General features: G+C 59.3%; 5 protein-coding genes and 1 pseudogene across 13 annotated transcripts; 3 read left to right on the top strand and 3 right to left on the bottom strand.

The window, feature by feature from the left end:
- Positions 1-5,432: 5,432 nt before the first annotated feature.
- SRARP (steroid receptor associated and regulated protein) lies at positions 5,433-8,176 on the top strand. Its single transcript, XM_068966870.1, has 2 exons — positions 5,433-5,571; positions 7,662-8,176. The coding sequence occupies exons 1-2, from the start codon at positions 5,484-5,486 to the stop codon at positions 8,174-8,176; spliced, it is 603 nt and encodes a 200-aa protein (XP_068822971.1). The 5' UTR covers positions 5,433-5,483.
- Positions 8,177-17,897: 9,721 nt separating this feature from the next.
- HSPB7 (heat shock protein family B (small) member 7) lies at positions 17,898-20,813 on the bottom strand. 6 transcript variants are annotated; one of them, XM_068968907.1, is made up of 3 exons: positions 20,615-20,813; positions 19,975-20,120; positions 17,898-18,892 (listed from the first exon to the last, which is right to left on the bottom strand). In XM_068968907.1, exons 1-3 carry the CDS (start codon positions 20,811-20,813, stop codon positions 18,713-18,715), a joined length of 525 nt encoding a protein of 174 aa, XP_068825008.1. In that variant the 3' UTR covers positions 17,898-18,712. The 6 variants fall into 6 exon arrangements, with proteins under 6 accessions (XP_068825008.1, XP_068825010.1, XP_068825009.1 ...); XM_068968909.1 differs by having other exon boundaries at positions 19,990-20,120; XM_068968908.1 differs by having other exon boundaries at positions 19,975-20,108.
- Positions 20,814-25,626: 4,813 nt separating this feature from the next.
- CLCNKA (chloride voltage-gated channel Ka) lies at positions 25,627-37,776 on the top strand. 2 transcript variants are annotated; one of them, XM_068967457.1, is made up of 19 exons: positions 25,627-25,726; positions 26,148-26,276; positions 27,035-27,163; positions 27,923-28,062; positions 28,352-28,429; positions 28,523-28,601; positions 29,066-29,191; positions 29,476-29,560; positions 29,638-29,739; positions 30,227-30,311; positions 30,758-30,931; positions 31,362-31,431; positions 31,598-31,708; positions 32,080-32,293; positions 33,135-33,268; positions 36,272-36,360; positions 36,503-36,586; positions 37,314-37,400; positions 37,729-37,776. In XM_068967457.1, the coding sequence occupies exons 1-19, from the start codon at positions 25,627-25,629 to the stop codon at positions 37,774-37,776; spliced, it is 2,064 nt and encodes a 687-aa protein (XP_068823558.1). The 2 variants fall into 2 exon arrangements, with proteins under 2 accessions (XP_068823558.1, XP_068823559.1); XM_068967458.1 differs by lacking the exon at positions 27,035-27,163.
- A 1,400-nt stretch (positions 37,777-39,176) lies between these two features.
- FAM131C (family with sequence similarity 131 member C) lies at positions 39,177-60,729 on the bottom strand. The gene is given in 12 exon segments (XM_068968530.1): positions 39,177-39,263; positions 39,266-39,426; positions 40,287-40,397; positions 40,829-41,014; positions 43,268-43,361; positions 43,607-43,642; positions 45,080-45,183; positions 51,089-51,107; positions 53,179-53,294; positions 56,453-56,612; positions 59,880-60,124; positions 60,705-60,729. Coding segments are annotated over 12 exon segments (1,344 nt in total).
- A 27,134-nt stretch (positions 60,730-87,863) lies between these two features.
- On the top strand, positions 87,864-88,360 carry LOC138075350 (small ribosomal subunit protein eS10-like; annotated as a pseudogene).
- A 19,717-nt stretch (positions 88,361-108,077) lies between these two features.
- On the bottom strand, positions 108,078-135,304 carry EPHA2 (EPH receptor A2). 3 transcript variants are annotated; one of them, XM_068969284.1, is made up of 17 exons: positions 135,220-135,304; positions 130,882-130,949; positions 128,279-128,948; positions 119,864-120,019; positions 119,448-119,780; positions 118,577-118,692; positions 117,980-118,133; positions 117,436-117,535; positions 116,936-116,991; positions 116,669-116,794; positions 116,390-116,575; positions 116,199-116,260; positions 115,829-116,038; positions 115,523-115,672; positions 114,672-114,865; positions 113,969-114,124; positions 108,078-108,890 (listed from the first exon to the last, which is right to left on the bottom strand). In XM_068969284.1, exons 1-17 carry the CDS (start codon positions 135,302-135,304, stop codon positions 108,785-108,787), a joined length of 2,928 nt encoding a protein of 975 aa, XP_068825385.1. In that variant the 3' UTR covers positions 108,078-108,784. The 3 variants fall into 3 exon arrangements, with proteins under 3 accessions (XP_068825385.1, XP_068825386.1, XP_068825387.1); XM_068969285.1 differs by having other exon boundaries at positions 116,199-116,575; positions 119,918-120,019; positions 135,220-135,251; XM_068969286.1 differs by lacking the exons at positions 108,078-108,890; positions 113,969-114,124; positions 114,672-114,865 and adding an exon at positions 114,870-115,252 and having other exon boundaries at positions 116,199-116,575; positions 135,220-135,251.
- Between the last annotated feature and the right edge of the window lie 2,190 nt (positions 135,305-137,494).

The raw sequence follows: 137,494 nt of genomic DNA, 5'->3' as shown, positions 1-137,494 counted from the left end.
GTGGATACAGAGAGGCCCGTACAGCGCACGCCCAGTTTCCCCATTGCTAACGTCCTACGTGACCAGGGAGCATTTGTTTAGACTGAGGAAGCGGCACTGGTACGTGACTGCTCACTGAATTCCAGGCTTTGTTTGGGTTTCCCCAGTGTTCCTCTCAGTGCCCCTCCTCTCTCCCAGGATCCGGCCCAGATCCCACACGGCGTGTAGTCACCACGTCTCCTTCAGCCTCCTCTGCCTGTGACGTTTTCTCAGTCCTGCCTTGTCTTTCACGATCTTGACACTGTGAGTTGTACTAAGTGGGTATTTTGAGAATGTCCTTCAGTTTGGATCTTTCCAGTGTTTCTCTCATGATTAGACCAGGGTTATGGGTTTTGCGGAACGATGCTTTACATCTGCTGGGCTTCCCGGTGTCTCAGAGGTAAAGAATCTGCCTGCCAACACGGAAGGCACGGGCTCAATGGATCCCTGGGTCAGGGAAACCCCTATTCTTTCCTAGAAAATTCCACAGACAGAAGAGCCTGGCAGGCTACAGTCCGTGGGGTCACAAGAGAATTGGACACGACTCAGTGACTCAACAGCAACAAAGCTGTGCACCTGAAACTAACACCATGTTGTAAATACACTATGAAGTGAAGTGAAGTCGCTCAGTCGTGTCCGACTCTGCGCGACCCCATGGACTGCAGCCCACCAGGCTTCTCCGTCCATGGGATTTTCCAGGCAAGAGTACTGGAGTGGGTTGCCATTCCCTTCTCCAGGGGATCTTCCCAACCCAGGGATCGAACCCGGGTCTCCTGCATTGCAAGCAGACACTTTACCATCTGAGCCACCAGGGAAGTCTATTTCCATTTAAAATAAAGCTAAAAAAAACCCTAAACAATACAAGCCCCGAATGGAATTGCTTACACTAAGCCTCACATCACCAAACAAAGATTTAACTTCACCAAGGTTGTGGCTCTTCCAGAAGTGGGATCTTAAACCAGTCAATCAGGAACCACCTGATTGGCACTAGTTACGTGCCTGATGGGCCCCTGCTGTCTCCAGAGGGAAAGTAACCTTGCGATAACCAACCCACTTTCTTGCCTAGCGTAACTTCCAGTTCTGCTCCTTTCTGCCTTGGTACCACTGCCCAGGGGTCCCTTCTATATTCCAGATTGGATGCTACCTGATTGAAGTCGACTTTCATTCAAATAAACTCTTAAAATGTTTGCCGCATCCCAGTTTGTCTTTTAACACCAGCAATGGCAGACTGAGTCTCTCATTTCATTTCATTCTGGCCTTGTCCCATTGCCACATCTCTCTAACCCAGCTTGGAAAACGGTCCCGTTTTAAGGACTGGTGTGATTACAGTGTATTCACTTAGATAATCCTCCCAATATCCCTACATCAAAGGCCACACCTCTGATAAATGCATGCGTGCCAAGTAGCTTCAGTCCTGTCTGATTCTTTTCAACCCTATAAACTGTGGCCCACCAGGCTGCTCTGTCCAGGGGATTCTCCAGGCAAGAATCCTGGAGTGACCTGCCATGTCCTCCTCCAGGGGGTCTTCCTGATGCATGGATTGAACCCAGATCTGTTAAGTAAATATATATTTGGTCTTCCTACTGGTTCCTGGCACCGAGCTCCTACCAGCCTTGGAAATTCCCCATTTGAGAAGAGGGAAAACGGTGGCTTTTGTTATCGCAATGAGGTGACTCTTAGAAAGGCCCTACATCCACCTGATGTGAAGAACTCACACACTGGAGAAGTCCCTGACGCTGGGAAAGATTGAAGGCAGAAGGAGAAGGGGGGCAGCAGAGGATGAGATGGTTAGATAGCCTCACCAACTCCAGGGACGTGAATCTGAGCAAATTCTGGGAGACTGGGAGATAGCAGAGGACAGAGGAGCCTGGTGTGCTGCGGTCCATGGGGTCGCAGAAAGTCAGACACTGAATGACAATAACATCACCTGAGGATGGAAGCAGAACCAAGCACTTGGTTAGAGGGCCGGAAGTCCCGCCCACCGCCCAACCTGCAGAAAGTGAGAGGGACTGGAGATTCGTGGCCAGCAACGGCCAATGGCTTACTCAGTCATGACTGCGCGCTGAAGCCTCCATTAAAACCCTAAGGAACAGGGTTTTGAGAGCTTCTGGGTTGGTGAACTAGTGGAGATTGGGGAAGAGTGGCGTTCTCAGAGGCTGTGGACGCTCCTTGCCCTCCCACACAGCTTGCCTGTGCATCTCTTCCACCTGGCTCTCCCTGAGTCACATTCTCCTAAATATACATGCATTTATCTATTTGTTCAGGCTGCCCAGGCCTCAGCTGCAGTACATGGGCTCTTTGGTCTCCACTGAGACATGCAGGATTTTCAGCTGGGCATGTGGGATCTCTCATCTCCCCTGCAGCACGCAGGAACTTAAGTTGTGGCATTCAGATGCTTAGTTGTGGCATGTGGGATCTATGTTCCCTGACCAGGGATCAAACCTAGGCCCCCTGCGTTGGGAGTGTGGAGTCTTAGCCACTGGACCACAGGGAAGTCCCCTGAGTTATATCCTTTTATAAGAAACCGGCAATCTAATAAGTCAAACATTCCTCTGAGTTCTGTGATCCACTCTAGCAAACGAATTGAATCCAAGGAGTGTTTTGGGACCCTCCCATCTGCAGGTCAGAAACCCATCTGACCACCAGGACATGTGATTGCTATCTGTGCCAGGGGCAGTCTTGTGGGACTGACCTCTTAATCTGTGAAATCTGAAGCAATCTCCAGGTAGGCAGTGTCAGAAAAGCGTTAACTGCTTGGTAACATGGAAAAAAGCACAATCAGAATCTGTGTCAGATTGGAATACCCTTAGTCACACCTGCAAAAGTCCCTTTTGCTGTGTAAAGGAGCATTTTTGCAGCTTCTGGGGATCAGGGCACAGTCTTGTTTGGGGCTGCACCCTCTACCATACAGGCTCATCTACAGCAGTGCTGCTGCAAAGAACGCCGCCTGCCTTGTCAGTAAACAGACAAAACTGCAACCAAGAGGCCAGCCGCCACTGCAGCCGCCCCAGCGGTGCACCCTGATGGGGCTCAGGAGGGAGAGAAACAGGATAGTTAAGGTGCCTATGAATAATTCCAACAAGCCCAAACTCGCGCACCTTCCCGCACATATAAAAGCACTAAATTCATTAATGTGAGATGTCTGATTTTCTTTAAGTAACAGCAATATTTTTCTTTTCTTTTTTTATTTTTTGGCCACAGTGCACAACATGTGGGATCTTCATTCCCTGACCCGAGATCGAACCTGAGCCCCCTGCACTGGAAGCTGGGAGTCTTAACCTCTAGACCACCAGGGAAGTCCCTGACAGTAATCTTTTCATGTCTCAACTACCTGATTTGTTTCGTTTCGTTTTGTTTTGTTTTAAACTCCTATATCTCCCGGCTCTACACTTAACTCACCTGATCAGGTTTTCTTTCGGACTTAAGTCCTCAGTAAATTCACTGAAAAAACATGACTCTAAACTTTAGGCTGTACATTGTTTTCAGTAGACAAGTATTTCTCTTTTTCAATAAAAGAAAAAACTGACTTAAAATTTGATTGACCTAAAAGATGCCGTAGATAGAATACATCTTCCCAAAATTTATATTCTGAACCCTAGTAGAGGCAGAGGAACCAGAGATCAAATCGCCAACATCCCCTGGGTCATCGAAGAAGCAAGAGAGCTCCAGAAAAGCCTACTTCTACTTTACTAACTATGCCAAAGCCTTTGACTGTGTGGCTCGCAAAAAAAACTGGAAAATTCTGAAAGAGACGGGAATACCAGACCACCTGACCTGCCTCCTGAGAAATCTGTATGCAGGACAAGAAGCAACAGTTAGAACTGGACATGGAACAACAGACTGGTTCCAAATCGGGAAAAGAGTATGTCAAGGCTGTATGTTGTCACCCTGCTTATTTATCTTCTGTGCAGAGAACATCATGAGAAACGCTGGGCTGGAAGAAGCACAAGCTGGAATCAAGATTGCTGGGAGAAATATCAATAACTTCAGATATGCAGATGACACCACCTGTATGGCAGAAAGTGAAGAGGAACTAAAGAGCCTCTTGATGAAAGTGAAAGAGGAGAGTGAAAAAGTTGGCTTAAAACTCAACATTCAGAAAACTAAGATCATGGCATCTGGTCCCATCACTTCATGGCAAATAGACTGGGAAACAAGGGAAACAGTGAGAGACTTTATTCTTTTGGGCTCCAAAATCACTGCAGATGGTGACTGCAGCCATGAAATTAAAAGATGCTTGCTCCTTGGAAGGAAAGTTATGACCAACCTAGACAGCATATTAAAAAGCAGAGACATTACTTTGCCCACAAAGGTTCATCTAGTCAAGGCTATGGTTTTTCCAGTAGTCATGTATGGATGTGAGAGTTGGACTATAAAGAAAGCTGAGCACCAAAGAACTGATGCTTTTGAACTGCGGGGTTGGAGAAGACTCTTGAGAGTCCCTTGGACTGCAAGAAGATCCAACCAGTCTATTTTAAAGGAAATCAGTCCTGAATATTCATTGGAAGGACTGATGCTGAAGCTGAAGTTCCAATAGTTTGGCCACCTGATGCAAAGAACTGACTCATTGGAAAAGACCATGATGCTGGGAAAGATTGAAGGTGGGAGGAGAAGGGGACAACAGAGGATGAGATGATTGGATGGGCTCACGGACTCAATGGACAAGAGTTTGAGCAAGCTCTGGGAGTTTGCGATGGACAGGGAAGCCTGGTGTGCTGCAGTCCTTGGGGTTTCAAAGAGTCGGACACGACTGAGCTACCAAACTGAACTGAACTGAAGAGGTGGGGTCTTCGGGGAGGGTTAATTAGGTCATGAGGGTAGAACCCTTATGATGGGGTTAATGCCCTTATATAAAGAGATCCCAGAGACCTTTCTTGCACTTTCTGTGAGGTGAAGACACAGCAAAAAGAGAGCTATTTATGAACTGTAGGCAGGTCCTCACAAAACACCAGAATCAATAAGTATCTTGATCTTGGACTTCCCACCTTCCAGAACTCCGTCCGCCATTGTCTCCTGGAGTTTGCTCAAATTTTTGTCCATTGAGTCAGTCATGCTATCTAACCATCTCATCCTCTGCCAGTCTCTTCTCTTAGGTGGGACCAAAAATAATAAAACAGCTAAAAACTGGGAATGCAGCCAGGCAATGACTGAGGTTCGGGAAACTGAGACCTGGAAGAGATGGTCCCCAGCCTCATCCCAAGGGAGGAAGCCGCTGAGCTTGGAAGAAACTGTGTGTGTTTGGTAGAAGGCCTGCCTCCCAGCCGCCTGACTGCAATCCTGTTGACATAAACCCGTTGATCAAAGCAATCCCCCAACTGCTCGAGGCCAGTTCCTGTGGCTCCCGGTGGAATTCACTCGGCAGATCCGGATCTGGTGAATATAAAAGGTCTGGTCCTGGGTGCGGACCCGCGTTCTGGACAAGGCTGCTGGAAACAGCTTCCTCCGCCAGTGCTGAGCCAGGCGCCATGGCAGCAGTCACAGCCCCCTCAGAAGACACCAGAGACCCGAGTGTCCGCCCCGGGGGCCTTGAGGCGAGCCTGGAGACCAGCTCAGGTAAGAGGTGACAGAGGGGGCCTCAGCCCTGCAGCTGAGAGGGGCTGGGGAGGCTGTGGAGTGGGGGTGGCAGGAAAGGACAGACAGCCTCCCTCCAGGGCTGCCAAGACTCTCAAGCCACAGGTGAGCTTCATTTACAGTTGACCCTTGAACAACTTGGGGGCTGGGGCGCTGATCCTCCGAGCAGTGGACAATCAGGTTATAACTACAATCATCCCTTTGGATCTGAGAGTCCACATCCACAGACTTAACCTACTACAGATTGTGTAGGAATGGGTACTTATCGAAAACAAATTCACATGTAAGTGGGTCCACAGTTCAAACTGGCATTGTTCAAGGATCAGCCACGTTTCCTGCGTTAACTAACTTAGCAGAAGAGAAGCTTCCTTCTGAGCCTGGGTCATGGTGACGAGCACGTAGTCAAGAGGATGGTTTTGTTTATCATTTGGGCAACTTGAAAGCTGTTTTTTTTTTTTTCAAAGAGCAAAGGCTTTGGATTCGGAGAGACCTGCTCTGGCACTTGATTCACGGATAAATCCCCGGGTTGCTTCACTGATAAGCCCCTGGGTTGGCTCATGGCTGCTCCCTGTTTGGTGGAGAAAGACAGAGCAAGGATCCCCAGGGCAGAGAGGACAGGTAGATAAGAGCATGGTGGGGGTGGGGGAGCAGCAGTGTTTCCTGAGGCCACTGACACCTGCACCAGCTGAGCCTCAGTTACCTCACCTGTAAAAGGAAGTCGGGCTTTCCTCCCACTACTCTCCACACTGTGGTCTGTGGGCCAGCAGCATCAGCATTCCCTGGGCGCCTCTCAGAAATGCAGACCGTCAGGCCCCAGCCCAAACCTGCTGTACCAGAAAGTGAAGTGAAAGCGTTAGTCGCTCAGACACGTCTGACTCTCTGAGAGCCATATACTGTAGCCTGCCAGGCCTCCCTGTCCATGGAATTCCCCAGGCAGGAATACTAGAGTGGGTAGCCATTCCCTTCTCCAGGGGATCTTCCCAACCCAAGGATCGAACCCAGGTCTCCCGCATTGCAGGCAGATTCTTTACCATGGAACCACCAGAGACTCTGCATGCTAACAAGATGCCCAGGCAGCTTGTAGGTGTGGTGGGGTTGAGAGGCTCTGATGCGGTGGGCTCTGTGCTCCTGGAAGGCAGGGGGCTGATGGGGGTGGGGAGGAGACAGGTTTATACTCAGGCCTCCCCAGTGCTGAAATTCATGCTCTTAAGCCCCACTGGCTTCCCATTTTTGTGTGTCAACTAACCTACAGTTAGAGCTTCCCAGGTAGCACTAGTGTTAAAGAACCCGCCTGCCAACGCAGAAGACGTAAGAGACGTGGGTTGGATCCCTGGGTGGGGAAGATCCCCTGGAGAAAGGAAAGACTACCCACTCCACCATTCTTGCCCGGAGAATCCCCATGGACAGAGGAGCCTGGTGGGCTATTGGGGTCTCAGAGTCAGACACGACTGAAGCGATTCAGCACACACGAAACACAGGTAAATCCCTGTTGAGGGAAGTCAACCTAGTATTCTGTGATAACAGGCCTTCCCCGGTCCACTGGCTAAGACCTCGTGCTCTCCATGCCGAGGCTTGGGCTTGATCTCTGGTTGGGGAACACATCCCGTACGTCTCAACTAAAAGGTCCCACATGACACAAAGGTAAAAAATTCGGCATTCTGCAGCTAAGACCCTGTGCAGCCAAATAAATAAGTAAATACATATTTTATACAAAATTCTGTAATAACAGATATGCAAAAAGAATCTAAAAGAGAATGGATATATCTTTGATATGTATATAACTGGATCACTGTGCTGTTCACCTAAAACTAACTCAGCATGGTAAATCAACTGTTGTTCTTTGGTTGCTAAGACTTTTACAACCCCATGGACTGTAGCCCCCCAGGCTCCTCTGTCCATGGGATTCTCCAGGCAAGAATACCGGAGTGGGTAGCCATTTCCTTCTCCAGGGAATCTTCCCAACCTAGGGATCCAACCCTGTCTCCTGCATGGTAAGCGAATTCTTTACCCCGAGCCACCAGGGAAGCCCAAATCAACTATACCCCAATATAAAATAAAAATTAAATTAACAGAAAAACTCCCCGCTGAGAGGACGAACACGCAAACCGCTGGAGCCAGCCCTGCGCTGCGCCAGCACGAACCTCCGGCCCTCTGCTCCCTTCCAGGTGGAAGGCCAGCGCGCCGGCAGAAGGCCGTCCCCGGAGCCCACCTGACCTTCGTCATCGACTGTGCGCGAGGGAAGCAGATCTCCCTGGCAGCGGCCCCAGGGCCACCCCGCACCCCTGGTCCCAGCCCGGGACCTGCCGTCCCTCCGATGAAGACCTACATCTTGTTATGCGGGGGAAAGCAGGCCCCCCACCTGCCTCCGGAGGCTCCGCTAGGTGGCGGGGGCCTTGCCCAGGCCAGGGGCCCTTGCGGAGGGACTGCGCCCCCAGCTCCCCCACCAGCCAGCCCCGGAGGCCTTGCGGAGGCTCCTGAGGCCAAGGGGAGCCCCGTGAAGGCCGTGTCCTCGAGGTCCTCCGCGTGGGGAACGGTCATCGGCTCCCTCAAGGCCCTCTCCTCCTGCGTCTGCGCACAAGCGGATTAACTGCAGGAGCCTGGCCATGGCGGAGAGGCTCGGGGGTCCGGGCACAATTCCCAGCGTCCGCTCCTGCTTCCCCAGCCGAGCAGAAGGCTTTTGTACCTGAGCCAGGGAAGGAGAGTTAGATCCTGAAGGACATCTGAAACAGCCTAGTACCCTACTTCTTCCTCCCTCTCCATCTTTGCTAGCCTTTCAGCGGCAGCAGGGTAAGGCACCGCCACGTAGAATGAGGCTGACTCACTCACGCAGCATATGCTAATGCAGCATCTCCCAAATGCCAGCTCTGCAAAGCACTGGAAAAGACACTGCAGCTTTCCTGGAGTTTGTATTCTTGAGGGTGGGGGAGAAAGGTTAAACAACCGAATAAAGACTATTCGGACAGTGTAATGAGTGCTGTGTAGAAACTGAGCAAGGGGGTGGGACAGAAAATGGCGGAACAAAGAGGTGGGTGTTTTGTTGTTTTTTTTTTAATGGCTGCTCCTCTTGACATGCAGGGTTTTCTCCAGTGGCTCAGCGGCAAAGACTCTGCCTGCAATGAGACACAGGTTCCATCCCCGGGTTGGGAAGACGCCCTGGAGGAGGGCATAGCAGCCCACTCCAGCATTCTTGACTGGAGAATCCCATGGCCAGAGGAGCCTGGCGGGCTGCAGTCCACAGGAGTGCAAGGAGGCGGACTCCACTGAAGCCAGTTAGCACGCACGGCATGGCGTGTGGGATCTTGCTGCCCCAACCAGGGATCGAACCTGTGCCCCTGAGACGGGGGCGCAGAGTCCTAACCACTGGGCTCGTAGGGAGTGCCTGGCAACATTCCTCACAGGGAATGTTGTGGTTGGGAACGGCCTCTCTGAGTGGGGACAAAGTATGATCTGAAAGATGAGAAGGTGCCAGCACTGGGAACTACCCTCCCCAGGGTCACCGGGTTGGTTTCTCACCCAGGGGCAGGAGTCAGAACCTCCCAGCACAACGGGCAGGGGCAGTAAGTGACTGCAGCCATCCTCGCTCAATGCGAGGGTGTAGGTCACCAGGGATCACCGGGAGGGCACGGGACTCAGGATGGGCGATTTAAGGACCAGGTGGGGTGGGAAATAAGGGGAACTGGCTTCTCAGGAGGGGGTGGAAGTACTCAGAAAGGGAAGGGAGTACCATGCTTGAACAGATGAAAATGACATATTATTTATTCAGCACCCACTGCATGCCAGGCTTACACTGCCCCTAGGGATAGAAAAGTAGGTGCGGGAGCTCTGTGCCTCCCCCGCGGGGCAGTCCTGGTCCTCAGCAGGAAGTGGGCGCTGCTGTGAGGGGAGAGGGAGGTCTGAGAGTAGCTGACAAAGAGGCTCTCAAGGCTCTTGGATTAAAATTGCTGAATGTTCATTTATTCACTAATGCTTTACCGGGTTCCTACAAACACTGGTGGGTTTCCCAGGAGGCACTGATGGTACAGAACCTGCCTGCCAATGCTGGAGACATATGAGACACAGTTTCAATTCCTGGGTCCGGAAGATTCCCTGGAGGAGGGCATGGCAACGCACTCCAGTATTCTTGCCTAGAGAATCTCATGGACAGTGGATCCTGGTGGGCTACAGTCCATAGATATGCAAAGAGTCGGACACGACGGAAGCGACTTAGCATGCACACACAAGCACTGGTGGCTAACATGTATTGACCGTTTGCTCTGTGCCAGGGAAATGACATCTTCCAAATGCCAGTACAGAGAAGCGCCTTTTTTTTAACCCATTTTGCAGATTAGAGAACCATGGCACAGAGAAGTTGAGGAATGCACTCAAGGCCCATAGACAGGTGCAGTTGGGCTTAGAACACAAACCAGCCCTACAGCAGATGGCCTCTCCTCCTGGCAGGGTCTCTTCTAAACAGAGGGGACCTGTTTAGAGAGAGAGCAGACCCTGTCCGCAAGGAGCTCATAGCCTGGTAGGGGAGGCGAGAAAGAAGACGACTATTGTCGTGACTCCTGGTACGTGCAGCAGTAAGGCACACAGAACGAGACTGGGGCTGGAGGAGGGCGCCCAGGCCACTCAGGAGAGGAGAGCAAGGCGGGCTTCATGCAGGAAGTGGCGTCTAAACTAGAAGCTGGCCAGTGAGTGCGTCACACCAAGGCAAGCACAAGGGTGGGGAGCGCTCCAGGGGGAAGGGGCGGTCATTCAGTCTGGCTGGAGTAGCCACTCATTCGTTCACCAAGTATTTGTTGGGTGCCCACTGCGTGCTAGGCTCTGGGCTAGACCCTGGGATGGGCAGTGACAGACAGACAAGGCTTTGCCACCAAGGAGCTTGTCCTCCAGCTGGGGGGGAGGATGTGCGTGCACACTGAGAACAGGCCAGGGAAGCGGCAGGGGCCATCTCACGGGAGGCCTCGCAGGCCGCGGGGAGCTCTCTCATTTTACTCTGAGGTGGGGACTGCTGGAAATCACAACCTGCCTTATAAAAAAAGATTCCTTAGCTCTTGTGCTGGGAGAGGAAGGCAGGGGAGGAAGCTGCATCTTAATCCAGGCAAAGGGAGTAATGATCCGTCCTAGAGACGTGGTGAGAGAGGAGCCTGGACCGTTGACATCCCCTCCTCTGTCCTCCCCTTGCTGAGAATCACTGGACTAGCAGAGCCCCCAGACAGGGCTGGAAGGGAGTCTGAGAGCCATCAGGAAGAGGGTGGGGCTGCAGGCCTAGCTTCCCGCCAGCAGGTGGCGCCCCAGCCTCAGACGGGGCAGCCCCGCCTTCCGGGCTGGGGGAGGGCCAAGCTTTCAGAAGCCCCTCTTTTACTCGAATCGGTGTCCCTTTCCTCCGGAATAGCCGCTTTTGATAGTTTTATACTCACCACATGCCACTTCAGTTCCTCTCACACTGGACCCGTGAAGACAGTGAGGCACAGAGAGATGAAATGATTTACCCAAGGTCACCAAGTCCAACCCCCAGGCAGTGTCACTGCGCAGTCATAGCGTCGGAAGCCTGAACTGAGCTGCAGGTGCTCCGCCTGTGGGCTGAAGGAGCGAATGGGCAGTCCCCAGGGGTCATTCCCCAGGGAGCAGTCCCGAAGAATCATTCCCCAAGGAGCAGTCCTCAGGGATCATTCCCCAAGGAGCAGTCCCAAAGAATCATTCCCCAGGGATCATTCCCCAAGGAGCAGTCCCCAGGGATCATTCCCCAAGGAGCAGTCCCCAGGGCAGGGGCGTCTGAGGGTTGAACACGTGACTGAGGCCCTCCCTGAGCTGGGCACACGGATGGAGGAGGAAACCTCACCTCTTCCCCACAGCCCTGTGGGGGCCGTCCCATTGAACGCATCAGGAGACTGAGGCCCGGCTTCATGCCCCTCAGGGAGGTTCCCCAGGGCCCCCACTCCCCGCCCCCAACAGCATGCCTCAGACCCCCAGGGAGAGCTGCCCCTGAGTCCAGGCGCTGGAGGGCTCCAGAGCTCAGGACGGGCCTGGGGCTGCTCGGGGTGAGCCCAGGCGCGCTGCGCTGACCCTAAACAGCACCATCCCGCCGCCCAGAGGCTCCTGCCTGGGGCCCCAGCCTGGCAGACCCCAGCCTCCCTGCTCCTCAGGACCCTCTTCCGGGTGAGGGCAGAGTCAGAGGGTGGAAGCTTGGGTTTCCTCGTTCAGAAAACAAGCATAGAGATTTTACAGGAGCTTAGCATTTCCCGAGCTTACACTAAACACCATCTGGCTCTGGCTGCCACAGCGGGCCTGGGAGGGTGCGACCTGATCTTTGTTTGTGGAAGAGGAAAGGCTTCCAGGTGCTTCTCTGGCCGACCTCCCCCACCCCTAGGCCCCAGACAGGTCTTCCAGGAGGGCCTTGGAGAACTGACCACTTTATTATTATTATTATTATTATTATTAATTATTTTTGGTGGCGCTGGGTCTGTGCTGCTACGCTCGGGGGTTCTAGGTCGGTGAGCAGGGGCAGTCCTTGCGGCACTGGGGCTTCTCGTTTCGGCAGCTCCTCTTGTCGCAGAGCACAGGTTCCAGGCTCAGCAGGTGCCGCTCGAGGCCTTTAGAGCTCAGACTCGGTGGTTGCGGGGCGAGGGCTGTAGTTGCTCTGTGGCATGCGGAATCCTCTGGGACCAGGGATTGGACCCGTGCCCTCGGCACTGGCAGGCGGATTCTCATCCACTGCACCACCAGGACGGAGAAGGCAATGGCACCCCACTCCAGTACTCCTGCCTGGAAAACCCCATGGACGGAGGAGCCTGGTGGGCTGCAGTCCATGGGGTCGCTGGGAGTCGGACATGACTGAGCGACTTCACTTTCACTTTTCACTTTCATGCATTGGAGAAGGAAATGGCAGCCCACTCCAGTGTTCTTGCCTAGAGAATCCCAGGGACGGGGGAGCCTGGTGGGCTGCCGTCTATGGGGTCGCACAGAGTCGGACATGACTGAAGTGACTTAGCAGCAGCAGCACCACCACCAGGAAGTCCCAGGAACCTGCCTCTTCTGTCTGCCTCACGTGCTTTTCCTGGAAAGAGGACCCCAGGCACAAGGCAGCTCCTCTGCCCTTCCAGCCCAAGTCTCCATCTTAATGGAGCCAGAGACAGAGTGTCAGGATCCAGACAGAAATGAGATTAGGGGGCTCCACATAAGCCCTTCAGGGAGGCTTCGGCACAGGGCCTGTGTGAACTGTAGTCAGCCACCAGGCACCAAGCCCTTTAAGTGCATCACAAGACAGCCACAGCAGGCGGAGCCTGCTAGCACCATTTCATCCTGCAACAGCTCAGCTCAGCTCAGCTCAGTCGAGCAGTCATGTCCGACTCTTTGTGACCCCATGGACTGCAGCACACCAGCCCTCCCAGTCCATCACCAACTCCCGGAGTTCACTCAAACTCATGACATTGAGTCGGTGATGCCATCCAACCATCTCATCCTCTGTCGTCCCCTTCTCCTCCCACCTTCAATCTTTCCCAGCATCAGGGTCTTTTCCAATGAGTTAGTTCTTTGCATCAGGTGCCCAAAGTATTGGACTTTCAGCTTCAACATCAGTCCTTCCAAAGAACACTCAGGACTGATCGCCTTTAGGATGGACTGGTTGGATCTCCTTGCAGTCCAAGGGACTCTCAAGAGGCTTCTCCAACACCACAGTTCAAAAGCATCAATTCTTCAGCGCTCAGCTTTCTTCATAGTCCAACTCTTACATCCATACATGATCACTGGAAAAACCATAGCCTTGACTAGACGGACCTTAGTCGGCAAAGTAATGTCTCTGCTTTTGAATATGCCATCTAGGTTGGTCATAACTTTCCTTCCAAGGAGCAAGCATCTTTTAATTTCATGGCTGCAATCACCATCTGCAGTGGTTTTGGAGCCCCAAAAATAAAGTCTGACACTGTTTCCACTGTTTCCCCATCTATTTCCCATGAAGTGATGGGACCAGATGCCATGATCTTAGTTTTCTGAATGTTGAGCTTTAAGCCAACTTTTTCACTCTCCTCTTTCACTTTCATCAAGAGGCTTTTCAGTTCCTCTTCACTTTCTGCCATAAGGGTGGTGTCATCTGCATATCTGAGGTTATTGATATTTCTCCTGGCAATCTTGATTCCAGCTTGTGTTTCATCCAGCCTAGCATTTCTCATGATGTACTCTGCATATAAGTCAAATAAGCAGGGTGACAATATACAGCCTTGACGTACTCCTTTTCCTATTTGGAACCAGTCTGTTCCATGTCCAGTTCTAACTGTTGCTTTTTGACCTGCATACAGGTTTCTCAAGAGGCAGGTCAGGTGGTCTGGTATTCCCATCTCTTGAAGAATTTTCCACAGTTTATTATATTCATCACAGTCAAGGGCTTTGGCATAGTCAACAAAGCAGAAATAGATGTTTTTCTGGAAGTCTCTTGCTTTTTCCATGATCCAGCGGATGTTGGCAATTTGATCTCTGGTTCCTCTGCCTTTTCTAAAACCAGCTTGAACATCTGGAAGTTCACCGTTCACGTATTGCTGAAGCCTGGCTTGGAGGATTTTGAGCATTACTTTACTAGCATGTGAGATGACTGCAATTGTGCGGTAGTTTGAGTATTCTTTGGCATTGCCTTTCTTTGGAATTGGAATGAAAACTGACCTTTTCCAGTCCTGTGGCCACTGCTGAGTTTTCCAAATCTGCTGGCATATTGAGTGCAGCACTTTCACAGCATCATCTTTCAGGATTTGAAATAGCTCCACTGGAATTCCATCACCTCCACTAGCTTTGTTCATAGTGATGCTTCCTAAGGCCCACTTGACCTCGCATTCCAGGATGTCTCGTTCTAGGGGAATGATCACACCATCATGGTTATCTGGGCCATGAAGATCTTTTTTGTCCAGCTCTTCTGTGTATTCTTGCCATGGTGCAACAGAGAGGTTAAGTTACTTACTCAAGATCACACAGATCACAAGCAGAGACAAGATTTGAACCCAGGTGGTGTGGCTCCAGGTTCTACAACTGATTCTCCAATCCTTTTTTTTTTTTAAATGAAATCTATACATCATACACTTTCGATCGTTAGTCACCTGCCCATGTCTAGGGCCCCGCTTGAACTACGCTTTTTAACTTATTTACCCGCATCGCATCTCAGCTACCACCCACAGGAGCCTCTCGGTGATTCTTCGCGGACTCTCTGGTTGTGGCGTTCCAGCTAGGCAGATGCGCCGCGTTCCGGCTTAGTGGCCCCACTCCCCGCCCCGGCATGTGGGATCTTAGTTCCCCGACCAGGGGTCAAACCCAAATCCCTGGACCACCAGGGAGGTCCTGAGTCCCCACTCCTTTTTTTAAAAAAAAGGAAGTTTTTAGATCCTGTTTGTGTGTTTTTGGCTGCGCTGGGTCTTCGCCGCTGCGCCCTGGCTTTTAGTCGCGGTGGCGCGGCTGCTCTTCGCTGCGGCGCATGGGCCTCCGCGCGGAGCACAGGCTCCCGGCGTGCCGGCGTCAGCCGCTGCAGCGCGCGCTCCCGAGCTGCGGCGCAGGGGCTTGGCTGCTTCGCGGCGTGTGGAGTCTCCCAGGACCAGGGATGAACCCACATCCCCCGCATTGGCAGGTGGATTCCTATCCACTGGGCCACCAGGGACCCTCCACTCATTACTAAGTCTTCCGAGCTTTTTAAAAAATTCCACAACCATTAACTTAGCTCCTTTCCCATGCTGGGCTTGGGAGCAAGAAGGCAAAATAAGGCATCTTCTGCCATCGCAGACCTGGGACCAAGGCAGACGGGAAGCAGACAGGGCTGAGGGCCAATGGAGGGGCACAACAGGGAGGTGGGTCAGGGAAGGGCGGGCTGGGGTTGGGGGGGCGTCCAGTAAAGCAGCTCTGGCCTGCAGTTCCAGAGGCCTGGTCTTCACCCCATCTCTGCCACTGACTTGCTGTGTGACTGAGAGCAAGGCCCTACCCCTCCCGGGGCCTGGGTCCCCCCATCAAGCCATGGGGAGTTGGGAGTGACTCCCAAAGGATATGGGGCTGGCCAACCAAGCCTCAGGTCTGCCCTCAGCCCCAGGCATGTGCTCATCTCATCTGAATCTGAGCTTTTAAACACAAGTTTTGGACCTAGGGTTCCTTGAGCTCTGTGACTCTGAGCTGGTAACTCTGGAGGACTTCCAGGAGGAGGAGGCTTTTGGTTTGGGCTAGGCCTTTGAAAGTGATGGCACCTCCCAGGCCCTTCACACCCATCAGGTACTGGACCTGGACTTGCTCACAGATCCCCAGCCCTGCAAGGCTGCATGTTTTCAACCTCCCCTGCCTCCTGCCCACACCCTCTGCTAAAGCTATAAGATGTAAGGGTTCCCCTGCTCTATACAGGAGGGCAGGGAGTGGCAGTGAGCTGACCCAGCAGAGCACATTCCAGACCCACAAGGATTCACATTCTAGCCATGCCACTTCCCAGCTGTGTGACCCTGGGCCAGTTACTTGACTTCTCTGAACCTCCTGGCTTCCTTGGTGCCCACCTCGCAGGATGGTGGGCATGAGCAGGTGTTTGGCACACACTAGGCGCTCAATGAATGGGGCTGCTATAATTATTTTTCACGTGGTAGGGGCGGAGCCCAGGACCCGCAGCCAGGTCTATTTTTAGCCTGGAAAGCGTGGGGGGCCAGTGGAGACAAAGCCCGCCGCCAGCCGTGTCGCCAGGGGGCGGAGCCAACGCGCTGAGCCCGCGCTCCCCAGCCCCGCCCTCCTCTTCCGCGGGTCACCTTGGCAGGAGGGCGCCTTCTGTCTCCAGAGCTCCCTCAGCCTCTCTGCGCGCAGTCTGGGGAGGGGCCGCTGGGGCCCGCGGGGTGGGGAACATTCTGCCCCGTTCGCCACCCCCTTTCCTGGCCCAGGGAGGGACGCCGCTGGGCTGGGGACGCCAAGGTGAGCCTGGCCCCAAGTGGGGGTCGGAGAAGGGGGAGAGCTGGTCCCTCCTCCCCCCAGCTCCTCAGCGATGAGTGTCGGGGCTGCAAATAGCCCGGTGGAATCAGTGAGTCACGGAGACTGGAAATACCGCGCCCCTTGCCTCCCTCCCCTCCCCTCCTCCAGACTGCACCGAGCTGCCCGGAACTCCGATGGTGTGTGTGGGGCGTCCTTCCAAAGGGCGCTCAGACTCCCTGAACCGGTCTGCTCCCCAGCCAGGTCCCAGCCGGCCTCTGCCCGGGGCTGTGTGCCCCTAGGTTGGTCCCTTAGCCTCACTGGTCGTCAGCACCCGGCTGGTACAAGACAGGCTTGTAAAGCCACCCAGTGCAGCTGGCCCACTGTAGGTGTCCCTGTGCCTGGGACAGCGCCTGGCAGGTAGGAGCAGGGGCTGGCAGTTGGAAGAGAAGGCAACGCCAGGGTTTCAGGGAAACCATTCCCAGAAGACTGCCCACGCGGGCCCGGGAGTCAAGGCAGGAGGTCAAAGGAACCCACGTTTCTGTGCGGTCTTGACCTTTACCTGAGCTACCACCCCATCCCCCAGTGTTAGGAAAGACGCTGCTTATCCAGCGTTCCATCCCTGCCCTACCCCAAGCTTGAAAACCTCAGGCGGGTGACCTCCAGAGCCAGAGATTCTGCTGTTTATTGTGTGTGCAGGATACAACGCCAGGACTCCCCCACCCCCGTCGTCCCCTGAGGCCGCCTCACAGAGCCAGGGCCCCCTGCTGCACCCCCCAGCCCTGCCTCTGAATGTGGGAGGCTGCGCCAGGTCGTGGGGGGGGCAGCTGGGGGTCCCCAGAATGGAGGCTGGCAGGAGGTCCTTGGCGGGGCCTGGGATGAGGAGGGACTGGGGTGGGGCATTCTCTAACAGGAAGCTGTAGGGCAAGTGCAGGGCTGAAAGGCAGAATGGGGAGCTTTCCCCTCTGTGCGGAGGGGCTCGGGTGGTTGGAGAGCGGCTTCTGACATCCTGGGTCCACACCCAGCCTTCAGTGGGCAAGCTGGCCGCTCAGCTGCTCAAGTGGAGATTGTACACCTGATTTTAGAGTGTTCTGAGACTTTCCTGGTGGCAGTGGTTAAGGCTCCACCTCCCACGCAGTGGGTGAGGGTTCAATCTCTGCTTAGGGGACTAAGGCCCAACAGGCTGCAGGGTGTGACCAAAAATTGAGAAAGAAAAATAGAATGTTCTGAATTTGACTGCAACCGATGGTAACGCTTTGTATTTGAAGGACAAGGGTAACCAGGCATGTTGTGTGGCATGTTTGTGTGTGCGTGCTATACACACACGCCAGGCCTATAATTTCACAGATTATAGATAGGGAGGATGGGGGAGGCGGACGGCCACAAGGGAAGGTTGGCGGGAAGCTGGGATCCTACCTTGAGGACTCAAGCCCCATCCATACTTCCTCTTGTTGGGTACTCGTCTGCAGTGGAGACAGTCCTGGGAGCCCAGGTCTCCGGGTGGGAGGAGGAAGGGTCAGCCCCGCCCCTCGGCCCAGCCTTCCCTGGAGGCATGAGCAGGTAACAGAGGGTTCACACCGTTTATCACGAACCTGCTGTATTGGAAAAACCCCATCTATATACAGACACAACATGGCCCTGCCTGGGGGCAGTGGGCTGGATGGGGCACCTTGTGGGCGGGCAGCCTGGCAGCGGGCTCGGGCTTGGAGAGCGGCCGCGGGGAAGTGGACCATCAGGGCTGTCTCCTGGCCTCTCTGTGCCTGGGCAGTTTGGTTTTCTGGGCACCTCTGCCAGCGATCTCCCTCCGCCCTCCTGCTCCCCTTGGCCAAGGGGGTCCCGGGTGTCCAGTTCCCCTGCCCTGCAGAAACTCCAAAGATGAAAGAATATGTCTGTCTGTCCTGCAGATTATTTGTCCAGATTGCCTGTCCCAAGCCCCTTCTCCAAACCGGGTTCTCTGGGATCACCTGTTCCCATCCCAAACCCTTTGTTCTGGATTAAGGCCGCAGCTGCAATCCGGGGGCCACGAGTGAGGCGGGGGTGCCCGGCCTGCCCTGGGTGGAGCAGAAGCCCTCATTTGGGGGTGGGGATGGCCCACCTGGGGTCTGGGGTGGGGTGGGGTGTCAGGGCCCGGAACCCGGGCTGAGATGTCCCCAGCGCTGTCACGAGGGGTCAGGAGAGCCACTCTGGCTGGCCAGTGGGGAGAACACGGCGCGGGGCAGCTGGGGGTGGGGCAGGCGCGGCCTCAGATCTTGATCTCCGTCCGGAAGGTCTGCTGCACGTGCTCCGTGGGGGGCTGGCGCCGGGCCCGGATGGTGAGGCTGCCGTCCTCCCGCAGGGCCGAGGTCACCGACGTGGGGTCCACGTCCTCAGGCAGCTGGCACTTGTGAGCAAAGGTGTTCATGACGGTGCCGTCGGCTGCCAGCTGCGGAAGGGGCAAAGTGTCAGGGCGGGCTGCACCCCCCCCCCCGCCCCCCGCCTGCTCCCTGCTCCCGCCCTAGCTGGGCCCCACACGCCCTGGGCCCTGCTCTCAGGCGCGAGGGCCTGGCGTCGGAGCTGCCCCGGGGCAGTGGTGCCCACGGGCTGAGCGCCTAGTGAAGACGCGCGCAGAGGAGCTCTAAGGACCCCAGCCGCCCAGAGGAGGGCCGGGCTTGGTGGAGGCGCTCAGAGGAGGGGGGGGTGTTTCCAGGTCCCTGCGCTCGAATTCCCGCGCGTGGGTGTCCGTCAGCCGCTGGCAGCGCCCCCCTGACGCCGCCAGCACACACTGTCCATTGAAGCCGGGCGGCTGAGTCACTGGCGGGGGCAGGGCGGGCACGTGCTGCCCGCTGGTCCTGGCATCCACAGGGCCTGGCTCCCTGATGGGGGCCCTCTAGGCTCAAAGGAGGAAGCCGGGCCTCGGGGATCAGAGGCGGCCCTGAGCAGCCCCTCTCCTCTAAGGGGCATTTCCTGTTCAGCCACAGCCACCTCCAGGGTGCAAGCCTCTTGACCCTCAGAACCTGTGGGTGGAGGCAGCGTGGGGTTTGGAGGGTGTGAGGGCTTGACCTGCAGGGCACTGCCCAGCCTTGAGACCAGTTCAGGGTCCCGAGATGAGACACTAGCCGGGCCTCTGGGTCTAGGAGAAACAAGGCCTTGAGGGGCATCAGGGGCAAGAGCTCCTCTCCCAGCTGCCCCCGGGCATGGGGTGCCCACCACCCACAGGCCTAGAGGGAGGGCCATCCTCCTCCTCTCAGCTCCCTTTCTCGCCTCACCTCCCGAGGGCCCCCTCCTGCACCCTCTGCCCCTCACCCCTCCCCGTGGCTCCCTTGGTTCCTGAAGAAAGCACCTGGGAGCCTGGGGCAGTGACAGGGGTCCTGTGGCCCACCAGCCGCAGGAGCAAGGCCTCCTGTTTGTCCTGGGGGTTAGGGAGCACAGTCGGGGTGCAGGGTCCCAGGATGGGACGTGGGAGGAAGCCCCTGTGCAGAGGGTATGGGTGTGAAGCCCAGGAGTGGAGCGGGGGGACGGGCTCACCTTCTCAGCCCGCACCTCGATGTGGTTGTTGGAGGTGGTGACAATGATGTCCTCAGGTGAGAAGTCGCTCACGTCCACAGCAAACTCGTAGGCGTCTCCCAGGGTCTTGATGTTGCCTGGCCCCCCAGCACGGGCTGTGGGGAGTGCTGGGTGGGCAGAGCACAGAGCAGGCTTGTCCCCAGGGCCAGGCTTCTGGCTCCCTCTCGGGTGCGGGGTGAAGGGGCAGACCCCAAGCCTGACTGCCCCCTCAACCATCTCTGCTGCACTGAGGGGGCGGGGCCTTGCCCAGCAGAGGCTGTGGGGGAGGGGTGTGCGTGTATGACACTCTGCAGGGACCCACCCCAGGCCTGCAGGGGGTCTGCATGCCTCCCCCGAGCCCCACAGCTCTCAGGACTCCAGAGAGGACCTGGCCCCAGGCCCCGCAGACCCCGGCACCAGAGCTGACCCCAGGCCAGCACTGTCTCCTGAAGGCCTGCCTGTGCCGGCCACATCTGTCTGTCCGGCCACATCTGTCTGTCAGGCCGCATGGGGCTGCAGTGGTAGCGCCTGTCGCTGGAGGCGCAGTGGCAGCGGGTGGTGCCCTGGAACTGGTGGTCCCGCCCTGCGCGGCCCCCTTCCCCACGGGGCCCTGAGCACTTGCCTGGAAAGGCCAGGGGCTCTGAGTGGGGCCGCATGAAGCTGCCAAAATCCTCGGAGAACATGCTCAAGGCCTTCTCCATGGGTGGGTCCTGGGCCGGGAGGCTGTGGGAGGCCGAGGAGGAGGAGGAGGAGGAGGAGGAGGAGGAGGAGGAATGGAAGCTCCGCTCCGCTCTGAAGGTGGAGGACGTCCTGTGGCTCATCCACGGGGCAGCGGCGGGCCCCGGCCGGCGGGCTGGGCAGACAGGCAGCACGGGGGCAGCAGGCTCGGGGAGCTGCCGGGCCTCGGCCACCGCCGCTTTATAAGGCCCGGCCGCCCCGGGCGCGGGGCCAGCCCCTTGTCTACCAGCTAAATTTAGTCCTCTCCGTGGCCCAGAGGGGCTGGGGAGCTTCTCTAGTGAGACGGCCCTGCTGACAGTCCAGCGCGGGCGCCCGTGAGGCTGAGCTCACCGCCCAGCATTCCAGGCTGATAACTCCAGCCCCGGAGCCGCCGTGGCAACGGCGCAGGGTCCTGTGCTGTCCCCCCGCCGCTCAGACCCCAGCCTGCCTCAGGGCCCTGTGCGTGCCTGTCTCTAAGTCTGTCTTCCCCCAGCAGTCGAAGAACTGTGCCTCCCGCATCAAACTGCAGACCTCTTGCAGAGGGTTTTCTCTCTCAGCCCTTGGTGCCAGGGATCAGGGCAGAGCCCCAAGGCCCTGGATCTGGGGAGGTCAGGAGATGCAAGGTCAGGGCTGCATGGGGGACCCCCACCCACGGGATCCCTGTGTGAGGCAAGGGCTTTCCCAGCCAGGACAGATAATGTTCGCGGCCATCTCTTGGGAGGCCTGAGACGGCCCTGGAGGCGGGCATAGAAAGTGCAGCTGTTCCCATCCCAGCCCCCAAGGAACCCAGATGTCAGGCTTGTCTCCCTGCCTCTCAGCACCCCAACTCTGGAACATTTCAAGACCCAGAGGAGAAAGCTGAGGCAGGGTGGGTTGGGTCTGGACTCAGGGGAGGAGAGCAGATGATTCAGGAATGGTCCTTAATGATAGAGAAGGTTCTGTTCCCAGGAGGTGTCTGCCTGACCTCCAGCTCAGAGGAGAGGCCGGGGAGGCAGCGGGGTAAAGGAGGCTTGGCTAGACGGTCGTTCTAGCTCTGAGTTCTGAGGCACCTGCTGGGCCAGGCTCCTGGCTGGGAGCTTTCCAGCGTGGCCTCATTCGATCACTGCAAGGAGAGGTTGTTCCCATTTTACAGATGGAGAAACAGGGCCTCACAGAGAGCTTGGGGCTTGCACCTGGAAAGTGGCGGGGCCGGGATCTGAAACTGGAGGTATCTGACCCAAACCCCCCAGGAAGCCAGGGCACCCTGAACTTCCGTGTAAGGAGACAGGCTGGCCCAGAACCCCCCAAGAGGCCCCTGCCCACACACAGGTCCGCGGAGCCTGGCCTGACATCATGCGGCATCAGGGAGTGAAGCCAGGGAAGGCTGACCTGGGAGCCTGGGGCCCCAGGCTGGCTCCCCCCATGCCCAGACCAGCTCTGGTTCCTCCTCCCTGTGGCGGCCTCTCTGCCTGCTGCAGCCCACACAGAAGGTCCTGCCCAGGTGCCCGCTGTACCAGCTGGCCCTGCCCACCCCGGCACAGGGTGTGACTTGGGCTTCCAGTGTCCCGTCCCCTCTCAGACTGGCAGCTCCCTGGGGCAGGCGGCCACCTGTTTGCCCCCTCAGCACGGGGCTCCTGAACATGGAGACCATTCCTCTCTTGCCTGGCTCCCGCACAGCCTCTTCCTTGGTGTGCGTGTGGTGGGGGCCCAGCTACAGGGTGATGGCGGGAGCTGGTGGTCCATGAGTGGGGTCAGGGGGGCGGCTGGAACAGGGGGGTCTGTCTCTCCAGTGGAGATTCCTGCCTGGCTGGGTCACCCCACCCCAAAGAGGGGCTTCCAGCAGGGCTGCCAGGAAGTCACCAGCACAGAGGTGAGACGGAGGGACGGTAGGGGTGGGGCTGGGGGCCCAGAGGTCTGCCGCCCGCCCGCCAGGAAACAAGAGCCTGTGGCTAAATGCAGACACACGGTCATGGTGCGGAGGCCTGAGTCACTGCTCCTGGACCTCAGCTCCCATTACCCACCCCCGCCCCCCATGCCTCCCCCTCCCCCGTCCCCAAGGTGTCACCCATACAGACTCTGGATCTACTGGCTTCAGAGGCCAGGAGGGACCCTGAAAGGTCATTAAGGCCATTCCCCTGTCTCTGCGCCTGTCTCTCCCTTCAGATCCTAGGGACAGGAGGGGCTTCAGAGATGATGCACTGTCTTCAATCCCAGACCTGCCAGGGCACCTCAGCCTCCTGGAGGAACTTTTAACAAACAGACTCTTCCCACATACCCAGAGATTCTGATGGGAATCTGCTCCCGTCAGCTCCCTGCTCAACCAGCCCACAGGCCAACGTTTGGAAACCACTCACGGCTCAGCAGGCAGCTGCTGAACAGCTGCTCTGTCCCAGGCATTGTCGGGGTTCTGGGGGACCCGTGACTGTGATGAACAAGGTAGAGACAGGGCCCTTCCCCATGGTGCTCGCACTCCCCTCGTTGGAAGAAGTGACGTGTCAGTCGCTCAGTCGTGTTCCACTCCTTGTGACCCCGTGGGTTGTGGCCCACCAGGCTCCTCTGCCCCTGGGATTCTCCAGGCGGGAATACAGGTGTGTGGGTCGCCATTTCCTCCAGGGGGCCTTCCCGACCCAGGGATACAGCCTGGGCTTCCTGTGTTGCAGGTGGATTCTTCGCAGTCTGAGCCCCACGGAAGCCCTCACTGGACAGAAGAGGAAACCGAGGCTCCGAGCGGTGAAGGACCAGTTAGCGGTGACAGAGCTGTCCTGGCATCAAGCCTGCCCTCCGCCCCCACGGCCTGAAGCAGAAGCAGGAGACGCTGGGGGCTGCAATGCGGGGCCTGGCTCTGGGGGGACTCGCCGCGGGCACAGTGTCCACCCGCCGTCCTCTCCCCAGGTTCCCGATGCTCCCAGGGCTGGGGATGAGGTGTGGCCGTGCGCTGCTGGCTGGCCAGTCGAGGCTGCCTGAGACCGGAGATGCGGGTTTGGGGTGTCAACAGGGCGGCCGGTGACGCTGTCACTACACACAGGTTGGAGCAGCCGATCAACGGTGGGCCCCGGTCCATGCAAAGCAGTGAGCCCCCACCCCACCCCTCACAGCACACACACACTCCTAGCTTGGATTGACTTGGCCTGATGTCTAGGGGCAGAGAGCGGCTCAGGGTCTCAGGAGTTTAAATCACTGAAAGACCATCGTGATTTTCAGAAAGGGGGCGCTGTCTGGAAGAGGGCAGGAGTGTCCCAGATCTCAGCCCAAGTCTTCACAAAGCAGCATCGGGCAGAGACCCTCTGCTCTCTGCCTAAACCCTCGTCCCGAATGCTTAAGCCACAGGAGCTGCAGGGCTCTGGGCAGAGGAGGAGCCGCCGCGTCGGAGCCTGGGCTCGGCATCGGTTTTGTGATCACAGATGAGTGAGGGCGCCTCTCCGCTCCGTTCATTATCACTGCATCTTTGCCGTGTGCAGACGCTGTGCTCGACCCTCCTCCAAGTTAGTGAGTGCTCAGGGAAACCCAGGCAGCTGAGAGGTGTCAGCCCATTTCAAAGAAGTGGAGCCTCGGAGAGGCAAGGGCGCTTGCCCAGGGTCACAGAGGCCAAGGGACAAAGCCCAGAGTTCCACCCTGGTTTGCCTGGCTCCCAAGCCTGGACACCTCTCCAAGATCCTGCCTTGATGACCTGCTTCACTCAGCGCTGGGGGCAGGGGGCCGACAGGCTGGAGCAGGAACAGGGAGTTGGGGCGGGGGGAGGAGCCTGGACTAGATCCTCACGTCCAGACCCCCCAGTCTGCGAAACTGCCTCTCCCACCGTAGCACCCAGGGGCAGTGGTTGTGCTTGAGGCTTCTGGGTAAAGGCCACAGACTTCATCCTGCCCCAGCAGAGCGTGGAGCGGGTGCATCAAGCTCCTCCTCCCAGCAGCCCTGTCGGTCAGGGACAGCATCACCGTTTGGGTGGGCCTTTCCACTCTCTCTTCTCTGATCCTCCAAATCCCTCCCTGCCCAACTCTGAGAGTCTGCAGCTCTGGCCTTCAGCCCCTGCAGATGACCCCTAGCTGTCCTGTTGCATCACGAGCATCCCCCTCCCAGGCCCTCTGACCAGCCTGCAGCTCAGGTGGATGCCCCCTGCCTCTGCGTGGCTCTGGCAGGTTGGGGAGCTCCCGCCCCGGCCCCTCCAGGCGGCTCTGGCCTGTACTGCTCAGCTGGCCGGGGCAGTTCCAGTCGGTTTGTCAAGGACATTCTTAATGGCCAGGGTGAACCCCGGCGGGGAGGGGCGGGGAGGAGGGGGGCCAGGGTGTTGACTGGTGGAATGCACACCTGTCCAGGTGCACCTGAGTTGCAAGCAAAGGCGTCTCTGTGAGAGGCGCGCTGGCTGGGGCCACAGCAGAGCGGACTGAGCGAGGTGAGCGGCCACGGGGTACAGCGCCAGGATGGACTCCGACGGAACCTGCCGGGGCCGGCACAGGGCGCGAGTGGGAGGCTGGGGATGGGAGCCAGCGCCGCCTTTGGACCCTCAGGGGCTCTCCCTCTGGACCTGGCGTTTTCTTGACCCAAGCCTCAGCTGCGGGAGCGGGGGCTCAGGGATGGGCCTGGGGACCCCACAGCGAGGGGTGGGGAGGCTGCCCCAAGCAGCGGTAACAGCCAAGCGTCCTGGGAAGGTGGAGTGATGGCTCCCAGAGAGCCGGGGGCCTGGCCTTGGCCAACCAGCTGCTAGACACGGAAGGGGCCGCTCTAAGCCCCCAGCCCCACCCCGAATGTTAACACGCACCCGCGCAGCCTCGGGGACCCCCTCAGGAATGAAGGCACATCAGAGCTGTGTCTGCTCCTGAAAACGCCTCCTTTCCTTCCTATCCGGGAAGCAGAGATGGGAAGGGCCCAGTGGCAGGGAGGGGAAGGGCCTTGGAGCCGCCCACCAGGGTCCATCCGTCTGCCTGTGCACTCCCTCAGGGGCCGATGGAGGAGCTGGTGGGGCTTCGTGAGGGCTCCTCGGGGAACCCTGTGACTCTCCAGGAGCTCTGGGGCCCATGTCCCCGCGTCCGCCGAGGCATCCGAGGTGAGAGCTGGGCTCCCCACCCCCGACCCCCTGTGGGAGTCCCCTCGCGACAGCACCCTGCCCAGCCCGCCTCCCCACTCGCCTTGGAGCCTGGGAGCGGCCCCTCCTTCCCCAGGTCCAGCGTTTCCTGGGTGACGGGGCAGAGGGAGGGGGTCTGTCCTCCTGTCTGTGGGTCAGACGTGCTCGCGGCTGGCTCTCTGCTTTTCGGGAACACAGCTCCCAGGTCCTGGGAGGACAGAGCAGTCTCTCTAGAGGCCGGCGTTCTCTCCCCCTCCACTTGCCACAAACCCTGCCGTCCTGCAAGTGAGGCAGAGCCCCCTCCCAGGCTCCCAGGACTGGCCCACCCGACCTCAGCCCCACACAGCACCTTCCCTCCCTGCCCTCCTCGGCGCCGGGCTCTGACCCGCTGCCCCTGCCCCAGGTGGCCTGGACTGGCTGAAGCAGAAGCTGTTCCACGTGGGTGAGGACTGGTACTTCCTGACGGTCCTCGGGGTGCTCATGGCCTTGATCAGTTTCACCATGAGCTTCACCGTTGGGCGTGTGGTCCGAGGTAACCCCCCCACCCCCACACACCCGCCCGCTCAGGAGCCAGGCCTCCAAGCACGCTCTCGGGATGCTGGGGGTGGGGGGGGCCGCCAGGTGCAGCGGGGGCAGGGAGGGCACTGGGTCTGGTCCTGGCATGCTGGGTGACCCTGGGCACCTCCCTGGGCCTCAGCCTCCGTGTCTGCACGGTGACGAGAGACCAAACCGTCCTTTCCCTGAGCTTTATGCCACCACTGCCCACTGCTCCTGCTCCCCCTGCCCTGGTCTCAGACCCTGGGTTACTGGGCCTCGTCTAGACCACCAGGCACAGAGCAGTCCCTCCCCATGCTTCCGCAGGCTCCCTCCACCCGAGGTCCCCCTGCAAGGGGAGTGAGGGACAGGAAGTTGCTCTGACAGCATTACAAGGATCTGCCGGCACCAGGCCGCATCTGGCTTTCTTACAATCACCCTGTAAGGGAGCTACCATCAGAGCCCATTTGACAGATGGGAAAACAGAGGCTCAGCGATGCTGACCAGCTTGCAGAATGTCACTCAGCTAAGGAGTGGCAACGCTGAGATAGGGAGCCAGGGTCCTGCTCCTCCCCCTCCTGGGGGCCTGCCGCTCACGGGGGATGGGGAGCCAGGGTCCTGCTCCTCCTCCTCTCGGGGGGCGGCCCTGGCCACCTCTCTGCGGGTGGCCTCTGGGCGTGCACTTTCTGGCCAGCAAGCGGGTGTCTGCAGGCTGTGCAGCCTGTGGACGGCTCCCTTACGCCCCGCTGTCCCCAGCACACAAGTGGCTGTGCCGGGAGGTCGGGGACGGGCACCTCCTCCGGTATCTCTCCTGGACCGTGTACCCCGTGGCCCTGGTCTCCTTCTCTTCAGGATTCTCTCAGAGCATCACGCCCTTCTCGGGAGGTAAGCCCAGTCGCCACGCCGTCCACCTGCATGCCTTGCCTGGCAGTGACTGCCGGCCAAAGACGTCCTGCTGGGGGACGGCAGGAAGCGGTAACCTCACTTCTCGGCAGAGAAGCCAGGCTCGGAAGGGTCGTGGCACTTGCCCGAAGTCACACAGTGAAGAGGACAGAGCCTTCTCGGGTCAGTGCTGGCTCTGCTCTGAGGGGCTCATGGAGGCGTGCGTTTCTGCCAGGCCTCGCAGCTCTGCCCCCGGCCCCGGCCAGCAGAGAGGGGTGCAGGGGCGCGTCACGGGGACGAGGCCTGAGAGTCCCTCCTGGCTGCCCCCGTCCTGCAGTGGCGTCCAGCAGGCCCAGCTGGAGGAAGGCGGATGCTCACATCCTCTCTCTGACCCTCAGATTTCTCATCCGCAGAAAGTGAAGTGTTAGTCACTCAGTCATGTTTGACTGTTTGTGACCCCGTGGACTGTAGCCCGCCAGGCTTCTCTGTCCATGGAATTTTCCAGGCAAGAATACTGGAGTGGGTAGCCTGTCCCTTCTCCAGGGGGTCTTCCCGACCCAGGGATTGAAGCCAGGTCTCCTGGTTGCAGGTGTCTGAGCCCCCAGGGAAGCCCTCATCCGCAGAATGAGTTTACAACCCCTCACTGACAGGGTTTAGGGGACCTGACAAGACCCGAATGTGACACCCCGTGCAGGGTAAAGGGATAAGGGCTAATCTGAAGGTGGTCCCTCCCCTTGCCCCCTGTCCATCCACCCCACCAAGGTTCTGGAATTCCGGAGCTGAAGACCATCCTGTCAGGCGTGGTCTTGGAGGACTACCTGGACATCAAGAACTTCGGGGCCAAGGTGGTGGGCCTCACCTGTACCCTGGCCAGCGGCAGCACCATCTTCCTGGGCAAAGTGGTATGGACAGGCGAGAGGGCACCACTCCCCACCGCTGCCCTACAGCCCTGCTGCCTTTTCTGCATCACCCACTGAGACCGGGTCAGCAGGAACTCAGGACAGTGCCCGCCTGAGGGTGGAGGCAGCCCAGGTCCCCAGAGTGTGACTCAGGAACCTGGGAGGTGGGGTGGAGGGAGGGTGGGGAGGCGCGCCGTCCCTGGACGAGCAGGGGCTCCGGGACCGAGGGAGGGGGAGGGGAAGAGCAGGGCTGGGGCTCCCATCAAGGCCTGTGCCCACGCCTCCCCGGCAGGGCCCCTTCGTGCACCTGTCTGTGATGATCGCTGCCTACCTGGGCCGGGTGCGCGCCAAGGCCACTGGGGAGTCCGAGGTAAGGGGCTCGTGGGGACCCCCTCCGTTGGAGGAATGAGAGGGAGGGGCGGGCGGGGGCTGGCTCTCAGCCAGGGACTCTGGATCCCTCCAGAACAAGAGCAAGCCTAACGAAATGCTGGTGGCCGCCGCGGCGGTGGGCGTGGCCACGGTGTTCGCAGCGCCCTTCAGCGGTGAGGTCCCGCCCGGCCCCGGGTCCCGCACCGCCCCCCGGGCTCCCCCACAGCCCCCGGGACCCCCGCAGCTCCCGGGCTCCCACGCCCGGCCCCCACGCCCCCCGGCCCAGCCCGGCCACTCCGCCCAGCGCAGGGACCTGGGGGGCAGACGGGGCGGCCGCGGTCCTTCCCGCCGTCTTCCCGGGAGCGCTGACCGTCCCCAGGGTGGCGGGGCGGCGCGGGTGGGCGCCAAGACGGGCGGCGGTCCCCTGGACAGACTTGGGCTTCGAACGCGGCCCCCCTGCGCGTCCCGGGCCGGCGGAGCCCGGCTCTCAGCCTCGCTCCTCGTCTGGGAAACGGGGGCGGGCACCCTCCCCACCGCAGGGGTCAGGATGGGGGCGCCGGTCCCGCCGCGCGTGCCCGCCCTCGGCTTCAGCTCAGAACCGGGAGCGGGTGGCCCCTCAGCCCCGTGTCGCCCCCAGGCGTCCTGTTCTGCATCGAGGTCGTGTCCTCTCACTTCTCGGTCTGGGATTACTGGAGGGGCTTCTTCGCGGCCACCTGCGGGGCCTTCATGTTCCGCCTGCTGGCGGTCTTCAACAGCGAGCAGGGTGAGCGCCGCGGCCCCTGCCCCTGCCCCCTGCCCCTCCCCCTCCCATCTCTTCCCCTCGCTCCCCGCTCCCTCCCGTCCGCTGCCCCACTCCTAGGCGCCCGGAAGGAGCTGACCTCTGTTGGGCGTGACGGATGGGAGCCCCCGGGGTAGAAGCCGGTGAAGCCAGTCAGGGAGGCCGGCCGGGAGAGGGCGTCTGGGGCACACCTGCCCGAGTCCTCTCCTGCCTGTGGATTCTGAGCCTCCGGCTGGGCTGGGCCCTGACCCCACTCTCTGTCTCCCCAGAGACCATCACCTCCCTCTACAAGACCAGTTTCCGGGTGGATGTCCCCTTCGACCTGCCAGAAATCTTCTTTTTCGTGGCGCTGGGGTGAGTGGGGGCGCCGCCCGCCTGCACCGCTGCCCTGGGGCCAGGAGGGGCTCTGGACTAACCACCCGCCCCTGCAGGGCCATCTGCGGCGTGGCGAGCTGCGCTTACCTCTTCTGCCAGCGAAAGTTTCTCGGCTTTGTCAAAACAAATCCAGTCCTCTCCAAACTGATGGCCACCAGGTGGGCCCTGGGTGGGGGCCGGGACCCGTCAGGGTGATGCCCCAGACCCTCCGTCCCCGGTCACCAGCACCCTCTGCAGGCCCCCGCAGGGTGTGCCTCCCCCTTACTCGGCCACCAGCGTCAACATTCCAGCCCTCCCTCACTAATTGCCACCCCACTGCCTTGGAAGCCCAGGACCTCACTGAGCCCTGTTCTCCCAACCTAGTCTGAGCCCTGGCATTGCCGTTTCAGACTCAGCCCTCCTCCGCCAGGCCGGTTCCACTCCGGTCCCTCCTGCCTGGCGGACAGCGGCCTCTGTCCTGAACTCTCCTATATTCCACCTCCGGTCACCCAGTGGTGTGGGGCGGCCCCCGGATCAGAGCCCTGCTCCTGCCCCCTCCTCCCATTCCTGCCTCAGCGTCACCCCCAGACTGGCGGGGCTGCCCGTGGGGTGGGGTGAGGGGAGTCGACGGGTGGCCTGGCGCTGACCCCCACCCACCCCCCACAGCAAGCCTCTGTACTCAGCGCTGGCGGCTTTGGTCCTCGCCTCCATCACCTACCCCCCTGGCGTGGGCCGCTTCATGGCGTCTCGGGTAAGGGGCCGGGGGGAGCCACCCATCACTGTCTGCTTTGTGTCCACCATCTCCCTGAATCCCCTCAACACCCAGAAGAGGAGGGCTGTGTGGCGCTTTTCATGTGAGGCCACGGCAATTCCCTGCGAGGTTCAGATGGCAAAGAATCCGCCTGCAGTGTGGGAGGCCTGGGTTTGATCCCTGGGTCAGGAAGATCCCCTGGAGGAGGGGGTGGCAACCCACTCCGGTATTCGAGCCTGGAGAACCCCATGGACAGAGGAGCCTGGCAGGCTGCAGTCCACGGGGTCGCACAGAGTCGGACACAACTGAGCGACTTAGCACAGAGCAGCTCCTGCAGCAACGGAGGAGTCCCCCCCAGGAAGTGGCCGAGGAGGGCTTGAGCCCAGGAGGGGTGGGGGCACTGCTGCCCGGCCCTTGGGCAGAGCTCTGACCCCCCTCCCCTCCAGCTGTCCATGAAGGAGTATCTGGACTCCCTGCTCGACGATAACTCCTGGGCGCTGCTGACCCGGAACGCGTCCCCGCCCTGGCCCGTGGAGCCCGACCCCCAGAACCTGTGGTTCGAATGGTGCCACCCACAGCTCACCATCTTCGGGACCCTCGCTTTCTTCCTCGTTATGAAGGTGGGCCCCCAGGGGTGTGCACAGAGCCTGGGTGGGCTGGGCGCCTCCCCAGGACATGCGCGCAGCACGGGGCCTGCAGCGTCCCCCAGACCCCCTGCCCTGACCTCTGCCCGCTGTGTTGTCCCTGGCCAGTTGCTCCCACTCTCTGAGCCTTGCTCTCCTCATATTTAAAATGGGGTCCTCACTGGGCCTACATCATAGAAGGTTGGGAGGGAGGAAAGGAGAGGCTGTGGCCCAGTGCCAGGCACACAGTAGGCACGCTGCCAGGGTGGGGGTCCTTCCCTGGCTCACACTTTCGCTCACACTGGACGCTGGTGATGGGTGTGCGCCTTGGCCTCCTCCTCCTCCAGGGAAACTCCCCGCCCCAGCTGGTCCCTCCACTGCCCCCTCTAACCTCCGCCCCCACTACCCCGCCCCATTCTCCCCGCAGTTCTGGATGCTGATTCTGGCCACCACTATCCCCATGCCCGCCGGGTACTTCATGCCCATATTTATCTTCGGTGAGTCTGGGTGTCGAGGGTCTGAGAGGCTCAGGGTAACGGGACAGGGCCGTGGCTGCTCATCCACTTGCCTCCCCAGTATGGTGCTGATACTGGTCCCCAGGTGGGGAGGGCTCTGGGAAACAGGTCAGCCTGGCCCCCACCCTCACACTAAGCCTGTGGCCAGGAGCTGCCATTGGACGCCTCTTAGGAGAGGCCCTTTCTGTGGCCTTCCCCGAGGGCATCGTGGCTGGAGGAGTCACCAACCCCATCATGCCTGGGGGGTATGCACTGGCAGGTGAGTGGGCCGGGTTCTTACTGGGTGGGTGTACATCGTGGGTCTGGGCTGGACCTGGAGAATCAGCTAGCAGTTCTGCAGGGCATGGGGAGGTCAGTAGCTTCCCATGAGCCCCGCCCCTCCCCGGACCCCTCCTCTAAGCCCCCACTGCTCTTTCTAGCTTCTCTCTGGGCCCTGATGCCCCCTCTCCCTTACTGCTCTCTACCTCACCAAGCCCAGGCTTGAGGCATTTCCAATAGTAGCCAGTTGTAGCCTCTGGACAATTCCCAGCCAAGCCCACGGCCATCCTCACAGCAGCCTTGCCCTCTGCACGAAGCTGTCTCCTAGCCTGAACCCTGCTCCCTGGCTGTGCCCCCCTCCCTGGCTTGCAGGGGCTGCTGCGTTCTCAGGGGCCGTGACCCACAGCATCTCCACCGCGCTGCTGGCCTTCGAGATGACTGGTCAGATCGTGCACGCGCTGCCCGTGCTGATGGCAGTGCTGGCTGCCAACGCCATCGCCCAGAGCTGCCAGCCCTCCTTCTATGACGGCACCATCATTGTCAAGAAGCTGCCATACCTTCCGTGGATCCGGGGCCGGAAAATCAGGTGAGCGGTGCCTGCTCAGATTGGCCCGAGGCGACGGTGTCCGGGTGGGCTGAACTCGCTGCTGGGTGAGTGTGGGAGGGGCTGGCACTCGCGGCTCTCCAGTCTGCGTGCTCTCCAGCCTGCGTGCTCTCCAGCTCCCCACGTGGCCTCGCATGAGTCCTCGGCCCCCCGAGCCTCAGTGTCTTCCTGGTCATCAGTCTGTCTTCACAACAGGAGGACAGGTGCTGGGACTCGAGAGGTGCCGTGTCTTGATCCAGGCCACACAGCGACCCCCCTGCTCCTGCCCTGCGGTCCTCACTGGGGCCTTGGGAGCTGGAGGTGGGGCTGGAATACTAGAATGGGAGCAGGCTTTGAGGTCCTCCCTCGACCACACAGGGTCGAGCAGCCTCTGTCCCCAGCGAAGCAGGACCGAGAGCCTCTGAGGCTCCTGGGTCCAAGGCCGAACTCAAAGATGAGCGAGCTGCCGCCTTCTCCAGACTGTTTCCCCATCTGTTAAATGGGGGTGGTTACTCCAGTCATTTTCAAACTTTGAAGTTTTTTTCCCCCTTTATGCTGTAAAGCTTTTTTTTCAAATGAAATTCTCTAGGGATGGCTTCTGATGAAGCTGGAGCTGGTCTTGGGGAGATAGAGGTCTGGGGGCTGGGAATCCAGAGCCAGGCCATAGAAGAGTCGTTCCCCAGGCTCCTCCCAACCTGGGATGTGAGGAACTGTTCCTCCTAGGAATCCCCTAGTCCTGGCCTGCACCGGAGAACCAGCGGAACTCACCGGGGCCCCCCGCCTTGCCCCGGGTCTGGAGGGCGCACTGCTCCAGGGCCTGACGGGAGCACTCCTCTGCCCGCAGCTCTCACCGGGTGACGGTGCAGCACTTCATGAGCCGAGCCATCACTACGCTGGCCGAGGACACACCGCAGGAGGAGGTGGTCAAGGTCGTGGCCTCCACAGATGCGGCTGAGTATCCCCTGGTGGCGAGCACAGGTGCCCGACAGGAAGCGGGGTGTGAACGGGGAAGGGGCTCCCATCTGCTCCCTTTTGCACCTGGGAGAGTCAGACTCAGGAAAGGGTGAGCAGGGCCTTGGACCTGTCAGGAGCCTGAATCCAGACCCAGGCTCTGCAACTGTGTGACCTGGGGCAAGTCACTTCACCTCTCTCAGACTGTTTCCTCATTGGTAAAATGAAGATAATAACCATCCCACCTTGGGGTGCTTGAAATGTTTATTTATTGATATTTTTTTGACCTTGCAGTCCTTTTCTTTTAAAGGTTCCTTTTTTTCTTTTTTTCATGTAAAGTCATTATTGAATTTGTTACAATATTGCTTCTGGGTTTTTAAAAATTATCTATTTATTTTTGGCAAGGGCCCTAGGGCTCGAGGGCCTCAGCAGCTGCAGCACTCGGGCTCAGGGGCTGTGGCTCCCGGTCCCGGGCACTCGGCCTCAGGGGCTGTGGCTCCCGGTTCCTGCATTCGGGCTCAGGGGCTGTGGCTCCCGGTCCCGGGCACTCGGCCTCAGGGGCTGTGGCTCCCGGTCCCTGCACTCGGGCTCAGGGGCTGTGGCTCCTGGTCCCGGGCACTCCCGGTCCCTGCACTCGGGCTCAGGGGCTGTGGCTCCCGGTCCCGGGCACTCAGCCTCAGGGGCTGTGGCTCCCGGTCCCTGCACCCGGGCTCAGGGGCTGTGGCTCCCGGTCCCTGCACTCGGGCTCAGGGGCTGTGGCTCCCGGTCCCTGCACTCGGGCTCAGGGGCTGTGGCTCCTGGTCCCGGGCACTCCCGGTCCCTGCACTCGGGCTCAGGGGCTGTGGCTCCCGGTCCCGGGCACTCAGCCTCAGGGGCTGTGGCTCCCGGTCCCTGCACCCGGGCTCAGGGGCTGTGGCTCCCGGTCCCTGCACTCGGGCTCAGGGGCTGTGGCTCCCAGTCCTGGGCACTCCCGGTCCCTGCACTCGGGCTCAGGGGCTGTGGCTCCCGGTCCCGGGCACTCAGCCTCAGGGGCTGTGGCTCCCGGTCCCTGCACCCGGGCTCAGGGGCTGTGGCTCCCGGTCCCTGCACTCGGGCTCAGGGGCTGTGGCTCCCAGTCCTGGGCACTCCCGGTCCCTGCACTCGGGCTCAGGGGCTGTGGCTCCCGGTCCTGGGCACTCAGCCTCAGGGGCTGTGGCTCCCGGTCCCTGCACCCGGGCTCAGGGGCTGTGGCTCCCGGTTCCTGCACTCGGGCTCAGGGGCTGTGGCTCCCAGTCCTGGGCACTCCCGGTCCCTGCACTCGGCCTCAGGGGCTGTGGCTCCCGGTCCCGGGCACTCGGGCTCAGGGGCCGTGGCACTCGGGGTTCGGTACACCGCGGCATGTGGCATCTTCCCGGACCAGAGACGTAACCTCTGTCTCCTGCATTGGCAGGTGGATTCTTATACACTGTGCCCCCAGGGAAGTCCCAACGTCGCTTCTGTTTTGGGGCGTTTTGTTCGTTTGTTTTGGCCATGAGGCTTGTGTAACCTTCACTCCCTGACCAGGGATTGAACACACACACCCCTGTACTGGAGGCAAAATCTTAACCACTGGACCACCAGGGACGTCCCAACATGTTTGAATGAGAGATGAGAGGGGGCTGGCAAGGCACACTGTGAGTCCTAGAAATCAGGGTCGGTGTGCTTGGGGAGGAGGGGCAGAGTGATGGGAGGACACCTTCCTCCCAGGAGGCTCCTCCCTCAGCCTCCCCACCCAGCGTTCTCGAACTGAAGTACCTTCCTCAGTCCTGGCACCATCAGAAAGACATCTTTTCACAGAAAAATGGATGGGGGCCCTTGTTAAAAGACTTGTAAGCTGAATCTTGAGGGCGGGCCTAGCTGGAACATCATTGCCCTCTCAGACAAGGACAGTGTGAGTGGGAAAGATGAGCAGGGGGTTAGGGAGGGGCCAGCCATGTCCACTCAGGGCCTCCGGCAGCCCATACGTCCCCTTTGTATAAATGAACAAAGGTGCGCCCTGGGCGAGCATAGCAAGGCTGGACTGTGGTCCCCACTTGTCCTGTGAGCAGGTTTCTTGGGCACTGAGCAGCCTGCACAGCCGTATGTGCTGTCCACATCCCGAACCCAAGAAATGTGAAGCTATTATGAGCAGAACAGACCCCTTAAGCTCTATGAGCTGTAGCTGCCTCAGCTGGAAAGTAGGGAGGACAGAGTTGTCAGAGGCTCTCATCCCAAACGCCAAGCCCTTCTTCCCACTCAAAGTGGGATACTTATAGCACTGTCCCATAGAACACGCCAGATACCCCATTAAAAAATGTCTGCACATGGATGGCCCCCCAAGAAGCTTCACTCCCTGGAAAAAAGACAGAAGTGGTGGCCAAGACCAACTCCAAATCTGCCCTTAGAGCCACAGGAAGCAAAGCACCGCTACTGGCCCAGGCCCAGGCTGTGTGCCCCAGCTGCTCACCCAAGAAGCAGCTTTGCTTTTAAAGGGGGAACATGTGTACGTCCAGTTGTGAAGTTTTTCTTTTACTGGAAAAGGGCCAGAACATCAGGCTATCCTTCGAAATGGAATGCTTGCAAACTCCAGTGACGCCCTGAAAGCTTGTGGCCCCTCCCCCACAGGAACAAGGTGGCCTTTGCACTCACGCCCTCCCTGGGAACTGAGAGGCAAAGCCCAGCCCCAGGGCACAGCTGTCTTCACGGAGGTGTCCCAGACTGCTCCTGCTTGAGGCCTCACCACATGGGGCATTTCAGGGTGGGCAAGTGACCTCCCGGCCCCCTGGCATCCTTGCCCAGCTGCCCTCAGAAGCTGAGTGACCTTGGGCGAGACAACTAACCTCTGTGTGCCCCTGAGCCTCAGTCTCCTCTTCTGTAAAATGGGCGATAGTACTTCCTGACTCACAGGTTGCTGCAGGTTCCCGAGAGTCACGAGGACACCCAGCACAGCTCTTGGCGCATCGCAGAAGCCCAGGAAACAGAAGTTCCTTTTTCACAACGTGGCTCTTTCCATCTCCCTCTCTGCCTGTCCAGAGTCCCAGATCCTGGTGGGCACCGTGCGAAGAGCACAGCTGGTGCAGGCCCTCCAAGCTGAGCCACCCTCCCTGGCTCCAGGACAGCAGGTGAGCACTCTTGCGAGGGGTCAGGAGGGGATGGGGAGTCAGGAGGGTTTTCGGGAGTGGCCAGCTGATCGCCTGTGGTTTGAGAGGGGCAGCCCGGGAGGGGGGCTAGCCCAGGCCCCCATAACCCTTCCCCCATCCACAGCGGTGCCTCCAGGACATCTTGGCTGAGGGGTGCCCTGTAGAGCCAGTGACCCTGAAGCTGTCTCCGGAGACCTCCTTGCACCAGGTAATGGGGGAGGTTCGGGCTGTGGGCAGACCTGGGTCCCGGGATAGAGGAGAGCAACCTGAGAGGGAAACTCAGCTTCGGGTTCCTCAACACACAGTGTGGCTCTCTGCTCCTCCTGCCTCTAACCTCCTCGTTGTGGAAGGCGCATGCAGTCCCCATCTCTCTACCCCTCGGTCCCAGGGCTGCTGGGACACAGAGACTCAGGGAGAGGGAGAGCTTAGGAAGCCGAAGACTCTGGATGGACGGAAATAGTGGTTAAAAGCTTGTCTTTCCTCAAGGCACACGTGGGTTTCAATGCCAGGCCTCCCACATTCTGCCTGTGTGATCTTGGGCAAATTAATCACTCTGACTGCTGGTTCCTCCCCGCTGCAAGCCCAGAGCCTGGCACACGGGCCATGGAGGGACGGAGCGGGCTGGGGGCCTAAAGGGGGCCCCACCCCCCTGTCCACGGCTGATGCTGGATGGTCCTGAGTGGCAAGGCCCAGTGGTCCCTTGTGTGGACTCTGGGGGCCCCTGGTGGTCATAGTGGACACTGCAGGCCCATCCCAACTGCCCAGCCCTCCAGGCTCAGAAGCGGCTCAAAAACAGCAGGGCGGGCAGGGGGAGCGGGGGCAGCACCCCAGGACAGAGGCTGGCCAGGGCCTTCATTTCTGCACAGGACTCACAGGCTGAGAAGAAACTGGGGTGGGAGCCTGTCCTCCAGCGTTTCCTAACCCCCCTCCTGCAGGCACACAACCTCTTTGAGCTATTGAATCTTCAGTCCCTCTTCGTGACGTCTCAGGGCAGAGCTGTGGGCTTCGTGTCTTGGGTGGAGGTACCGTGGCCCCGAGGGTGAAACAAAGGGGAGCAGCCAAGCTTGAGCAGCCGTGGGGGCGGGCACCAGTAACCGCTGTCACATGGGGAGGGCCCCGTGGGACTTGACGAGCCTCACTTCTGGCCCAGAGGAGCCGGCCACTCGGTCCAGCCACGCCTACCTTCTCTTGTGGCCACTGGCCAGCCTGCCGTTACCTCTGGGCCTCAGTGATCCCATCTCTGCAGCAGAGAGGCGCTGGCTCCAGAATCAGCCCTGAGGGGAGGCGGACCGCACTGCAGCCTCCCCCTGAAGTCTCTTCTGTACTCTCCCCCTCTGGCCTCTGTTCCAGTTGAAGAAAGCAATTTCCAACCTGACAAACCCTCCGGCCCCAAAGTGAGCCAGCCCGGCAGGATGAAACAGAGCCACTCGGCTACCCCCGCGAAGGAAGCAGGGCAGAGACCCTGCCTGTGTCCTCTGCGACAACACACCCCTCCCCTCCAGCCCAGCTCAACTCCTCGGCAAGGCAGGCAGCTGGCCTAGCACTGACGAGGACCCCACGGTCGCCATGTCCCATCCTCGTGGGACAAGTGCCACATGTTCTGAAGGACGAACCCCACCCTGGGCGCCCAGGATGTGAGACAGAAGACAGCTGCCGTGTGGTGGGTACTGCAAGGAAGCATCCGACTCACAGATGAGGAGCCTGGTGTCCTCTGTCAGCAAGGGCAGGCGCAGGTGCCCTCTGGGGGCTGTGTGACTCCCAACCAGAGGCTTTCAACGCAAATAAAGCCGGTTCCCAGAGCTGCGCTCCGCGCTCACGTCAGCATCCAAGTGTCTCGCCGCCTTGGCGCCTCGCCTTTACCAACCCCGAGTGAGCTCTCGGGCGCCCCCAGGTGGCCGTGTGGGCATTGCAGGCCTGGACCCTGGGCCCCCACTCCTTGCGCCCCCTTCCTGGAAGGGAGCTATGGGGGAGAGCGGGCTCCCACTGGGTCTTATGATGCCTGTCCTCATGGGTACGCATGACCCTGTTTCCCAGTTACCTCCACTCCAGCCTCAGCCTCCTCCTCGGCTGAGCCGGGGCTGACAAAGCGGGGTCCCCAGGTGGGGCTCCTCGGAGCCCACAGAGCCTTAAGCCTCTCCATGGGGACCATCCTGGCCGCCAGCACCAGGGTGACCGGCAGTCTTTGTGTTGAGGGGTCAGGGCCCTCTCCTGCGAGCCGGGAGCCCAAGGACGTGCTGTCCCCTGCAGAGACCAGGCCAAGGTCATCCAGGGAGAACCCACCGCTTTAATGTCTGCCGAGAACCTTCCTGGAGGTGGAGGGGGGCGCGAGGAGGGGAAGCAGGGCCCCAGGGAGTGGATCCGGAGAGTGAGGGGCCGGCAGACACCCCGAGGCACAGGGTCCCATGAAGAGCACTGAGGAGCAGGGGTCAGCGCCCCGAGGAGCCGCTGCCTCTGATGGGGCCGGAGCATGGGTGGAGGGCGGAGGGCTGAGCCTGGGGCTAAGCGGGGTCCCCACGCCCTTGTGTGGCTGTCGGCTCCTCTGGGCAGTCTGCCCGGGTGTCTGCTGAGGGTCCTCGAACCTGCCCGTGGCAGACACCCTGCAGGGGAGGCGCCCTCCTGAGCCAGGTAGAGAGAGGGAAGGGGATCACGGCTCCCATGGGGGAGGCACAGAGTGTCCACAGGAGCGCCGCCCCACCCCATGCCTGCCCCTAGGGGGTCACAAAACGCCGACCTAGCACCCGAGGTCCTGATGGCTCTGGGCTGCCCGCCAGGCTGCAGCAGGTGTGGCCCGGCCTGCCTCAGTTGTAGAACACCTCGTCCTCCTCCTCGGAGGGCAGGCCGCCGTCCCCGGAGCAGAGGGGGCCCTGCGGTCTGGCCCCCCCCCCCCCTCGGGCCCCAGGGCCCCTGGGAGCTGCGGCCGGAGCTGCCGTCCAGGGCTAGGGGGCTCGTCAGGGGAGGGCCAGCCGTGGGGGGAGGAGAAGGCCAGAAGACGGTCATCCTGCAAGCGGACACTCAGAAGGCTGTCCTGGAGACAGACGCTCCCCAGGTCTGCAAAAGCAGTGGGAGGTGGGGGTGAGGATGGAGCAGGGAAGCCCTGCCCCTCGCCCTCCTGGGGTAGGCGGCAGGGGCCGGCGGCGGAGGGCCTGCCTCGGAACCCAGCTTCATCAGCACCAAGCTGTGTGGCCTAGGTCATGTCACGGAACCTCTGAGGCCTTTTCTCCCTGGGTGATGGTGTGGTGTCGGCAGTGAGCAGAATGGCTAACAACAGACTCTGGAGCCAGCCTGCTGGCCTCAAATCCTTCTGTGCTCTGAGAACTGGGCTGGCCAGTGCTCTCCCCAGGCCTCTGGCCCTCCCCGCACTCATGTCAGGCGGAGGAGCACATAGGGGGTGTGCGAGCTCCACCCAGGACCCAGGCTCCCTGAAGCCCTCAGGGGTAACCAGGGGGTCTACAAGGGTGACTGATGTTGCCTGAGGTTGAGGTTCAGAGCCTGAGGCCTCAGTTTCCCTTACTTGTGAAATGGAGATAATAGCCGCCCTGCTTCTCAGAGCGTCACAGGATAAATGGAAGCAACGCGTGTAAAGCGTGCGGCACAGTGAGCGCTGGATTCACGGTGTCTGCCACCTATTTACCGACATCTCTGTCCCTCATCTAACCCATCGCCTACCTCTCTATCTATCATTCTCCCCTTTATGCTCATGGCGCTCCCGGGCAACGGGCAGGGCAAGGATCACCAGCCCCCCTTTTCAGGTGAAGAAAACCTAAGGCTGAGGGTCTGCGGGGCTGCTCTGAGGTCCCAGGGCACAGGTAGCAGAGCAAGCCTGCACGCTGGCCCCACGGCATCCCACCCCGGCCCCACGGCATCCCACCCCGGCCCCACAGCATCCCACCCTGGCCCCCGGGCTGTACCCTGGAGCTGCAGGACGTCCGCGGGGCTGCTCTCCGGGCCCAGCTCTCCATCGTCCAGCGAGGACCAGGCGCTCAGTGTGGCCTCCGTGATGGCAAACTGCTCGGCAACCCCTGTGGGGACGGACCAGGTTCAGCAGGGGCGCAGAGGCTGCAGATGGGCGGGCGCCACATGCTGGCTCTCGAGGCTGCCCATCTGTGGCCCCGGGGATCGGAGTTCCCATCAATGCCCCCGCACTCAGCACTGTGATTCCCTGCCCAGACCAGTGGTAAAGACCCCGCCTGCCAATGCAGGAGGCATAAGAGACGCAGGTTCAAACCCTGGGTCAGAAAGACACCCCCTGGAGAAGGAAATGGCAACCCACTCAGTATTCTTGCCTGGAAAATCCCATGGACAGAGGAGCCTGGCGGGCTACAGTCCACGGGGTCACAGAGAGCTGGACACGACTGAACCGACTGAGCGTGCAGACAACCCGCAGGGGGGACCCCGGGGTCTCTCAGGACCAGACCCAGCCAGTCCGTCCCCCACCCCCGCCCCTGCTGACCTGCGGCAAAGCGGGCCTCCCACAGCTCGTCTGGAAGGCGGTGGTAATGCTCGTCGTTGTCGGCAGGGGGCAGCTCCCACCCCGCCCGCTGGGCACTCCAGCCCTTCCACTCGATGAGGTGGGCCACGCGGCCGCGGGCCATGGCCGTGGGCTTTGGGATGTGGTCCCTGGTGCTCTGCGCCACTCCTGCGGAGACTGAGGGCGGCTGAGCCAGCCCCAGCCCCAAGAGCCGAGCCCTCCCAGCACCTCCAGCCGGTCCAGTGGCCTGCCCCCCATGTCCCTCCAGAGCCGTGTCCTCAGAGTCCCACCCGCAGTGCCTGTACCCACCTCACTCCTCACGCCCCGCCTGCCCACAGCCTCCCACACCCCGAGGTCCCCTTGCACAGACGCCCCCACTCCCCCGCAGGCCCCACGCCCTGCCAGCAGCCTGCTCCCGGCAGTGCTCCTGCCCACCTGGCCCTTCTCCTCCAGACCTCCCACACCCCTTGCTCCCTTCTGGCCAAGTTCACACCCTTTTGCTCAAGGAGATTCACTCATGGACCCTTCAAGACCCACCAGCTGTCCCTTCCTCCAGCAGTTAACAAGCCAGGGGACAGCATCTTCTGTGCCTAGACACTGCCTGCTCTTCCCAGGGTGAGACCTGCAGCAGGCAGGGAAGGCTTCCTGGAAGAGGTGGCTGGAGGCAGGCTTTGAAGGCAGTTTGGGTTGGATAAAAAGAGGCAAGGTTGGAGGCTATTTCAGAGATAAGAAGAGGATGAAGGCATAGAAGAGTCAGGCGTGGTTCCAGGACCACCAGGGGCAAGCCGCGGGGCAACACTGGGAACAGGGTGGCAGAAGAGTCTGGGAAGCTCAACAAGGCCCAGACTGGGGGTGGACCAGCCCTCTCCTGTCAACGGCACCGTGACAAGCAGGAGGGCAGCGCAGGGCGGACCTGCCATTGAGGAAGAATGTCCTCACTGGAGGACTTAGGGCCAAGGGTAGGCTTTAGGGGCCACTGAAGGGAGTCAGTGAGGACCCAGACAGCATGGGGAGATGCGGAGCAGGGGCTGGCGGGGGGGTGCTCTTGGGAGCAGGCCAGCTGGATGAGCAGGCTGATGGACAGAACGTTGTCAAGGATGATCCCCGGTGTCTCCTCCAGCCCAGGCTGAGAACATGGATCTGCGGGTCACTGGTCCCAGAAAGCAGGACATGAGGGAAAGCAACATTTAAGGAAGAGAGGCGACTCCTCTGGTGGTCCAGTGGCTAAGCCTCCACATTCCCAAGGCAGGGGGCCCAGGTTCAACCCCCAGTCAGGGAACTAGATCTCACGGGCAACAGCTGAGCTTCGTCATGATCCAGCTAAGAACTGGCGCAGCCAAGCAGACAGACAGACGCATAATGAAAAATAATTCAGAAAAGCTGATGTTGACTTGCTTTAGGAAAAGAGCAGACGGAAGAAAGGAAGGCATCCATGAAGGAAGCTGAGACAAAACTCTGGGAGAATGGGAAAGACGAAGGTCGGAAAGGTTGGGGAGCGCTGGCAGCCGGAGGAGGTTTCCGGAGCGGGTGGTTCAGTGTCCCCCGAGGGGCAGGTGAGGCGGAGGGAGACGATTTCGGGTGCAGGAAAAGCGGGGCAACTTCGGGGGTCTGCGAGGGGCTGAGGATGTAGCAGCCTGTGAGCAGAGCCGGCTGAGCAGAGCCCCGAAGGCCGCGCCGGGGCGACCACCCCCTGCTGCTGCGGGCGCCACGGAGCACACCTGTGCTCACACCTGCGCCCTCGGGAGCCTTGCCCTCGGTTGACGGGAACTGCCTCACCCAGAGAGGCCTGGGAGCTGGGAGTCCTCCCGAGTGGCAGCCGACACTGACGGATGGAGGAGCCGTGTGAAGTCAGCCCCGGCCTCAGAGCCTCGGGTTCTGTGGGTCAGGCTGGGAGAGAGGAAACCTGCAAGCCACCCTCCGCCGAGCCCCGCCCCTGCCCCGCCCCTGCCCCTGCCCAGAGCCCCGCCCCTGCCCCTGCCCAGAGCCCCGCCCAGAGCCCCGCCCTGCCCTGCCTTGAGCCCCGCCCCTGCCCTGCCCTGCCCTGCTCCCCTCGCTCCCTGAAGGGTGCTTTCCAGAACAACCCCTCGGTGAAGCCCCAGCACAGTGCCCCTCTCGGCTCTGCTTCTAAGGAACCCATCACAAATTGGCTGCTTTCATCTGCTGCAGAGAGGCAGGGAGACCACCGGGGAGACACCCACAACTTCAGGAGAACCCAGCAACTGAACGCCCCCGAGGGGCAGGGGGTTAACCCCCAAGTCCTGCGGAGTCCCGCACGGAGCCCGGAGCCCGGCGTTTAGAAAACTCTTGCGTCCAACAGGAATGCAGCCCCTCCGGCTGCAATTCCGCTCTGACCTTCCCGCCGCCAGTGGCTACGGGACACGGTGAGGATTCCCAGGGCAGGAGGGGGCAGCCGGAGCTCACCCACGAGGGACGAGGTGGCCAGGGCTGCCACGCTGTAGTTGCTGGAGCAGGACCTGGAGTCGGACAGGTAGCCGTGGGTGGTCTGGAAGCATGTCTGTAGGAAGGGGAGGGGTGAGCGAGGGGGTGAACCGGCCAGATGACCCCCCACCCCTCCCACCCCACTACCCACGCTCCCCAGGTCCTGGGCGGTCCTGCCAACCCCCACAGGACCCTCCCCAGCCCTGTGTCCATCAGACCCCCCAGGGCTGGCAGCGCTGTGTGCCCAAGCTGGGCCCACAGAGCGAGGGCGACAGTGTCAGCTGGGGCTGGCCAGACTGCGGGAGGGGCGAGTGCACTCACCTGCCAAGGATCCCAGCAGAAACCCATCTGTTTGTCCTGAAACAAGAGGAGAAAAAGGAGCAGGCAGGGCCTGGCAGGCTGTGCCGGCAGAGGGCACGGCTCCTGCAGCCCCAGGGGGCGGTACTCCCTGACTGAGCCGGCCTCTGCCTGCTCCTGGAGCATGCCCTCCTGTCCCCTTGGCGCGCAGAGAGAAGCAGGTGGGTGCGGGGCAGCCGTGACTCTGCAGGAGAGGCAGGGGCGTGGGGGACGGAGCAGGCCTGGGCTCAGGCTGTGACTGCCGTTTCTCCTGTGCATCCCTGGACTAGGCACCTAACATCCCAGAGTCTTAGTCTGCGCCTCTGTAAGATGGGACAGTGACGTTCATCTCACAGGGCGTGGGGAAGCATAAACGGCATAACGTAGGCAAAGGGCCGGGCACAATGCTGAGCACGTGGTGTGCGGGCTCTCTCCCTCTCTCTCTCCCTCTCCCTCTCTCTCTCTCTCTCTATATATATATATATATATATACATACACACACACACACACATACATGCCAATTCTTTACCACTGGGCTTCCCAGGTGGCTCAGTGGCAAAGAATCCGCCTGCCAACACAATAGAGATGCAGGTTCAATCACTGGGTCAGGAAGGTCCCCTGAAGGAGGGCATGGCAACCCACTCCAGTATTCTTGCCTGGGAAATCCCACAGATGGAGGAGCCTGGCAGGCTATGGTCCATGGTGTCAAAAAGAGTCACATATGACTTACAGATTAAACAACATAATTACGTGCTAAGTAGCTTCAGTCATGTCCGACTCTGTGACCCTATGGACTGTAGCCCACCAGGCTCCTCTGTCCATGGAATTCTCCAGGCAAGAGTACTGGAGTGGGTCGCCATGCCCTTCTCCAGAGGAATCTTTCAGACCCAGGGATCAAACCCACGTCTCTTACGTCTACTTGTATTGGTAAGCAGGTTCTTTACCACTAGCACCACTTGGGAATCGTGTGTGTGTGTGTGTGTGTGTGTGTGTGTACATTTGTTTATGATATACATATCATATATATATATATGTGATAGATATATCAACTTGTGAGTTCAGGCCACAGCTTCTGGGGCAAAGGTCAAAATTCTGCGCCAGGTTTGAGGCCCCTGGCAAGTTCGGCCTGATCTGTCTGAATGAACTGAGAACTCATTCCTTCACTCCCCAGTCCGCAGTGCAGGCAGCCAAGGAGTCGTGGGCTCATAACAGGACATCTTCTCTACAGGACTGAGTGAATCTGGGTGGGAGGCCCTTCATGATGGGACTCTTATCTATATAGACCAGGTTCTGCCTGGATGCCCCGCTCCATTCAGAGCTTCATCAGCTGAATACAACCCTGGGTGGCCTGACCCTGCAGGAAGAAGCCAGGCCCGGCAGGGAGAGAAGGAGGCTAAAACAGTTTCTGCTTCCAGAGCACAGCCCAGGAACCAGGAGGACGAAGCACGACCAATTACCTTTCCAGTGACATGGTCTGAAGCCACGACAGAGGGCAAGTCTGGGTTCACGGGGTCCGTGCCCTGGGGCATGGGGCAGTCCTTGTGGGCACTTGTGAGCAAATCTGGAAAAAAGGAAGACACGAGGAACTTAGACAAGCCCAGAGCTCTATTATTACGAAGCCCATTCAAGCCAGCTCTGAGAGATGACGCTACTTAATTATTACATCATTTCATCGAAAACAGACTCGGGGACTTCCCTGGTGGTCCATGGTTAAGAATCTGCCTTGCCATGCAGGGGATGTGAGTTCAATCCCTGATAACAGAACTAAAATCCCACACACCCTGGAGTAACTAAGCTGACGCAGTACAGCGAAAGATCCCGCGTGCTGCAAGTGAGACCCGACACAGCCAAATAAATAAAATGTTTAAAAAGAAAAAGAAAACAGACTCAGGCCCACAGCAGGTGAGGAGTCCAGCCAGATCCCACCAGCGGGATTTCGCTGCCCTCTCCTTGTTACTCCATTTTTACTAACTCCAGTCCTCCAGCGATTGCTTGACCTCACGGAGACCCCCAATCCATCTGTTCGCCTGTCTTTCATAAGACACTCATGTCCCCACTTCCCTCCTGGCCCAGCTAAGACTCCTTGGCATATCCTTAAAGGTCTCCTTTGCAGATGCCCTTGACTCGCCTCTCTTAACTCTGTTTTGGCCTAACCCTCCGTCCACTTTGTGGGGACCCTCAGAGCTGCTGGCTGCCAGGGAAAGTCACGGGCATCAAGTGAAATTGGTGTCCGCCAGTCTACCCAGAGAAGGCAATGGCACCCCACTCCAGTACTCTTGCCTGCAAAACCCCATGGAAGGAGCAGCCTGGTGGGCTGCAGTCCATGGGGTCGCTAAGAGTCGGACACGACTGAAGTGACTTAGCAGCAGCAGCAGTCTACCCAGGGATCCCTCTACGTGTCTGATTCCTGCGAGTTTGCATCCTGTGAGGCTGACTGCTTGGTCCTCTTTCATTCTCGAACTTTCACAGGGACACCCCTGCGGGTCCCTGCACCCTGCTGCCGGCTGCTCTCCAGCTCTCGGTGCGATCCAGGAGCCTTCGGCAGGTGTCACCCATCCTCTCCGCCTCGAATCTCTGCCCCGCCACACGCCACACCGTCTGCTTTCCCTCTTGTGACAAAGGAAGGACTGTCCCCTAGTCCAAGCCCAGCCCGTCCACCGGGGTCTCGTGCCTGCCCTCCCCCGGGGCTCCGTGCTCTCTTTCCCATGTTGTCCGAATTTCTCTCCCCAGAGTCGGCCCATCAGTGTGGCTGCGCTGCCTCTGGGCTCAGGGACTCTTGCCGGCATTGCCTCTCCTGTCTCCTGCCACGTGGGGTCCCCTCACCACTGGGCTGGCCCCCAGCCCCTCCCGTCCTGACAACCCAAGGCTCTCCACCCTTGGAAGACACTCTCCCAGCCCCTGTCCCTCCGCTCCTTGCTCACGCCTCTGCCCCCAACTTAGAGCTGTGTCCAGCCTCTACTCCCCGTCTTCTCCTGTTCTCCTGCACCGGTTCCAGCCAGCCTTCCTTGAGACAGCCCTTGGCAAGTGTCCAGAAAGCTCAGAGGGATCCTCCGGCCCATCCTCAGCGGCCCCCCAGCAGGCACGAGGGTGCCCCTCCTCCAGCCGCACCCTCTCCTGACCCCCCCACCTCCACAGCCGCTCCTCTTTCTCCTCCTCTGCTCAACCCCAGAGCCGACCCACCGCCCATCCCGGGCCCCTTCTCACCTCCCTTCTCCCCTCTCCCAGGAGGTCTCACCCCTGCGGCTGACACCCACATTTATGCCTCCAGCCCCGACTCTTTGCTGGAGCTCCTGACTGAATTTCCAGCTCCCTACATGGTTGCCCACTAGGCATCTCAAGCAAACGCAGGCAAAACGGAACTTGCAAACCACAATCCATCTTCCTTCCCCAGCTTTAGAAAACGATGTCATGGTCCACCCAGCTGTCCCAACGACAAACCCAGGCACTTTCTTGGAGTCCTGCTTCCCCAGCTCTTCCCACCAACCCCATCCATCAACCAGCAAGTCTCCCTAGCCCTCTCTCTGACCTCTGCCCCAGATTTAGCCCTCTCCATCAGCACCGCTGCTCCAGCCTTGCCCCATGAGAGCTGTCACCTCCTCCACCAGCAGCCTCCTCCCTCCCCTGCTGGGCCATCCACTCTCCACCAGCATCACGGGGACGTCACACCCCCGGTCAGGCTGTCTCTGTCTGCCCGGCTCCCTCCCTTCCATCACCTTAGGGACAGAGCCAGCCCCAGCCTCGCGGCCTGGGGGCCTCCAGCCGGCCCGCTCTGACCGCAGTCCCCAGCCCGCGCCCGCGCCCGCTGTCCTGGGCACTCCGCTCCGTGCTGCTCCTCAAATGGCCAGGCCTGCTCTTCGTCCTTGCTGTCCCCCCCGTGCCTGGAACACCCGTTCCCCAGATCCTCTGGAACCTCATCATCCAGCGCTCAGCTCAAGAGAAGCCGTCCCTGGCCACCTCCCTGTCCCCATGCCAGCCACCAGTCACCCCCCACAGTCATCACCCTGGTATCTGTGCTTATTTAAGGTCCAGCGTCTCCCCCTACAACAAATGTGAGCGCCGCGAGGGTGGAGACCCTGGCGGCTCTGCTTGAGGCTCTGCGTCCACAGCACCTGCACTTAGTGGGGGCTCTGTAAACACCTGGGGGATGCCTTCTACCGTCTGGTAAAAGTACTTCTGTGCGGGAGGGCAGGGATCGGCCCACCACTGCCGAATTATCAGGGCCTACCACATCCTAGGTTCACAGTCGTTGCTGAGGGATTGCCCACCTTGAACCAAGCAACTAGAATTGCTGGACTGAATCCTTGGTCTAACTAAGAGGAATCCTCCAGTCCCCCAGGATGACAGGGAACACTCTTACCATTCATTCGATTAATGTGGTTACTTACTCTTCTATTCACTGAACGGTATTAGCTGAGCAACTACTCTGTACCACCCACTGTTCTGAGTACTAGAGACAGTGGTGAAGCCTGGGCTTCCCTGGTGACTCAGATGGTGAAGAATCTGCCCACAATGTGGGAGACCTGAGTTCGATCCTGAGGTCAGGAAGATCCCCTGGAAAAGGGAGTGACTACTCACTCCAGTATTCTTGCCTGGAGAATTCCATGAACTGAGGAGCCTGGTGGGCTACAGTGCATGGGGTCACAAAGAGTTGGACACGACTGAGCAACTAACACTTTTACTTTCTCTCACTGGTGGTTAGAACTCTGCGCCGCCACTGCAAGGGGCGTGGGTTTGATCCCTGGCTGGGGAACTAAGATCACATACATTGTGCAGCATGATCCAAAAAAAAGAGAGATGATTTCTCTACCCTCGTGGAGCTGACATTCTAGTGAGACAGACTATTAACCCAGAACTCACAAGCTCTGAGAGCTGCTCAGAGCTGGGGTCTGGGTATCCAGAAAAGTCCAGTTATATGAAGAGCTGTAGCCTGGTCATTCATTCATTCACCCATGTAGCCATTTATTCCTTCAGCCACTGAGCACCCATCTCCTGGACGTCTGCACTGTGCAGGCACCTGGGGACCGAGGTGGGATCAGCTCTGTCCCTGCCCTCAGGGAGCTCACAGCTACATGCAGGAAGCCCCGCAAAGCCCTCACTCAAAGCCAAGGCTGAGCGGCAGGAAGTCCTCACCTGAGGACGGCTGTTCTCTTCACCCTCCTGTCCCGGCGTGATTGCAGAGTCCTCACCGTGGCCTGGAGAGGAGGCTCCGTGCTCAGCTTGGCAGGTGAGGAAACCCAGGGCAGGTGGGGGAGCCACAGCCCCAGGCACAAGGCCCGCCGAGGGCAGTCGGGACCTGAACCCTGCGGGTCTGATGCCGAGGCTCCTCCTCTCGCAAAGCACAGGAGCTGTGATGATTTTCGGCGGGGGCTGGGGGCTGCATGGTAGCGCTGATGGGGCAGCTGGCCAGGAGGGGCTGTCTGGAGGTGGACGGTTTGGGTGGGCGCAGGGATGGTGGGGAGAGGAGGAGTGAGGCGGGCGGGGAGGGGGGGGTGCGGCGGGCGGGGAGGGGGGGGCGAGGCGGGTGGGGAGGGGGGGGCGGTGAGGCGGGCGGGGAGGGGGGGTGGGGGGGGTGAGGGGGGGTGAGGCGGGCGGGGAGGCGGGGGGGTGCGGCGGGCGGGGACGGGGGGGCGAGGCGGGTGGGGGGGGGCGGTGAGGCGGGCGGAGAGGGGGGTGAGCGGGGGGGTGAGGTGGGCGGGGAGGGGGGGTGAGGCGGGCGGAGAGGGGGGGGTGAGCGGGGGGTGAGGGGGGTGAGGCGGGCGGGGAGGGGGGGTGAGCGGGGGGTGAGGGGGGTGAGGCGGGCGGGGAGTGGGGGTGAGGCCGGCTGGGCTTGCGCCCAGCCCGGAGTCGAAGGAGCGGTCTGGGGCGATGCCTACAGAGGCTCCCCTCCCTGCCTCCCCTCCCAGCCTCCACCGTCCTGCCCTGGGCAGCGGCTCCCGTCACCCTTTCTGGCTGGGGGCCGCCTGGACAGAAGCAGACGAACGGATGGCGTGGACACAGACGCGGCTTCCGGGAGGAGGCGGAGGCCAGAGAGGGTCTGAGGCTGGAGATGGGAGGCGCCAGGCCACCCCAAAGGCAGGGCTGGGCGGAGGAGAGTGGGCAGAACCGGAGACGCAGAGATCGGGGTTAACGAGGAGGGGAAGCAGGCAGGGGAGGCTGTGGGCGCCCCACGCAGCCCCCAGACCCCGTGGACCCCCGTCTGCTTCTGTTGCCCACAGTCCCCGCCCCGCGGGCTGGGCTTCCACCAGGCAGCTCCTGAGGCGCAACTGGGCTGCAACTAGCCAAGAAGCGATGTTGCTCCCAGCGAAGTGGCCCTCGCCCGTGACTGGAGGGGCGGGGCCCCAGGTACTTTATTTCGGGCGGGAGAACTCCGAGCGTCCCTCTCATCCCCGGTGCAATCAGCCTGAAACCACCCCTGCGGGACGACGGCGCCCTCTCCCGGCTGCGTCTCCTGCGCCCGCTCTCTCCGCTTCACAGCTTGCCTCTGGAAGGTTCCCTTCACATTCCAGTCGCTCGCAAATCCCAGTTTCAGGAGCTGCCCTGAAGACAGCTGGCTGAGGCTCTGCTGCCAGACTGTCCAGTTCAAATCCCTTTATTCCCGTGGGCCCTGTACAAGCGACTCCACCTCTCCTAGCCTCCACTTCCATATCTGTAAAACGGGCAACTGAGGGAGATGGTTCTAGTTCCTCGGGAATTGTCTACTAGGATCCAAAACTGAGGCCCAGGAGGCTTTGAGGGCCTGCTTTTGAAGAAAACCACTCAGAAGGTGGACGCGGGGTGGGGCGGGGCGGACACCCTCTAGAGTCAAAGCGGCTGAAACCAGCTCTGCCGCCCCAGCCGTCAACCCCCTCCTGACTCTTGTTGCTCACCCACTCAGACGTGTCCGACTCTTTCGGACCCCATGGACTGCAGCACACCAGGCTTCCCTGTCCTTCACTGTCTCCCGGAGCCTGCTCAACTCATGTCCATGGAGTCAGTGACGCCATCCAACCGTCTCATCCTCTGTCGTCCCCTTCTCCTCCTGCCCCCAATCTTTCCCAGCATCAGAGTCTTTTCCAAGGAGTCAGCTCTTCACATCGGGTGGCCAAAGTATTGGAGCTTCAGCATCAGTCCTTCCAATGAACACCCAGGACTGATCTCCTTTAGGATGGACTGGTTGGATCTCCTTGCAGTCCAAGGGACTCTCAGGAGTCTTTAGCACCACAGTTTGAAAGCATCAGTTCTTTGGCACTCCACATTCTTTATGGAGAATCATGTAAAGAATGAAAACCACACCCATACATGACTACTGGAAAAACCATAGCTTTGACTGTATGGACCTTTGTCGGCAAAGTGATTATCTCTGCTTTTGCATATGCTGTGTAGGTTTGTCATAGTTCTCCCCCTCCCACCCCACCCCAAGGAGCAAGTGTCTTCTGACCCTACCCGTTTCTCCCCACAGGCTGAAAGAGGGGATGTCAGGGACTCACTTGCAGAGATCTGGGAGGCCTGCAAAGGAGAGGCCACCACTTCACCTGCCCACTTCACCCCTCCCTGCTTGGATGTCCATAACTGGGGCAGGGGCAGCCTGCCCTCCCACCTCCAGTAAGGCAAGGCTTGTGTTATCACGGGCCCGGCAGACACAGAGAAAGGGGCCAGGTGTGAGGCCTGCTGGTGCCCCTAAGAGGGCCGCTTGCAGGCAATGGGACCCCAGCCCCAAGAGGCTGGAAGGTGGACCACTATAGGGGGAAAAGAGAGTTGAGCAGGGGATGAAGAGGTCAGAGCAGACCAGGTCTTCCATGATGGGCCCACCCCCTCCCACTGCCGTGGGCTCGGAGAATCTCCCGTGCTAACCTGGGAGACCCTGGCTGCCACCCACCCCTAGTCCTTCTCTGCCCCTCACTCCAGGCGTTCCTGCCTCGGATCCTGTGCGCCGGCTGTTCTTTCCTCCACCTGGGACTCTCTCCCTGAGTACACGGTTCACACCTCACTCCGCCCAGGTCTCTGCTCAGATGCTACAACCCCAGTGCGGCCTCCGCAGCCATCTCATCTAACAGGACGCCCGCGCCTCTCCAGCCCCTCACCCTGTTTTACACCCGTCACTCCACAAAGCGTGTGTCTGTTTCCTTCTTCATGGATTCCCCTAGAACACACGCTCTGGGAGGGCTGGGACTCTGCCTGTTTTATTTGCCACAGTGGCCCTAGCGCCTGCCCAGGGCCTGGCACATTGTAGGTGCTCGTTAAATATTCGATGTAAGAAGGAAGGAATGAACATTTGGGTGCCAACTGCACAGAGGAGTCACCCGTGAGCCAGGGCTAGCCGAGGGAGACTGTTAGAGCTCCAGGTAGATACAAACACAAAACGGTCTCTGCCCCATTTTTTCTCAAGGTTTTTGGGCCGACTCCAGCATGCTGCAGGAGAATGGGACCCAAAGGAGAGAGAGGCCAGCAGAGCAAAGAGCAGACTATGACCCTTGGTACGGCCAGCCAAGCGCCAAAGAATTGATGCTTTCAAACTGTGGTGCTGGAGAAGACTCTTGAGAGTCCCTTGGAATACAAGATCAAACCAGTCCATCCTAAAGGAAATCAGTCTTGAATATTCACAGAAGGACTGATGCTGAAGCTGAAACTCCAAATCTTTGGCCACGTGATGCGAAGAGCTGACTCATTGGAAAACACTCTGATGTTGGGAAAGATTGAAGGTGGGAGAAGAAGGGGACGACAGAGGATGAGATGGTTGTATGGCATACTGACTCGATGGACATGAGTTGAGCAAGCTCTGGGAGTTGGTGAAGGACAGGGAAGCCTGGTGTGTTGCAGTCCACGGGGCCACAAAGAGTCAGATATAACTTAGCAACAGAACAACAAGCCTCGGCCACAGGGGATGAGGGGAGGGTGAGATGGGACGGGAGAGCAAAGTGCCATCCGAGCTGGATGGACTGGACTCGTGTCCAGAAGAGGCGAGAGGGTTCTGTGATCTGCCCGGAAGGTGTTACGGGCTGGCAGGTCGGGGCGGCTCGGTGAGGCTGTCTGGGGCAGGGACGAGAGAACGGACAGTGGGGTCGGGTGAAGCTCCAGCCCTGGATCCAGAGCTCAGTGATCCGGGAACTAGGAGCAGGGGGCAGTGCAGGGCCGTGAGGACGGGGCTGTGTGCGCCTGGAGCACGCAACGCACTGTGCTCCTTACCCGCACCTCTGGCCGTGTGACCCTGGGCAGATCTTGCGCCTCACTGGGCTTCAGACTTTCCAGTGTACAGACGCCATGTTCCAGGCCCTTCAGAGTTGGTGTTCAAACCAGGTGGGGGACGGGGGGGAACCTTCAGTGGGTCAAGCAAGCAATTTCCTTGGTCATATTTTAAAAGAATGAAACAGAATGGCGTAGAACAGAAAATGTCAGAACCCACTGCACAATCAGGCTAAGCCTTATTTCGTGAAGCCTCTTTTGAATTGCAAAGACACCCGTGTGTGCACAGTAAGGATTTTCTATGTGTGTGTCCTGGGTTATGATACAAAGCACACTTATTCTTATGGGTCCAGTCAAAAAAGTTTGAAAGTTGCCCTCTGAGGGTTCCTGCACGCACCAGCCGGGGCCTCCAAGGTGCAGGCCGGGTGACACTGGCTACCGGCTGCCCCAGGAGCTCCTGAGGGGGCAGGGCTCCCTCCAGGCCCCGGCCCGTCGCCGGAAGCTGTTTGGAAACTGGGGCCACAGAGCGGGAACAAGGAGGGATGGCAGGTGGTGCTGAAGCCTGGAGGAGACGGGCTCGGACACGACTGCCCACGCGGCACAGACCTGGACCCCAGCTCCCAGCCCCTCCCCAGCTTCCCTGCCACCCAGCTCAGGAGGGCTGCAGGCACCTCTGCCAAAGCCGCCTTCTCCCCCTGAGGACTCTGGCCCCATGATGTCACAGGTTGGTTGCCATGGAGACATCAGGTAATGAACCAGCCCCAGGGGAAATCACAGGCTGCTCTTCACCCAGCTGGGACCAGCGGCCACGTCACCACAGACAACTGGAAAAGCACAGCGTTTCATGCAGGCGGGGGCTGGGGGACAGCCTGCAGAGACCCCCAGCCTGCGCTCCTGGGGGCGCCTTCCTCTCCCACGGGAGCCGTGGGGCACCCGCTCTTTCCCAGTGCACAGCCCACTCCCCTGAACCCGGGTCTGAGGTCCCTTCTCTGACTGCCCCTCCACCACAGGCCAGGCGCAGAACAGGCCCGGGTCACTGTGGCAGCAGGGCCTCCTGACCCTGCAGGGCAGCGCCGTCCTCTCCTTCCGTCCCCCCACGCCCTGCCTCCACCAGAGCTGCTCAGCGCGCCAAGGATGCCCCCTGCCTTCCCACACCGGCTCCTCAGTCCGCCAGGTCCAGCCACCCAGGCAGCTACTCCCAATGCTTCACCCTCTTGCGGTAAAGCTCCCACACGGGTCCTCTCCACTCGTGCCTGGGGTGAGGCTGCCATGTAACCCCCCAGACTCCTCTCTTGGCCTTCCAGCCCCTGAGCTGGGCCTTGGCACCCCTAGCCATCAGTCAGTGCCTGCCGTCTGCCCGGGTCCCACGCCCTGGGGGGCATGCGGGTCCCAGGCTTCACCCTGCTCCCACTCAGCGGCCCAGCGAGGGTGAAGCTCCTCTCGAAACACAGGATCTGAGATGCAGCCAAGGCCTGAAGTCCCTTGTGACGCCCTCCCTGGACTGTCTCAGGGCTCCCCCATGCGTCTCGGGTCCCCCGGGCTGAGTGCATGGGGCGGACCACGGCCACGTGACATGTCCAGCTCCAGACTTGCCCTGGACACAGCATGGCGGGCACGGCCTTCCCCCCATGGGCCTGCCCTGCGCGCGAATCCCGGCCCCTCACTCCCTGAGCTGGTGCGACTACGCGACAAGAGCCCAACTTCCCTGAACACCCTGATCTAGCCTCACCTCCTCCAGCAGCCTGCCTAGATCAGCCTCAGCTGCATTAGGCCGTTACCTTACCAGCAGCCCTACGCGGCATAGTCCGGGGTACAGTGATTTCCTTACACTGTTGACTGAACACCTCCTCCGCTAGGCCTTGCCATCCATTGTCTCCCATTTTATCTTAACAGCAACCCTGCAGGGAATTCCCTGATGGTCCAGAGGTTAGGACTCAGTGCTTCCACTGCCGGCGGCCCAGGCTCATCCCTGGTCAGAGAACTAAGATCCTGCAAGCCGGGTGGCTGAAAGAGAGAGTCAGAAAGGGAAACAGCCGCTCCGCAAACGCCATGGCGCCCATCTCCAGGCCGGTTCAGAAAAGGCAGAGGAACCGGGGAGAGAGAGCCAGAGAGGGGACAGCCGCTCTGCAGACTAGGCACCATGACGCCCATTTTCAAGCTGGTTTTAGAAAAGGCAGAGGAACCAGAGAAATTGCCAACATCCGCTGGATTATGGAAAAAGCAAGAGAGTTCCAGAAACACATCTACTTCTGCTTTATTCACTAGGCCAAAGCCTTTGACTGTGTGGATCACAATAAACTGTGGAAAATTCTTCAAGAGATGGGAATACCAGACCACCTGACCTGCCTCTTGAGAAACCTATATGCAGGTCAGGAAGCAACAGTTATAACGGGACATGGAACAACAGACTGGTTCCAAATAGGAAAAGGAGTCCATCAAGGCTGTATATTGTCACCCTGCTTATTTAACTTCTATGCAGAGTACATCATGAGAAACGCTGGGCTGGAGGAAGCACAAGCTAGAATCAAGATTGCCAGGAGAAATATCAATCACCTCAGATATGCAGATGACACCACCCTTATGGCAGAAAGTGAAGAGGAACTAAAAAGCCTCTTGATGAAAGTGAAAAAGGAGAGTGAAAAATTTGGCTTAAAGCTCAACATTCAGAAAATGAAGATCATGGCATCTGGTCCCATCACTTCATGGGAAATAGATGGGGAAACAGTGGAAACAGTGTCAGACTTTATTTGGGGGTGCTCCAAAATCACTACAGATGGTGATTGCAGCCATGAAATTAAAAGACGCTTACTCCTTGGAAGGAAAGTTATGACCAACCTAGATAGCATATTAAAAAGCAGAGACATTACTTTGCCGCCAAAGGTCCATCTAGTCAAGGCTATGGTTTTTCCAGTGCTCATGTATGGATGTGAGAGTTGGACTGTGAAGGAAGCTGAGCACCGAAGAACTGACGCTTTTGAACTGTGGTGTTGGAGAAGACTCTTGAGAGTCCCTTGGACTGCAAGGAGATCCAGCCAGTCCATTCTAAAGGAGATCAGTCCTGGGTGTTCATTGGAAGGAGTGATACTAAAGCTGAAGCTCCAGTACTTTGACCACCTCATGTGAAGAGCTGACTCATTGGAAAAGACTCTGATGCTGGCAGGGATTGGGGGCAGGAGGAGAAGGGGATGACTGAGGATGAGATGGCTGGATGGCATCACCAACTCGATGGACATGAGTTTGAGTAAACTCCAGGAGTTGGTGATGGACAGGGAGGCCTGGCGTGCTTCGGTTCATGGGGTCGCAAAGAGTCGGCCACGACTGAGCAACTGAACTGAACGCCCATTTACTTCGCTGGTGGCTCAGACAGTAAACCGTCTGCCTACAATGCAGGAGCTCCCTGAGTCAGGAATATCTCTTGGAGGAGGAAATGGCAACGCACTCCAGCAGTCTTGCCTGGAGAATCTCCTTGGACAGAGGAGCCTAGCAGGGTACAGTCCATGGGGTCTCAAAGAGTCGAACACAGCTGAGTGACTTCACTCACTCACTCACTCACTCACACCCATTTTACATATGGGGAAACTGAGGCTCAGAGAGGTTAAGGGCACCTACTAGTAAGTGGCAGAAATGGGGCTCAAACCTGGGCCAGTCAGACCCCAGAGCTTGTGCTTTGCCTGCTGACGAGCGCTGAGCTCCTGAGAGGTCCTCAGGCTGTTTGTCCAAGGTGGTGTCTCCCGCCTCAGACTGTGAGCTTCTAAAGGGCAAGGCCCCATCCACCCCTTCCCCAGTCTCCCCACGGTGCCCAGAGGGACTCTGCTCTTGGGCCTGGGGGTGCTGGGGATGGGGGGGTCACAGTCAGGGGTCAGAGCACTGTGGGTGGGGGGGTGGGGGGTCGCCGTCAGGGGTCAGAGCACTGGGCGTGCAAGGGGTGCTCCAGTCGGCCCCTTAGAGCTTGCAGCCCCTCCCAGGCATCGTCAGATGCTTGACCTTCCAGAAGGAACTCCCCGGTCTCACAACTCACCGCTCCCAGGGCACTGGACCCAGGGTGGGGCCAGGAGGGTGACGGGTGGTCTGGAGCAGTGGGCAGGGGCAGGCAGAGAGTTTCACCCCAGGGGCAGGAGATGGGCCCAGAGAGACCTGGACCTGGAGAGAGGCGGGCAGACACCGCGGGTGCCAGCAAAGCCAAAGCGAATGCCGACACGGGCGTGTCTCCAGAGTTGACTGCCTCAAGCGCGGGCTGCATGCTCAGTACCCCTCTCCTAGTGTGCCGGGGGCCAGCGTGAGGAACTCCGCCCATGGCAAAGGTCATGAGGAAGGAGGCTTGGCATACGCAAAGGCGTGATCAAGCCTCAGGAAACCCCCTGTTCCCGAGCATCTACCCCCAAACCAGAGTCTACCTACTTTACTGTGTCATGCTCTCGCCGACACCTCTGACTTTACGGGGGGCTCTCCCCCATAACCGGCTCTCTCGGAGAAGGAGTAAACATGCAGCTCCAAGGCAATAAAAATTCCTGGGCGTGACAAGAGTGTTTCAGCTCACGGACTGCTCTGAAGGTTATCTAGCCCGCCTGTATAGGTTCGTCCGGCCACATGTGATTGTTTACAGCCTCCCAATCTGAGAGGCACGAGATGTTTTAGACTTACTAAAGGCAAATTCTTTTGGAAAATTGTCAGTATAGTGGGTTGGTTAGGAATTATATTGGTGAAGGGTTTTTCATTTGTTGTCCCAATAATTGCTGCTAATTCCCTGCCCTGGGTGGGACAAGGGTGTCTCAGGTCAAACCTCTCTGCTGGCAAACTAGCTTGTGTGACAGGATTATCCATACTCCTGCCACTACGCACATGAGTGTTTACTACCTCTCAACCATAAACAGCACAGAGAGTTTTGGAGTATTTTGAGACTCTTAATTAGCATAGGGCTTTTCTCATTGTTGAGTCAATGATTGCCGCCTGGTCTCCATATCCTTAGGCACCTGGGAATATATTAATCAATGTATTTGGAATATAGAAAAGGAAATATAGTAGTTTTTTATGTTAGCAATACTAGACTTTTTGAGTTAACGGATTTTCTCTTTCATAATAGATCACTGTACTTTGTTATAAATCACTGTGTCCTTGCTATGTAAAAATGTCACTTTATCACTATCTTAAGACTAAATAGATCTTAAGGGGAACATTGGTGAAAGGATTTTCATGTGTTGGGCTGATGTTTGCTGCTAAATCTCCATGTTCCCTGCCCTTATAATGAATATAACTAGCATATAGGAGAAATAAGCATTAACCTTTAAGCATATAGGAGAAATAAGTATTAACCTTTAAGCATATAGGAGAAATAAGTATTAACCTTTAAGATTAATCATGTGAACCTTGGGTTAAATAAATTCCTTTCTTGATTGTAACTCGCTACACCCTCACCCTATAGGAATGCAACTTTATTTGGAGGGTGATGCCTGGTTTAAGAAAAAACACCCTTGGAAAAAATAAGTTTTTTGGTTATCAGAAAGAAAGGGTCATAAAACATCAGCAGGTCTCATGGCCAGAAGATGATGTAAAACCCCTAAGACTTTTTTTTATACATTTATGTGAAGCACCTGATTTTGATAAAGGTCAGGACTGCTGACCCCTGCGTGGCTCTGTATTCATCCCTATGTGTAACAAAAGGTATATAAGCAAATCCAAAAATAAAGAAATCGGATCAGTTTCCGGGAAGACTGATTCCCTCTTGTCGTTCTTTTCTGCTCCCCGTTTTTCTGGCTGAATTCCCATCTGGAGCATGGGTGCCCTCCAAGTCTACTTACTTGCCCCGGTTTTCAAGCCCACGCGAGAAGGAGCCCAAGGAGGGGCACCTTCCGATATTCAAGTGGCACCGGTGGCCCAACGTAGATGGTGCAAACTCCTTGTCTTGGAATTTTATTGGTATCCCACGTAAACCAAGTTATTCAGCCTCTTTTTCTCTCCTATTTTCTGGCCAAATTCCCATCTGGTACATGGGTACCCACCAAGCCTGCTAATTTTGCCTGGGCTTCTAAGATCGGACCAGGTGGGCCTCAGTGCCTCCTCTCCTTCAGGAGAACGGGAAGACGCCTGCGGCCTACGTAGGTGGTGATTGGTATTCCATGTAAACCAAGTTATTCGACCTCTTTTTCTCTGCTAATTTTCTAATCCCTCTCTATCTGTAATTAAATCAGTTTTTTCCAAGGACGCCGACTCCATCCCCATCTTCAAATCACCCTGGATCCACCGGGGCTGGACCCCGGCACCAGCGGGGTCCCGAGAAAGCAACAGGCAGGCGTTCTGTGCTCAGGCTCCACGATCAGGCAGTCCTGGATTCATATCCTACCTCTCTGGTCCTGCCTGTGTGACCTCAGCCAAGACCCTACCCATGTCTGAGCCCTACGCCCCCCTTCCGGGGTTGAATGGGGTCTAACAAGGTCAGGAGAGTGATGCCTCAGCCAGCTCAGGATAAGCACTCAAGACAACACAAAGCAGCTCTGAGGAAAGGCATTTGGTGCCTCCATCTGGGCCCAATCACTTTCCCCACGTCCTCAACCCCTCAGTGTGTCTTTTCCTGCAAGGCTGGATGTTGCTCAAAGCCCCTGTAGCTTCCCCTTTCCCAGCCAAGAGGGTCTGGATTAGCTTCTGCACAGAAGGATAATAACAAAAATTAAAAACTGAAGTGACAGCTAACACTTAAAGGGCTTGCTACATGCCAGGTAGTGGTCTGAGTGCTCTATATGAAGTCATTTAATCCCCTCCTAGTATCCCTGGTGGCTCAGCTGGTAAAGAAGCCTCCTGTAATGCAGGAGACCTGGGTTCAATCCCTGGGTTTGGAAGGTCACTGGAGAAGGGAATGGCAACCCACTCCAGTGTTCTTGCCTGGAGAATTCCATAGATTGGAGAGCCTGGCGGGCTACAGTCCATGAGGTCGCAAAGAGCTGGACACGACTGAGCAACTATCACTTTCACTTTCAGTACCCCTAAGACATCCATAGCAGTATCATTCCCATTTTAGAGATGAGAACACTGAGATACATACACAGGGTTAAGTAACTTGCAGAGGTGGCAGAGCAGGCTGGCCGGCTCCAGAGTTCACACTCCTACCCTCTCAGGGCTGGCTCGAGGGGCTAACTGCTGCCCAGGGCTGGGCGGGGTGGCTCTCCCAGCTGTGGCCCGAAGCCTGGGCTTTGGCTGGGCGGCTGCAGTCGCCTGCGGGCCCTGGGTGGCTGTGGGCAGCAGAAGGATGCGGCTTCGCCCGGCTTCGGGCTGCGAGTTTGGCACGTGGAGTGCGGGGGCTGCTGTGGAGACTCCCAGGGCGTCCCAGGTGGCGCCAGTGGTAAAGAGTCCGCCTGCCAACGCAGGAGACATTAAGAGACACGGATTCAATTCCTGGGTGGGGAACATCCCCTGGAGGAGGGCATGGCTGCCCACTCCAGTGTTCCTGCCTGGAGAATCCCGTGGACAGAGGAGCCTGGAGGGCTACAACCTGTACGGTTGCACAGAGTCAGACACGACTGAGTGACTCAGCACGTGGAGACTCAGAGGCTCTTGGAATCCAGGGGCCGGGGGCTGGAAGGAGCAGGCCAGGCCAGCCCTGGGTCCAACGGCCGGCTGTGTGGCACAGAGAACAAGGGCACGGGTGCCGAAGCCAGCATGACCGCGTTCAAGGCTCGCTTCTGCTCTTTCTTAACCACGCAGCCCCAGACTCTGTTTCCCTGCCTGTAAAATGCGGGCTGTGCTAGTACAGACCCCAGACTGGCGAGTTGAGCCTGGAACGTTCCCACCAGCCCCTGGTGAGCCGCGCGCACTCTGGGAGGAGCAGGGACAGCTAGGGGGGCAGGTGGCCTCCACTCAGGGGTTCAGACCCCCAGAGCCAGAGTAATGGGACGATGGGTGTCCTCTGCTCAAGGGGGCTCACGCTTTCTGTACCTGCATCCAACTTGCCTGCGGGCATGTTGGCACTGGGAGTGGGCAGACCCCGTCAGGAGGGCACAAGGTCAGGATATACAACGAGGAGCCCAAACCACTGCAGGAAGGGCGCCGACCTCAGGGTGCCCCCACAGAGGGCACGGCAGAGGGCCCACCAGCTACGGGGGCGTCAGAGGGCCCGAGCCCCCGCCCCAGTCCTGACGGCACCGCCCTGGTCTGCGGCTGACGGGCAAGTCTCCTGGGGCTGGGCCTCCGGTGCCTGGCACAGGACGGCCGAGTGTGCAGGAGGACCACAGGAAAGGGGACCCCGGGACCCCAACACCAGGGGCCTGCACAGCCTGCCGGGCTTCTGCAGACACACCAAGAGCCTGCTGGCTCCAAAGAAACTTAAGTACTCTCCACTCTAAATAGTACCTTCCCCTCTGGCCAGGCTGGAGGCCCAGAGCAGATGCTCTGCTGGGCTCACCGGCTCTAGGCACACAGTGTGTACACAGTGGCTGGCACACAGTAGGGGTCAGGCTGACGTCAGCTTCATGAATGAATGAAAGAACCTCACACAGCCCAGCCCCCACACACGATCCCACCCTCCTGAGACATCCTGAGCCACTTACCTGAACCCTGGGGGCCTGGTGAGCAGAGGCCCCAGGCAGCGCCCCTTACCCCGCCCCTCAATTCCCAGGGCAGGCCCCCTGGAGCCCACCCAGCCCCTGCCCAAGGCCTGGTTACCCCTCCACACCTGAGGAAGGGCTGGGGTGCGGGATGCGGCGGCGGCCCCCCAAGGCTGTGCCTGGGGTCAGTGGGTTTGGCTTCATACCGCAGAGTGGGAGCCAGGGTCTGGCCCCCCTCACCTCAGCCCTGCTGCTCCCGCTGCGGGGTGAAGGGACCCGGCGCAGCCTCCAACACCTGCCCACCCCTTCCCTGCCCACCCCACGGCCCCCCAGAGCGGCTCCCGGGGCTCCCTGCTCCACCCCGGGGACAGCCAGGGGTCAGACACCAGCAGGCAGCAGAGAGCCGGGCAGAGACACAGGCCGTGGCTTCCCGGGGGCCCGGCCGCCTGTCCCCACCTGTCCCGCACCAGGCTGGGGGGGTGAGGCGCCGGCAGGAGGGGCGGGGCCTTCTTTAGGCCCTGTTCTTCCCGCTAACGCCTGCCGCGGGTGTTCAGTCTGAAGACAGGGAGTGGGGTACGCGGACAGCGGTGGGCCCTGTGTCTCGGTGGGGGGGGCGTGGGAACGAGGGTCGGCTTGCGCCGCTAGTGCCCCGAGTCACTCCGGAGAGGCCGGGGGCGCCAGACGCTCCGTGTCCCCCGCCCCAGGCAGGGGTGTGCGGCCGCCGGGAAGGGAGAGAGCCGGCTCCCGCCGCCTGCTGGGGTGCAGATGCAGGCGGGGCCCCGCGTCTCCCAGGGCGCCGGTGGGGTGCGGCCGCCGGGAAGGGCAGGTGGTTCCCCCCGCCCCCGCCCAGGCTCCTCAGAGCGGCCGAGGGGCTGCGCGCGACCCGGCGCGGGGCCCCTTCCCCCCGGCACGGCCCGGGCCCCCTCACCTCGCGACACGCAGGAGCCCATCACGGGGCCACGGGGCCGGGCCGCCGGGCGCTCATGTCTCCGCGGGCGCGGGGCCCACGCGCGGCGCCGGCGCGGACGAGCGGGGAGGGGTCGGGCCCGCGGCTCCCGCCGCCGCCCGGGCGTCCGGATCGCGCCGCCCGCTAGCCTGGCACCGCCCCGCCGCGGTCAGCGCGGCCGAGCCCCGGCGGCCCGCGCACCTGTGGCCGCGCGGCGGGGGCGGCGCTGAGCGCGGAGGCGAAGCGGGCGGTGGGGCCCCCGGGGCGCGGGGTGAAAGGCAGGGACGGGCGGCGGGGGCGGGGAGGCTCCAGCATCCGGCCAGCCGGGCGCCGCGCAGAGCCGGCAGTGAACCGCTTTGCAGGGAAGAAACGGAGGCGGTCACGGGCCTTGCCCAGGGCTCCTGTGAGCCCGTCAGCCCCTCACTGGGGGTCGATGGGCCAGGCCGGGGATGTAGACGGTGGGGATGGTGAGCCGGGAGGTCAGGGTCGGGGCCTGCGGTCCCCTCGGGCGCCTGAGGGCGGGTGACCGGGGCCCCTCTAATCACTCACCCTCACCCTCTCACATGCCCACCCGTGAGTGCACGTGCGCACAGTTGCACGTGTGAACATATGCTTCACCCACACGCTCACCACCGCACACACCCACATTCACACACGCATTCACGCACACTCGCATTCACACTCACCCGCATTCACACACACCCGCATTCACACACACCCGAATTCAAACACACTAGCATTCACACTCACCCGCATTCACACACACTCGCATTCACACACACTCGCATTCACACGTACTCGCATTCACACGTACTCGCATTCACACTCACCCGCATTCAAACACACCCGCATTCACACACACTCGCATTCACACTCACCCGCATTCACACACTCGCATTCACACACCCGCATTCACACACACCCGCATTCACACTCACCCGCATTCACACGCAGTCGCATTCACTCACCCGCATTCACACACACCCGCATTCACACACACCCGCATTCACACACACCCGCATTCACACTCACCCGCATTCACACGCAGTCGCATACACTCACCCGCATTCACTCACCCGCATTCACACACACCCGAATTCACACACACTCGCATTCACACACACCCGCATTCACGCACACTCGCATTCACACACACTCACATTCACACATACCCGCATTCAAACACACCCGCATTCACACACACCCGAATTCACACACACCCGCATTCACACACACTCGCATTCACACTCACCCGCATTCACGCGTACTCGCATTCACACACACCCACATTCACACACACCCGAATTCAAACACACTCGCATTCACACTCACCCGCATTCACACACACCCGCATTCACACACACTCGCATTCACACTCACCCGCATTCACACACACTCGCATTCACACACACCCGCATTCACGCGTACTCGCATTCACACTCACCCGCATTCACACACACCCGCATTCACACACACCCGCATTCACACTCACCCGCATTCACACGCAGTCGCATTCACTCACCCGCATTCACACACACCCGCATTCACGCGTACTCGCATTCACACTCACCCGCATTCACACACACCCGCATTCACACACACCCGCATTCACACACACTCGCATTCACACTCACCCGCATTCCCACACACTCGCATTCACACACCCGCATTCACACACACCCGAATTCAACACACTCGCATTCACACACACCCACATTCACGCGTACTCGCATTCACACACACCCGCATTCACACACACCCGCATTCACACACACCCGCATTCACACTCACCCGCATTCACGCGTACTCGCATTCACACACACCCGCATTCACACTCACCCGCATTCACACTCACCCGCATTCACACACACCCGCATTCACACGCAGTCGTGCTCAGACACCCCAGCTCCCCAGCCAGTGGCCCAGCATAGCCCTCAGGCGCTCACTTTCGCCTCCTTCCATCTCGCTCCATCCTGACACCTCCGTGTGTGCCACGCAGGCTGGATGGCACGGTGCCCCTTTTACGAGTAAGCAGGCCAGGTTCCCTGGTGCCCGCCCAGCAGGGTGCTGAGGGATGAAGGCGGCTGGGGTGGCCGTGTGGTGGGGCTTGGGGCCTCCAGCCGGGCAGGATCCAGGCCTGGTGGCTGCCGGTGTGGGGTGGGCACTGGGGTGGGTGCTGCCGCCCCTTCTTTCCTCAGGCCTGGCGCCTTCTCCGGAGAAAAGTCCTGGTGGGGAGAGACCCCGGCCAGGGGTGTCCACCGCTGGTGAGAACGTGGGCTCAGCTCACACCCGCTGTGCAACCTGGAATAAGTTGCTTCCCTTCTCTGAGCCTCTCACGGGATTGCTGTAAGGATCCGTGAGATAATGTGTGCAAAATGACTGAGCCATAGTAGGTACTTAGAGCTAAAAATAGCAGTGATGGTGAACACAGGTGTGCGGCATTTCCTCACGCAGCGGGAATGCTGAGGAAACTCCGTTCAGCGGACGCATGTGAAGCGCCTAGGAGGTGCCAGCGTGCCCACGACAGACGCGCTGGTCCTGGAGCCCAGCGCAGCCCTCGGACTGGGCTGCTCCAGGCCACCATGCCCTGCCCGCCTCAGACCCCCAGCCCCTCCCCACCAAGCCTGCTCTAGACGGGAGCTCTGACCTCTCCCGTCCGCCTGCAGCCCGTCCTACAGCCCAGGGAGGGGAGGTGGGGGGTCCTTTCTCTTCCTCCCAGCACTGGGCACCTGGCTCCGGCTGGAGGGAGGGCTGTGACCCACCCTGACACAGGATGCTGGGTCGCAGCCACGGAGGCTCCCCGCTGGCGGCCTGGCCGCTCTGGGGGCAGTGGGGTGCCAGGCTCAAGGGGCGGGGGGAGGGTGCCTGGGGAGCCCACGGCACCCCTTCAGCCTGAGACAGAGGCCCATGGGGAGGCTGGGCAGTGTGCCACCCCAGGTCACTTGCTCCCCAGCCAGAGACAGTCCAGGCTGGGGCTCTGGCCAGCCCGGCCTCAGCATTCATGCGGGTCAGCTCTTCTCTGCCTGCTGCTCTCCTTGTCCAGATGGGCGCTCAGAGAGGGGCAGGGGCCTGCCCAAGGTCACACAGCCAGCTGGCGTCCGAGTGAGGACTGGAACACAGGCCTGCTGCCCGTCAGCCCAGCCCCGGCCCTCGGCTGAGACTGGGCCTCAGGGGGGTGGGCTGCCCCCCGGCATACCCACATTCACCTTCCCAGTCCGTGGAATTCTGCTGAAGCGGACGATTCCCCGACAGCGCCAAGACGTGTGGCTGTCCTTCCCTGGGGCCAGGCTGTCCTTTTCCATCTCAGTCCAGAGCCCGTCTGCCTGGTGACTTTCCACACACCCCCCCTGCCCCCAGCCATGCATGGGGGAGGGGGGCTCCTGGTTGGGGAGGGGCCAGAGGAGAGTGCCGACTGTGCTCTCACGACATGGTTTGGGGGTCCAGCCAGCACCCCCTCTGCGTGGCCTGCCCCGCTGCTCCTGGTGGACAGTGAACGTCCACCAGGCCGAGTGCCTGGCCCCAGGCTGGGCGCTGGAGCCTGGAGAGGAGACGCTGCGGGGTTTGATGGGAGAGAGGTCAAGGTCAACCAGCGGGGGGGTTAGAGATGACTCAGACTCGGTCCTGCCCAGTCCCAGGAGGCAGAACAGCGCAGTGCAGGGAGCGCAGTGCAGGGAGCCACGTGCATAAGTAACTCTGGTCAGGGTGGCCAGCGGGGCACCCCTACACCAGCCACGGGTGGTCGGGGGAGAGCTGCTTCTGCCAAGGGTCAGAAGGATGGGTGTCAAGGCGAGGGTGAGCCCGCAGTGGAAGTTTGAAGGTTAAGAAGGATGTTGGCATGCAGAGATGAAGGAGGGCTCTATGTCCACAAAGACTCGGAGGCAGGGTGCTGACGGGCCCATGGGGACTGGCATCTATGGCACCCAGGGTCCAGTGGGGAAGGACGAGACTTTAGACTGGAGGTGCCCACCTCCCAGCCTCAGACATCTTCCTCAACACCGGTTTTCTCAGGAAAGACAGAGCTGGATAAGCGGAAAGAGAACAGAACTGGAAACCAGATGGACCTGGGTTTACCTCCGGTGCTCAGAATAATACCTAGTAGACGCTCAGTAAATATTCACTGACTGAAGCTGAGAACCTGAGACTTGTCCGAGGCCACACATCCGGAAAGTGGTTGCAGCCAGGGCTATCTGATTTCACCTCTCCTTCATCCAGCAGATACTTCCGGAGACCTACTCTGTGCCCGGCGCTGTGGGGTGGTGATGGAGACACATTCCCTGGGGAGGGAGAACAGATTGGTGGGGGAGGTTGGCATTAAGCTGATAACGGCCCAGGCAAATTGAGACTCAGCGCCCTGGAAGGTTCTAGACAAGAGCTCTTGAGATGGTGGAAGAGGAGGACTTGATCTGGTCTCTCAGGTGGAGGGAGCGTCCAGCGGGGGTGACAGTGGTAAGTCCCCAGACGGAAGGTGAGTGGGACCTGACCTGGCAGAGAGACCAGCATGGGCGATAGTGTGGAGGAGAGAGGGAGGGTCCAATGCTCAGGAGGACGAGTGTGTGTTTCTTCCACAAGCTGGCCTTCAGCTCTCCTTCTGCCACACTCAGCGGGAACGGCCATGCACCGCTGGCCTCCCTGACCTGAGCTATTTCTGCGTGTGGCTCCCCTTGCCCCGCACCGCTCCCTCCCCACCAGGCCTGGGTGGCTGGCACGCAGAGGGTGAGCTGGTGGGGCGGCGGAGCTGGCCAGGCCATGGGCCCGGATCCCCAGGTGCTGGGATCTCGTCTTCATCCAAAGGGCTTTGGGAAGCCCCATCCTCCTTCTCCAGCCTCCCTTCCAGTCACCCTTGGGGCGCGGGCCAGGGGCTGTCGAAGCCCGGATGAGGCCCCCAGTACAGCGCCTTATCTCTCCAGAGGCCCAGCCTGACCCGGGCGTCCTGAGGACCAGGGCTGGGGGCCTTTCTGAGACACCTGAGCAAGAAGCACACAGCTGACCTCAGACGGTGCCCACTCTGCAGTCCAGCGTCGGGCCCGGGGGCTTCCAGCCAGAGTGAGTGAGCCACACGCCAAGTGAGAGCTCCCCCTCCTCCCTCAAGACTGGGTGGGACCGGGAGACGGAAAAAGGTAAGTTCCGCAGGGGGCTCCCAGGTGGCGGAGGAGACGCTGTGACGGGTACTGGTGACATGGGTGGGCCGGCCCCGGCCAGTGAGTGACGCGGTTCACTGAGCCCATGTCTAAAGTGCCCAGCCCAGGCCTGGCCTACAGTAGCTGCTTCATCACAGGATCCGTTTCTCAGGGATCCGAGGCTGGTACCCTGACCCTGCCGGCGGGGAGGAGGCCCCCTGCAGGGACGAAGGCTGGTTAAGGGCCCCTCTGAGACGCGTCTCCGGGGCGGTGTGTGTCATGCGCCGTCCGACCACCAGGGGGCAGCCTGAGACAGCCTCATTCTTCACCGCTGTCATTGGCCTTCCTCCCGAGGCCAATTTACCTGGAAAGCACCGGAGCTTAGCGACTCGGACTCACCCACTGTGTGAGGTTGTGCGTGGTGTGTGCCGCCCGAGGGGGCCCAGCCGAGCAGGAGGACACGGAAACCCTGCCCGTGCTCTGGTCACCAAGCCCTGGGCCCTGGCACGGGCTGGGTCTGCCCTAGTAAGGGACACCTTGTTTTTAAATATTTATTTATTTGGCTGTGCTGGGTCCTAGTTGCAGCGCGTGAAGTCTTAGTTGCGGCATGTGGAATGTAGTTCCCTGACCAGGATCGAACCCAGGCCCCCTGCATTGGGAGGATAGTCTCAGCCCCTGGAGCACCAGGGAGGTCCCGGGGGGCCTTTTTATTGGCACAAACTTGCTATCTTCCTTCCATGCTTCAGAATACAAGGCTGCATTGACCAGGTTTGCACACAGTCTTCACTTAGGCCAGCAACACTCCTGAGCTCACGTTACCTGGTCCTGATTCCCACTGTACAGATGTGGAAAGGCCTGGGAAGCCAACCAAGGCCAGTTAGGAGCCCAGCAGGGCCTGGAACCTGCAGCTGGAGGGACTACCTGCTCTGCCTGGAGGCTTCAGGTGCCAGGGGCTTCCTCTGGAGGTCAGGCCCTGCCTAGGGGTCCCGGAGACCAGGGCTCGGGGCCTTTCAGGGAAGTGAGAGAAAAGGCCGCAGGCAGACCTCAGAGTTTTGCACTCTCTGCTCCAGGCTCGAGATTGGGGGATTCCAGCTAGACTGAGATGACAGGTCGGAGTCCCTTCCAGGCGACCAGCAGGACTAGACGGGGGAGGGACAGGGGACACGCCCCCAGTCTGATGGAGGAGGAAGAGTTACAGCGTGGGGCACTAAGGCGGCAGCAGCCCTGCTCTCGGAAAGCTTCCAGCCGCTGCATCAGCGGGGTGACGCGTCTCCTGCGTCAGGACCGCTGTCCCCCAGCTGTTTCAGGGGCAGTTCTCATGGGCCTCAGAGGCACACCCCCAGTGTGGGAGAGCCCCCTGATTTCAGGGGGCCATTGGTGTGGGCTTGGGGGGCAGTTGGGTATGTTTGCGTTAATAACAGCAACAGTGATAATCATGGCAGCTGAGGCCTTCCCGTATGCCAGCTGCTGTACTGAGACCCTCCCAGTCCTGTCCTGTTTAATCCTTCCAGTAACCTTACAAGATGGGCCCGAGCTGTGGCCATGCTGGGGCAGCCGGGAGACTCCAGGAGTGCCCGTCCGCAAGTCTGCCCCTATTTCTGCCTCTGGATGTTTGCACAAACTGTGCATTCCCCTCGATTAGTTCATGTCCCCTGTATCCATCCCTCGAGTCGCAGCCGCAGAGGCCTTCCCTGGGTCCCTCCTCATTCATGTCTTCGTCAAATATTGATCGAATCAGCATCAGCAATGTGCTGTCTGCTCAGATAATGGTATACAGTTGAGAGCAATCAGACAGGTCCCAGCTGTCTTGGAGATTAGAGTAGGTGTCAGCAAACTATGATCCAAGGGCCAAATCCGGCCCTTGGCCACCGTTTTAAAGTAAAGTTTTATGGAAACACATCTGTGTTCATTTGTTTACCTATGGCCGCCCTGCCTGACAATAGCACAGCTGTGTTCCTGCAGCAGAAATCCCATGGCTCTCAAAGCTAAAAATATTCGCTACCTGACCCTTTGCAGAAAAAGTTTGCCGACACTTGGTTTAGAGTCTGGCAGGGGAGGCAGACATGACCAAGTCACGGGGATGAGCAACAAATCTTGAGTCGTGCGAGGAGGGGCACAGCGAGGGCCAGGAGCTGAGACGCAGGTGCGACGGCCACCGCCTCTTCCCTCCCGACCCTGATTCTCTGAGCAGTCGGTGGGGGCAGGACATGCAACACACTGGCCTGTCTGAAGGGCAGGCCTGGGACTGGAGTCCCCCCCTGCGCCGTGTTTGCGGCAGGGGTGGGGTCCTGCTGAAATGCACGGTGAGGGCTCCCTGCCTTCTCTCTCACCTCACCAGACCTCAGCCGGTCATGACTGTCCCCCGTCTCCCTGTCCCCTGGGAGGCAGGCACAGTGGGAAGCAGTGTTGGTTTTACACCCGGGACAACAGAGGCTCATTACGTTTAATGACTTGGCCGAGTCTTGCTGAGCTGCAGGAAGAGTTCTTGATGTCGTGGGAAAGCCCTGGACAGTATTTAGGACCTCAGGGCTCTAGCCCAGGTATCACTTGGGCAAGCCTGTTCTCCTCTGGGCCTCAGTTTGTTCATCTGTAGCTGAAAAGGTTGGAGAAAGGAGCTGTTCTCTGTATCTGCAGCAGCACGCTGGGGCTCGCCCCGTCTGTCTCCAGGCCTCGGTCTGTCTCTGTAAAGTGGGGAGAGAAATGCTGAGCCCTCCCACGCTCCTGAGGCTGGGCCCCGGCCAGGGAGATCACAGCTCGCTGGAAGAAAGGGCCTCTATAAACCCAGAGGGTTCCTAGGGCGGTGGGGCCTGGCCTGAGCCGCGGGTCCCGGGGCACCGTTCGCTGTGACCGGCAGGGGGCGCTGTGGGCAAGCGGAGGCCGAACTCGCGGGAGCGCGGACCTGCCCCGCGCAGCGCGGACATGGATGAAGGGGACCCAAGAGACCCCCGACCTCGCGGTGGGGCTGCGGTGGGCACTTGAATCGAGAGGTGGGCATCGTGGCCGGGTCGGGCAGGGGTAGTGACCCCCCGGGCCGGGGGCCCACGGGAAAGCAGGCGGTCTGGGCTGGACAGCCAGGCAGAGACAGGAGAAGCGTCGGGGCTGTCTGGACCTGAACGGTGGCTCTGCCGCCCGCAGGCAGGTTGCCTCTGCGAGCCTCGTGCTCCTTGCCTGTAAAATGCGAGTGATAACTGCACCCGCCTCACACAGCTGTTGTGAGAACCCAAAGAGCGAGCTGTGGGTGACACCGTAGAGCAGGTCCTGACTCTGGCCAGCTTCTTAAATGTGGCCGTTGTGACCCAATCTGGACACTTTGCACGTTGACCGGTGAAGCCACGAGGGGTTCGCGTCCGCTTAGGAGCAGAGCGGTGAGGACAGGCTGAGGACAGGCCGCTTGGAGAGGAAAGAGGCTGCCTGAGGGGGGCGGGAGCACAGTGGGGAGGAGGGCCGCGGTGAGGCGCGGGAGGGAGGATCGGAGGAAAGTGCCCCGTGCGCGCGGCGCCCCCCACCTCCGCTCCCTGCTGACTCACCCCCTCCCGGCTCCTTCCCCAGCTGTGTGCTCTTGGGCATGTCCTCGGGCCTCTCTGAGCCTCAGTCTCCTCCTCTGTAAAATGGGGTAATAGCTTCTGCATCACAGAGCTGCAGGATTCCTTAAGACAGCCTGGCTCTGGGACCCCAGCTTCCACTGTGACCCCTCCAGTCCCATAAGGGGGTGGATCTGGCTCTGGCCCCACAACCTCCCAGGTTGTTTGTCTGGAAAACCACCAACACAAACACAGCCCAGCTGGCCTCTGCAGCCCTGCCCAGCCCTGCCCTGCCCACTCCTGCCTTCGCAGCCCAAGAAGCAGGTGGGGTGAGTCGGGGGAGAAATAGACGCTCTGGGAAAGTGTTTCTTCCCAGTGCAGGGAGTGGCAGTAACCAGGTCAGGGTAGAGCTGACAGAAGGGCCCCCAGGACTCAGCTGACGGGTGAGACGCTCCTATTCCAGCCGGGAGGACAGTGGGAAGCAGGTTCAACATGCAGGTTCCAAGACCCTGCTCCTGTCCTCCCACAAGTCCTGCCACCCGGGTCCTAATTCCCTAGATTCGTGACGACCTCAAGCCCTGGGCAGTCTGCCGGAGGAGACCCAGCAAGGCCTGCTGGGAGAGGCAGAAGCTGATCTGGGAAGAGGCTTGTGGTGGCTTGAGAGCGAGTGGCTCTGGGGCAGGGTCTGTCTGAGGACCGAGGGCTCTTCCAGCAGGCTTGGAGGCCCGAGGCAGTGGCAACCATGAGATAAGGAGGTCAGAAATGCAGGGAGGCAGGGGGGACAGACATGCAGAGGGACAGCGTCAATCCTGTTAACAATTAAAGTCCTCAGGATCCTGCACCTCACTGGGTGGAGGTTTCCATACACGTTGACCTTCTGGTCCTCAAAGTTTAGGAGCTTGCCAGGTGGCTCAGTGGTAAAGAATCCGCCTGCCGATGCAGGAGACACGGGTTCAATTCCTGGGTTGGGAAGATCCCTTGGAGGAGGGCACGGCAACCCACTCCAGTATTCAGGCCTGGAGAATCCCATGGACAGAGGAGCCTGGTAGGCTACAGTCCGTGGGGTTGCAGAGAGTCTGACACAACTTAGCAACTAAGCAACAACAACTAACCTAGGGAGTGGGGGTTATTTTAAGGACCTTTGCAGCGCTGAGGAAACTCAGACATGAGCGCTGGAATCCTGCACCCCATCTGCCCAGGAGAGCAGGGCGGCCACGCTCTGTGCCAGGAGGAGAAGGCCGGGGGCAGCAGGTGAGGATGCACCGCTGGGGCTTTGTCCAGGGCTGATCCTTCTGGGGACCCGGAGCTTCAGAGTTGAGTGGCTGAGACACTTGCAGGTCTGGAGGAGGGGCAGGGTGCAGGCCATGGCTGACCATCACCAGAGTCCGTTCTAATCCTGGAGGGCCGGCGAGGGGGCAGGGGCGTTGTCAGGCTCTGGACACTGAGCCTGAGGAGGGGGAGACGTGCCGTGGGGACGATAGCTGCGACCCCTACCCCCAGGGAAGCCTCACCGCCCGGGCAGAAAGCTGTCTCCTCATCCACAGACACCTGCCCTGAACTGAGGAAGACCCTCCCTGGGGCCCGCTCTCCCAGGAACCCCCTGTGCAAACCCTGATCCTCGGCAGAGTCAGGCCAGGGGGCTCTGGGGTCCATTCTGGAGCGTGCGGCCACGTCCCCTCTCCCTGCCACTGGGAGGCTCTGATTCATGGCCAGGCCCTGGGGCCCAGGCTTTGGGTCGGAGAGCCCGGTCCAAATCGGGAGACAGATAAGGGATTGTCGAGGCTGAGGGTCCTGTAGAGGGGGAGGCAGGCGGGGGTCAGGAGTTAGCTCTACGAGATGCTGGGCTCCCAGGCTTGCAGAACCCCTGGCTGGGGGCTTGTCACACGGTTCTTGGTCCCAAGGTGGCTGGCTCCGTCTGCCCCTGAGGCCGTTTTCAGCTTTCATTTCTCCCTTCCTCCTCAATTCACTTCCGTTTTCAGTTCTGCTTCCAATGTTGCCCTAACCCTCTGTCCCACTGCCCCCCAGGGTCTGCAGACCCGGGTCACCGTAGGCCAGGTCCCTCTGATTGGATCTGAGCCAACGATGCCTCTGGTGCTCAACCCATCTGGGCTGGGTGCCTTCTGGGGGGAGATGGGGGAGACATGGGCTGCGCGTGGGGCTGGCGCGGGTCGCAGACCTCTGAGCAGCAGGAGGAAGCTCTGGGAGGCCGGCCCGTGGAAGGGAGCCAGGCCACGAAGGGGGGCTGGACCGCGGAGGGGGAGCCCGGCACGGAGGGGAGCCGAGCCGCAGAGGGGGCTCGCCTCGCTGGGCGCCAGCTTCTGCGGTGTTAGTGAGGACACACACTCGGTGCTCACGGCGAGTTTCTCTTATCATCGTGGGAGAGTGGCCTCCCATGACCCTGTTTCACCCCTCACTTCTCACCAGGGCACCCGAGGCTCAGAGAGGGCGTCGCCCGTCCCAGGTTGCCGCGCTCAGTGCCTCAGAGCCGGCGGGAGCACCACCCCGGGTGGGTCCCGCGGGGCAGGCCTCATTGTGTGCTCCCGGCAGGAAACCGCTGTGCTCAGCAGCACGGCCACAAGAGGAGGAGCGAGCCTGGCTACGTGACCCACAGCCCTGAGGCTGAGCCAGACCCAGGCCGGAAAGCAACCTGCAGGGGGCAGCTGGGCAGGTGGGGTGGGCCCTGTGGCGGAGGCCTCCCTACCGGGAGGTGGAGATGCACGGAGCTGAGGCCTCACCGCCCTGTCCCCCAAGCCTGCCTGCCAGGAGGCAGCTGGTCAGCTCGTTGCTCCCTGGAAGGGGAGCTGCTTGGGGAGGAGAGGGCCAAGGGTGCCCAGCAGGGCCAGTGTGTGCTTGCACCCCCGGGAGCTTTGCACAGGCCGCCCGCCGGCTCACCAGCTCTGGTTTCCAGGAGCCTGGGGGTCTCCAGAGGGAGGGCTCAGCCCTGGGCAAGGGCCCTGCTGGACTGCCCAGGTGGGACCCAGCGCATGTGAGGGGTTTCCTGGCGACTCACGGGGGACTGCTGCCCCCCTCACTCTGGACGCAGGGCCGGGAGGAGGCCCCAGGCCCAGCTGGCTTGTGGCCTGGCCAGTCACCACAGGGAGGGCGCTGGAGGCCAGCACATCACCAGGAAACACAGCAGAGCCCCTGACAGGTTCCGCAGAGGGCGGGAGACGGTCAGATGTGGCTTCTGGAAGGCGCAGACTGGAGGCCGAAGATTGGGCGGCAGCGGGGGTCTGGAAAAGGGGGGCGGGGCTTAGTAGAGGCTGGGTGAGTGGAGGTGGATGTGCGGGCACCAGAGTGGGCTCCCTGGGGTCCACTCCGGCTCCTCCTCCGAGGCTGTGTGCTGATGGAGCCTTAAGTCCCTGCACCTTGCTCTTCGCATGTAAAATGAAAGTGAGGTCAGAACTGGGCCAAAACAGAACCCCTCCCCACCTCTCTCTGGATGCCCCAGCATGAGTGCCCCGACCAGAGGACGCCTAGACCAGGGCAACGGGAGCCCAAGGAAGCAGGGAACGTGCACAGGATGGAGGCAGGGCTCCGGCCTGGAGCAGAAGGGCTGGGAGGAGGCGGTGTCCCCTGGGGCAAGCACTGAGCAGCCGAGGCCATCCTCCCGAGCAGAACCTCAGCTGGGGGTGGGGGCCTGGGTGCCAGTCCCTGCCACTAGGGAGCCAGCCGTGCAGCTGGGACCCTTTGCTGCGGAAAATGAAAGTCGGGAAGGTGGCTGGAAGGAAACACCTGTCTGGATGGTGAGACCCCCTCCGAGGGGCCAGCTGCAGCCCAGAGCTGCGCTGCGGGTCTCTTCTCCTGCAGCTGCCGCACGTCCAGGCCCCGACCCAAGCCCCCGCCTCCCTCCTCTGCCCTCTGAGAGCGACAGGAGCAGCCACGGGCCTCCCTTCTCCCAGCTCACCGCGTGTCTCCCGGACTCTCTAAGCCCCAGCCTCCTTGACTGTCAAATGGGGCTATAATGATGCTTGCCTCAGAGAGCTGACGAGAGGAATAAATTAAACCATGCATGGCAGATGCAAATTGCCTGGCACAGCTGGCTGATGTGAAGGCTCACTGGTAAGACCCTGATGCTGGGAAAGATGGAGGGCAAGAGAAGGGGACGACAGAGGAAGAGACGGCTGGATGGCATCACCGACTCGATGGACATGAGTTTGGGTAAACTCCGGGAGTTGGTGATGGACAGGGAGGCCTGGCGTGCTGCAGTCCATGGGGTCACAAAGAGTCGGACACAACTGAGCAACTGGACAACGCCAATCTGACCGCTGGTGTGACATCATGTGGCCTCACATGGGCCCTGAGACGCAGACACACTTTGCCATCATACAGAAGAGGAAAACTGAGGCTCAGAGAGGTTGAAGTGGTTTGCTGCGCAGTTCTGACCAAGCAGCTCCCAAGCCTGGTTCTTTCCATGGCGATGGCTAGGACGCGGAAGGGAACGGGTGGGTGGGTGGGTTTGGGACGGGGTCCGCGTGCCCTCCAGCTGGTGTCAGGAGAGGGGGCCGGACTCCCAGTCCCTCCTCTGCCTCTGCCGGACTGTCTCCCCACTGCTGTCAAAGGCCAGCCCTGAGGCGGCTCAGGTCAGCAACTGCGAGCGTCTCTGCTGGGCCGGCGCCCCCCTCGGCTATTCCAACTCTCGGGCCTCACTTGCATCTTTCCCGCGCGAGCTGCGGCCTGTTTCCTCCTCACCTGCCTCTGAGCCAGCAGCTGGCAGCTGCCCTTGTAGAGATGCACCCCCCCCCACCCCAAGTCCACGGGTGGGGAAGAGAGGTCACCAGCTCCCGCCGTGGGATTGCCTTGCCGGCCCAGGGGCGCCTGAGGCACCACCCGCCTCCCCCCACGAGAGGATCTGCAGCTCCTTAGACTCAGAGGAGTTGCCCTCGCCCATGTCAGAAAGCAGGCGGTAAGAGAAACCAGACACTCAGTTCTAAGCGGGGGTCCAGAGTCCTCCACTGCCACCCCCCCTGACCCAGGCCCAGCAGGGTCAGAGCACTGGGTGCCTCTCCTGACATACCTGGCCAGGTGAGCAGGCAGCGAAGCCGAAGCCGAGAGCCAGCTCACCAGCTGGGTGTAAACAGCAGCCCAGTGGGAAGCTGGCAGTCACCTCCGCTGCCCTCTCCCCAGCCCCCTCCCCGGAGCCCCGCCCAGGGAGAAGAGGGTGCCCCGACTCGTTCGAGGAGTTCCGTCCCTCACCTGTGCCCGTCCTGGGCGGGGTAGGGGTGAGCGGGGGGCCCACTGAGACTCTCTGCGCTCCAGGCCCGCACCTAGCCCATGTCTTCCCCGCGCTGGTGCTGGGAAGGCGCCAGGCTCTCGGGATCCCAGGCCCCCACCCCCACCACCCGGCCGCCTGCCCCTGCCACTGGCTCCCCAGGCTCACGGAGCAGGACGAGGGCCGTCTGGGCGCCGGGTCGCACCCTGAAGGGGCCCCCTTGGCCCCCGTCCCCACCAGCCGAGAGCTGTGTCCTTCGGAAGGAGGGGTGCGGCTCCAAGGTTTCCAGGACAAGGAGGAAAACCAGTCTGCACAGACCACTGAGACCCGAGGCCCTGCCCTTGGCACACACTATCTGGGGGACGGGCGTTGCCTCCCCCACCTTAAAAACGGGGACGCTCAGGTGAGACTGGTGGCTGCCTGAGGGACTGGACTCTCTCTCACTGTCCGTCCCTGTCTTCCCGATGCCTGCCACGCGGCAAGAGCTCAAGCGACCCTTGTGGAGTGAATGAAGGAGGTTCAGAGAAGGCAAGCAGCCTGGCCAAGGGCACACAGCCAGCAGGCTGCTCTTCTGAGGGGCGGCCTCGGCTATTTCAGATCCTCAGCCCAGGCTGTTTCTGAGAACCACCCACCACTGTGGGGCACCACATGGACAGGAGTGCAGGGGCGCCTCTCCAGGTGCCAGAGCCCTGTCAGTGCACACCCACACCCCACACAGCCCTCAGCGGAGGCCCAGCTGCGGGGGCCAGCTGCAGAGGGCCCATCTGCGGAGGCCCCCATCTATGGAGACCCCCATCTGCGGAGGGCCCATCTGCGGAGGCCCCATCTATGGAGGGCCCCATCTGTGGAGGCCCCATCTACAGAGGCCCCCATCTATGGAGACCCCCATCTGCGGAGGGCCCATCTGCGGAGCCCCATCTATGGAGGGCCCCATCTGTGGAGGCCCCATCTACAGAGGCCCCCATCTATGGAGGCCCCATCTACAGAGGCCCCCATCTATGGAGGCCCCATCTGCGGAGGCCCCATCTATGAAGGCCCCATCTGCGGAGGCCCCATCTATGGAGGCCCCATCTGCGGAGGCCCCATCTATACAGGCCCCATCTATGGAGGCCCCATCTGCGGAGGCCCCATCTATGGAGGCCCCATCTGCGGAGGCCCCATCTATGGAGGCCCCATCTATGGAGGCCCCATCTATGGAGGCCCCATCTATGGAGGCCCCATCTGCGGAGGCCCCATCTATGGAGGCCCCATCTATGGAGGGCCCCATCTATGGAGGGCCCATCTGCAGAGGCCCCATCTATGGAGGCCCCATCTATGGAGGGCCCATCTACAGAGGCCCCCATCTATGGAGGCCCCCATCTACAGAGGCCCCCATCTATGGAGGGCCCATCTGCAGAGCCCCATCTATGGAGGGCCCCATCTGTGGAGGCCCCATCTACAGAGGCCCCCATCTGTGGAGGCCCCATCTACAGAGGCCCCCATCTATGGAGGCCCCATCTGCGGAGGCCCCATCTGTGGAGGCCCCATCTATGGAGGGCCCATCTACAGAGGCCCCCATCTATGGAGGCCCCATCTGTGGAGGCCCCATCTATGGAGGGCCCATCTACAGAGGCCCCCATCTATGGAGGCCCCATCTATGGAGGCCCCATCTGCGGAGGCCCCATCTATGGAGGGCCCATCTGAGGAGGCCCCCATCTACAGAGGCCCCCATCTATGGAGGCCCCATCTACAGAGGCCCCATCTATGGAGGGCCCCATCTGCAGAGGCCCCATCTACAGAGGCCCCCATCTGCGGAGGCCCCATCTACAGAGGCCCCCATCTGTGGAGGCCCCATCTACAGAGGCCCCCATCTGCGGAGGCCCCATCTACAGAGGCCCCCATCTGCGGAGGCCCCATCTGCGGAGGGCCCATCCATGGAGGTCCCCATCTACGGAGGGCCCATCTGAGGAGGCCCCATCTATGGAGGCCCCATCTACGGAGGCCCCATCTATGGAGGCCCCATCTGCGGAGGCCCCATCTATGAAGGCCCCATCTGCGGAGGCCCCATCTATGGAGGCCCCATCTGCGGAGGCCCCATCTATAGAGGCCCCATCTATGGAGGCCCCATCTGCGGAGGCCCCATCTATGGAGGCCCCATCTGCGGAGGCCCCATCTATGGAGGCCCCATCTATGGAGGGCCCCATCTATGGAGGGCCCATCTGCAGAGGCCCCATCTATGGAGGCCCCATCTATGGAGGCCCCATCTGCGGAGGCCCCATCTATGGAGGCCCCATCTATGGAGGCCCCATCTGCGGAGGCCCCATCTATGGAGGCCCCATCTGCGGAGGCCCCATCTATGGAGGCCCCATCTATGGAGGCCCCATCTGCGGAGGCCCCATCTATGGAGGCCCCATCTATGGAGGGCCCCATCTATGGAGGGCCCATCTGCGGAGGCCCCATCTATGGAGGCCCCATCTATGGAGGGCCCATCTACAGAGGCCCCATCTATGGAGGGCCCCATCTGTGGAGGCCCCATCTATGGAGGGCCCCATCTGCGGAGGCCCCATCTATGGAGGCCCCATCTATGGAGGCCCCATCTGCAGAGGCCCCCATCTGCCACACCACTGAGGCCCTGCAATGGGCCCTCCATTCTGCCACCTCCAGCAGATACACGCGCTTCCTCCGGGCCTGGCCTCATGCCCTCCCCTGTCACCACCCTCCTCCACAACCGGGAGAGGGCAGGACGGGGCATGCAGTCTTCCACCCCAACACCCGGCGCCCTCGCAGCCTCCCCAGGCCCCAGTAAGCGATTGGCACCACTGCTCTGCAGAAGGCCGGGGAAGGCACCTCCATAGGGCACAGATTTGGGCCCAAGAACAGGCAGCATCCAGACCACGGTGCAGCCAGGTGGAGCGGGTACCTGGGCAGAGCTGGGGCACCTGGGCTGTCTTCAGGGAGACTCCGAGCTTTGGGGTCACCACTCCCACACTGCTGTACCTCATGGCCCAGCCCCAGGAAGCATCTGAACACACAGACCGCAGGGGCCAGGCCCTCCTCCTGCTTGGTAAGCCCTAGACCTGCTCGGCAACCAGCTAGCATCTCAAGTCCCTGGGACTCACTCCCCCGAGCAGGCTAAACCTGGAACGCGCCTCTTCTTCTTTCCCACCAACAGAGGGCCAGCAAGGCAGGGGTGGTCAGGAGAGGTGGGGGACCCTGGGAAGAATAGATGGCATGTGCCAGACCATGCTTGAGACACTCCACACAGATTTTGGGTGAACCTCACAGCAACCCTGGGAGATAGACAGTAGTTAATCTTATGGACCAACCTTCTTCCCATTTACTAGAGGAGTAGACTGAGTCCTTAGAAGAAAAGCTATGGCCAACCTAGACAGCACATTAAAAAGCAGAGACGTTACTTTGCCAACAAAGGTCTGTCTAGTCAAGACTATGGTTTTTCCTGTGGTCATGTATGATGTGAGAGTTGGACCATGAGGGCCAAAGAATCGATGCTTTTGAACTGTGGTGTTGGAGAAGACTCTTGAGAGTCCCTTGGACTGCAAGGAGATCCAACCAGTCCATCCTAAAGGAGATCAGTCCTGAATATTCATGGGAAGGACTGATGCTGAAGCTGAAACTCCCAAGACTTTGGCCCCCTGATGCAAAGAGCAGACTCATTAGAAAATACCCTGATGCTGGGAAAGACTGAAGGCAGAGAAGGGTGTGACAGAGGATGAGATGGCTGGATGGCATCACTGACTCAATGGACATGAGTTTGAGCAAAATCCGGGAGTTGGTAATGGACAGGGAAGCCTGGCGCGCTGCAGTCCATGGGGTCGCAGAGTTGGCCACGACTGAACTGGACTAAACTGAGACTGCGTCCAGAGAGTGGGGGCTCTCACCCAAGGCTCCCGCTCCCTGGCATGCAGTAGGCATCCACTAAGTATTCGTGGGTGGGTGCAGTTGCAAGGAGGAAGGTGATCTGTCTAAGAGCTTGAACAGAGGCAGATTCTGACCCCAGGCCTGACTCCAGAGGCTCTGGGCTTCTCTCTCACCCGAACCTCCTCCGCAGCCTTGGGACCCACACACAAGGCATAGCTGGCGTCCATCCAGTTACAGGTCTCCTGTGTGAGGTGGCCGCGTTCCCAGGCTCCACGTATTTCGTTTCATGGTTTGAAAGAGAAACACAGCCCCTACAGACATCCGGGAGCAGCCCGGCGCCCCTACCTGGGCCCCCGTGCACTCCCATTAAGCAGAGCAGTTTCACAGATCACCAGCATCAGACAGGGCCCCTCGACGACCGTGAGGGATCAAGGCAAAAATCAAGACCACTCGATAATCGAGTCTGATGCAGACAAAAGACGAATGCGATCCAAACCGCACAAATGGCCAGACATCCCAGCTGAGTGAGTGAGCACTGCTTCTTTGCTAGTCACAGCTTGAGCTTCGATTCATCCCTCTTCACTTCCAGATTAAAACCATTAGGGTACCCCACCACACAGTCACCCCGCTTCCGGATGCATCCAGCCCAGAGTGAACTCCACTCCCTCGAGCCCTTCCCAGAGCTCCTAACAGCAGCCCGGAGCCCTCCCAAGTCCTGCCCAGCTGCTTCTCGCGGAGCCGCCCCTCAGCGTCCACCCTCGTTGCCACAAGCAGTAGCCAACTTTGTTCAGCTGCATTTCTGGGGGTCTTTGCCTGGGGGGCATTGACAAAGGCTTAGAAAAACTGCGCAGGACCTGTTTTGTTCAGCGCATTTTGTGTTTGGCCCTGGAGCTGTGGGCCAGGAAGGTGTCAGCCTCTGATGAAATGTCACGGGCTGGGATGGGGCCCGTCACCCCCATCTGTTCCCAGGAGGCCAAGTTTCAGGCTCTGGAGCTGGAGAACGGTTAACTCCTGCGGGTCCCGTCCAGTGCAGCCTGAGTGTGAGCCTTGAGGGCCCCCCACCATGGGGGCGTCTGAGGAGGGGATGGGAGAAGACGCAGGGCACCTGGGTTCAGCTCTTGCCTCTGCCCCCTATTTGCACGTGACCTGAGCCTCGGTTTATCCATCTGGACAATGGGATGGGGTGGGATAAAGGAGTCCCTCCTCAGGTAGGGTCACTTACCCAGCTCCCTGCAATAACCCTTCAGCGGTCAAGACAGTGACCTCCCCTTCGCCCCTTCAGCTCCTGGTTCCTGAGGGTTAACCGACCTTCCCTTCCAGGCTTGGGCCCACATCAAGGGGGACGTGGGGGCAAGAGAGGGGCTGGGGGTCCCGTGTGTCTCCAGTCGCTGCACCCCCAGCTGGACAGAGAGCATCGCTGGAGCTTGCTCTGAAGGCTCAGGCCTCCTCTGCACCCCGTCACCCCATCACCCTGTCCCTCAGGTTCCCGAGCGCAGGGATCCTGTCCAAGGCAAACAGATGGGAGGATGGAGCCGGAGGTGGCACAGGAAGGGCCTCGGGGCTGAGCAGAGGGCGCCCTGGCAGCCGCGGTTGAGGGAGCCGGCTCTGTGGCTTCTTTCAGCCCTGCATCCGGCTTCTCTGGAGCCGAGCGGACGCGGCCACTCCCGTTCCGCCCCAGGCAGGAGCAGAGGAGGAGGCCGGAGCCCAGGACTGAGGCGAGCCAAGGACCGCGACCTTTCCTGAAAGAGGCTGCGTGGCGCTGAAGGTCAAGGGCTTTTGCTTTCCCTCAAGCTCGGGGCCTCTCATCTTTGTAGGCCCGTCTCTCGGGGGAGGCAGGAAGAGGGGATCCATAAAGGCAGTCGGGGTGCTGCGGCCGCCTCCCAGCTTCTCCCTGCCCCTCCATCCCCACCCCAACCTCCAGGCTGATTCACCAGCTCCGCTCAGCACCTTCACAGACGTGTTTGCTGGATAATTGCTACACATCCTTCAGGCCTCAGTTTAAATATCACTTCCTCTTGGAAGCCTCCCCTGCTTGAATCTCCTTGCAATGCCCAGATCCCACTGATTTGCGACCAACTTCTCATTAACCTCCTGGAGGGTAAGGGGCAGCCTCTGTGTTGGTCACAGCTGAGTTTCCGGGGCTTGGAACGGGCCTGGCAGACTGTGAGTACCACACACATGTTTGATGGTAAATAAACACAGGCATGGAGAGGTGGACTCTAGGGACCAGGGCTGCGAGCAAGGGACCGTGAGTTGGGAGAGCCTATAGTGGCCAAATTCTGAGTAGGGCTTTGAGAGAAGGCGTGCCCGAGATGAGGCGGGAGGGGACCTTGCCTGGATGCAGCCCGCTGCCGTGCTCAGTAGCTCGGTGGTGTCTCACTCTTTGGAACCCGCCCCTCTGTCCATGGGATTCTCCAGGCAAGGATACTGGAGTGGGTTTCCAGGCCCTCCTCCAGGGGATCTTCCCAACTCAGGGATCAAACCCAGGTGTCCCACACTGCAGGCGGACTCTTCGCCGTCTGAGCCGCCAGAACACAGCCTGGGCAGGGGTAGGGAAGCGCCAGCAGAGGCGAAAGTGCAGGCACTTCCACACCAGGACTCCTGGGACGTGTAATTGGGAACAGCCCTCCTCTGAGGACAAACAGAGTCCCTAGACCCAATTCAAAGAGATCGTCTTCTTAAGACCATCGAGCAATCAACAAGAATTCCAAGGACTTCACTGGTTGCCCAGTGGTTAAGGCTCCGCCTGCCAATGCCGGGATGTGGGTTTGCAACTACGGAGAGTAGCCCCTGCTCTCCACAGCCAGAGAAAGCCCATGCGCATTACCAAAGCCCCAGCACAGCCAAGAAGGGCGTAATAAATCAGGCTTTAAAAGAAAGAAAGGGGACTTCCCTGGAGGCCCAGTGGCTAAGACTCCATGCTCCCAATGCAGGGGGCCTGGGTTCGACCCCTGGTGAGGAGACAAAGACCCCACATGCCCGGTGGTGCAGCCAAAAATAAAAAAAATTTCTAAAAGAAAGAAAAAGAATTCCACAGTAAGAGCCCAGCAGAAGGCAAAAATCCGGAGGGGAAAGCCCAGTCCCGAGATCCCGCTCGCCCTGAGGGTAGCTGCCAATCCAGGAGAATCAGCATTGAAACCGAGCTCTTGTGATGGCCTCAAGGGAGGCAGGGAAAGAGGAAGAAAAAAAGGGAAACCTAGCTTTGCCCAAGATGAGCAGCCTGATACCCTACATCTTTAAGCAGAGACATCCTCAGAATAAGGTGAACCGGAAGAAAAGCCAGCCTTGAGCCCAGTCACCAGGATGACTCGTGAAACTCAAGCCTTGAGTCGCGGTGGCCGTGGGCCGGCAGTCTCCAGGGGCTGGGGGAAGCTAGCGAAGCGCTCATCTGGCTAGAGACGCCGCCGTCCCGGGCCTCGTGCTATTTTCACAGAGAATCTTCAATTATAATCTTAGCAATTTCAAAGTATTTCAAATTTTCAAATACAGTGAGTTGAACACAGTCAAGGATAACTAGGTCCGTAAGGAAGCAAGGCCAAAGCCGCAGCAACAGAAGGCACTGCAGATAGCCGTCATGTGATGCGGCGGAGGCGCCAACTAGCACCAAGGCGGAAAGTGCACCGCAACATAGAAATGCATCGAGCCAGCGTCTGGCACACCTTGAACCTGCTTAATGTTACATGTCAATAACATTTCACTAAATTCTTAAAACTATGACAGACACAGACCACAATGACTTCAGATATTGAAATTTTCAAAAATTATGGCTTCAGAATCACAGGTTCAAAGATCCTCATGAACAAACTCATTCTAGAATTCATTTGGAAATTCAAGGGACCCAAACTAGAAAAAAAAAAATCTTGAAAAATAACAAATTTAGAAAACTCACACTTCCTAACCTCAAAACTTACTCCAAGGCCACAGTAATCAAGACTGTGTAATAGTAGCATCAGGACAGACATTTAGACCCAAGGAACAGAGCTAAAGCCCAGAATTAGACCCTCACACTATGGCCAATTGGTTTTTGTCAAGGGTGCCAAGAAAATGCAATGGGGAAATAGCTTTCTCGACAAATAAAGGTGGGACAGCTGGATTTTCCCATGCAAAAGAATGGAATTGGACTTCTATTTGACCCCGTATTTCACATACACCATTCCCTCAAAAAGGTCCAAAGTTTTAAATCTAAGAGCTAGAATTATAAAACTCTTAGAAGTAAACAAGAGTAGGGAATTCCCTGGCGGTCCAGTGGTTAGGACTTTGACCTTCCAGTGCAGGGAGCACGGGTTCGATCCCTGGCTGGGGAAGTAAAGTCACACAAGCCGTGGGATGTGGCCCCAAAAACGAAGAAAACAAGTGTGAATCTGTGTAACCTTGGATATTTGACAGTGGTTTCTTAGAAATGATGACTCAGCACAAGCAAAGCGAAAGTAGAGAAATTGGACTTCATCAACATTTAAAACCTTTATACTTCAAAGGATACCATCAAAAAGGTGAAAAGACAACCCACAGGATGGAAAAAAAAAAAAACATACCTGCAATTCAGACATCTGATAAGGGCCTACTATTTAGAATATATGGAGAAGGCAATGGCAACCCACTCCAGTACTCTTGCCTGGAAGATCCCATGGATGGAGGAGCCTGGTGGGCTGCAATCCATGGGGTCTCGAAGAGTCAGACACGACTGAGTGACTTCACTTTCACTTTTCACTTTCTTGCATTGGAGAAGGAAATGGCAACCCACGCCAGTGTTCTTGCCTGGAGAATCCCAGGGACAGGGGAGCCTCGTGGGCTGCCGTCTCTGGGGTCGCACAGAGTTGGACACGACTGAAGCGCCTTAGCAGCAGATTTAGAATATATAAAGAACTCTTCCCTATTGATGTTTGACAGAAAGCAACAAAGTTCTACAAAGCAATTATCCTTCTATTAAAAATAAATAAATTTTTAAAAAGAATTCTCACAGCACAAGAGTAAAGTCAACAAACAACCCATTAAAAAGTGAGCAGGGGCTTGAGTAGGTATTTCTGCAAAGATATATGGATGGCCAATAAGCACATGATACTCAAATCATTAGTCATTGGGAAAATGCAAATCAAAACCACAAGGAGACACCAGTGACACCAACTAAGATGGTTACAATAAAAGAGACAGACATTAGCAAGGGTTGTAAGCCTTTGAAGAAACTGGAATCTTCATACACGGCTGGTAAGAATATGAACTGGTGCGATCACTTTGGAAAAGAGTTTGGCAATTCCACAGAAAGCTAAATGTGACCCAGCCGTGCCATTCCCACAGAGATGCCCAAGAGAATAAAAAACATATGTTTACACAAAACTTCTACATGAATGCTTACAGCTGCATTATTCATAATATCCAAAAAGTGGAAACAACCCAAATGGTGTAGTCATGCAATGGAATATTATTCACTCACGAAAAGGAACACAACACAGATACCACTGTGAATGAGCCTTGAAAACATTCTGTTAAATGAAAGATGCAAAACTGTGCATTCCCGTCTTTTATGAAACGTCGCAAATAGGGAAAGTCGCGGAGATGGAAAGCAGTTTATGCAGCGCTTAGTCGCTTAGCCGTGTCCGACTCTATGCAACCCCATGGACTGCAGCCCGCCAGGCTCCTCTGTCCCTGAGTTCTCCAGGCAAGAACACTGGAGTGGGTTGCCATGCCCTCCTCCAGGGGACCTTCCCAACCCAGGGATCGAACCCAGGTCTTCCGCATCCAAGTGGATTCTCCACTGTCTGAGCCACCAGAGAAGTGGTACATAAATCCCAGTAATATTTTCCTTTGGCTCTGTTTCCCTAAAGCAAGGGAAATATCAGCAAAAATAAACAAATGGGACCTACATGCTAAGTCGCTTCAGTCATGTTCGACTCTTTATGACCCTGTGAACCACAGCCCACCAGGCTCCTCTGTCCATGGGATTCTCCAGGCAAGAATACAGGAGTGCGTTGCCATGCCCTCCTCCAGGGGATCTTCCCGACCCAGGGATGGAGCTTGAGTCTCTTGTGTCTAACCTGCACTGGCAGGTGGGTTCTTCACCACCAGTGCCACCTGGGAAACCCAAATGGGACCTAACTAAATCTATAAAAGATAGATAGGGAGAAAATGGAAACAGTGAAAGACTTTATTTTCTTGGGCTCCAAAATCACTGCGGACAGCCAGGAAGTTAGAAGACTCTTGGTCCTTGGAAGAAAAGCAATGACCAACCTAGACAGCATATTAAAAAGCAGAGACATTACTTTGCCAACAAAGGTCCGTCTAGTCAAAGGTATGATTTTTCCAATAGTCACATATGGATGTGAGAGTTAGACTATAAAAAAAGCTGAGCACCGAAGAATTGACGCTTTTGAACTGTGTGTTGGAGAAGACTTTTGAGAGTCCCTTGGACTGCAAGGAGATCCAACCAGTCCAACCTAAAGGAAATCAGTCCTGAATATTCATCGGAAGCACTGATGCTGAAGCTGAAGCTCCAGGAGTTTGGCCACCTGATGTGAAGAGCTGACTTTGGAAAAGACCCTGATGCTGGGAAAGACTGAGGGCAGGAAGAGAAGGGAGTGACAGAGGGTGAGATGGCTGGATGGCATCACTGACTCAATGAACATGAGTTTGAGCAGACTCCAGGAGATAGCGAGGGACAGAGAAGCCTGACGCGCTGCAGTCCATGAGGCCACAAGGAGTCAGACACAACTGAGAGACTGAACATCAACAAAATGTAAAAACTTCTGCAGAGCAGGGTTTTGTGAACATCAACAAAACAAAAACTTCAACTTACTGAATGGGAGAAAATATTTGAAAATGATATAACAGATAAGGATTAATATCCAAAATATATAAACAGCTCATACAGCTCAACATCAAAAAAAGAGAAGCCTGATTTCAGTTCAGTTCAGTCGCTTAGTCGTGTCCAACTCTTTGCGACCCCATGAATCGCAGCACGCCAGGCCTCCCTGTTCATCACCATCTCCTGGAGTTCACTCAGACTCGCGTCCATCGAGTCCGTGATGCCATCCAGCCATCTCATCCTCGGTCGTCCCCTTCTCCTCCTGCCCCCAATCCCTCCCAGCATCAGAGTCTTTTCCAATGAGTCAACTCTTCGCATGAGGTGGCCAAAGTACTGGAGTTTCAGCTTTAGCATCATTCCTTCCAAAGAACACCCAGGGCTGATCTCCTTCAGAATGGACTGGTTGGATTTCCTTGCAGTCCAAGGGACTCTCAAGAGTCTTCTCCAACACCACAGTTCAAAAGCATCAATTCTTCGGCGCCCAGCCTTCTTCACAGTCCAACTCTCACATCCACACATGACCACAGGAAAAACTATAGCCTAGACTAGATGGACCTTAGTCAGCAAAGTAATGTCTCTGCTTTTTAACATGCTATCTAGGTTGGTCATAACTTTCCTTCCAAGGAGTAAGCATCTTTTAATTTCATGGCTGCAATCACCATCTGCAGTGATTTTGGAGCCCAAAAAATAAAGTCTGACACTGTTTCCACTGTTTCCCCATCTATTTCCCATGAAGTGATGGGACCAATTTAGCCTGATTTAGACAGAACTAAATAGATCTTCTTCCAAAGAGGAAGTGCAGATGGCCAACTGCACGTGAAGAGATGCTCATCATTGGGGAAATGAGCATCGAAACCACAGTGAGGTATCACCTCAGTCCTTTCAGGATGATGATCCTCAAACAGAGCACAGCAACCAATGCTGGTGAGAGTGTGGAGAAAGGGAGCCTCACACGCGGTTGGTCGGAACGTGAACTGGGCAGCCAATGTGGAGAATGGCAGGGAGGTTCTCAAAATGCTAAAAATAGAATTCTCAGATGATCCAGCAATTTGACTCCTAGGCATACATCCAGCGCCAGCCCAGGACACAGCGACCGTCGCGATGCTGATGCCCAAAAAGAACCGGATTGCCATTTATGAACTCCTTTTTAAGGAGGGGGTGATGGTGACCAAGAAGGATGTCCACATGCCCAAGCACCCGGAGCTGGCAGACAAGAATGTGCCCAATCTCCACGCCATGGAAGCCCGGCAGTCTCCCAGGGCACGAGGCTACGTGAAGGAACAGTCTCCCTGGAGACATTTCTGCTGGTACCTCACCAGCGAGGGCGTCCAGTATCTCCGCGATTACTTCCACCTGCCCCCTGAAATCGTGCCCGCCACCCTGCGCCGCAGCCGTCCTGAGACTGGCCGGCCACGGCCCAAAGGTCTGGGGGAGAACGACCTGCAAGACTCACACGAGGGGAAGCCGACAGAGACACCTACAGATGAAGCGCCGTGCCCCCTGGTGCCGACAAGAAAGCCGAGGCCGGAGCTGGGTCAGCAACTGAATTCCAGTTTAGAGGCAGATTCGGTCGTGGACGTGGTCAGCCACCTCAGTAAAGTTGAAAGGGGTCGTTTTATGTTGAATAAACCTGTAAACAGAAAAAAAAAAAAAGAAAGAAAGAAAGAAAAAAAAAATTAAACCACTGATTTGTGAAGATATGTGCATCCCAGTGTCCATTACAGCGTTCTTCACAATACCGTTGCCAAGATTTGGAAGCAACCTAAATGCCCATCAACAGACGAGTGTGTTCAAGAAGATGTGATGCAGAGGTGTGCAGGGGGACACTGCTCACCCGTAAAACAGAGAGGAATTTGCAACGACTGGATGGACTTGGAGGTTTGCTGGGCTTGGTTTAGTCACTAAGTCATGTCCGACTCTTGTGACCCCATGGACCGCAGCCTGCGAGGCTCCTCTGCCCGTAGGATTTTTCAGGCAAGAATACCAGAGTGGGTTGCCATCTCCTTCTCCAGGGGGTCTTCCTGACTCAGGGATGGAACCCTGGTCTCCTGTGGGGGGCGGGTGGTCTCTCCACCACTCAGCCACCAGGGAAGCCCCTTGGAGGATATTATGCTAAATGAAATAAGTCAGACAGAGAGGGACAAATACTGTATGGTGCCACCTATGTATGGAGCCTGGAACATACAACAGGGACTTCCCTGGCAGTCCAGGGGTTAAGACTTCATGCTCCCAATGGCTGGCAGGGGCTTGACCCCTGGTTGGAGAACTAAGATTCCATATGCTGCGCGGCTCAGCCTAAAAAACGAAAGCCTAGTGAATATAACAGAAAAGAAAGCCTCATAGATGCAGAGAAAAAGCTAGCGGTTACCAGTTGGGGGGTGCAATTTAGGAACAGGGGAGTAAATGATACCAACTATTACGTGTAAAATAAACTATAAAGATACGTTGTATAACACGGGGAATGTAACCAATATTTTATAGTAACTATAAATGGAGTTTAAAAATTGTGAATCATTATATTATATACCCATATCACATAATGTTGTATATCAACTATACTTTAATTAAAAATTTAAACAATAAAAAAGAAGATGGATTAGTGGTTGCCAGGGGTGCAGGATGAGCGAGGCTGACAGGCACGGAGTCTCATTTGGGGGCGATGAGCGTGTCCTGGAATTACAGCGTCGATGGCTGCACAGCCTTGTGAATATGCTAAAAATGACAAATCGTATATTTTTTAATGGTGAACTTTATAGTATGCAAATTGTATCTCAGATTTTTAAAAGATCGTCAGAGACAAGGTTCGCTAATAACGGCTAACATCTGTGAAGCACTAACTACCGTATCAGACCTGTTCTGAGTACTTTATGCACATTAATTCACTGGCGCCTCTCAGCGTTCCTGTAGGTAGCAACTGATACTCCTCCGTTTCACCAATAACAGCTGAGATGGAGAAAGGTCTGTTGCTTAAGGTCGTCCAAGTCACTGGGTTCAGACGGGGAACCTGGGGCCCAGAGAGGGTGATGGCACACCCCAGGTCACACAGCAACCCGATGCAGAGTCCGGACGAGAACCCGGGGCCCGCTGCCTGCTTTCCTTCAGGAGGCCTTCAGAATCGTGTCTTATTGGGTTGGGCGATGCTATTAGGAGTCTATGTGCCCCTGGAAGCCCCAGGAGAGGTTTTGCAAAGATTTAAAAAAAGCTCCCGAGTCTGCACCACTTACCACAAGCCTGGCGTTACACTCAACACTGTGCCTCACCCCAGTGAAACCTCTAAATCCCTGTTTATCATCCCTCTTTTCATTGTTGCAAAACTGGGGGCTCAGAAAGATGGTGAGACTTTCCCAAGATCACACAGCTAGTCAGTGATGGAGCACAATATGAACGCAGCCCTGTGGGTTAGCAGCCGCGATCTAACCAGCCCACAAGAAAAGAACGCGAGAGCGAAGGAGTGGGCTTCCCTGGGGGCGCAGCGGCAGAGAGCCGGCCTGCCACGCAGAGACCTAAGAGACGTGGGTTTGGTCCCTGGGTCGGGAAGATGCCCTGGAGGCGGGCATGGCAGCCCACGCCAGCATTCTTGCCTGGGAAATCCCATGGACAGAGGAGCCTGGCGGGCCGCAGTCCATGGGGCCGCAAAGTTTTGGACACAGCCGAGCACAGCACCAGTGGCAGAGCGCAGGTCCAGGGTGTCGCTCAATCGGCACCACAGATGCTGGCGGCGGGTCGGGACCGGGGAAAGCGGCGGGGGGGAAACAGGCGGGACTGCACGGCTGCTGGAGATCAGGAGACACCAGAGCCAGGCAGACAGGGCCCAGGAGTACGGAGAAGGGCCGGGCGGCGGGCTCGGGCCGGGAGGGCTTCCTGCCAGAATCCGGGCGGCAATCCTCCCAAGTTCCTCTCCCCACCCCGCCCGCACACCAGGCGCCCCAGCCTGCGGCAGGGGGCTTCCTCCTCCCCTGCCATGGCGGCCCCTCGTGGTTGCAGCTCTTCCTTAGAGACTGCCAGCTGGGCAGGAAGGCCCCCGTGGGGAGCTTGTGCACAACGTCCCGACTCAGCCTGCGCTCTGCCCCCTGCCCTGCCAGGCAGACAGGGGGACCCCTCCTCTCCGGGCCCAGGAGCGCCTGGCAGAGTTGACAGGGACCCAGGGCAGTGCACGTGCCCCCAGTGTGGTGACTGCTGTGGGCGAGCCCCACGGGTGGAGCCCTCTGCTCTGGCTCCCCAAGCCTCCCCACTGTCAGGAGCTGCCCAGAGGAGCCGTTTCTCCCTGCTGACTGGGAGACAAAGGCACCCTGACTGCCTCCTTGTCAAAACCTCCGCTCCACTGACAGCAGCTTCCCAAACGCAGGGGGCAAGCGGACGGCGGTGGGGAGGCTCTCTCAGGGAGAGACAGGCAAGCGTCCTGGTGAGCAGGTCACCCCGCCACTGAGGCTGCAGAGAGGCTGCAGCGCGGCGCGGCTCGGGCCGGCCTCGGAAGCCAGCCTGCCGGGTTCCCACCCCGGCTCAGGCACCAGCTAGCTGCGTTCCTTTGGCCAAGCCACTGGGTATCCCTGAGCCTCGTTTCCTCGTCTGAATTGGGCATTGCAGTGTTGCCTACCTCATAGGACTGAGCTACGCAAAACTCTCAAAACAGCCCCAGCTGTTCTAGTTGAGTTCTGAATCCTATCACCCGGTGTTCAGAGCCTGGGTCCCGCTGGGAGCCAAAGTCCCCAGCCTTCATGGAGCTCACAGCCAAGTAGAGGGCAAACAAACTATAAATAAGGGCTCGAATAAATAAAGAAGATCTCCACGATTTGGGGTAAATGCTGGAAGGGAGATACTCAAGAGGGTTACAGTGAACAGTGTGGGAGGGTGTGGGGACGTCAGCCACTCGAAGAAGAGAATGAGTGAGCTGGTTCTGGAAGGATAAGAAAGCAAGCAGCTGTGTGATGATCTGGGGAGAGTGAATTCCGAGTACGGCAAGTGCAAGGCAGCTCAAAGGCCCTGAGGCGCGAACTAAGATGGCACAGCTGAGAACAGAAAGGGGCGGATACGCTGGGCCAGGTCAGTCGCTCAGGCAGGCCCGGCTCTTTGCGACCCCATGGACTGCAGCACGCCAGGCCTCCCTGTCCACCACCAGCTCCCGGAATTGCTCAAACTCATGCCCATTGAGTTGGTGATGTCATCCAACCATCTCATCCTCTGTTGCCCCCTTCTCCTAACGCCTTCAATCTTTCCCAGCATCAAGGTCTTTTCAAATGGGTCAGTTCTTCACATCAGGTGGCCAAACTCAGCTTGACTATCAGTCCTTCCCATGAATATTCAGGACTGATTTCCTTTAAGATGGACTGGTTGGATCTCCTTGCAGTCCAAGGGACTCTCAAGAGGCTTCTCTGACACCACAGTTCAAAAGCATCAATTCTTCGGTGCTCAGCTTTCTTTATAAACTCTCACATCCATACATGACCACTGGAAAAACCATAGCCTTGACTAGATGGATCTTTGCTGGCAAAGTAATGTCTCTGCTTTTTAATATGCTGTCTAGGTTGATCATAGCTTTTCTCCCAAGGAGCAAGCATCTTTTAATTTCATGGCTGCAACCACCATCTGCAGTGATTTTGGAGCCCCAAAAAATAAAGTCTGACACCTTCCACTGTTTCCCCATCTATTTCCCATGAAGTGATGGGACCAGATGCCATGATCTTCGTTTTCTGAATGTTGAGCTTTAAGCCAACTTTTTCACTCTCCACTTTCACTTTCAACAAGAGGCTTTTTAGTTCCTCTTCACTTTCTGCCATAAGGGTGGTGTCATCTGCATATCTGAGGTTATTGATATTTCTCCCAGAAATCTTGATTCCAGCTTGTGCTTCATCCAGTCCAGCATTTCTCATGATGTACTCTGCATATTAGTTAAATAAGCAGGGTGACAATATACAGCCTTGACGTACTGCTTTTCCTATTTGGAACCAGTCTGTTGTTCCATGTCCAGTTCTAACTATTGCTTCCTGGCCTGCATACAGATTTCTCAAGAGGCAGGTCAGGTGGTCTGGTATTCCCATCTCTTGAAGAATTTTCCACAGTTTATTGTGATCCACACAGTCAAAGTCTTTGGCATAGTCAATAAAGCAGAAATAGATGTTTTTCTGGAACTCTCTTGCTTTTTCCATGATCCAGCGGATGTTGGCAATTTGATCTCTGGTTCCTCTGCCTTTTCTAAAACCAGCTTGAACATCTGGAACTTCATGGTTCACGTACTGTTGAAGCCTGGCTTGGAGAATTTTGAGCATTGCTTTGCTAGCATGTGAGATGAGTGCAATTGTGCGGTAGTTTGAGTATTCTTTGGCATTGCCTTTCTTTGGGATTGGAATGAAAACTGACCTTTTCCAGTCCTGTGGCCACTGCTGAGTTTTCCAAATTTGCTGGCATATTGAGTGCAGCACTTTCACAGCATCATCTTTCAGGATTTAAAATAGCTCCACTGGAGTTCCATCACCTCCACTAGCTTTGTCTGGGTTGATGCTTTCTAAGGCCCACTTGACTTCACATTTCAGGATGTCTGGCTCTAGGTGAGTGATCACACCATCGTGATTATCTTGGTCATGAAGATCTTTTTTGTACAGTTCTTCTGTGTATTCTTGCCACCTCTTCTTAATATCTTCTGCTTCTGTTAGGTCCATACCATTTCTATCCTTTATTGAGCCCAACTTTGCATGAAATGTTCCCTTGGTATCTCTAATTTTCTTGAAGAGATCTCTAGTCTTTCCCTTTCTGTTGTTTTCCTCTCTTTCTTTGTATTGATCACTGAGGAAGGCTTTCTTATCTCTCCTTGCTATTCTTTGGAATTCTGCATTCAGATGGGTATATCTTTCCTTTTCTCCTTTGCCTTTCACTTCTCTTCTTTTCACAGCTATTTGTAAGGCCTCCTCAGACAATCATTTTGCCTTTTTGCATTTCTTTTCCATGGGGATGGTCTTGATCCCTGTCTCCTGTACAATGTCACGAACCTCATTCCATAGTTCATCAGGCACTCTATCTATCAGATCTAGTCCCTTAAATCTATTTCTCACTTCCACTGTATAATCGTAAGGGATTTGATTTAGGTCCTCCCTGAATGGTCGAGTGGTTTTCCCTACTTTCTTCAATTTAAGTCTGAATTTGGCAATAAGGAGTTCATGACCTCAGCCACAGTCAGCTCCTGGTTTTGTTTTTGCTGATTGTATAGAGCTTCTCCATCTTTGCCTGCAAAGAATATAATCAGTCTGATTGTGGTATTGACCATCTGGTGATGGCTGTGTGTAGAGTCTTCTCTTGTGTTGTTGGAAGAGGGTGTTTGCTATGACCAGCGCGTTGTCTTGGCAAAACTGTTAGCCTTTGCCCTGCTTCATTCTGTACTCCAAGGGCGAATTTGTGTTACTCCAGGCATCTCTTGACTTCCTACTTTTGCATCCAGTCCTCTATGATGAAAAGGACGTCTTTTGGGGGCGTTAGTTCTAGAAGGCCTTGCAGGTCTTCACAGCCGTTCAGCTTCTCCTCACTTACATGAGGGGTCCTGTAGGATGGTTAGCATCGCTGGCCTTTAGCACTAGACACCAGCCACACACACACACACCCCGGCTGTACGACCAAGCATGTCTTCAGACACTGTCAGATGCCCCATAGGGGAAAATCATCCTGCCTGAGAGCCGCGGGGTCAGGGCGAGCGCAGTGAGCAGTCAGCCGGGCCGCCGGGCCCACAGCACCCAGTAAGCCGCATTGAGAGCTGGGTGATGAGAGGTCACAGCAGGACGGAGCTGTGGCTGCTGAGAAGCGGCTGCCTGGTCCCTGCCTCGCCCTGCCAGGCTCTGGGACGGACCCAGCTCTGCACCCGCCTCCGAGCAGCCTCTGTGCCGCTCCTGCTTCTGAGCGGTCCCTCCTGCCCTCCCGCCTCCCCTGCTCATCCCCGTGCTCTTGGGGTCACCCTGGGGCCACCGCCTGACCGCCCGGCCTCTGGTCTTGCCCCTTTAGGTGGACCACACCGGGCAACATGCAGGCAAGGAGTGATCTTAGACCCCCGACCGAAAGCAGATGTAAGGGGTCCTCGCTGGGCCCCTACTCAGGGGCGCACGGGCAGAAGCTGCCTGGACGGCGGCCTCCTTCCCTCTGGGATACCCCGCCTCCCGCCTCCAGCCTCAGCTCCCTCTTTCTCAGATTCGCCCTCTCCCTGGGCATGGTTCGTCTCCCCCGCACCATCCCGACCCCTCCAGGGTCCCGTCCGTCCTGTCCATCTGTCCGCCTCCCGCCCACCCCCCACACCAGCCCTCTGGCTCCGTCCATCCTTTCTCTCCCTTTCTGCCTTGGTCTCCTCCCCCACTCAGCACCCTCCACCCTCCACCTCCCCTCAAACGTCTGTCTCTCCTCCCCAGAGGCTCCAGTGGTTTGGACAGGCTCAGCTCCCTTCTGCCCAGATGACCTCACTTCCCCACCACACACGTGCACACACACTCACTGTCACACACAGACACAAACACCCCCCCCCCCCCACACACACACACATGCACTCACCCTGGTCTCTGGCTGGGCTTCACCCCTAATCTGAGGGCCCAGCCCCAGCGCTGGGTGACCTGGTCTGGCTGGAGGCATCGCTCCGGCCCTGCCTGGTAGCTGCCCAGAGGCTCCCCGACCCCCGCCCAGCACCCTCCCACTGCGGCTGCCAGGGAGCAGGCTCTGGGTAGGCCCGGCCCAGGATGGACGCCGCCTTCTGCAGAAGGGCCAACCCCCGTCTGGGAGCTGGGGCCCTGAGTGCAGCCAGCTGAGCCTCCAACACCCCAGTTGGCCTTGAACGCGTGCCTCAGTTTCTCCCTCTGTACAAAGGACCTTGGTGTCTGCCTAACACGACCGCCAGGAGGAGGAAACGTGCTCATTCAGCCCCGTGCCTGGCACACAGCAGGCACTCACAGGGACAGGCGCAGGGATTCTGGGGATGGCCTCCCTCCCGCAGGCCTCCACCCCAGTCTAAGCCCTGGGCACCACTGTCGGCAGCCCCCCGCTGGTGGCCTGTCTCCAGGAGAACTTCCCGGCAGACTTGGGGGTTCGGAGAGAAGGGGGAGCAGGCCTGCTGCCTTCTAATTTAGATTCCTGGGTTTATGGCAGGAAGCGCAGGGAGGCCGACGCTGTAATTAAGGCGATTCCTGAGGCTGCGGTGGGAGGCAGGGAGCAGAGCCCACATTGGGCTGCCCCCACCTCTGTCTCCCTTCCTGCCAGAAGTCCCAACCTCATGCCGTCAGCAGGCTCCGAGGCCTTAATCCCTGCTGCTGGGCTCCGCTTTGCAGCCCGGAAACCAGAGGCGAGTAGCCACACCCCGAGGGTCACACAGCACCCGGGGACGACTGCGTGCCCTTGGGGCCCCCTCTGCCGGCCGCGGTCCAGCCCCAGGGCGCAGGGAGCGTCCAGACGCGCAGCTCCCGTGTTCTGCCCGCCCTGGTCCCCAGGCCTCATCTTCCCCAGCCCTGTTCCCCACACATTCCTGAGGTGTCTGGGCAGAATCTGCCCAGGGCTATGGCAAGAGGGCAGCCCCGCCCCGGGGGTCAAGACCAGGGCAGCAGCCTGGATCTGAAGGCCCCTCCCCGCCGCCCCATCAGGCCTGCCCTTGCTGAGTCCTTGGGCCGTCCTGGGCGCTGCGGTGGGCAGGGAGGGCAGCTGGGGCTCGGCATCTCTGACCGCCCCTCCCACCGCGGGACCAGGGCCGGACTGCACTCTCTCACTGCTCCCCACTGGGGGCCTCAGGAGGCTCCTCGCCGCGCCTCAGTGTCCCCATCTGGACGGAGGGGAGTCAGCCCTCCTCCTGCCCTTGGCTGGGCTCAGACTGAGCTCCCATCAGAGCTCGCGTGGCCTCACCGGCCCATCCTCCCTGCGGGTCCAGCCCAACCAGGCTCCGAGGCCTCGGAACCTCTCGCCCATTCTGGGCCTCTGCGTCCTCCTTGATAGACATGAGAGGCTTGAACAGTCAGGAGCTCAGACCTTGGGACCTCACATGCCCACACCGATTCAGAGAAAGGGGGCAAGCGTGAGTGGGGCTGTGACTTCCTGCTTTGCCAAGTTAGGGTATTTTTAAAAACATCATCAAGTACAAAATCACAGGAACGACAGGGTGAGGCAGCGCTCACCCTCTGGGGCTCGTCTTCCTGCCCAGGCTGCTGCAGGCGTCCACGGCCCAGGCTGGACCGGCCATAGGTTCTGAATGGGGCTCAGGCCTGCGAGCCCAGGGCTGGGCTGTTCTGGGGGACTGTGTGTGTGTGTGTGTGTGTGTGTGTGTGTGTGTGTGTGTGTGTGTGTGTGAGAAAGAGAGATGGCAGGCAGGGGAGGCTGCTCAGGGGCAGGGACGCCACGTCCATAGCACAGAGGGTCCTCGCTGCCCCAGAGGCTCAGGGCGGAGCCCAGCCTGGGCCCCGCGGAGCGAGCACTGGGTCTGGGTAGCAGATACGGATGGGGCGGGGGCGGGAGAGGTGCCAGGCATTCCTCAGGCTGGGGAGAAAGAGGACTTTGTTGTCCGAAACCAAGCTACCCCTGGCCTCCTTGCACACCCGGGCACTCTGCCAAGGATGGAGAGACCCACTAGGAGGCACCAGGGCGGAGCGCAGACCTCTCCTGGAGGGGCTGTCCCTCCCCCACCTAGGTGTCCCCAGACAGGTCCTTCAAAGGATGCAGATGCCAGCTGGGGAAGATTGAAACCCCAGCAGAGGTGGCGGTGGGGCTGGGGGGCCAGGACCGGAGCAGTCCCTGCCCCTCCCCACCTGGAGCAGCGTCCTGGGCGCTCACACTGTCTTGTCCAGCCGTCAGGACCGCCCTGTGAGGGACACTGAGTCCCAGCTCACGACTGCTGTTCAGGCGCCCAGTCGTGTCCGACTCTCTGCGGCCCCATGGACTGCAGCACGCCAGGCCCCCCTGTCCTTCACCCTCTCCCGGCGTTTACTCAAATTCATGTCCATCCAGTCAGTGATGCCATCCAACCATCTCATCCTCTGTCGTCCCCTTCTCCTTCTGCCCTCAATCTTTCCCAACTTCAGGGTCTTTTCCAACAAATCAGGTCTTTGCATCAGGTGGCCAAATACTGGAGCTTCAGCTTCCGCAGTAGCCCTTCCAGTAAATATTCCACTTCATGGCTGTGTAAAGGGAGGCTCAGTGAGGGGGAGCCTGCACGTCAGTGGCAGAGGAACTGCAAACCCAGAGCTTGAGCCTCAGGAGGCCCGCCCCCCTCCCCGAGGGACCCCTGAGTCCCTGTCGGAAGCGTCCAGGCCTGCAGTTGGCACTGGGCACCACGGCCCAGGGTTTCAGGGATCAGATGAGCAGTCCACGGCCCAGGCCAGGGTGCGCTCAGTAGGTGCTCAGAGCTGCTCACTGACGCTGCTGGGTGGCCGGTCCTGCCCTGTCTCGGCCGGTCCCCACCTGTGGCTGAGGCCAGCTTCCCAGGTCAGTGCTCCCGGCGCTTTCCCCTCTGACTCCAGCCACCCCTGCCCCCTCTCCCCACCCTGGCCTCTCCCCCTGTCTCGAGGCTGCCTGTCCCATGGGGCATTCAGGAGCTTCTGTCTCTGGCTTCTCATCACAGGTGGTGGCCTTGGGTCTGGGGCAGGAGGTGTGGGACCTTGGCTCTCTTTATCTCTGCTGTCCCACTTGCTGGGAGTCCAATGAGCAGGGCTGGGCCCGGGAGGGGGGGGGGTGTAGGGGGGCAGCGGGGCCTCCCGCCTGACCCGGGGCCCGCCGGGGGGAGGCGGCCTCTGGAATGCACAGCCCCTCTCCGCCCTGCCCTCCGCGCCGGGACTCACTTCAGACGGGGTAGAACACAAAGCGCCTGCCTTTGTCCGGAGCCTGTGCTTAATAGGATTGGGCGGCGGCCTCTGGAGGGGGCGCCTCAGCCTCCACAATGGGGCCTGTGACATCACACTGCCCCCCGCTGTGATGTCAGAGCCCCCACAATGGGCCTTCCCAGACAGATGGCCAGGAATGGGGGGGCCGGGGCACCTGCAGCTCAGTCCTGTTCTGAGAGCAGGCCCTGCAGGGCCAGGCAGGCCGCCGCGGCTCTGGTCTCACAAATGGCAGGCAAAAAAAAAATTTGAATTTTCTCTTTTTAAGAGTCGATGCTTAGCTGATTTTTTTTGTTTTCACACGAGGGTAGCAGAACCCTGAAAAAAATTAAAGTTGACATTTTTCTTGCCCATCCCCCCACCCCCAAGTTAAGACCCACTGAGCTGCTCCTTGGCGCCCATCCTGGGAACGGCAGCAGAGGTCTCGGTCAGACTCTGCCGCACTGGCCTTCCTTCGGCTTCTGAGCTAATGTCCTCATTCTTCCCCTATCACCTCATCCTTCAAGTCAGCTTAGAAACTGCCTCCTCCAGGAAGCCTTCCCTGACCCACTCCGGAATGAAATTGCTCCGTCTCTGGGTCATAGCAGGTTGGACTTCTGAATATTCTTTTTGCCATGAGCTGCGATGCGTGGGGTCTGCGAGGGGACCACCTGGATCCTCTCGCCACCCACGCTTTCCCTGGCACCAAGATCCAGTCATTGATCCCGACTTGCAAAACGTGGAGGGGCAACCTCCAGGTGTCAGGCCTCATGGAACTGGCTGCCAGGCAGGAAGGTGTGTCTGCAACAGATAATCATCACATTATGTGAGCCTGTGACCGCAAAGAGTCAAAAGCGCGTGAAGGAGAGATGGTGGGGGTGGGGGGGGTCAGGGATACCTTTAAGTCGGGTGATGGCTGAGCTAAAAGCTCAGAGGAAGCTGGTGGGTAGTGCCAAGAGTCTTGGGGAAGGTTCAGGCAGCAGGTGGCACAGAGTGGGCCCCGGGGGAAGCCTAGTCTCTCTCAGTCACTCGGACCCCCTGCCGTGGGCAGCAGGGCTCGGGGCAAGATGCCGGATTCCCGCTCTGACTCTGCACCTTCTGGCCCTCGGGCTTTGGGCAAAGCTTTCCCTTCCCGAGTGGCTGTGGCAAAGAATCCGCTGCCAGCGCAGGAGATGTAAGAGACGCGGGCTCAGTCTCGGTTGGGAAGATGCCCTGGAGGAGGGTGGCGATCCACTCGTCTTCTTGCCTGAAAAATCGCATGGACAGAGGAGCCTGGCGGAATACGGTTCAGGAGGTCGCAAAGAGTCAGACACGGCCGAGCACACAGTTCTCTTCTGTGCGCCTCATGGTGGGGTGACCAACTGAGGGATCATCCAGGTGGGGACACAGAGTGGAAAGCGGCGCTTTGCTAATTATACAGGACACGTGAGCTAACTGGGTCCTGGACACATGGGGTTCGCAGCCCCCCACCCACGGGGTAGATGGAAGCAGTGCTAGCTCACGGGGGTCTTGACGAAATGAAAGGACTGGGGCTGCCGGGGGACCGGGCGGAGGGCCCCGCCTCTGAATGCCACTCCAGCCCCGCTGTGGTCCGTGTGCCGAAACCACACGGGAGAGTGGGGCTGAGTTTTGCCAAATCCGTTGGTTCTGGAGGTCCCTGAGAGGCTGGAGAGCTCAAGTTGGCCTGGAGCAGTGAGTGCAGTTTCCACAGGCGTAAACAAGGGAGGTCTGTGCAGCGGCAGGGAGGGCTCGGGTGAGCCCTAAGGACAGGCTGGGGGTCTGGGAGTCTGTGAGTCTGCGGAGAGGCCCAGTGGATACCTTCGCAGATTTGGCTGTAACCACCTGGGGTCTACTGGGCTACCTGGCCCCCGAGGCCTGGTCCCCGGGGAGGGACCCTCCGCCCAGCAGGGGACCTGGTCACGCAGCTGCCTGGCTGCCAGACCAGAGTGGAAACTGTATCCGACCGTCCAGACTCCCGAGGCCGCCGGGGAATGTGATGAGGCTGCTGAAACAGGGCCCCCAGCAGGGGACGCGGCTGCGGCTTCCCAGAAACCCCGGCCCTGCCGACAGAGAAGAGCTGACGAGGCTCGCATTGGCAAGCCAGACCCCGAGGGGCTGGAGTGGGGCCCGCCGCCTGGAGCTGCATGGGAGTGGGTACCAGGAGTAGGGGGCAACCTGTGGTGGGCAGCAGGAGCCCCCAGGATTTCCCCAGGCCCTCCCCATGACAAGTAGACAGACCAAGAGCCAGAGCCCTTGAAGGACATGTCCGGGTCCTACAGCAAGGTCATCAAGAGATGACCCACCAGAGCCCCTCTTCCTTTCCCAGTCAAGAGGCTTCCTGCTTCCTAGGACCCCCCACAACCTCCCCAGATGTCACTCAGCAGCAGGCAGTGGGACGAGATGGCCCTTGTCTTATATCCTTTCTGTCACCTCCTGGCTGTGGGCTCTTGGTCTGATATCATAACCTCACTGAGACTCAGTGTCCCCATCTGGAAAATGGGGATAATCCATACTTTGCAGGGTCATTGTGATCCTTCAGTAAGACAACATGGGTCTCGGGCTTGGCATGCTGACTGGCACATAGTAGGTGCTCAGAAATGCTCGATCCCTTCTCCTTTCCTGCCAGCATGGTTCTGGGCAGCCTGCAGGAGCTGGGGCCGTCTGCATAGCATGTCTCCCAGACACAACCCACGTTGAGGGATATTGAGTAATCTGGCTACATACGGCTCCCCTAACTTTGCTGGTGGCTCAAACGGTAGAGAATCTGCTTGAAATGCAGAAGGCCCAGGTTCGATCCCACGGTCGGGAAGATCCCCTGGAGAAGGGAATGGCAGCCCACTCCAGCACTCTTGCCTGGAGAATTCCGTGGGCTGAGAAGTCTACGGTGTCGCAGAGTCAGACAGCACTGAGCGACTAACACACGCGGACCACTGGGCCCCCAGGTCCCCGAAGCCTGGCCGCTGTCTTCCTCGTTGTTTACTGAGCAGATGTTTCCTGAGGGCCTACTGTGCTGGCCACTGCTCTGAGGAGGGGGAGATGGAGGCATGTTGATCATGGACAAAGACAGAGAAGGTCAGAGCTGAGAACGCAAGCACTTCACACACCGTGAGCGCCCAGCCTCTGTTCTCACAGCATCTGCCGTGCACCAAGCCCCATCCTCAGCCCCGGGGCTGCAGCGAGAGTTGGGAGTGGTGGGGCATTCCTCTATGGGTTACTAATTAATTAGAAAATACAAGGCCAGTGCCTGGTGATACTGTTTTGACTTGCCACTCAGACTGAGAGCAGCAGGGAAAGAGGGCAGCTTCCCACCCAGCACCCTCATAATTGCTGCCTTGGCCTCCTTCAGGGCTTTGCTGGGTGCATCAAAGGGTGCCAAGGCCCAGAGCCCAGGGAGGGCAGCGGGCTGCAGGCCCACTTCCCAGCTGAGACGACTGAGGCCAGAGATGAAGGTTCTGGGGCTGCTGATGGCATGATAGCCAGAGGCTGGGAAGGCATCTGAGCCAGAGTAGGGCTTGTCCTGGTCAAACGGAAGACGCAGGCCCCAGTCTCAGAGGCCTGCAGTGCGGAGAGCAAGGGCAGGCCCTTCTGGGGACCCCTCTCTGCCCTTCATCCGGGGGACTCCCACATGACCTCGGCTTCAACCCGGATGGCTCCTCTTCCTCCAAGAAGCCTGCCTGAGTCTTCCAGGCTGGGTCCCATGACACCCAGCTCCTCTCCTTCCAGGCCAGGATCCCTGTGTTGCCGCTGTTGCCTCAGCTTAAGAGCTCCATGAGGGCAGAGAAGGGCCAGATTCATCTCCGTGGCCCCAGTGCCCAGCCTCGCTCAGAGCAAGAAGAAACTGCAAACCACCCCCGCCTTCCCTTCCTCCCTGCAGTGTGAGCGCCTGGAGTGTGGAATGCTATGGCATTAGGAGACCTCGGGCGGGTTATGTGGCCTCAGTTGCCCCAGACCCAGTGTTCTCAAGCATCTCTAGGCAGATGCCCATCATGCAGAGCGAGGAGAAAGTCCTGTCTTGGCCGTTGAAGGAGGCGAATAGAAAACCATTTTATCAAGGCCCCAACTACCTGGGCCTGAGTCCTGCTCTTTCTATGCTTGAGCTGACGGCTCTGATGAGTTCTTTCACTTCGCTCTGTCTCATTGTCTCATTGCAAGTTGAACGGTTCTATGAAGACCTACAGGACCTTCTAGAACTAACACCTAAAATAGATGTCCTTTTCATCATAGGGGACTGGAATGCAAAAGTAGGAAGTCAAGAGACACACTGGAGTAACAGGCAAATTTGGCCTTGGAATGCAGAATGAAGCAGGGCAAAGGCTAACAGAGTTTTGCCAAGACAATGCGCTGGTCATAGCAAACACCCTCTTCCAACAACACAAGAGAAGACTCTACACAGGGACGTCACCAGATGGTCAACACCACAATCAGACTGATTATATTTTTTGTAGCCAAAGATGGAGAAACTCTATACAGGCAGCAAAAACAAGACTGGGAGCTTACTGTGGCTCAGATCACGAACTCCTTATTGCCAAATTCAGACTTAACTGAAGAAAGTAGGGAAAACCATTAGATCATTCAGGTATGAACTAAATCAAATCCTTTATGATTATACAGTGGAAGTGAGAAATAGATTTAAGGGCCTAGATCTGATAGACAGTGGCTGAAGAACAATGGACGGAGATTCATGACATTGTACAGGAGGCAGGGATCAAGACCATCCCCAAGAAAAAGTAATGCAAAAAGGTAAAATGATTGTCTGAGGAGGCCTTACAAATAGCTGTAAAAAGAAGAGACGTGAAAGGCAAAGGAGAAAAGGAAAGATAAACCCATTTGAATGCAGAATTCCAAAGAATAGCAAGGAGAGATAAGAAAGCCTTCCTCAGTGATCAGTGCAGAGAAAGAGAGGAAAACAATAGAATGGAAAAGACTAGAGATCTCTTCAAGAAAATTAGAGATACCAAGGGAACATTTCATGCAAAGATGGGCTCGATAAAGGACAGAAATGGGATGGACCTAACAGAAGCAGAAGATATTAAGAAGAGGTGAAAAGAATACACAGAAGAACTGTACAAAAAGATCTTCACGACCCAGATAATCACGATGGTGTGATCACTCACCTAGAGCCAGACATCCTGGAATGTGAAGTCAAGTGGGCCTTAGAAGCATCACTATGAACAAAGCTAGTGGAGGTGATGGAATTCCAGTTGAGCTGTTTCAAATCCTGAAAGATGATGCTGTGAAAGTGCTGAACTCAATATGCCAGCAAATTTGGAAAACTCAGCAGTGGCCACAGGACTGGAAAAGGTCAGTTTTCATTCCAATCCCAAGGAAAGGCAATGCCAAAGAATGCTCAAACTACTGCACAATTGCACTCATCTCACACGCTAGCAAAGCAATGCTCAAAATTCTCCAAGCCAGGCTTCAACAGTATGTGACCCATGAAGTTCCAGATGTTCAAGCTGGTTTTAGAAAAGGCAGAGGAACCAGAGATCAAATTGCCAACATCCACTGGATCATGGAAAAAGCAAGAGAGTTCCAGAAAAACATCTATTTCTGCTTTATTAACTATACCAAAGCCTTTGACTGTGTGGATCACAACAAACTGTGGAAAACTCTTCAAGAGATGGGAATACCAGACCACCTGACCTGCCTCTTGAGAAACCTGTATGCAGGTCAAAAAGCAACAGTTAGAACTGGACATGGAACAACAGACTGGTTCCAAATTGGGTAAAGAGTACATCAAGGCTGTATATTGTCACCCTGCTTATTTGACTTATATGCAGAGTATCATGAGAAACACTGGGCTGGATGAAGCACAAGCTGGAATCAAGATTGCCAGGAGAAATATCAGTAACCTCAGATATGTAAATGATACCACCCTTTTGGCAGAAAGTGAAGAAGAATTTAGCCTCTTGATGAAAGTGAAAGAGGAGAGTGAAAAAGTTGGATTAAAATTCAACATTCAGAAAACTAAGATCATGGCATCAGGTCCCATCACTTCATGGCAAATAGATGGGAAAACAATGGAAACAGTGACAGAATTTATTTTTTGGGGCTCCAAAATCACTGCAGATAGTGACTGCAGCCATGAAATTAAAAGATGGTTGCTCCTTGGAAGAAAAGCTATGATCAACCTAGATAGCATATTAAAAAGCAGAGACATTACTTTGCCAACAAAGATCCGTCTAGTCAAAACTACAGTTTTTCCAGTGGTCATGTATGGATGTGAGAGTTGGACTCTGAAGAAAGCTGAGTGCGGAAGAATTGATACTTTTGAACTGTGGTGTTGGAGAAGACTCTTGAGAGTCCCTTTGACTGCAAGGAGATCCAACCAGTCCATTGTAAAGGAAATCAGTCCTGGATGTTCTTTGGAAGGAATGATGCTAAAGCTGAGACTCCAATATTTGTCCACCTGATGCGAAGAACTGACTTGTTGGAAAAGACCCTGATGTTGGGAAAGATTGAAGGTGGGAGGAGAAGGGGACGACAGAGGATGAGATGGTTGGATGGCATCACAGAGTCAATAGGCATGAGTTTGAGTAGGCTCTGGGAGTTGGTGATGGACAGGGAGGCCTGGCATGCTGCAGTCCATGGGGTCGCAAAGAGTCGGACACAACTGAGCGACTGAACTGAACTGATGGGCAAAACACTTGGAGCAGTGGGTGGCGCCCAGTAACTTCTGTGTGTTTGCTGACACCGATCAGATTCACGAGACACGCTCCTGCTGCTCTGAGTCTGTTCGCTCCGTTGGTGCCATTAACTTGATCATGGTAGTATTTGTCAGGCTTCTCTACTATAAAATTGTTTTTCCTTTTTTTAAAACCTTTTTATACTTCCTGTCTTTCGAAGATTTCACTAAGTTCAGTCCGCAGTCAAAGCAGCGGGGAATTAAGCTCCACCTCCCAGAGCGGGGAAACCTACACGAATTATTGGGAATTCTTCTGTAAGGAGGCTTTGTCTAGTCTCCCCCGTTTATTTGCGTCTTCAATCACCGCATCAGTGTGGACTCATGGATATTCATCTTTTGTGTCGGGTTATCGTCTGATGCTGCCCCTTGTGCTGTTGCTCACCCTGGCCTCGGTTTGGCCACTGGGATCTCTTTCCGGTTGGCTCCTGTGCTCACACCCCATCTGTCTGTCTGTTTCTTCGTTTGCTTTTTTAGCATTGCCTTACTCTCTAGCAGTCCAAGATGCTCCGGGCTCATCTGCCGTTTTCCTTGCCTCCGCCCCGGAATCAGTCGTCTCTCGAGGGAGCTCTTGCTCGTATCATTAGAGAGTGGTGTGTAGAGGGCGGATGCGCTTGTCGCCGCCGGGGTCCTGTCACTACTTCCAGGCTCTCGAGGGGGGAGGACTAGCTTCGCTTTAACATAAAAAATTAAGTTTCCAGGGCCTTCCTTGTGGTCCAGTGGTTAAAGCTCTAGACTTCTACTGCAGGAGGTGTGGGTTTGATCCCTGGATAGAAACTGAGATCCCACATGCCACGTCACGTTGTGTGGAAAAAAACAAACCAAGATGAAGTCCCCCTCTTGCCGATCATGGGGCCTGTTGGAGGCTCCAGACAGCTGCCCCCTGGCCTTTGAGTACAGACTCCAGCCTGCAGCCCACAGGCAGGCTGCGCAGTCTCATGCGCCCTTGGAGGGCCTTATGCCCACGGGGGCTCTGAGAGGAGGGGGGGCACATGCAGCCAGCCTCCCCCCAGGCTGAGCCAGTCTTGCTCCCCAGCGGGGCCGTCGGGGGCTGAGTGGCTCTGGAGATTGGACTCAGCCAGGCCTCTACACTGTGGCAGGCCTGCTCCCTGCCAGACCGACAGCTTCGTCAGCGGTAGCAGCAGTAGCCATAACCCAGCCATAACCCTGGGGGCAAGCTGGGGCAGGCTGGGCAAGGGTCAGCTCCCCGGAAGGCCGGATCCGCCGCCCCTCTCAGCACACCCAGGCGGCCGGCGCTGAGGAGTGCGAGGCCTGGGGCGCTGGCCCCTGTGCCCCCTCACCTCTCCCATGCCCAGTTCAGCCCAGCCCTGCAGGAGACACTGGCGCTCAGTGGGCCAGGGCCCAGAACCGGCTCCCCACGGAGGCAGGGAGTCAGGGCCGGGTGGGCAGCTTGAGGCCCCAAGGCAAGCTGAGTGGCCTCCCGCCTTTGCCAGAAGGTCTCCTGTCTCCCCGTAGTTCTAGGCTGGAGTCAAGAGGTCAGGGCCTCTCTAGCGCTGCCTTCCATTTGGGGCCCGGCAACTAGGTCTCACCCTGCTCAGCATCTCCACGGGCTCCCCATTGCCCTCAGCGCTGGACCTGCCTTCCCTGGAGATCTCTTTGGCACTCTGCGTCACGCCCTAACAACGCCGAATCGCTTGTGGCTGCTTGCACAATCCGTTTCACACCTCCACAATCTACCCTGCCCGCGTCACCCTGCCCACTGCTTCAGCGGCTAACCCCTACTTGCGCCTGAGCTCTTAGCTCTGGACGGCCTCCTCCAGAAGGCTTCCTCCCGTGCCCTGGATCACTTCTGCCCATCTGATCCTGCCTCTGATGCCCGGGGTATGACACCTTCCTAAGGCCCACCAAGAATGGCCTCTGGTGTCCTGGGCAGTGGCCTGGTATAGTGCAGGAGGCTTGAGGTGTGACCAGGGCCGTGCCTCCAAGGCCCCTGCTCCTCCCCGCTGCATGACTTGGGGCAAGTCACTGCACATCTCTGAGCCCGAGTCTCCCCTTTGTGGGAAAAGCACCTAGTTGGGATGCAAGGCTTGCTTTCAAGTCTGGCCTCTACTTCTAACTCGCTGTGGCCTTGGGCAAGCCCCTTCACTGCGCCCAGCCTCAGTTTTCTTCTTCTGTAAAACGGGGCTGCCCACGAAACTCGAAACTCGGGAGTGCTAAGGCACCAACAAGCCCAAACTTGTGAAAAGCTTTTGTAAACCTCAGAGCCCGACATGGATGAAGAATTTATTTCAACAGCTCTGCGGAGATGTGTGGGAGGGAGACTGATGGCTGGGCTAAGTGCCCTCCCCCCGCCCTCCCCCATCCGGCCCCACACCCTGCCCCATCGACCCCTGCCCCCACCCTCCAGAAGCCCTGGGATCAATGGTGATGAAGGCCTGTTGACATGGGAGGCCTGACTCCTGGTCCCCTGCCCACCTCCCGCCCACCGCATTCCCAGGGCTACATGACGTGTGCATTGCATAGGAAGCTCTGTTTACTTTCCAGGGTGGGGGTGAGCCCTCCCCACCCCACTTCATTTTTTTAAAGACCCAATTTTATTTTTTTATCTGCAAAACAGTTTTCGACCACATGGCATGTGGGATCTTAGTTTCTGGACCAGGGATCCAACCCACAGCCTGCATCGGAGGTGAGGACTCTTCACCACTGGACCCTGGGGGCATGCCCACCCCTACCTCAGACGCAGTCTCTCAACCCCACTGCTCCTCTGAAGGCTGAAAACCAGACTCAGTTCGAACAATCTGCAACTTTATTCCAGAGCAGAAATAAGTCATTTTCTAACAATAAATATAAAAAAATAATAAATTAAGGTTCGAAAAAAAAAAAAACCCCAACAGAACAAAATCATTAACACTGACAGAGTAGTAAATGGTGTCTGAGCGGGTCTGGGAATGTCTGATGCAGGCGCTGTCTGCCCCGAGCCCCAGCCAGGCCCCCCGCTGTACACACATCCTCTCCACAAGGTACAAAATATATATATATTTTAAAAAATCTCCACACAACCAAGCATCCTGCGGGGGCCCTGGGGGAGCAAGAGTTTGGCCCGTGGGGGCTAAGGACGGGGCTGGGGGCTGAGAACCGCGCTGGGTCTTGCCCGCTGAGTGTGGCTCCTCCTCATCTCGGCAAGAGGTCCCTGCTCCTCCTCTGGAAGGCGGGGGTCAGCGAGGTGATGGTCAGCAAGGTGACGGTCACCGTGGAGATGGTCAGCGAGGCGATGGTCACTGTGGTGATGGCCCACCTGTGGGCCCGCGGCCTTGGAGGGGATGCTGGGAACGCGACGAAGCTGCCGCGTGAGCGGAGGCCTGGTCGGTCCTTTGTCAGCGAAGAGGCGGTCCGGCCCAGGATCCCTGAGCATCTCCTCAGCTCAGGCCAAGGTATCGTCGAAGACCTCCCCGCAGCAGAGGCCTCAGGATGGTGTCAACAAAGAAAAACTGGAAATAAATACGGTCCCTGGTGGCCCAGTGCGGAAGGAAGCCAGTCCGTTTCTTCTTCAAGTATTCTCAGCAGATGGTTCTCGAGGGCGTCAGGGCTCAGATGGGGACCCCCACCGTGTTCACCTGGTCCTTCAGGCCCAGCAGGCTGTAGGCAATGCGCTTCTGGTGGCCAGGCAGCCGCACCCCAATCCTCTTGATGTCGCTGTGCCGGCGAGACAGAGCGGGAGACAGTGAGGGGCTGCTCTGGGGAGGGCCGCGCCGGAGGGGTGGGGGGGGTGGTGGGGGGGGTACGTCAGGAGACGGGGCGCGTGGGGAGGGGGGAGTGGGGAGACGGGGCTTGTTGGGGGGGCGCGTGGGGAGGGGGTGGGGAAGGGGGGCGTGGGGAGACAGGGGCTTGTGGGGGGGCGCGTGGGGAGGGGGTGGGGAAGGGGGGCGTGGGGAGAGGAGGGCGGCGAGGGGAGGGGGGCGCGTGTGAAGGGGGTGGGGAGAGGGGTGCGGTGCGGAGAGGGGGCGCGTGGGGAGGGGCACGGGGAGGGGGTCGCGTGGGGAGGGGGGTGGGGGAGAGGGGTTGTGGGAGGGGGTGGCGAGGGGGGCGGCGCGGGGAGAGGGGCGTGGCACCTGGGGCGGGGCTTCAGCTTCAGAAGGCGGGCCCAGGGCCAGCAAGCCCGCTGACACCAACAAGTTCAGAAAGGACAGAGCTCTGAGTGAGAGAGGCTTTTTTTTTTTTTTTTTATCAAATCGGCACAAAATCTGTATAGTAGATGCTGGTTTTGACCCCATTTTGCAGATTAGAAAACTGAGGCTCAGCAAGGTGAACTGACTTGCCCAGAGGGACACAGCTGAGAGGTGGAGCAGCCGAATAAGCCAGCTGTGAAGGAAGGCCGTTCCCCCTAGCTGGCTCTGTCCTAAAGGCCCAGCTAAGGCTCCTCCCCAGGCAGCACGGATGCCATCAGCGGATGCCAGGGACCCTCGGGGGGACTCTGAAGGCTCTCTGCCCCAGGTCTCTTCACAGCCACCGCCTTGTTTCACCCCCACTCCCTCCAAATTCTCATAACGGAAGAAGGACTCAGGAAATCCTTACTGAGGGGGCGTGGGTGCTAGGTGCTAAGTCGTTTCAGTCGTGTCCGGCTCTTTGCGACCTCGTGGGCTACAGCCCTCCAGACTCCTCTGTCCCTGGGATTCTCCAGGCAAGAATGCTGGAGGGGGCTGCCACGCCCCACTCCAGGGGCTCCTCCTGACCCAGGGGTCAAAGCTGCCTCTCTTGCAGCACCCGCATTGGCAGGCGGGTTCTTTACCACTAGCGCCACCTGGGAAGCCCCCTGAGGGGCCATCAGAGGTTAACATTCTGTGGGTCTCTAACAGGAGGGGCTTCTGGTGACCAGCTTCCCCTGAGGCAGGGGCTTTCCCTTTAGGAACCCCGATTTCCTCACCTGTAAAAGGAGGCAACTGTGCCTAACTGGAGGGTGGGAGATCCTGGAAACTGGCAGCAGAGGGGAAGGTGGCATCAGCATGGTAGAAAGACGTGCCCAGGGGCCCAGGGGCCTCCCCCGCCTCCCTGCATGACCCTCCATCCCCTCGTAAACCACTTACACTCCCAGGGACCCTGGAGCAGACCTTTACTGCTCATGCTGGGAGTTTCCCCCTTTGCCATCCTCACCCATCAGCCCCAACCCATGAAAACACCCAGGTTTTTATGGGCCCTCTCCTGGCTGTAAAGGGAGCTAATTATATGGTGCAAGCAACTCCAGAGACACGACTTTCCCACAGGCTCTGGGAGCCCCTGGAGAAGTGCTGAGCTCGGAAGGGCGGAGGTGTGAGAGGCAGCCCCGGGACCGCAGCAGGAAGGCCCGAAGTCAGACACCTGGGAGAACTCCCTCACCCACTGCAGCAGCGCCACTGCTGACCGGCACGGCAGAGGCGCTAGAAAAGCAGCATCGCTGCCCCCATGAAGCGGCCGGCGCCTGTGGCCTGTGGCAGACCATCCGGCTTTGTTCCTGCCCCAGCCTCAGACGCTGCCTCGGGGGATCCTTGGGCAGGCACCCCTGGATCAACTGCCAGCACAGGCTGGGGATGCACACGACCAAGCCCACCATTTTCCTGAGCCCTGGCAATGCCAGCCCCCTCCCTGCCGAGGGAGTTCAGAGGCTACAACCTCGCCAGCAAGCGCCCGCTTCGCACTGGCTACAGGAGCCAGGGGACAGCAGGGCAGAGGGAAAGCAGCCTGGCCTTTCATCCTCCCAGCAAACGTCCCATCAGCGTCAAGCTGTGCTGAGGGCACGTGGAGACCAGAGACCCGTCAGCCAGTGCCCCCCGGCCCCCAGGATGCGGTGGGCCACAGCCCCGGACACTGCAGAGGCCCTTTGCTGGACTGGGTATTTTTCTGGGGTGCAATACTTATGACTTCCATTAGCTCCTCGAAAATCATTCAGAACCACTCACTAGCCTAGCTAGAATCTCAAGTGGCTCCAAAATAACACAGTGAATGCTCAAGCTGAGAAAAGACAGCCACTGTGGGACAGCCACAGGGGCTTCCCAGGGGGCTAGGTGGTAGAGTCTGCCTGCCAAGCAGGAGGCCCGGATTCAATCCCTGGGTTGGGAAGATCCCCTGGAGAAGGAAATGACAACCGGCTCCAGTGTTCTTACCTGGAGAATCCCATGGACGGAGGAGCCTGGTGGGCTACAGTCCCTGGGGTCGTGAAGAGTTGGACACGACTGACTGTGCACGCAGTGGGACCCCAGGGGACTGAGCAGCCTGCCCCTTGGGACAGTGACGCATGTAGACTCAGGGCAGGGGTGAGACAGTGGAGCCGAAGTCCACACGCCATCCCAGGAGGGCTGACTTCCGAGAGCAGCACAGAGCCTCCCACCGGGACCCACAGCAGTGTAGACACAGCCCCCGGGGTTAAAAAGTACTCTGAGGTCCCCCTTTCCCTCGTCTAATTGGAGATAAAGACGGAGGCAGCGGCGTGAGTCACACAGGCCCCGGGCTGGAGCACCAGTGAGGTTGCGGGGAGGCGGGGAGGCGTGCAAGGACTTCCTGCCTTTATCCAGGCCTGCTCGGATCTCAACACACACTCACCCCCATCGGTCCAAGACAGCCCTGCTCCCCCTCATGGGAATGAACTGGCCGAGGAGCCCCTGGGGCTATTTCAGGAAGCTTCCAGGAGCTGAGTCTCCTGGAAGCATGTTTCCCTGACCTCAGCTCTGCTCACCCGGCAGAGAGGCTCTACCCTCCTCAGGGCCACCAGGGAGGGCCAAGCAGCCGCTCCAGGCTCCCAGGTTACAGGAAGTGGCCGAGGAACCCTGGTATTTGCCCACGGGCTGGGGTGGGAAGCAACAGAATGGAGGAAAAGGGGAGCGTGACATGGATTAAGCCCCTACTGTGTACCAGGGGGGTCACGTGCATCGCGCCCAAACAGGGAAATGGAAACCAAGGGTCAAAGATGGAACCTGACCTGACAAAAACCACCTGCTAGGAGGTGGCCAGTGTGGGACTCGAACCGAGGTGTGACTGCAGAGCCCACGGTCTGGACCCTGCAAGTGGCTGGCACCCTAAGATGCCCGTCTCACAAGGTCCTAACATATAGCACAGGGGACGCATCTAGCACCCACTGTACTCAAAGCCGCAAGGGGAAGAGCAGAGAAGAATGTGTGCACGGACATTACTGAGCCGCTGTGCTGCGCAGCACAGATGGCCCAGCACTGTGCATCAACTGAGCTTCTATGTGAAAAAAGAAAGACATCTGTCTCTTTTCTCTACTTTTCCATGCCTCCCTCCAGTCAGCTGTCTCTGCCTGACTCTCATCCGGGCTGTCCCCTGGGACAGGCCAGGGCTTGCTCTGACAGGCTTTGACCAGCAGGTCAGAAGTCCAGCTGAGCAGTTTTTAGAGGCCTTGGAGAATGTTCAGACAGAGGCCCTAGCCCCAGAACTGTGACCCAGAACTGCAGAGGGCCTGGGTCAGCCCTTCCCATGCGATTCCCAAAACCTCTCACCCCAAGGCTCATTTCCTCCACAACCTTGGACCTGACACAGCTGGGAACTACCACTATCTTTAGAAGCACAAAAGGCCAAGAGGACAGTGTCCTCTCCCTCCCGGGATGGGAAGAGGTGTCTGTGCCAAAGCCATGTCGGGAAGGGTCCCTGATGCTGCAGCTGGGAGGAGACGAGAGCTCCCGCAGGGCAGAAGCCGGGGCGGGGCCGAAGGGGCTGGCACCACTTCCCACGCTGGACCGAAGGGCTGCAAGGCAACCATACGGGGGGCAGTGCCAGGGGTGGGTGGGCAGTGCCCTCTCCTCACGTCAGCCAAGAAAGTGCAAGGTCTCTGCTCAGTCTGCGCGGCGTCCCGGAGGAGAACGGTGCGCCTCATTGGCTGTGTGACCTCGGGCCACCTGCATCACCTCTCAGCCTCAGTTTCCCTACTTGTTAAGTCGGGGAGAAGCAGTAATAATAGCCTCTATTCACGAGTCAAACAGGGAATTCAACCAGGTGATGGCTGTGAAACAAAGCCTTTCTTTTCTCAGCTACAAACTGGGTGACCTGCAGTAAGCTCTCTGAGCCTCCACTCCTCCACTAACGACCTCCACGGTTTCTGACTTCTTGAGCCTGACTGCCCCGGGCTGGTGTACCCCTAACGGCCGTGGAACCCTGGGCAGTACTGTTTCTCACCTGCCTAGTGGGGCTATTGACAGGGGCCCCCTGCCGAGTTATCAGCAAGGCTGAGTCAAAGTGCTCAAGCACGTGGGCCTCCCCTGATGGTCCAGTGGTTAAGACTTCATGCTTCCAACACAGAGGGAACAGGCTCAATCCCCCGTCGGGCAACTAAGATCCCACACGGCGCAGCCAAAAAACCCAACTTCGATCTGCACAGTGAGGATATGTGCCCTCCGTAATATCTAAGTTATAGCAATAAAGCGTTCAGTAAAACCAAAACCAAGTGTGCTCGAGCAGAGCTGGCACGTGGTCAGCCTTCAACAGATGCCAGTTACGACTACAATTACTATTGTTTTCTCACCGGAGCCGCGGCTAAGTGCCCAGGACTGCTGGCTGCTGGCCTGGTTCTGCCCTTCCTGCAAAGCCACTCTCCCGGAGAGAGAAGGAGAGAGAAAGAGAGGAGGGGGCAAGCAGGGCGGGTAGAGAGACGCGTGGGGGGGTGGGAGGCCCAGAGGCAGCCGGGCCGTGGCGGGGCGGGCAGGTCGGAGCAGTAGAGAGACGCGTGGGCGGACGCGCACCCGGGGCCGGGGGGCAGTGGCGGGGCGGGTGGGGCCGGCGAGCGCACTCACTCGCTGCTCAGCTGCACCACCTCCTCGATGGAGGTGTAGCCGGCCGCCAGGAAGAGCTCCGTGTACTGCTGCATTCTGAGGGACTCCAGCCACTCGGGCACCGAGCGGAACGGCGTGCCCTCGGAGCCGCTGGTGCTGGGCAGCCGGATGGACACCCTGCAACGGCAGACACCGGGCCGCGGGTGAGCCCCCCGCCGCCCCGCCGCGGCTTCCTCATCGGGGCGACGGGGACACCAGGTCAGGAAGCGCTCCAGGAGACAGCGCCCTGGCAGGTCGGGAGCACCCCGCGGCCCCGGCTCCTGCCGCCTCCTGCTTCCACTGGCAGCAGCACCAGCAGTTTCCACAGAAGAACCAAATGTAAGAGAGCCGGGTTTTCAGAGCCACGGTCCCAGCCTGATCACTTGCCAGCATGTAAGACACTTGATTGCCCGTGTCTGTTTCCTCATCTACAAAAGGGGGATAATTACAGGACCATCTCCTCAGCTGTCTAAATGAGTTAGAACATGCCAAGCGCCAGGCCGGCCCGTTTACCACACATGCTGATTGCTTCCGTTAGCATCGCCTGAGCCACCCTGGTCCGGGCTAAGTAACGCCCACGTGTCACTTCTGAGCCCTCGCCCCCCCACCCTTCGCTGCCCGCCACACTGAAGTGGCTCAGGAGGACGCCTGGGGGGCCGCCCGGGACCGAAAGCACAGAACTCACCGGGGGTCAAAGTCAGCCAGGGTCTTGAGGGAGTCGGGGGCGCGAATGAGCTTGTCTAGGATGCTGACGATGTCGGCGAACTTGGGGCGGCGGGAGCGCTCCTGCTGCCAGCACTGTGCCATCAGCTGGTAGATGGCGGAGGGGCAGTCCATGGGCGCGGGCAGCCGGAAGCCATCGCTGATAGCCTTCATCACCTGGGGGCGGGCAGGGTGGGCAGGGCGCCTTCACAACCCCCAGACTCCCACACAGTGGTTGGCAGAAGGAAGGGGAGCCCCAAACAGAGGGCATGGGCCTCCTTTCTTGAGCCCGACACACCACCTTCAGTGCTAAGAGGCTGTCTCCAGAGGAAGGGCCCCTGGCCCTGCCTCCTCCCAGGGCACCGGGCCAACAGCCATGCCATGGGCCCTGTAGCCAGGCTCCTGGCAGTTTCTGGGTGCCTACACAATGCCCCCTTCAGCCTGCACACTCTTCCCCTCTGTGTCTTCGCCTGGCTGCTGCTTTACTATGCCTCAGTCTCAGCTGAGAGGCCACCTCCTTTGGGAAGCCTTCCAGGCCTCCTGGTTGCATGAGGTGCCAGGTACCTGTACACACAGACACACACACATATACACACGTGCAGGCACACACGCTTTCCCCACCCCGCTGCTTCTTTCTTTGGTCTTTCGCTGAGTGTCAGCAGGGACTGGGTCTGAGCCTAGCACTCAGCCTGACACACAGTAGGCCCTCAACAGACATTCACTGAACCAATGAAGGGCCCCCCAAACTCCTCCCTGCCCAACCCCTGGGGTTCGGGAATGAGTAAAGGGTTAAGCCCAGGTCCAGACCGGGCTGGGCAGGGCAAGAGGGCCTACCTCATGGTTGGACAGCTCCCAGTAGGGCCGCTCCCCATACGTCATCACCTCCCACATGACGATGCCGTAGCTCCACACATCGCTGGCCGAGGTGAACTTCCGGTAGGAAATGGCCTCCGGAGCCGTCCAGCGGATTGGGATCTTGCCACCCTGCAGGGACCAGGCCAGTCACGACTGTCCCCTCGGCACTCCGGGACAATCCCAGTCAGGGCCACGCTCCCCGGAGACCCAGGCCCCAGGTGTGAGAGGGAAAAGGCAGCGCCAGCCCGAGGCTCCCTGTCCCAGCGAGAGCCGCCCGGCACTCACGCTGGTGGTGTAGGTGGCCTCGGGGTCGTCCTCTAGCACACGGGACAGGCCGAAGTCAGACACCTTGCAGACCAGGTTGCTGTTGACGAGGATGTTGCGGGCGGCCAGGTCGCGGTGGACGTAGCTCATGTTGGCCAGGTACTTCATGCCAGCCGCAACGCCTCGCAGCATGCCCACCAGCTGCAGCACGCTGAACTCGCCATCCTTCTCCTGCGGGGGCACTGGGCCTCAGCCGCCAGCCGACCACGCCCACCAGGACGGGGGTGGGGGCAGCGAGGCCACGCCCACCGCGTACCCCAGACGGGCCACGCCCACCAGGGGCCCCCAGCCGCCAGCCAGGGTCCCAGCCCACCCGGGCCCACATCCTCACCCGCAGGAACTTGTCCAGGGCCCCGTTCTCCATGTATTCGGTGATGATCATCAGGGGTTTGTCTGCGGAGGTGCACACAGGTGTCAGGGCAGGGGCGCAGCTCGCAGCAGAGGCCCTACTGGGGGCCCCAGAGGGCACCCCTCCCGTCCCGTACGGGGGTCCCCCACCCCCAGCCCGGAGCCGGGACTCACACTTGGAGACCACGCCCTCCAGGCGGATGATGTTGTGGTGGCTGAACTGGCCCATGATGCTGGCCTCGCTGAGAAAGTCCACTCGCTGCTTCTCCGTGTAGCCAGCTTTCAGCGTCTTGATGGCCACAGGTACCTCCTTCTTCCCTGACGCCTTCAGGGTGCCCTTGTACACCTCCCCAAACTCTCCTGCAGGCAGGTGAGGTGGGAGAAGCGCCCCGTCAGCCAGGGTATCGGGTGCTCCCAACCTACCCCAGGCCCCTCCGCGGCGCACAGCCTCACCGGCTCCGATCACCTTCTGCCGCGTGACGCAGGATGGATGGATCTCCGTGGTGAACTTGAGCACAGCCTGGTTGGGGTCCTCGTAGGTGTGGGGGTCCACATAGGTCTTCAGGGGTTTCAGTTGTTCTGGGAGGTGAAGGAGAGGCAGGGTCACAGACAGCTTAGGGAGGGGAGGGGCCCCTAGAGCAGCAGGAGGAGGAGGCCCCTGGGGAGGCCCAGCTCCATCACAGACAGGACGGCAGGCGGGCGGCAAGGGCCACAGCTCACCCGACTTGGAGAAGTAAACGTCCTCCGAGGACTGGCGTGTCCGCAGGCTCTTCCTCCTGTGAGGTCCCGTGGGAGACCAGACACATAGGGAGCTCAGTGACCCCTGTGTCAGAGCCTCCTGACCCTACCCTGGCCCTGAGCGGGGGCCTGGTATCCTCAGGCAGAGGAAATGAGCAAGCCGGCTCCCTCCTTGGCACCTACACCCTGTAATGGCCTTTAAGTGGCTGTAATGCAGGCTTCCTGCATTAGAGCGCCCGGAGCTTCCTGCCCTTGTGTCCCAAGGAAGTCTCGACCTGCCATCCTGATGGCCTCTCTGCCCGGGGCCCCCGGGGCCCCCCAGCCCCTGTGCGGAGCCCTTCACAAGCCCTGCACCTTCACACACACACCCCGGGAGACAGGGACTAGGTCCCTGCCGCCTCACTGTCCCTCAGGAACCCCAGGTCTGCATCCCCGTGCCCCGCCTCAGCCCTTGGGGGGCCCGGCCAGGAGTTCCCGCGCACCTGCGGTGGATGAAGAAGCCGGTTCCTGCCAGCACCAGGAGCAAGGCCGCACCAGCAGCCACACCGCCGACCACTGCCGTGTTGCCAGACCCTCCCGTGGCTGTCGGGGGGAGACCAGAGCGTGACAAAGGAGCCCCACGCTCCAAACCATGGTGACCCCCTGGCACTTAGAGCCTTAGACACTTGCTGGGGGCCCCTACTCCCGAGGGTCCGTGAGGATACTTATCCCCATTTCACAGACGGCAAACGAGAGGCCCTCCCCAGGGAACAGAGCAGGTGTGGGGGACTCTCTCCACACTGCAGGATCTGAACCGGGCCTGTCAAGGCCAGAGCCTACATCCTTCTCTTCTCACAGCACAGCCCTGGTTGCCCCTGCCCTCCATCCTGCCCCCTTCCCAGGCTTGGGGCTGACCCATGCAGGGCCGTCTGAGGCCCCGGCTGACCAGGAAGGGGGCACTTCCAAGTCCTTCGATCTGCTCCCTCTGGCCAGATGTCCCAGCAGTGTCGGGCCGCTGGCCCGGCCCGCACCCCGGCCCCCACTCACGCAGCGTCTGGAACTCGTGCACCTTGCTGCCCGCACCCTGGCCCTCCTGCGTCAGCGCCTGCACCTGCACCAGGTAGGCAGTGTCTGGGGCCAGGCCGTCCAGCGTCACCGAGAAGCCTTCCGTGCGCCGCACGTTGTAGCTGTTGGAGTCGCCCTGCGGGTGTTCAGCGGGTGGAGGGACAGACTGTGAGGACGGGGGAGGGCTGTCAGCTCAGCCTGCCGGAAAGCTACTCCAGCTTAGCAGGGTTAGTCGCTGTGTTAGCGGGGTCGGTGCCCTTCTTACAGAGGATGCAGCTGAGTGAGGCTCAGTGAAGCGAAGTGACTCGCTGCAGGTTACAACCAGCAAGTGCAGGACCCAGGACTCAAACCCAGGTCTGCCTGATCTCCAGGACTGGGCTCTCCTGCACTCCCACCTCTTCCAGGGATTCCAGAACACTGCATCTTCTCTCCCACAAACCCCTGCTGGCTGGCCTCGGAGACGCAACTCCCAGGTAGACCCCAGACCCCCATTTCCGCATCTGCAGAGCAGAGCTTCTCCAGACGGCTGCGTGGTGCAGGGAGCATCCCTGCGCCCAGCCTCGGCCCTGTGCGCGTTACCTTCTTGCGGTAGGTGACCTCATACTTCCACACGCGGCTCTGCTGCAGCGGAGGGATAATCCAGGAGACGCTCAGCGAGGTGGTGCTGCGGCTCTCCAGCTTCACCTTGGGGGGCTCTGGGCGGGACAGTGGCGGCGGGAAGGGGTGTGAGAAGCCACCCAGGGGCAGGGGGGTCCTGAGGGAGCACCCAGACACAGTCCCATCCACAGCCTGACCTGGGGTTCTCAACTTCCAGCCCAGAACACAAAGCCCCAGGCTGGGGCCCCAACACAGGCTGGCACATGAGGGGCCCCACGAGTGTCTACGAGTGCTGAATGCTAAGAGGGAAGCGATAACCTCTCCACGGACCAGGCTACGTATGAGTGCTAAATACTAAGAGGGAAGCAGTGACCTCTCCACGGACCAGGCTACATATAAGTGTTTCTTAAATTCTCTCAACAGCCCTTAAATAACCCCCATTTTACAGGTGCTTCCCCGGTGGCTCAGAGGGTAAAGCATCTGCCTGCAGTGCAGGAGACAGGGGTTTGATCCCTGGGCTGGGAAGGTCCCCTGGAGAAGGGAATGGCAACCCGCTCCAGTATTCCTGCCTGGAGAATCCCATGGACAGAGGAGCCTGGCGGGTGACAGTCCCTGGGGTCACGGAGTTAGACACGACTCAGCGACTGACACTTGACAAGTGAGGAAACTGAGGCTCAGAGAGATTAAGTAATTTGCCCACAGTCACAGAGCTCAGAAGAGGTTCCAGGGACCGTGCCTTTGACCCCTCTGTGCCGCCTCCCTCCGAGCCTGGTGGAGTTCCGGGTGACCCTCCTAGGGAAGTGCCCCCACCTGGGCGGGTCACACGGGCACGGCCCCACCCCGGGGCCCTCACCGGTCTGGTTGATGCTGACGCTGGCGGTGCGGAAGCTGCGGGTGCTCACCAGGCCCGAGACGCCGTTGCGGGCCTCCACGCTGAAGGTGTAGTTCATGTGGGGCTCCAGGTCGCTGACGGTCACGCTGGTGCGGGTCAGCCCCAGCGGCGGCTCCGAGTAGCGCACGCTGGCCTCGCAGGGCCCGCACTCGCCTGACTCGGGCCAGCACTGCTCGCAGGAGACGCTGTAGGTGAGGTCCTCGCGGCCCCCGCTGTCCTGGGGGGGCGTCCAGCGCAGCTCCACCTTGGCGCCCATGCCCACAGCCGTGAGGTAGTGCGGGGCAGACGGGGGGCCTGCACGGGGCGGGGTGGGGCATGGACAGGTCAGCATCAGCCGCCCGCCTGAGCCAGCCCGCCCCGGCCCCCGGGAGACTCACGCGTGCAGGGCAGGGACAGCGGGTCCTGCGGGGCCCGGAAGTAGCCGTCCTCACACTCGCAGGTGGTGGCACCCTCGGAGGATGGCAGGGTGTGTGCGGGGCACTCCAGACACGGGCTCTCGGATGCCTCGGGCTTGAAGAACCCCGGCGAGCAGGCTGGGGGCACGGGGACAGAGTCAGCTCAGCCTGCTCCCAGCCCCAGCCACTCTTCCTCTCCCTCTCCCTGGGTCCCCAGGCAAGCCACTGAGCCTCTGTGGGCCAGTCCGGTCACTGGCGAGAGTGATGACAAAGTGTGTGGTAAGCACCTAGCTCAGGCAGGGGGCCCAGGAAGCGCCTGGCCAGCCTGCTCGAAACCTTTGCAAACCCACCCCAACAAGCTCTTGCAAGAAACGCCCCACCCCTGTGCTGGGCGTTCAAGGCCCACATCTCAGCTTCCAGCTCCCCAGGAAGCTGCCTGTCTGCTTTGCCTCCTTGAGTCTGTGCAGCCTGGCAGGTCCCCCCTGGACTGCGAGCTGCCTGGGCAGTGACTGCCTTCTTCCCCATGTGGGTTTGTTGACTGATCAACACCCCCAGCCTGGCCTCCCAGCAGGTCAGCCAGGGGCATCAGGGTGCCAGCTCTGTGGGGGCTCCCGCCACCCCGAGGCTGGACGCCTTCCTGTCCTGGGGCTGGCCCCAAGAAGCAGGAAAGGCCAGACCCCCAGCATTCTCTCTGGATCTGCTTTCAGGGACCGAGTCACTTCCTCTGCTCACAAGGGCCGCCAGGAAGCAGCTCTTCCTTCCCTGGTGGCAGGTACGGTCCCGGCCAGGCCAGGGAGGGCCTCAGAAACCTCATTCCAGAGGCTTCTTCCTCCCGTCACCCTGTCCTGCCCCGGCCCCAGGCCCCTTCCTGGCCCCACAGGCCGGAAACTACGCAGACCCTGAGCAGGGCTCTCCCGGGGCTGGGCAGCTGCTGGAGCAGCCAGAATGCGGAGGGGGCCCCCAGGGCCCTCTTCCCCAAGCCTGTGATTACTGCCCCCACCCTCAGCTTGTTCGGTGGGAAGACACGGAGCGAGACTCCTCTAGCTCCAGGGTCACGCCCATCAACTGCTGATCCTCGGCTCTATGTCCAGCCCTGTGCACGCGAAAGTATGGAAGTGATAGCCGCTCAGTCGCGTCCGACTCTCTGCGACCCCATGGACTGTGGCCCACCAGTCTCCTCTGTCCATGGGATTCTCCAGGTACGAATACTGCAGTGGGTAGCCATTCCCTTCCCCAGGGGACCTTCCAGACCCAGGGATTACCCAGGATAACGCAGGCTTCCTGTATCACAGGCATATTCTTTACCATCTGAACCAGCAGGGAAGCCCTGAGACAAAGCCCCTGACCTCAGGGAAGAGACACACAGGACGATGTCCACTAGAAAGGGGTGGGCAAAGGCCTACGGGGTAGAAACAACCTTGGCCAGAGGCTTGTGGAGTCAAATATGGGATATTTCAGCCGGGGCTTAGGAGCTGAGTAGGAGTTCAGCAGGGCAGAAACGGTGGGAGGTGGAGCTAGCGGTGAGAAAGAGCAGGACTGACAGGAAGTATGCGCGGCTTTGTGGGCACAGTCCTGGAGAGTAGCAGGGGGTGCGTCTGGGCCGCCTCAAGGGGCAAGCTGAGAAAGGCCCTTAACGTCAGATCAAGGGACTGGGGCTCTATCCTAGGGGCAGTGAGAGCCACTGAAGGTTTGCTGTCGAGAATAATGGTGCGGTCAGATCTGTGCTGCTGAAAGGAGCTGCGGACAGCCTCCCTGCTTGCCTAGCTCCCTGTGCGAGCAGAGTGGAGAGTCAGAAGCTGCGGACAGCCTCCCTGCTTGCCTAGCTGCCTATGCGAGCAGAGTGGAGAGTCAGAAGCTGGGGACAGCCTCCCTGCTTGCCTAGCTGCCTATGCGAGCAGAGTGGAGAGTCAGAAGCTGGGGACAGCCTCCCTGCTTGCCTAGCTCCCTATGCGAGCAGAGTGGAGAGTCAGAAGCTGGGGACAGCCTCCCTGCTTGCCTAGCTGCCTATGCGAGCAGAGTGGAGAGTCAGAAGCTGGGGACAGCCTCCCTGCTTGCCTAGCTCCCTGTGTGAGCAGAGTGGAGAGTCAGGGGAAAGGAATTAAAGGACACCCAGTTTCTACAGTCTTCAGTGGTGACTCCCGTTAATGACTTTGCTTGCCGAGGCCCGAGGGGACTATCCTGGAAGCTTCTCCCCCATCTCCTGCCCGTCCTGCCATGGCAGAATGTCAACACAGGCCCTGAGAGAGCTCAGGCACACACCACAGGGGCGGGGGCTTGCCCAGGACAGTGCAGCCTGGAGCCCGTCACACACAGCGACCACGGATTAGGCAGCTGCTCTGTGCAGTTTCTGGAGCAAGCACGTGACATTCATTTAGCCGCCACACTAAGTCTGTTATCATGCTCGGCGCTGTTATGATGCTCTCCACTTTGGAGGTGAGGAAACTGCTGCTCAGAGAGGTAAAACACCTTGGTCAAGGTCAACAAGCTCCTAAGTCACGAAACCAAAACCAAAACCCCGGATGCCAGACCTCAAAGCCCCCTCCTTTCCCCACAAACATGTCAGTTTGGAGCAAAGAGAAATCAAAGTTCTTAACCCCAAAGAGAGAAGAGAGGAGGCCCGACCGCTTCAACAGCCAGAAAATCCCAAGACTGATTTCAGAGCAGCTGGGGGAGGGGAGTTGGTGACGCCTCCTAACACGGGGCACTTCTGTGTCCTTGGGGAGAAAACAGCGGCATCACCCAGGCCACTCAGGAGGGGCTGGAAGGGCCCACCAGCACGACCTCCTACGTTAAGGCCCAAAGGCCTTTAAAGCCTCCAGTTGCGTCTAAGGAACCCCTGTGTATCTTGCATTCTTTCTCATTAATTCTCTGTTACAAAAATAGCTCTCTCCTCCCCCAAACCTACAAGTTAAACTGAGACTTCAGAAAGCTGGGCCCTGTTTATCCTGGGATCTCAATTCCCCCGAATGCCCTGACTTGTCTGCCAGAGGGGCTTACACCCTGGGTAAGGACTGGCTGCAGGTGGTCCAGGCCCCGCAGAGGCGGGGTGCTCAGGGGCCCCCGAGAACATAATCACACCCCCCAGCTCAAGCACGCAGGCTGGGGAGGGACCCAACCCCCACAAGGCTTTCGGCACCTGTAAACCCCACAGGGCCCCTCGCCCCCAGTGGCTGCTCCCCAGCCCCCAGCCCCGGGCCAGAGGAGGAAGCGGGAGCAGAGAGAGGCGGGCTCCGCTCTTTGGTGTCTGAGTCGGGGGTGGCCCGCCTGCTGCCGGCAGGAAAGAGGGAATTTGGAGAGATTTCCGCTGGGCATGTGCCAGAGAATAGCGGAGAGGCAGCCCCAGCAGGGCATGTGCTGGCCTGACGGGAATGTGCTGCCCCCTCCTCCAGCCGCAGAGCTCCCCGGGGCCCTCCCCGGGCCCCGGCAGAGTGTGCCCAAGCTCAGGGGCCCCGGAGCCCACGCGTCTGCCACTGGCAGGCCCCCGCGTCTTCCTGACCTTGCAGGGTTGCATTTCCTGACATTCTGGGCAGACGATGGGGACAGGGCCACACACTGGGTGGCCACACACTCCGAAACATGACTCACTCACAGAATACCCACTGTCCCTCACCCATCAGCAAACTCCTATGCATCCTTCAACACCCAGCTTGAGCTCCTCTACACAGCCCTCCAGACTCTCCAGTCTCTGGCCCCTTCTGACCACCAGGGCATCTCTTACTCAATCTTGTGTTTACCAAACAGAAACGGAGCACTTCCTACGTGTCTGACATAATGCTAGCTGCCCGCGGCAAGAAAAGCAAACACCGATTCTGTTCCAGGGGAATTCACAGCCCTGGCTTTCGGACTCCTTCTGAAACGATTTTGGGTCTTCTGTGAGACAGGCAGCTGGTGGGACGCAGGAGTGGAATCCGCTTTCTCTGTGTCCCCTGGCCCGACAGAGGGCCTGGCACACAGCAGACGCTCAGCTAACATCTGCCAGCTGGACGGGTGAATGAATGTGAGTAAAGACAGAGCCTGCGTGCCCATCACAAACAGGCTCCAGGGCCACAGAAACGAACATCTCAGTGCCCAGGAGACCTGGGGGATGGTGCCCGAGATGTTACCTGCCCAGCTCCAGATCCCGGCTCTGGCACACCCGTGGAGAACTTCCCCGGCCCTGTCGCCTGGCAGGCCCAGGCCTCTCTGATCAGGGGAACGGGGGCAGGGTGGCTGCGCCCAGGGGTGTACCCTGGTTTTTCCAGTTCCCGATGCCCGCCCCTCAGGTGGCAGCGTGGGATGACTCAGGGACATACGCCCTCTGGCATGACGCAGACCCAGCGGCAGAGCCCCTCCTCCAGGCCCAGCCCCCCGCCCCCCGGCCAGCGGTGGCAAGGCCACAGGGTCAAGAGGTGGCGGTGGCGATCCACCTGTGGTCAGTCACCTGCCCCAGCCCGGGCCAGCTGGCTACTCCAGCCCAAAGGCACAAAGCCTGGACTTTGCCCGCACCTGACGGGCAGCAGTCGGCAACCCTGCAAACGCGGGGCACTGATAGCCCCAGCCCCAGCGCCCGGCTCCCACACACCCCGGCCGTTCCCACACACCCCGGGGGACATTCTGTGGGCACATTCTTCCACCAGGCTGCGATAAGCCAGACTCCGCCTCCCCGGCACCAGCCTTTCATCTGCTGTTTGCTTTCCCTGCTTCCTTCCTTCCGTTCTGGGGACCCGCTCACCTCAGTGCGGGAGGAAGGGAGGGCCCCCCACGGAGGTTTTGCGCTCGCTCGGTGTGAGCTGAGGGCTGGGCGGGGGCGGGGGGGGGGCTGCCTCAGCTCCAACTCCCATTCAGGCCAGAAGAAACCATGGAAGTGATGCCAGGGGCGCTCCCCAGAGATCACAGACCACCGCCCGCTCGGCCTGGGCATCAGCCCCTGCTGTGCTTAGGGACACCCTGCCCCTCACCCAGAGCCACCGCCTCCCTGTGGGGTGCCTCCTCTTCAGCTCTGGACCCTGGGCCAGGTCTGGGCCACTCAGGTGCCAGCCATGCAGAGGTAACCCCGTCTGCAGATTGCCAGAGCAAGCCGGGTTCTCAGGAGGAACCACAGCAGAAAGTCTCAGGAGGTAGCTCTGGGTGCTAAGGCTCCAGCCCATCCATTTTATAGGCGGGGAGAATGAAGCCCCGAAGGGATTCACCAAGGTCACACAGCTTGCGGGCAGAAAGCTACATGCCAGGGGCATTTGAAGACAGTGCGCTGCCCTCCCCGTGCCAGGCCCCAGCTCCCTCCCTCACTTCCTCTCCCAGGGCCTCAGTCTCCTCGTCTGTAAAATGGGAGTAAACTGCTCGGGCTCTCTGGGTTGTTTGTGAAGACGGAGGAAACTTCGCTTGGGAAATGCTCGGCATGCGATGAGGTGTCCATGCACTGGGGGGCAGAGACCGAAGCGGGGAGGGGCTGGGCCCCTCAAGGGAGCAGAAGCCCCCAAGGAGGGACCTCCTGACCCCCAAGCCCCCGCCCCCGCTGCTGGACCAAGCCTCTGGACCAAGCTGCTGGCCACCTGCTCACCTGGCCCGCAGTCCCCGGGCCGAGCTGCCAGCTGCTGTGCCAGGACAGGAAGCCGAGACAAACAGGGAGACAGAGCCGCCCCGAGGGACATGGCGGTCAGCCCGAGCAGCTCCAGCGTCCCCGAGGCAGGGCTGGGGGCAGGGGCGCCAGAGGGGAGCGGGCTCATTCCTGACATAGCTTGGCAGAGCGGGCCGTGTGCCCACCTGTCCGCACAGCACCTGGGCGGCGGCTCCCTTCCACTGCCCGTGTGACTCTCTCCTGAGCTTCCTGGGGAGGGGACCCTAGGGAGGAGCTGGCGATCACCTGGGCCGGATGCTGGTAACCTGGGGCTGCCCAGCCCCACTCCAGGCCTGGCTTGTCACCAGTCAAGCCCCAGCGGGGCCCTCTCGGCACAGGGCTCTGCAGAGGGCAGGCAGGGGACAGGCCTGACAGCTCCCTGTTTCCTCCATAACGTGCTCAGGAAGAGCCCCCGCCCCCAGGCCCCTCACCGCCTGTGCCAGGACCTGCCACCCTGCTGCCCTGAGCGTCCATCCGGGCCGGGCGCTGACTCAGGGATTCCAGAGGAACCGGTCCCTTCCCGCCCCGCCTCCTGAGCCATCCTCCGGCCTGGATGCCGCTGCCTCGGCTAGATCCAGTCCTGGGGCGACTAGTCTCAGCCGTGTGATGCCAGGCAGGTTTCTTCACCTTTCTGGGCCTCAGTTCCCTGTCTGTGAGATGGGACGGGCAGCAGTCCCTGCCTCTCAGAGCGGCAGAACAGACCTGCAGGAGCAGATAGACGGAGCGCCTGCCTGGGGCAGCACCGAGCTCTGTAACTGGGTCTCCCCCGCCATCAGGGTCCTGGGGGGCTGGGGAAGGTCTGCAGGCTCAGAGTCGCCAGGCTGGGAGTTCCCAACCACACAGAGGCCCCCCAAGCCACACAGAAGGGAATTTAGGGAGAGGGACTCCAAGGGGGAAAAACCAGGGCAACAGGTGGCTGGTCCCTGGAGCAAAGTCAAAGATTCCGGTCCTGGAAACCAGGCCTCCCTCCTGGGGCAGCTCAACTCTTCACAAACAAAGCCTGAGAGGCCGGTTCCCCCGCTCCCAGGGAGGGAAGCCCGACCCCCCTTCATGCAGAGACACCCCCCACTTCAACTGTCCACTTATCGCGGCCGGGCCTGAATCACCAGCCTATGGAAAGTTTTCAGCTGCCCCCCACCCCCCGCCTGCATTCCTGTGTGAGGATGTCATGGGGAGGAGTCTGCTCACCCAGGGCGGCCTCCCCCCCAACCCCCGGCGGTCACTGTCTGAAACCCGGGGGCGTGCACCTGAGGTCACCACAGGCAGGGCCAGCTGAGGAGCAGAGGGCAGCTGGGAGGCCAGAGGGCGGTGGGAGGGCCAGGGCAGAGACTGCACCACAGGCAGAGAGGCTCTCAGCAGACTTCTCATTCAGGGCTGCAGACCGTGTTAAGCAAGGTTCCGAGGACTGGCTCTAAGAGGCAAGTGCAGCCCATGAGAAAGGGCTTCAGAGTCCTCCAGTACCTGAAACCTCGCAGGATACACGGTTGCTAGGTAACAATACAATCTGCTAGAACAGTTGAACTTCTCATCTTTCGATCAGGAAGCCTGAGGCCAGAGGTGAAGAGACACTCACCAAAGGTCACCGGTCGGTGTGTGTAAGTGCAGGCCCCGAACCCCCGATTTCTCAACACCCCGCTTATCTCAGCAAAGAAGCTTCCAGAGCCTGCCAAAGGTTGGCCCACATTCCACAAAGGCCCTGCCCCACAGCCATTTCCAGAAAAAGTCACCACTGAAAGAATCCACATCACTTCAGCGCGCTCCGCTATCACAGGCCTGGCTGTGCCAAGCCATGGCCTCTCGATGAGAGCTCGGGCCCTGTCCCCAGAGAGTCTGATGATGCCGGCCCCCTCGTCATCAGCAGAAGCCCCGGTGGGCAGATCTGGGCCCATGGCCCGGGGTGGGGGAGGCAGCGGAGGCAGTCCTGAGCACCCCTCCCAAGCAGGCCTTTTTCAAACAGCTTCTCAGGAGACTGTCATGTGCGGCCAGGGGATGCAAATCCTGGGTCCACTTCACTCACCTCCAAGAACCAAAGAGGGGCCTGAGCCCCAGAGAGATTCAGTGACTTGCCCAGGGTCACACAGTGAGTCAACAGAGAAGGAACCGGCTCCTGGGACTGAAGGCACCATGCCCACCGCACTATTTCACAACAGACTCTCAAGGTAAGCTTCTGGGATGAACCAAAAACAACAGTCACACTTAAAAACACTTCTGTGTCAGACACTGACCTCAGCATTTCACGAGTATTAAGTCACCTGACTGTCATAACAACCCTACGAGATGGGCACTGTGTTCCCGTCCATCGTACAGACGAGGAAACCCAGATGCGCAGAGGGTGAAGAGCTGGCTGAAAGCCACACCGCTAGACGTGAACGCCAGGATTCCTGTCTGGGGGCTTCCCCAGTGGCGCAAACAGTGAAGAGTCCGCCTGCGATGCGAGAGACCTGGGTTCGATCCCTGGGCTGGGAAGATCCCTGGAGGAGGAAAGGGCAGCCCACTCCAGCATCCTCGCCTGGAGAATCCCATGGACCCAGGAGCCTGGTGGGCTACAGTCCACGGGGCTGCAAAGAGTCAGACGTGACTGAGCGACTAACACTCTCACTTCCATTCCTGTCTGAGTCTTCACGCACATTCTCCACCCTGTCCTTTCCTCAGTGGGTCCGTTCTCATGAACTAGGAAGCCTCTGAGATTTCCACGAACAGAACCACCGCGTGCCAGAGCAAGGACAGCCTCACCAAGGTCCCCGCCTGCAAGGGCGGAGACCAGAGCCCGGGAGCACGGCCTCCGCCGCAGCGCCCTCACTCACCCTGGCAGGCGTCCTCCACCTTCTCATAGCCCGCCTGGCACAGGCACTGGCCAATGGGCACCAGCCACTCGCCATCCATGGCACAGTGCATGCGCGGCTCCTCGCCCCCGGGGGGCACCACGGCGTGCTCCACGCAGGTGCCCGCGACCGTGGCCAGGGCGGGCGTGTCGGAGCCGGCGATGGTCTCGGGGAAGCGGGCCAGGCCCTTGAGCAGCTCGGGGCACTGCTTGTAGTAGACGCGCACAGAGAGCAGCGCCACGCAGGCGCCCACGTCCTGGAAGGCCAGGTAGAAGCCCTTGTGTGTCAGCGGCCCCACGGACCGCTCCTCCACGTTCAGCTTCACGTTGCGCGCCTCGAAGTCGCTGCTGCCCGTGATCTCGTCGGGCGCGATGGTGTCGATCTTGGTGAACTGGCGCTTCTGGAAGTTGGTGCCGTAGTCCACGTCCGACTCGGCATAATAGAGGTTGAAGGTCTCCTTGCAGGAGCTGGCACCCCCGGGGAAGCTGTTGCAGTCCCGCACGGTGAACTTGAGCTCGATGAAGATGCGCTCAGCCTCCCCGCGGTAGACCCAGTTGGTGCGGAGCCAGTTGTCCTGGTCGCCGGCCACCACGTTGCACACGGAGTACATGTAGATGGGCGCGTCGTTCATGATGTTCTGCAGGAGGTCCCACTGCGCGGGGCCGAAAGGGGGTGTGGGCAGGGGGGCGGGGGCCCAGAGGAACCAGCCGGGAGGCGGGCCGGGCGCTAGGCTCTCCGGTTCCTGCCAGCCTCACTCTCGGGTCCAGGAAGGGGCTCCAAGTCTCCCTCACGCGTTACCAGTGGCTGAACTGGATCTGACCCCTTGGTGTCACCCCTGACGCCAGTGCCGGGGTGCTAAACCCCTGTATTAGACAGTGAGCAGAGGGCGGAGGCTGGGATTCCATGTGACCTCAGGCAGGTGGCTTTAGCTGTCTGAGCCTCAGAGTCGCCATCCTGCCATGGGGGCCAGAGCCACTCCACAAACTTGCTGCGAAGATGAACGCAGAACAGCTACCGAATGCTGAGCGCATGGCCTGGCGTGGGCGGCGGGCACACAAGGCACCTGGCACCATCGCCATCACCATCACACCCTGTGCAGATGCACACGAGTGGCAGGGGAGGGGGCGGGTCAGCAACAGCAGCTGATTCCGCATCACTGCTCAGATGACTGCTCAGCCTCCTCCAGGAAGGCTCCCCAGCTTGGGCCACGGCTGGGGCGAGTGCTTCCTTCAGACTCCCATGGCCTCCGCCGTCTTAGCACCCACGTGGTGACAACTACATCTTGCTGCCACAGCAGAGTCTGAGCTCCTTAGGGCATTTCTGCATCCCCAGGGCCTACCTCAAATGCAGTAGGTACTCAGGAAAGTATTTGTTGAATGAATGAACATAGGTATGAAAAAAGCGGAAGGGGCCAAGGAGAAAGGCTTGGGCTGCACTGTGCGACCTTGGCCTCAGATGCCCTTGGGCCTCAGTTTCCTACTCTGTGTCATGACTTGGCTGGATGACATTCCAGGATCCTGGAACCTGCTGACATTAAACTCCAGGCCTACGGAGCTAAGGTGACCAGGGGCCGGTGCCCAGCTCACTCACAGATCTGGCCAGCAACAGAAACGGTCTTGAGTGCCCCCCGGAGACAGCTCAGGCTCCGGGACAAATTCAACATGGGGGAAACCGAAGACCAGAGCATCAGTATCCTCCCCAAGGCCACCCAGCAGCACACGCAAAGCTGGGGAGAGGGCCCTGGGGTCTTGCCCACCCGTCCAGGACACAGCAAGGCAGGGTGAAGGGAGGGAAGGGAGAGGGGAGGGGAGGAGAGAGGGGAGGGGGAGGGGAGGGCAGGGGGAGGGGAGGGCAGGGGAGGGGGAGGGGAGGGGAGGGCAGGAGAGGGGGAGGGGGAGGGCAGGGGGAGGGCAGGGGGAGGGGAGGGTGGGGGAGGGGGAGGGGGAGGGCAGGGGGAGGGGCGGGCAGGGGGAGGGGAGGGCGGGGGAGGGGGAGGGGGAGGGCAGGGGGAGGGGAGGGCGGGGGAGGGGGAGGGGGAGGGCAGGGGAGGGGAGGGCGGGGGAGGGGGAGGGGGAGGGCAGGGGGAGGGGAGGGCAGGGGAGGGGTGAACTTGGTGGGAAAGAGACAAAGCAAACTCAGCCTCAAGCAGGAAAGGGAAGCAACAGCTGGAGAAGCGCGGAGAGGGGCCTGGCCGGAAGGAACCCGACCCGGCTTCCGGGGCTGCGGGGACCTGGGAACACCCTTCTGTGTCTCTAGCTCATCCCTCGTCTCCTGAGCCAGGACCTCAGAGACAGGGGGAGCCTCGAACTCTTTCCCTCCAAGAGGGGAATGGTGGGAGCCAGAGGAGGTTCCTCTGGGCGTCAGCCTTCTGGGGCATCTTGGGGTCCTGCTCTGCTAGGCCTCCAGCTGTCTCCCAGCTCTCCCTACCTCTCGGGGCCCTTCCCTGCCCTCTCACCCCAGCCTGCCTAATTGGTGAGAAACCTGGATTTAAACCCTGGCTGAGCCATCAGCTCTGGGCCAGGCTCCATCCTCCCCAGGTCTCAGCTTCCCTGTCCCCAGGCCCCCATCCACCGCAGACAGCTTACCCCTTTGCCATAGGGGTGTGTGAGCCAGCCGAGCTCCCCTTTAGCCGCAGCGAAATCCAACAGGACAACTGTAAGAGATCAGAGAGGGGAAACTGGGTCAGCTTGGAGGTCTTCAGGGGGCAGGCCATGTGGAAAAGGCAGGAGCCCCTCAGGAATCCCCACTGGCCTTACAGGCTTCCCCAGCCCCCAGAGAGAGACCCCCCTCAGGGTCAGCACAGCCAAGAAGACCCATCTCTCCAGAAACAGGGATGCAGGGCCCATAGGGAGGGAGGGGACCTCGTCACAGTCACAGCGCAGGACAGGTGAGGACTAGGCCTCTCCCTCCAGCCAGGCCGCCCGCTCGCAGCCCCAGCTGGGCAAAGAGGGCAGAGCTCAGCCCAGCAGGGGACAGCGGCCAGCCCTGAGTGACACCACGCCTCTCTGCCTGCTTCCTGAAGAGGCCCTTCTGCAGCAGTTCACACGCACGCAGGTCTTGGGGGCACGCTTATCTGCTCCAGCCACATTCCCCACCCCACACACATAGCACAAAATACCTTCAGCCCCACAAAGGCCACCCAGATGCAGCACACGCGTGCACATACGTGTCTCCTGGCCCTCCAAGAGGACAGAGCTGTTAACAGGTGGCAACGACTCCAGGAAGGGGAGTGGGATTGCTGGGGGGTGTCTGGAAACGGATCTTCCCCCCACAAAAGCCACAGAGCAGGCAGGACAAAGTCCTGAACCCACGGGGTCTCCAGGAGGGACCCACAGACACACATAGCCAGCGAGGCCTGGCCCTGGAGAGCCGTTCCCGCTGCCTGCAGTCCCTGACACCCTGGCCACTGACCTGCCAGAGGTGTCCAGGGACTGAGATGGAAACCCTTAAAGGGAGCGTCCAGGCCCAGAGCAAACAGCTGCCAGGACCTCATTGTCCCCAGAGAGGCATCGGCATTCTCGGGAAGGACATGTTGCCAGGGGCTTCCCCAGATCCAGCCGTGCTCTCAGGCACCTCCCACTGCCCACCCCTAGCTTTGCCAGCCTCATCAACTGCAGTCAAGACCCCTGGTGCAGCCTCCTGCCCCATTTCCAAGTAACGTCCAGGCAGCTACCAATAAAAGCGACCCTCCCCGGAGGATCCGGGGCCTGGAGAACAAGCAGGGACCCTCTGTAAGGTCCCCAGATTCAGGAAAAGCCCTGAGGTGAGGGGGCGGGGAGGGGCCTAGTGCTGACTTCTTCTGGACTCTGAAACCTGAGGAGCATGGCCCCAAGAAGCAGCATTCTTCAAGGCCTGAACCTGAATGCCTCTCAGGGTGGAATCCCAGGCAGGTGGAGATGGAGCTAATTCAGACAGATGCAGAGGATGGGGAGGGGAGCCTGGCAGACTCTGAGAAACCCTTTGCTGAGGGCAGACCACCCCCCTCCCCCGGGACTGGGAGCGGAGCGCTGCCAGCTGACCGCTGCTGACCCCGGCCAGGCCCTCCAGGAAAGGCCCACAGCCCAGCTGGGGATGGCACGGCCCGAGGCTGAGAGGACAGGGGAGGGCGGCTGGGGGGTGGGCAGGGGCAGGGATCTGCTCGGACATGCCCGAGGCACAGGCTTGGGAAATTCACTAGGCCCACTGGCAAATGGAATGTTCTGGCTGCACAGGAAGGAATCTGGGGGTTCCTGGCTCCAGCCCGGGGAAGTAGGAGGACAAAGGTGAGAGGACGCCCCCCTTCCCTAGACGGGGCGGGCCGGGGTGGGGGTGGGGTTGCAGTCTACACTCCTGAGGGAGGGGCTCATGGCTCCCAGGTGCTGAAGGGTTGACCTGGCACGGAGGGACCCCCACGACCCCTGCCAGAGCTTGCTCCCCTTTCAGCCCAAGACCTACTTTTAGAAATTTAGGGCTCATTGGAGAAGAAAAGAAGCCTTCACACAGGAAGGAGCCCCCTCCCTCCTGGGGGAAATTCCCTCGAGCCGATCACCAGGAACAGGCGCCCGGCCTGTCAGCCCCACCCTGACGGGTGGCTTCTCCCTGAGCCGCTTCCAGGGACCCAGCTGGTACGGGGCAGGGGTGGGGCAGGGCCCGGGAGCCCCTCCTCGAGCCCTGAAGGCTTCACCAAGGCCTGGGCTAAGCTGGGCTCATCCAGGGGCCCCAGCCCTCACCCCACCCACAGGAAAACCTTCTTCTCAGTCTGAAATTCCGTCGCAAATATCAACCCTGTGGGTCCACAACGCTTGAGAGCTCTTTACTCAAAGGCATCACCTCCCTGGTCTCCCCATCCCTCCGAAGGAGACAGGCTGGTTCCTAACGAAGCGGGGAGGCAGGGGAGTGGGGCTGGGGGACAGGACGGGGAGAGGAACGAAGGGAAAAGGGGACAGGGGACAGAGGGCACACTGGGCTCTGAGAAAACCAAGACGCCAAGGGCTCCCAGGCCTCGGGAGCCCTCTCCAGCCCACCTCCCAGTTCAGGCCAGCAAGCCCTGCAGGCATTCTCACGTCTCAGGAAAACCCAGCCCAGGACCTGGGTGCAGGGGCCCTGGGCTCTGGAGCCCAAGAAGCCAGATGTTCAGAGCTAACCCTCTGGAGACAAAGGGCTCAGGGCGCCCTCAGGTTCCCCATTTCGGATTCAGGGGCTGCTAAGAGTTTAACAGGCTCCATGGGGCCTAAGGCTCCTAAGGCAGCCGGGTCCTGCACTTACGGAAAGGAGGAGGGACAGGGCAGCAGCTGGGCGAAGGTGGAAGGGGCTTGTGTCTGCACCCCCAGCCCATCTCCAGGCAGAGGCTCCACATCCGTGGAGCCCCAGCTGGGACATCCCACTCGTCCCCCTCCCCCCCTCCCCCCTCCCCCAGGCACAGCTCCCTGGGGAGGCCCTCACAGGGACTCTGGGAGCCTGAGCAAAAACCTTCCCTGGTCCTTTTCCTCCCACATGCCACGCACGTCGGGGTGTGGTGGGCACTAGTCATCTAGGCTAGGAGGGGCTCGACAGCGGCCCCCGGGCAAGGCTACAGCACAGCCATCACCCAGGGCACCAGTCCTGCCTGAGCCCCCTACCCCACCTCGCGGGCCTTCAGGAAAGGCCTGCCGCGAAAGCGGCTGTCTCCCTCCTTCCCTCCAACCACAATCCCCCAGAAGGAGGACAAAAAGGTGGGGTGGGGGGATACTGAGGGTCACAGAAGAGCCCACCCACTCAGCCTGTAAGTTGGGACCGGGAACCCCGACTGATCAGGGGTGCGGGCCAGATGCCGCCCCCACCCCCACCCCCAAAGAGTTCCGGCTCGGGCCTCTTTTACTCCCGACATGAAACAGCAAAACTTCCAACCCCAGGTCGGGAGGCGGAAAAGGAAGGCAAGGCTGAAGGAAACTTCTCACGGGGCCCGGGTTTCCTCCGCACTTCCCTCTGGTGGAGCCTGCGGAAACCTCCTCTGCCCCCGCGGGCGGGCAGACCTTCTCAGTCGGAAACTGAAGCCGGCCTCGGCTGGGTGGACGGGTGGACAGGAAGCGCCTCGGCCAAGGGCAAGAGCCCCCGTCCGCTCCGCGACCCCAGCCAAGGCGGCAACGCCCCCACCCACCCGCGGCCCCGCCCTGGGCGAAGTCCTCGCGGCCCCTCACCCAGCGCGGCGGCGGGGGCGGGTGAGTCAGGCCCCCACCCCCGGGTGCCCGGACTCCGCGGTGGCCCTGGGGTGCCGGCTCCACACCTTGGCAGGCCGCGCCCCCACCTGCTGCATTTCCTGGCTCTGAGTCACCCGTCGCTCAGAACGCTTGACTTTGGGACTTCCTGTCCGCACTCGCGGCCCGGGGACCGGCCCCCCGAGTCCCGGAGTGCGGGGCGGGAAGGAGGGCTGTGCGTGGGCAAACTGGCCCGAAACTCTCCGCGAGCTCTCCTCCCCGACTGGAGGCATCACGGGGTGCAGAGAAAACTTCAGGGAGCTGGGGCTTCTGCAAGGGTGTCCCTGCCGGCCATAGAGGCCCTCCCCAACGTGAGTGGCCTCCACAGAAACGCTTTCTCCGCAAAATCGGGGCAAGAGGGTTAGCGAATTCAGGTCACCACGAAGTTGAGCCCCGGGAAAGACCCCCGGACACTCCTGATCCAAGAGACCCCGCGACCCCGCCGGGACGCGTTCCTGAAGCCTCGTGGCCGGCGCCGAGTCCGCTTCTCTGCGGCCTCTGAGCCCCGTGCGCCCGGGCCCCAGCCTCTTAGTACTAGGAGCGCCTACAGCCCCGCGTGGGCTGGGGCGGGGGTCCCAGACTCGCCCGGCTCGCAGCCCGCGAGCCCTCCGGACCTCAGCACACTAGGACTGGAGTTTCCGAAGTGGCGCGCGTCCCGGCGCGCCGGGCTCGGGGCAGAGCATGGGCCGGGGTCGGGCCGCGAGCACTTACCTTCCTTGCCCTGCGCCGCGAAGGCCGCGGCCAGCGCGCAGCCCCACAGCAGCGCGAGGCAGGCGGGCGGCGCCCGACGCCCCATGCCGCGCTCCTCGCTCTCCGCCCGGCTCCGCGCCCCGCTCCGCACGCACGCCCGCCGGCCGGCCCCGGTCCGCCTCCTGCCCGCAGCTTCCTCCCGCCAGCCCGAGAGCTTAATGCGGGCGGAGAGCGGACCGGCCCCTGCCCATTCATGCCCGGGTGACGTCACGGGCCACGCCCCCGGTGTCTCCGAAGGGGCCGGACCTGCTCCCAGCGGGGGCGGGGAGGCTCTCCAGGCCCTCGGGACTCGCTGGCGCCCCCAGGTCCTCGCAGGTTTGAGCGCCTCCAAGAGCCTGTGCAAACGAGGCTAGCCTTGAGGGATCCTGCGCCGAGCCCCGCTCTTACCCTCTGCCCTCCGGGGCCGAGCTCAACACTGGCCCGAAGGCCTCAGCTGAATTGGCCTAAAGGCTCAAGAAGCAGTCGCCCGCTGAGCAGCTTGACGCCCCGCTTCCTGGTATTTCTGAACTGTGCACCCAACCATCGTCGGTCAGAGAGAGCTTCTCCGCTCAGGCGCCTCTAAGAATTCAGGAATCTGAGAGCAGCCGCGTCTAAGGACGAGTCAGACACGCGTATCACTTAATTCTCCTCTGGGAGGTAGATGTCATTATCCCCGTCCGTATAGTCGAAGCTATGGTTTTTCCAGTAGTCACGTATGGATGTGAGAGATGGACCACAAAGAAGGCTGAGCACTGAAGAACTGATGCTTTTGAACTGTCGTGTTGGAGAAGACTCTGGAGAGCCCCTTGAACAGCAAAGAGGTCAAACCCTGAATATTCATTGGAAGGACTGATGCTGAAGCTGAAGCTCCAATACTTTGACCCCCCGATGCGAAGAGCCAACTCTTCGGTAAAGATCCTGATGCTGGGAAAGACTGAAGGCAGAAAAGGGACGACAGAGGGTGAGATGGTTGGATGGCATCATCGACTCAATGGACATGAGTTTAAGCAAGCTCCAAGAGATAGTGAGTGACAGGGAAGCCTGGCTTGCTGCAGTCCCTGGGGTCTCAAAGAGTTGGACAAGACTTAGCGACTGAACAAGAGTAAACTAAGGCTGCAACAGCCTAAACAATATGCCCAAAGATTGCACAGCTCAAAGGTAGGGGAGTGAGGATTTGAATCTGCCTAGTCTCTGCTCTGACTGCTGCCTATCCTGGGAAAGGGAGGCCCAGAGGCTGCTGTGCAGAGCACCCCTCCCCGCCAGCCCTGGAATGGTAGAATCAGTTGGTCCGTTTTAACACTTTGGAGGACACTGGCTTCCCACTTGCTCCTTCAAGGAGCCTCTCCCCAAATGTTCCTAGATGTGAGCTCATTGCCCCTCCTGACAGAAGTGCCTGGTTTTAGTGAAAGAAGCGGGAAGTGTTCTCTCTCCTGCCTGACTACCTGTCCACCCACCACCCCCCATCGCCCAACCCGCCACGTGGCCGGCCCAGTCCAGGAGGAACCGCTGTAGCGGGCCTGGCTTCCTGGAAAGCCACCGCCTCCTCTGCCCACCTCCCCTCTCACCCCAGCCTCTTCTTGACCCCCTTGGACCTTCTCACCCAACAGCCACACTGGGCTACTCTGGCTCCTGGGTCCTCCCTGCCAGATGTGGACTTCTCGGCCTGTCAGCCTTGGCGCCCGCCCTTGGGAAGCGGGTTCAGACATCTCCCCAGGAAAAGGGGGGAGGGATTAATTACAGGTGTAGGGGCAGTATAATTAAAGCCTTTGACCAAGATGACAGGAGGAGAGTCCTGTCCTCTGAGAGCGTGTGAGTGCACAAGTGTCTGTGCGAGTATGTGGACATGTGTCTATGTGTGTGAGCACGTGTGGACGAGAGGATTTATATGTGACTGTGAGCGTGCTGCACTCGGCAGAGGTTGAGAGTGTGACCTGTGGAGTCAGTCTATGAGTTTTTGGACATTTCACTTCTTGGAGGCTCAGTTTGCTCATCCGGAAGATGTGTGAACCTACTTCAGAGGGTTACTGTGAAGATGAAAATGATCGTGCATGTTAACCGCAGAGGCCAAGATGATGGAAGGCGCTTCTTAAATCTCAGCTGTTATTGTGGTTACACGTGGTTCAGCCAGAGGAAGCAGCGTCTGTGGCTGAGGGGAAGGGGCAGGAGGTCTGCACAGGGCCCTGTGGATGCCCGTGAAGGGTGTGTGTGTGTGTGGTACATGGTATGCATGAGGGTTTTGCAGTTGTGTTGGGCCCTC

Source organism: Capricornis sumatraensis, chromosome 3 (genome assembly GCF_032405125.1).
Source record: "Capricornis sumatraensis isolate serow.1 chromosome 3, serow.2, whole genome shotgun sequence".
In the NCBI taxonomy this organism is placed as follows: domain Eukaryota; kingdom Metazoa; phylum Chordata; class Mammalia; order Artiodactyla; family Bovidae; genus Capricornis; species Capricornis sumatraensis.
The sequence above is the reverse complement of the archived record's forward strand: the minus strand, read 5'-3'. Positions and strand labels throughout refer to the sequence as shown.

Coding starts and splice junctions, on each gene's coding strand:
- SRARP (XM_068966870.1), top strand. CDS start 5,484: ATGGCAGCAGTCACAGCCCCCTCAGAAGACACCAGAGACCCGAGTGTC. Junction 5,572..7,661: donor GAGCCTGGAGACCAGCTCAG/GTAAGAGGTGAC, acceptor TTAAATTAACAG/AAAAACTCCCCGCTGAGAGG.
- HSPB7 (XM_068968907.1), bottom strand. CDS start 20,813: ATGAGCCACAGGACGTCCTCCACCTTCAGAGCGGAGCGGAGCTTCCAT. Junction 20,121..20,614: donor AGAGCCCCTGGCCTTTCCAG/GCAAGTGCTCAG, acceptor CTGCCCACCCAG/CACTCCCCACAGCCCGTGCT. Junction 18,893..19,974: donor TCGAGGTGCGGGCTGAGAAG/GTGAGCCCGTCC, acceptor CCCCTTCCGCAG/CTGGCAGCCGACGGCACCGT.
- CLCNKA (XM_068967457.1), top strand. CDS start 25,627: ATGGAGGAGCTGGTGGGGCTTCGTGAGGGCTCCTCGGGGAACCCTGTG. Junction 28,602..29,065: donor GTTCGCAGCGCCCTTCAGCG/GTGAGGTCCCGC, acceptor TGTCGCCCCCAG/GCGTCCTGTTCTGCATCGAG. Junction 31,709..32,079: donor TGGGGGGTATGCACTGGCAG/GTGAGTGGGCCG, acceptor CCTGGCTTGCAG/GGGCTGCTGCGTTCTCAGGG.
- EPHA2 (XM_068969284.1), bottom strand. CDS start 135,304: ATGGGGCGTCGGGCGCCGCCCGCCTGCCTCGCGCTGCTGTGGGGCTGC. Junction 130,950..135,219: donor CGCGGCGCAGGGCAAGGAAG/GTAAGTGCTCGC, acceptor GATCTCTTACAG/TTGTCCTGTTGGATTTCGCT. Junction 118,134..118,576: donor AGGTCACCTACCGCAAGAAG/GTAACGCGCACA, acceptor GAACACCCGCAG/GGCGACTCCAACAGCTACAA.